The sequence below is a fragment of the Lithobates pipiens genome, unplaced genomic scaffold, assembly GCF_037356315.1.
Source record: "Lithobates pipiens isolate NorthernLeopardFrog02 unplaced genomic scaffold, aLitPip1_a1.2 Scaffold_22, whole genome shotgun sequence".
Taxonomy (NCBI): Eukaryota; Metazoa; Chordata; class Amphibia; order Anura; family Ranidae; genus Lithobates; species Lithobates pipiens.
The window spans coordinates 41,392,129-41,510,457 of NW_027507784.1; the positions used below are offsets into that span (position 1 = coordinate 41,392,129).

The window sequence follows — 118,329 nt, forward strand, 5'->3', positions numbered from 1 at the left end:
AAATGACAACAAAGGAATACCTGGTTAGGTAGAGTAGGTTTCTACAAATGTGGATTTGAAATGAGAGAATTGGTGAACTGCTAGAGCAGATGTCAGGTAAATTCTATCTTGTACAATGTATAAAAAAACAGTATGTTGGAACAAGAAGATTATGTGACCCAATATGCGATCACCTCTCTACTATTAGGACTCACAAGAAAACGAACCAAGCAAATCATTTCGTAGAGTGCTATGAATCTAAACTGGAAACTTTTGGAGTCTAGATCAGTGGTCTCCAAACTGTGGCCTGTGGGCCGAATGCAGCCCTTCGCTTGCCTTTATCTGGCCCTCTGAGCACCATTCCTCACACCGACATCAGCAATGGGGCACTATTCCTCCCAATGACACCAATAGTGTTTGGGGAACGGTTTGGCCAGAGAGTTCGGGCCGAACATTGGCTGTTCGGCCTCGTTTGGGGAACACCTGAATTCGCAAGGGTGTTAGACACCGAATGCCCTGCAATGCACTGCGCGCTACACAGTGCATTCTGAGCACTGACTGGGCAAAGCTTTGCCCAATCAGGGTGCAGTAAAATCTGGTTGTTAAGGAGCGGGCCATGGAGTCCTTAACAACTGATGAGTCATCAGCTGTCAGTGGGCTTCCCCTCTGACAGATGAATTAAAAAAAAATGTGCCCTCCCCTTGTGACTTTACCAACCCAGCATGCACCAGATGTAACAAGGGGGGGGGGTGCCATCAGGTGGCATCGCCAGGTGGCCCTGCCCTTACATATATAAGAACTGTCAAATGGAGGAGGAGGCATTCGGTGGTTGTCCGCCAATGAAAATGGAGAGTTTATTTTTTTTGGGGTCGGCGGGCGGCATGATTGACGTTTTATTTAAAATAAGAAATAAATAAAGGAATTGTCAAAAACTGTCTGTGTTTTGTTTTAACTTTTTGACACTTTTTTGGTGAACGGGAAGGGGTACTATGTACCCCATACTCATTTACATGGGGGGACGGGGTCAGGGGTTGTAGTTAAGAGACCCTTGTCCCCATCAACATGGGGACAAGGTGCTTTGGGGGCCCCCGCCCCAAAGCACCACCCCCCCAAGTGGAGGGCATGTGGCCTGGTATGGTATAGGATGTGGGGGCTGCTCACTCGTCCCCCCCCTTTCCTGACCTGCTAGGCTTCATGCCCAGATAAGGGTCTGGTATGGATTTTGGGGGGAACCCCATGCGCTTTTTCTTTTAACCACTTTCAGACCGGACCATTTTGCTGGTAAATGACCAGAGGTCTTTTTACAATTTGGCACTGCGCTGTTTTAACTGGTAATTGCGCGGTCATGCAATGTTGTACCCAAACAAAATTTGCGTCCTTTTCTTCCCACAAATAGAGCTTTCCTTTGATGGTATTTGATTGCCTCTGCGATTTTTTATTTTTTGCGATATAAACGTAAAAAGACCGCAAATTTTGAAAAAAAATGATATTTTCTACTTTTTGTTATTAGAAAAATCCAATAAACTCAATTTTAGTCATACATTTAGGCCAAAATGTATTCAGCCACATGTCTTTGGTAAAAAAAAAGTCAATAACTGTATATTTATTGGTTTGCGCAAAAGTTGTCACATCTACAAACTAAGGTACGTTTTCTGGAATTTACGCAGCTTTTAGTTTACGACTGCCTATCTCATTTCTTGAGGTGCTAAAATGGCAGGGCAGTACAAAACCCCCCCAAATGACCCCATTTTGGAAAGTAGATACCCTAAGGAAATTGATAAGTGGCATGTTGAGCCCATTGAATATTTTATTTTTTTGCCTTAAGCGATTGAATAATGACAAAAAAAAAAATTTTTTTTTTTTTTTTTTTTACACAAAGTTGTCACTAAATGATATATTGCTCACACATGCTATGGGCATATATGAAATGACACCCCAAAATAAATTCTGCTGCTTCTCCTGAGTACGGGGATACAACATATGTGGGACTTTTTGAGAGCCTAGCCGCGTACGGGGCCCCGAAAACCAAGCACCGCCTTCAGGCTTTCTAAGGGCGTAAATTTTTGATTTCACTTCTCACTACCTATTACAGTTTTGAAGGCCATAAAATGCCAAGATGGCACAAAACCCCCACAAATGACCCCATTTTAGAAAGTAGACACCCCAAGCTATTTGCTGAGAGGCATGTTGAGTCCATGGAATATTTCATATTTTGCCATAAGTTGCGGGAAAATTACAAACTTTAATTTTTTTTTCACAAAGTTGTCACTAAATGATATATTGCTCACACATGCCATGGGCATATGTGAAATGACACCCCAAAATAAATTCTGCTGCTTCTCCTGAGTACGGGGATACCACATGTGTGGGATTTTTTGGGAGCCTAGCCGCGTACGGGGCCCCGAAAGCCAAGAACCGCCTTCAGGTTTTCTAAGGGCGTAAATATTTGACTTCACTCCTCACTACCTATTACAGTTTTGAAGGCCATAAAATGCCAAGATGGCACAAAACCCCCGCAAATGACCCCATTTTAGAAAGTAGACACCCCAAGCTATTTGCTGAGAGGCATGTTGAGTCCATGGAATATTTTATATTTTGCCACAAGTTGCGGGAAAATTACAAACTTTTTTATTTTATTTTTTTTTTTCACAAAGTTGTCACTAAATGATATATTGCTCACGCATGCCATGGGCATATGTGAAATGACACCCCAAAATAAATTCTGCTGCTTCTCCTGAGTACGGGGATACCACATATGTGGGACTTTTTGGGAGCCTAGCCGCGTACGGGGCCCCGAAAACCAAACACCGCCTTCAGGCTTTCTAAGGGCGTTACAGTTTTGAAGGCCATAAAATGCCAAGATGGCACAAACCCCCCCAAATGACCCCATTTTGGAAAGTAGACACCCCTAAATTTAGGGGTACACTAGTGAGACTAGGTAATAAATGGCGGGTGCCCTGAAACTATAAAAAAATAACTAACCAACCAGCGTCACCTGTAACAGTTATATGGTGATCACTGGTGAAAGGGTTAACTAGGGGGCAATCAGGGGGCTTTATGCGGTAGTATATGGGGGTCCCTGGCGCTATAAAAAGCTGCGGCGAACCTAAATACCTACCTGCCTAACTAGCGTCACCTGTGACACTAATACAGCGATCAGAAAAACGATCGCTTATTAGGCTGGGTTCACACTGGAGCGATGCGGGAACGCCACGAATCCGCGGCGGGTTCCCGCATCGCATGCCTCCCGGCGGCAGTTCACACTGCCCTATGCGAACTGCTGGGAGTGTCAGTGACATGTTAATGACACCCCCAGATCAGTTCGCATATCGCAGTGCGATCTGCAAACTCGGATCGCATGGTGTGAACACCCATGCGATCCGATTCTGCTGCGGACCAAAAAAAGGGTCCCGTGCGAATTTGCGGCGGGTGCGGCGCGAATTCAGCCATACTATCTGTATGGCTGAACTCGAATCGCACAGAGATCGGGTGTGATTTGCACTGCAGTGCGGTGCGAATCACATCCGTTCTCATAAACCGCTGCAATGTGAACCCAGCCTTAGTGACACTGGCGACGGGGGGTGATCACGGGGTTAAACCTTTATTGGGGGGGTTAGGGGGGTACCCTAGAGCTAAAGGGGGCTAACCCTAACTGCCCTAACAGTTATTACAGTCACAAATGACACCAATGCAAAAAATAAATAAATAAATAAAATGCAATTGGTGTCACTGTGACTGGGGGGGGCAGGGGTGATCGGGGGGTGAAGGGGGGGTGTGAGTGTGCCTGGCATGTTCTACTGTGAAGTGTCGTGTTGGTGCAACTCACGCCTCACGCCTCACTTCCATTCGTCAGGAGCGATCGAGAGGGGGTGGCCATGAATGAATGGCCGCCCCCTCATCCCGGATCGCTTCTGAACGAAAACCGACCGCCGCTGGCACTGGGGGGGGGGCCCGATCGGGCCCCCCACCCGCGGGAAGGCAGGGACGTACAGGTACGCCCATATGCCTGCCCGTGCCATTCTGTCGACGTACATCGTCGTGCGGCGGTCGGCAAGTGGTTAACCAGGCCTCTTTTTCAGACTTGGTGTTTACATGTTTAAAACAATTTTTTTTTTGCTAGAAAATTACTTAGAACCCCCAAACATTTTATATTGTTTTTTTTCTAACACCCTAGAGAATAAAATGGCAGTCATTGAAATACTTTTTTTCACACCGTATTTGCGCAGCGGTCTTCCAATCGCACTTTTTTTGGAAAAAATTCACTTTTTTGAATAAAAAAATAAGACAACAGTAAAATTAGCCCAATTTTTTTTATATTGTGAAAGATAATGGTACGCCCGAGTAAATTGATACCCAACATGTCACGCTTCAAAATTGCGCCCGCTCGTGGAATGGCATCAAACTTTTAGCCTCAAAAATCTCCATAAGCGACATTTATTTTACGTTACAGAGGAGGTCTAGGGCTAGAATTATTGCTCTCGCTCTACCGATCGCGGCGATACCTCACATTTGTGGTTTGACCACCATTTTCATATGCGGGCGCTACTCACGTATGCGCTCGCTTCTGTGCGCAAGCTCGTCGTGACGGGGTGTTTTTAAAAAAAAATTTTTTTTTTATTTATTTTAATTGATTTTATTTATTTTTACACTGTTTTAAAAAAAAAAAATGGATCACTTTTATTCCTATTACAAGGAATGTAAACATCCCTTGTAATAGAAAAAAGCATGACAGGTCCTCTTAAATATGAGATCTGGGGTCAAAAAGTCCTCAGATCTCATATTTGGGCTAAAATGCAAAAAAATAAAAAAAATAAAAGAAAATCTGAATTTAAAAAAAATATACCTTTAAGAGGTATGGGCGGAAGTGACATTTTGACGTCGCTTCCGCCCTCCTATGGTATAGAGACGAGTGGGGGCCATCTTAGCCTCACTTGTCTCTATGCCCAGCAGATGAAAGGACCCGATCGCCTCCGCCGCTACCGACGGCTCCGGTAAGCGGCGGAAGGTGCGGGAGGGCGGCGGGAGGGGGGTGGCACCTCTCCCGCCGCCGATAGCGGTGATCTCGCTGCGAATCTGCCGCGGAGACCACCGTTATCGTACAGCCGACCGCCGCCTGAAGAGATGGATATCTCGGTTGTGGCAGCAGCTGCTGCCGTTACCGAGATATCCCTCTTCAAAAAATAGGACGTACATCGTCGTGTGGCAGTCGGCAAGTGGTTAATTTAGTGAATGTTGTCATGCGTAGGTGTCGCCACTGGGGGCTGTATAGAGCACATACCTTCTCACGCTTCCTCAGAGAGCTCACGTTGTGTCTGGTACAGCAGATTCCTTTCCTCCAGCCAGCAGCAGACCTCCAGTAAATCTGGGGGGAGGTTTTCCTCCCACTAGACTCCCCCCACCTGTGCTGTTTTCTCTCCCTCTTCGCGAGGAAGAAGCACCAAAAAAAAACAAAAAAACGAACGGCACGCCGCCCTACTAAGCGACTTCCAGGCTCCCTCTTTGCCATTTTCCCCCTCACTGTATGATCCCACAGGATCAGAGGCCCGTGCTCACGTGGGAAAGCTTTTTTTTTTTTTTTAAAAGAGAGGAGGGGTCCGTAGGCGACAGAGGAGGGCATGGCTTAGCGCAGCATTGGCGTCCTCCAACATCCAGTGCGGGAAAATGTGTTTTAAAAAGCACCATTGTTACTGCTGCAAGCTGCAGAGGGACACAAGAGCAAGAGTGGCATGAAAGAGGCATTTCTTTTGACACATTTACTTTTCCATCAAGCTGAGCATTGATAGCAGCGGCAGGGCTGGACTATTACTCAAGCAGTGGATGCATTCCTTCTGGTAGTACCTCTGCTTTGTGCATAGGGCTATGGTCAGATGGGGAGGGTAAAAGAATCTCAAAAAAGGGCTCTAGAAAGACTTCTACAGCCACAAGGAAGCCTAGAACCATCTCAAAAGGCATCCTCCACTGAGAGTGATTTGGCTGATCAGAGTGAGCCATCAGGGACATTGAGTGTTGCAGCTGCTCTGAACACTGCAGCCCCTGTATATATTACTAAAGAGGTTTTTTCCTCCCCAGAGTGGGACTAAGCATAACAGGCCCCGTCCATTACTCAGGACCCTCAAACTGAGGAACAGGGGGCAAGAGATGACAAATTTCTCTCAGGGGACCAGGAAGAGGCTAGTGACTCCTCTTCCGAAGAACCTAATACGGAAGGATTAGGTTAATAAGAAAGGTTGTTGGTACAATCTCTCACTAAAGCCTCCCCAAACTTTTTAATGCTTTTCCTAGCCATTCATTACTAAATAAGCTGATGTATTCTGAATGGGAGCAACCAGATAAAGTTTTTTCCTCCAAAAAAGTTTTCAACACTTTATCCTATGATGGAAGAGTTTTGTAAGAAATGGGGGATTGCAGCAATTGACGCTGCTATATCCTCTGTGAACAAAAACTTGACTTGTCCAGTAGACAATGCTCAAATGCTGAAGGATCCAACAGATAATAAGTTGGAATTCCTATTTAAAAACGATATTTAGCTGGCAGGTTCAGTGGTTCAGCCTGCGCTGGTATCGATCGGGGTATCTCAGTCCTTAAAGGACCAGTTTAAAGAGGTAATCAAGATTATTCCTGATCAGCAGGCCCAGGATTTGCCTGGGATATCAGAGGCATTATGTTTTACAGTAGACACTACGAGAGATTCTATTCTCCAAGCCTCACGGCTTATGCTAGGGATGGTACATGTGCATAGAATTTTATGGTTGAAAAATTGGTCAGCCGAAGCGCCATGCAAAAAGCTCTTGGCCAGTTTTCAATTTCACGGCGAATGGTTATTTGGGGATGATCTGGATAAAAACATCCAAAGAATTTTTTAGTGGCAAAAGTTCCCTTTTACAAGTTAAGAAGAAGTTTAAGCTTTTTCTTTTAAACAAGCTTCTTCTCCAGTGCCAGGAGCATCAGTCTGCAGGCAGTCACGACGGCCTCCACCCTCAGGTTCAAGAGGTAGACCTCAGGGTCAGCCCCAGGGTCAAAAGAGATACTGGGGGGAGGAAACCCACAAAACAAAATACTAAAACCTCCATATGAAGGGGCGCCCCCGCTCACTCAAATGGGGGCAAGACTTCTGCAGTTCTCGAGGGTCTGGCAGGAACAGTGAGGAGACGGATGGGTGGCTTTCTCAATATCTCTAGGTTGTAAACTAGAGTTCCGAGACTTCCCGTCTCCTCATTTTCTCAGATGAAACGTTCCCAGGGATCCAGAAAAAAAAAAACTCTCTCTTTCTAGCTTTGGATAGAGATAGAAAATCTTCATTTTCAGTGTGTAGCTCTGCCTTTCGGTCTAGCTACTGCACCTTGAGTGTTTACAAAGGTCCTGGCTCCTCCTTTAACCAAATTAAGGGCTCAAGGTTCAACGATTCTAGCTTACTTAGATGATTTACTCTTGATAGATCAATCGGTAGCCTGCTTAAACCAATGCTTGGTCACCGCAGTCAGCTATCTGGAATACCTAGGTTGGATTCTCAACCTAGAGAGATCCTCCTTAAAACCATCAAGGAGATTGCAGTATTTGGGTCCTATCATAGATACAGCTCAGAGGAAGGTGTTTTTGCCCCAGGCAAGGAACAGTTCTATAAGGGAACTGATTCAGTTGGTCAAAACAAAGAAGAATCCTTCTATTCGACTTTGCATGAAATTGTTGGGAAAGATGGTGGCTTCATTCGAGGCCATTCCTTAAGCGCAGTTGCATTCAAGACTCTTGCAAAACAGTATCCTGTCAACTTGGAACAAGAAGATCCAAGCTCTAGACTTCCCAATGCGTTTATCCCCAAAGTGCGTCAACACCTCAGTTGGTGGTTGATACCCAAGAATCTTCAAAAAAGGAAGATCCTTTCTACCAGTTACCTGGAAGGTGGTAACAACAGATACCAGCCTTCTGGGCTGGGGAGCAGTCCTGGAAGAAGCATCTGTCCAAGGAAAAAGGTCCAAATCAGAAATGACCTTGCAACGCGCCTGGCCCTGAAGGCCTGGACGCTCAGATTTACGGGATTGCCCTGTCAGAATCCAATCTGACAGTGCCACAACAGTGGCCTATATCAGTGATAAAAAAGGTGCTGCGCTACCATAAATACAATAAAAAATTGGAAAATATATCCCACAGAATAAAAAAAACTGATTCTAAATAATGTAAAGCAAGAATTCTTATCATAAACTTGCAAATAAAGTGTTCAAGTGTATAAAAATAGAGATGTCATAAAAACGTGATAAACTACAAATAATTTGTGTGTAAACAACAAAAATTACACTCGTGCTGTGTATCCAGCAAAATACCACTTGTGCTGTGATAAAACAAACGAAAGTGCTGCAGTGCATATAAAAATGCTAATAACACAATATTAATTTAAAATAGAAATGATCCAATGGTGAATAATAAAGTGAAAAAAATCATAAACAGTCCAAACATAAAGTGCAATTGTGCATTCACAGTGCAAAAAGAACAGCTTTCTCCACTTCAGTGATGTCCATGTGTTCTTCAAAAAATAATGCAGAAACAGGAAAAGGTTTGATTTCGAAAATAAACCCACATATAAACAAGGGGAGAATGGGAGGGATAGAGACCCCTATGTACAAGAGGAAGTGGGAAAAAGATGTGGGAGATATCTCCGAAATACAATGGAATCGAATTCTTGAACTGGCTCTGTTGGTATCACTCTCTCCCTCTCAGAGGATGTCACATCTGTTCTTATTATATAGAACCTATTATACTCCTCGTAACCTTTCAATTTGGCCGATGGTCGGATGCAAGCTGCCCCCAGTGCGGGGACATGGCGGGAGACATGATTCACATGTTTTGGAGATGCCCGAAGTCGATCCGCTACTGGGCGGAGGTGACAGGAACTGCTGATCGGGTGTTTGGAACCTCCACCAGGATGGAGGCGAAGTATTGTCTCCTGGGATTAGTTGGGGGAGTTGGAAACCCAGGAAGGAGCCAGACGGCGGTCCCGAGATGCCCATTTCAGGCAAGGAAACTGATTGCCCTAAGATGGTTGTCAGTGTCGCCTCCGTCCAGTAGAGAATGGATAAATAGCATGAATGTGGTAATTCTTAAAGAGAAAGTGTTATATATAAAACAAGGGACTTTAAGGAAACATGACAAGATGTGGAAACCTTGGTGGGAAGCCAGAGGGATTGATATGTGAATAATAATAGTGTGAAAAAATAAATATTTTAACGATGTAAAGTGACCCAATAAGAATTAAAGTAAGAGGACAAATGAAGAGGGTGGAAGTGTGCGAGAATGGGGATGAGAGGGAAGTGTGATAGAGTGGGAATCTAGATTACATGGAACATCAGCTAGGATGGCCCTCATGATACCAATCCCCTCTTAGGCCACCCAAGATATGAGATAGTGGGCATATTCACAACACATGGGGGATTGCCATCATTTCACTGTGTGAGTATCTATATAAGGCAGTAGGACAGTAGTGTGAGTCCACCCCAGATGATGACCGGTGGGTCGAAACGCGTCGGGAGGACTCCGCTACTGCCATTTTCATCTCTCTGACACGCTTGATTGTTCTTCCTGAAATGTGAGTTTTAGTAAAAAAAATTTTTATTAAAGTTTTTTAAAAAACGTTATTATGCTATGTTGGCTCCGTCTTCTCATCCTTTATGCCTACCTATGAGTCGTTGTTGGATTTGTACATGCACATGAGGAATATTGACCACATCTAGCCATCTGCTGGGATCTGGTGGGATCGTATATGATATGACTGATACATCCAATTCTTGAGACCTTTTTTGGGATTGCAAGCTGTGATTGACCCTTGAGGCGTATGTCTGCTAGGGTCATATAGATCCGGTAAGCCTGCACTCTATACGGTGGTGGGATCGTCACATGGTGAAATATTGTTCTCTTCGGTCACAACATTACAGAACCCTGGCTGATATTGGCACTTTGCACGATTGCTTTGGACTATATATCTATTTATAGACTTCATCACTGTGATTAGTGTTTACAGATATTCACAGTCACTGTTTTTTTTCTTTTTTGGGATATAATATCCTATTAATCACCATTTTTTGTCATATATACACATGTATAAGTCACTATATATATGTTTATATTTTGTACCTGTATAATATTGCATTCACTTTTGCTTTTTGGGTTATTTTATATATACATTTGAATTTATATCACTTTGTAGCACTATAAGGAGTGTATACAGGTTGAGCGCTTGCACTACATTTTTCACCGATTTCTCAGCTAAAAAATCCCTAGTTTTAGCGTGCTGGCTGCTAACCATATACACTTCTTGTTATTTTTTCATTTTCTTTTGCGCAATATTGTTGGTGTATACTTTCACCCAAGATATGAACCATCCTTTTTTATATTTTTATCTAATAAGGTTGTGGGGGGGACTGAGGGGATGTTCAATTTTGATGTATTTTGTAAACAAAATAAATCTTAATAAAGAAATAAAGTTTAAAAAAAAAAAAGGTTGACTTTTCGGTATTTATGATCCAGCTTAAGCTTTCCAAATACTGCACTGTGCATGTTATGCTCTGTTCTAGAGCCTGTAGTGAGTGATCTCTGAGCAGGAGATCATCCATATACTCAAGCACCAGGATCCCTTGAGCCCTTAAAAGACCCAGTACTGGTGCTAGGACCTTTGTGAACACCCGGTGAGCTGTAGCAAGCCTGAAGGGTAAAGCCACAAACTGAAAATGACCTCTACTGTAAATCGCAGAAGCCTCTGATGAGGCTGAAAGATAGGTACGTGTAAATACGCTTCCTTTATATCAATGGAGGCTAGAAAGTCTCCCATCTGGAGTGAGGCTACTACTGAGCAGACAGAGGACTGGATCAGTAGATATTGGTTTAGGGATCTTAGGTCCAAAATGGGCCTTGTGTCCCTGTTTGGTTTTTGAACCTTAAGTAGGTTTGAGTAAAACTCTGTGTCCCCTTTCGGGAACCCCTACCATTTCACAAAAAGTGTCAAAAATAGTAAAGACAGGAGACACTTTGGGACAAGTCCTTTATTAAAAAATAAAATTAAAATGTCCAGTGATGTCCATTCATCCTCTATCATGCCCGATGAGCCGGAAAAACAAAAAAAAAAAACGCAACAGCTCCGCCTCCATGGGAGACTCCCACAGAGTGACGCTTCTTCTCGGTGACAGAGGTCCTAAAATAGCTCTAAAGCCTTAAGTGGTTTTTGATCCTAATGCATTCCCTGCATGAAGATTTTATTTATTTTTTTAAAACACCCCATTAACTATTTCACCCCCCCAAACACTTACCTGTGTATGTTGGGGTGGCCAGGGCTGTCCCTGTTGCTGTCTTTTCTTCCCTCTCTTCCTCTTCTCACAGGCACTTGAGCAGCAGTGGGAACCTTTGGCTCCTACCAGTCAAATCCTGAGGGATCGGGGAGCAGGGCCTAGCCGCATTGTCTGGGACTATGGACGCAGGTAGCACGACTCAGGCGAGCCCTCAGGTGGGCTCCCATAGGAAGCATCTTCCTATTAGGGAGCTACGAGAAAAGGAAGAGCCAAGAACGCCAGCAGGGGACCCTAGAAGAGGAGGTTTTGGGCTGCTCTGTGCGAAACCAAATGCAAGTATAAGAAGTTTGTTTTTTTAATAAAAAGAATTGATTTAACCACTTCCCACCCAAGGCACATCATACTTCAAGTGGGGATATCTGAATGATGCCTGCAGCTACAGGCATCATCCAGATATCTTTTCGGCCGGCAGATTCCCTGCACCCCACAAATAATCATGGCGGCAGTTCAGCAGCTTGATCATTTTTACAGGCGGTGGGAGGGGACTCTCCTCCCCCCTCTCCCGCCGTCCTCCGGTCCATGCGACTGGCGAGCCGGATAATGAATCAGTCACCGCCAGAAGTCGAGCATAGAGATTTCTGGTGATCAGATGGTCCCCAGTCATCTCTATGACCCTCGGAGGCCCAGGAGCGACATTATGACAATACGTCTGGGCCGGTGGAAGTAAACAATGCTGGGGGCGCGACTGGAAAGGCCGAGACACATATGTAAACGGTAGTCAAATAAAACCTGTAAAAAAAAAAAAAAATGTTAAAGCGTCGTCTATGGAGATTTTTAAGTACCAAATTTTGGCGCCATTCCACAAGTGTGCGCAATTTTTATGACATGTTCGGTATCTCTTTACTTGAGGTAACAAATTCTTTCACATTATGCAAAAAATTTGAGCCAACTTTACAGATTTTTTTAATTCATGAAACTTTTTTTTTTATGTGTTTGAAAAAAAATTGCTGCACAAATATCATGTGACATAAAAAGTTGCAAGGACCGCCATATTATTCTCTACTCTGTCTCTACTACAAAAACACACACGAGACCACACCTTTTGCTGGAGTAAACTGGCCACAACAGCCTTTATTAAACACGTCTTAAAACTCACTCCAACAATATATCAATAAAATATATATATATATATAAACAACTTATAAACAACTTATAAACAACTTATAAACAACTTATAAACAACTTATAAACAACTTATAAACAACTTATAAACAACTTATAAACAACTTATAAACAACTTATAAACAACTTATAAACAACTTATAAACAACTTATAAACAACTTATAAACAACTTATAAACAACTTATAAGCCGATTGTAGTCCCTCCAAAAGGCACCTGTGACGGGAGAAGGTGTACTTGCAGGCACAGCAGTTGCGGCTGCCCCAAACCCAGAAAAAGCTGATGCTCCAGCACCTGAGGTGGTGGTGGTTGCAAAGGAAAATGTAGAAGCCGGAACGGCTTTTGTGTTGTTGAAGCCAGATGATGCTCCATCAGAAGCGGTCGTTCCTGCAAAAGTAAATGAAGCTGCGGATCCCGTCACTGCATTGCTAAAACTGATTGCTGGTTTGTTGGCAAATCCTGAAGCAGTGGGAAAACTGGAAATAGGCCCTGCACTAGGTGCCTGAGAATCCGACTTGAAGCTGAAACTACTGGCAGACTGAGGTGCACTGCTGGCGGAGGAGCCTGCAAAAAGTACCAGTTACTTACCGGTAACTGTCTTTCTGGGAAATCTTCCAGGACGGCACACCTGAGAGATGAGAGGCTCCTCCCTACAGGAAACAATCAATCGACAGCTGTTTTAAGTCCCCACCCTTCCCCTTGATCCTCAGTTTGTAGAGAAGTAACTCCTGAACCAGGTTCACAAGGGAAATCATTCCTCATAGGTACTCACCTTCTAGTGTTCTAGAATTTTCCCTCCTCCAACGGGCGGGAAGTAGGCCTGCCGTCCTGGAAGATTTCCCAGAAAGACAGTTACCGGTAAGTAACTGGTACTTTTCTCAAGTCATCTTCCAGGACGGCACACCTGAGAGGATAAACAAGTACCTCAGGCCTACCTTAGGGTGGGGCCACTGCAAAACCTTCTTGGCGAACCTTGGCTCTGCAGTGAGCTTTACCTCCACTCCATACGCTCATATGCTTGATGAAGGCATGTTAGCTGGATCATGCGGCTGATCTGCAGGTCTGCTCCACAGATGTTCCTGCCTTTTCCGCTTCAGATGCAGTATCTAGGTGAAATGGGCTCTTAAAAATGGAATCAGAAAACATGTTAAACTTGTAGGTTAGCAATGTTGCCTATCTCACACATCTAACAACCATGGCCTATTATGCCTGTAGGTGCTACTTAGAACCACTAAAAAGATAAATAAGAGACCTGTGTAAGACAAGGACACTACATTAATCAATAAGAGGGCCTGTCTTAACACTATCCTGTTGAGGGAAATAAAACTGCTTCCTTTTTATCTTTATGTTAGCAAAAGACTAAAGGGAAGCCTACTTAAGGGAAATAGATTAACAGAAGCTTGAACCCTGGGTTTAAGGCACGCCCAATCTATGTCCTTACTTACGCCTGAGAGCCTTCTTCAGGAGATTAAAGTCCCTAGCAGGAGTAGACTACCCATATTGCTATGTCTAGTTTTGCTAAAAGGGCAAAATGAAGGCCATGCACCGAGCCGAAACCTATTCGATCGGGTATACATCTTTATACTTCATCCTCAGGCCCTAATACTCCTCTGAACAGAACTCTCCAAGTTCTTACTAAACAGGGCGATTCATTATCCCCTTCCTCCAGTGTCCCATAACCCTACAGGGCTTCAACCCTAGGAAATGGTTCTGGCATCCCTGAATGCAAGTGGTCAAGGTTTTCTGACATGTGGCAGCTGCAGCCCGAACTCCTGGCCCCTCCATGGAAAAGAAGGCTGAAATACAAAAAGGTGATACATGCATTAATAATATCACAAATAAAATGATCATAGATTGTGGGCACGGCACAATAGATTTAGACAGAAAGGACACAAGCATAGACAACAATGTTGTGTGCCTGAGTGTGACTAGCTAAACCAATATATCAAATATGGGAAGAGACCCAAATCTGAACCTCAACGTAGACAAACAGTCCTCATAGTCTGGTTTTCTGATGTGCTGCCAAGACGTAAAAACATTAAGACTCAAGCAAACCCTAAATGCTGCGCATTTCTTTAGTGCAGCTAGCTAGGTCATAACTGATATATAAATACGGAAAGGACAGGAACCCCCTTTACTGTTGTGCTTTACCTATGTACAGCAAAATAAGGCTATAAAGACAGAAAGACCCAAACTTCTATGTTGTGTATTTCTGACAAACCACCACAGTTATAAGATTAATATGAACACCAACTCCCGTGTTGTGCATTTCTGCTATGCCACAGGGAAAAATATGGAACACAAGACAATCCTTTCTGTCATGCACTTCTGTAGTGTAGTTCAGATAGAACCAACACTGAGAAAGGACACAAGCAACCTGCAGCATTGTGTTTTTCTGAAACAGAAAGCACCAACAAGCTTCAATCTTGAGTATTTCTGCTGTGCAACAACATAAAAGCAGACACTGAGGAAAAAGACAGACAGCCTTTACAGCTGCAATCTTTCTGGTCTGCTGCAAAATAAAACAATAACGCCATGATGAGTATTCCTGCTGTGTAGCAAAACCTCAATCAGAAGGGACAGATAAGTTTAGGGTTCCCACACCCGTGCGACCCAACCTGCGACTTGGGACTGCAAGACGCATGAGAAGTCATATACTATGGCTTCCAATGGGTACCATTTGTGTCTGTGCAACACCAGCAGTCCCTGATTCCTGGATCCACAGACCTCAAGATTACACAGGTCGCAGGGAAAAAAACAAATAGCAATTTTCAGGTCGAACAAGTAAGGGGTCCCCAATGCTGTGACTCCCTGGAGGATTGCAGCCAACAAACCCCTGCTGTGTATCCCTAAGATGCAGAAAGGTAGATCCATGAGAAACACTGCTTAGCCTGATATACAAACGATAAGGCAGTAAATATAGGACATACAGGACACAAACATTCAATCTTTGTGTATGTCTGATGTGTAGCAATATACCAATACTGAGCAGAGAGACCAGCATCCTCAATGTGTCTCTCAGCTGAGCAGCAAAAACAAAATCAGAAAAAGACAAGCAACCTTCACTGCTGTGTCCTTTCTGATATGCAGCCAATAAGGCAGTATATGCAAGACAAAGGACAGACAACCTTCAATCTTGTATATGTCTGATGTGCAACAATATAACAATTCTGAATAGAGATAGCACATCCATATTGAAGCGATTTGGCCTTGCGACTCAACATGTCAAATCGCATGGCTAAAATCAGCACAACACCACTTTGTGGTGCTACATGGATTACCAAAGGCAGTATATGTACTACACCTGGCAGGGGTTCAATTTGTATTTCTACTATGTAGCCCAACAAATTCGAACCATCAATTTTCACTGCTGCCTTTCTGATAAGGCAGTAATACAGGACACAAAACCTCACAGACCTTAATGCTGTATAAATCTGATGTGCAACAATAAAACACTATGAATAGAGATAGCACACCAATATTGAAATGATTTGTCATGCAACTCAACATGTCAAATCGCATGTTTAAACTCGGCAGCCATTGCTGTTAATAGCACTGTCTGAATCAGCACAACGCCACGCAAATCAGGATCATCAGACTTCACTGCTGCCTTTCTGATAAGTAACCAACAAGGCAGTAAAACAGGACACAAAGCCCCACAGACAGACCTCAATCTTGTGTATGTCTGATGTGCAGCAATATAACCATTATGAGCAGAGATGTCACCAGACTCAACGATGTGCATTTCTGCTGTGCAACACAAAACCAGAAAGTACAGACCACCTTCACTGTTGTATTTTTCTGATCTGTAGCCAAACAAAGCAGTACCTTTAGTATATAAAGGACAGCAAACAAGCTTCAGTGCAGTGCATTTCTGATGTACAGCAATATAGCCCTTATAAGCAGAGATGTCACAAATCTCAATGTGTATTTCTGCTGTGCCACAAAAACATCCCAGCAAGGACAAACTTTCACTACTGAGGTCTACTGGTGTGCAGCCAATGAGTCGTCATGGTCTATCCCTTTATGAAATAACAGGCAATTTATTTCATAGGCATAGCCTGGGCTGTAGATACTAAACCTCACCACCAGAGAAGGAACAGATCCTAAAATGGTTGGACACCCTACTATTAGTAGTAGTTGTTGTCCTACCTTACCTCCATAGACTGAGCAAACGCTAGCCAGCACATATCCAGGTGGTGCTGATTAGCAACTAAAGTCTCAATGAGCCCAGCCCTAGAGACCAATTTAAGACCTCTCTAGAAGAGGTGGTTACCAGTTTAGCCTGGGAGGTAAATAGCTATTTGCAGGCTTCAAACAATTAATTATGTAGCTCTTGCATAGGTTTGCACAGAAAATCCTCAATTAAAAGGATGTAGGGAGCGATCTATGGTGAATCGCCTTTAGATCTGCCACTGAGTGGATTGTAGCCCAAACCAATAAAAAAAGTTTCTTCTTACCTCCTACACTATAATATAAACACAGTGTAAAGGTGGAGTGGGAGGTTGGAGCTTATGAAAGTTAACTATAGCAGGCAACCCCCAAAAGGAGGATCTGTGACAAGGGAACCCCTACTGTGCCACACAGTAGCTTGGTCTCTGCCCATCCTTGAATGTTAGGTCAGCTTTTAAACATTGTGAAGCAACTTCAGATTCCTAGCAGCTGGGCTAATAGGGCCGGTAACCTAGTGCACCTGCTGACCAGGGGAGCTTCTGAATCCACCAACCACTGCCCAATTAATAACCTGTTCAGTGGTATACCTGGCCTGTAAGTAACTTTGTATCTACCAGGTCCCCTCTGTACGCTATATTCATCCCTACTAATGTACCACAACTGGGCATGTAGGGAGAGGCTGGCAACCTACTGCTGCGATAACCACAGTGTCTCTGCTGTAAGAGGGAGCTGTGGCTGGTGGTTTTAGCAGTGGCGTCTGCGCTATTTGTATCCCGACCCCAGGTTCTGCACTGCACCAGTCAGTATATACACGGGGAAGGGGGAGCAATGGCCTACCTACCTCTTTCTCATCTGAGGTGGTTTAGGCACACTCGTTCCTCTGCACCACCTGTCCACCATACAGCTTCTCTGATGTAAGAGGGAGCTGCGGCTGGTGTTTTTAGCAGAAGCTTAAGGGCTATTTGAATCCAGACCCCAGGTGAGATCTCAAATGCCCAGGAACCCTCTGGCTGGAATTGGGGATTTTGCAGCTAAATTCCCAAGGCAAAAGGAAAGTAAAGTACTCACCGTTGTCGTCTTCCTCTTTTTGCCACAGCCAGCGGGCTTGCTTTTCCATCCTTATGGTCCACACGCAAGGAGGATAGCCGCCAAAGTGCTCCCCCCCCCCAACTGCTGTCCCCATAGGGAGGTGCCAGGTTAGGCTGTGTCCTGCACTGTACCAGTCAGTCTATATACATTGGGGGGGGGGGGGGGGGGCAATGCCTTCCATTCCTCATTCCTATCTTCATATCTGAGGTGGTTAAGGCAGACATCCACCGTAGTAAACTGGTGCCTCCTCGCTCTAGAGAAAGGAGGATGTGGGCGCCTGCTCCTACTGACTCTCAGCCTTCCCTCCTGGGTAAGAACGCCGCTGCCATTTTCCCGAAGTTTGAAAATGACGCGGGTGCTTGTTGCCACGCCCTCTCCGGCAGCCCACGCGAGCTACCGGGGACCCAGGAGTCGGGGACAAGCCCCCTGGAAAGAACCGATGGCCAGCACCCCCGTCTGAACAGCCACCTGTACAGGTAAGGAGGGGGAGACAGGATAATGGCCCCTGAAGTTCTGGGTACACCACTGTACCCAGGGTCCTTCAGCTCTCAGGGGGGCTCTTCCAATTTCTGCTGCCCGCCCTGAGGAAAAGATAGGGGAACCCCCCAGGAAGGACAAGAATATCCTACCAGACCCAGAGGCTTCCCAGGCTTGTGGTCCGGCTCCCAGGGGGAGACCACCAGCCCCAGGCTTCGGGTCATTTGGAAAAAAACAAACAGTTTCGCTGTGTAGGGAGAAACACAATCAAAAACTGAGGATCAAGGGGAAGGGTGGGGACTTAAAACAGCTGTCGATTGATTGTGTTTCCTGTAGGGAGGAGCCTCTCATCTCTCAGGTGTGCCGTCCTGGAAGATGACTTGAGAAATAAGAGATTACTGTTAAATCAGTGTGAGGCAGTAAAACCGTGGATCAGCTGCCTGCTCTTTCTGCCCCCTGAATGCACGTCTGAATGAGAAAACATTCATAAAGACAGGCTATAATGGATTACTATGCTATAAACCGCTTTTTTATTTTTTAGCAACTTTTTTTTTTAATTGAACACTGACTATTGCACATGTTCAGCATAGATGCCTGGAATCTGTAAGAAGTCCCATTTGGCAGGACAATGTAGCTCCAACACACGTGTAGAAGTTACATTATCAGTGCCTGCCCACTTGCTGAAGAAGAAGATGTTGGTCCAGTAAAATAATTCCAAGAGCATGGCAGCCACTGCAACAGAGTGGCAATGGGAAGCCCGGAATGGTCATTGCTGGAAGAGGATAAGCTTGGGAGGTAAATGGGCCATAATGTGCAAGATGCTGTGTATGCATACACATAGTCACAAGTGCTTCCAACTCCAGACAAAATCTTTTTTGATAGAGTATAGCAGGGTTAGAAAGCTTAAAGTGATACTAAAGTCAGTTATTTTTTTTTTAATATCAAACATGTTATACTTACCTGCTCTGTGCAGTGGTTTTGCACTTGGCAGCCCAGATCCTCCTCTTCTTGGATCCCTCTTCCTGGCCCCTCCCTCCTGTTGAGCGCCCCCCACAGCAAGCTGCTTGCTAAAGGGGCACTGGAGCCGAGTCACAGCTCCGTGTGTCCATTCAGACATGGAGCTGTGGTTCAGCCCCCCGTCTGATTGGCTAATTGACTTTGACTGACAGCAGCGGAAGATAATGGCACCACTCCTGTGTCTCTGCCAATCAGGAGAGTCCCAGAAAGCCAAGGCACTCATGCACATCACTTGATAGAGAAACAAAAATAGGCAAACAGCTTGTCTTCAGCAAGCAAAAACTATCAAGTCCTGGTGCAAAAACAGTCCACACCCCTCCAGTCCCACTCATTTTCAAGTTTCCAGCTGCCTAAGGGCTCTTTCACACAGGCGTTGAAATGAGGTGATTGTGTCGTGTTTTATTGCTTCCCAAGCGCCTATTAATTCCACACTGAATTGTTACAATAGGGAGTGGAGGAACGTGTTCACACTGCAGCGTTAGCATTGCTGCGAGGCCAAAATAATGCTGCCTGCAGAGTTTGGTAGCCATTGACACTTTGCAACGGTCTCCATTCACTTCTTCCCTTCACGACAACCGCACCTTAAACACACTGTAAACGCGTCGATGGCATTTTACAGTGTGGTTGAAAAGGGTCAAAAGTGGTAAGTTCCCATACTGACCTTAAAAAAAAAAAAAAAAATACGACACACAGGGCATCTGCGAAGTGTTTAGCAAGCGTGTCTGGGCCACAAGCTAGTCCACATTGCTCACTCAGCTGTGTTCTGCTCTCTCCCTCACAGACAGGTGCCATCTGTTTCTTCTTCCTTTTCTGGACTTGGTCTCCATAATCAGGGTTTGAAGATTTTTCCCTCCCAAAACCCTTGAAAGTCACTAATGTGGACTTACCAATCCAGAATATACTAAAAAAAAGGAAGTCCTCTCTTCTCCAGCCAGACTACCCCAGATCCCCTCACCCTGCATGATTGCGAGCCCCTGAGTACTCAACAATGTCTTCAAACTGTCCCCCTTAAAAGGGACCACAACCCAAATAGTGAGGAAATATACCTGCTGTCCAGGACCCATCCCTGTCATTCTGTGCAACATTTAAAAGGTTTGTTTGTTTAGTTAACCACTTGCCGACCAGCACACGACGATGTACGTCGACAGAATGGCACGGGCAGGCAAATGGGCGTACATGTATGTCCCTTTAAATTTGCCGCCCTGCCAGCGCTGGTCGGGACCCCCCGTGAGTCCGGTCGCGGGACCCGCGGACTCGATCGCCGCGGGCATCCCCACGATCGTCTCACGGAGCGGCCGAATGGAGAAGTGCCGTTGTAAACAACATTTCTCCATTCTGCCTAGCAACTAGTGACGCTGATCTCTGCTCCATGTGATTGGAGCAGAGATCAGTGTTCACTAAATGAAAGCCCAACCCCCCCACAGTTAGTAACACATCCCTAGGAACACTTAACCCCTACACTGCCACTTAACCCCTACACTACCACTTGTTAACCCCTTCACTGCCAGTATCATTTACACAGGAATCACTGCATTTATATAGCAGTGATTACTGTATAAATGACAATGGTCCCAAAAATGTCCGATGGGTCCCCCACAATGTCGCAGTCACAACAAAAAAAATAAAAAAAAAAAATCGCTGATCGCCGCCATTACTAGTAAAAAAAAACAGAAAATTATTATTAATAAAAATGCTATAAAACTATCCCTATTTTGTAAACCAGGGATCCTCAAACTACGGCCCTCCAGCTGTTGCAAAACTACACATCCCATGAGGCACTGTAAAACTGACATTCACAGACATGACTAGGCATGATGGGAATTGTAGTTCCTGAACAACTGGAGGGCCGTAGTTTGAAGACCCATGTTGTAAACGCTATAACTTTTGCGCAAACCAATCAATAAATCACTTATTGCGATTTTTTTCACCAAAAATATGTAGAAGAATACGTATCGACCTAAACTGAGGGAAAAATTTTTTTTTTATATATTTTTGGGGGATATTTATTATAACAAAAAGTAAAAAATGCGTTTTTTTCAGAATTGTCGCTCTATTTTTGTTTATAGCGCAAAAAATAAAAACCGCAGAGGCGATCAAATACCACCAAAAGAAAGCTCTATTTGTGGGAAAAAAAGAACGTCAATTTTGTTTGGGAGCCACGTCGCACGACCGTGCAATTGTCAGTTAAAGCGACGCAGTGGCGAATCGCAAAAAGTGGTCTGGTCTTTGACCAGCAAAATGGTCCGGTCTGTAAGTGGTTAAGGGGCAGAGATTAGCTTGCATTTAAGGACATATTAGTGAATTTGACTGAAATATTTTGCACTGAAGGGCCAATTGTACAGTGCAATAGTCAATTTTTCAGGGATTTAAAATGTCAAAAGTTAATTTGAACAGGATGTTTCTGCATCTACAACACAATGGCTGTTTACTGAAGCTAAATCTAAAATAGAATTAAAACTAAACAATGGTGCCATATGGGGTGTCCCCAAGTAAAGCTGATGATTTTTTATCCACCTGATACAGTAATCATGTCTGTGCTGGCCTACTGGTGTTCCCTTTATCCCATCAGTAATCAGTGTGAGCAGTATCCACATACCAAAATGTATGACTTGCATAACTTTAATGGAAACTCACTTGCAGTGGGAAAGGAAGAGTTTTGTTGTCCTCCAAACATGGAAGCTGAGCTAATGGCAGGCTTGGTTAGCTCTTTGACCTGAGGAACAATAAACCAAGAATTAAAAAAATAAATAAATAAAAAATAAAAAAATAAATAAATGCACGACTGCAAATGTATTCTTTAAGGCCCATACACACGATCAGACTTTTTGACAACATGCAAATTAGCTGTTTTGGAGCAACATCCGACCGTGTGTACGCTCCATCGGACAAACTTTTTTGGTTTTCATCGGACTTTTGTTGGCTGTGCGAACGGACAAACTTTCTGGCAACAAAAGTCCGATGGAGCAAAGTCTGATCGTGTGTACAGAAAACCATAGGACTTTTGTACAAAGTACAAACAGGCATGCTCAGAACCAATGCAAAAGATCAGACAATACAGAAGTTGACCAAAGGTGGCGGTAAAGAGCAGAAAAACCACGTGATTTTGTGAAAGTTGGTTGAAAAAGTCCTGCTGTGTGTATACAATACAAGTTCAGGGCCGACGCCCTTTGTACAAAAATCCAAGCGAAAGTTTGTACAAAGTCCTATCGTGTGTATGAGGCTTAACAAATATTGCTTTAACACTTAAGGCCCATACACACGATCAGACTTTTTGACAACAAACATGCAAATTAGCTGTTTTGGAGCAACATCCGACCGTGTGTACGCTCCATTGGACAAACTTTTTTGGTTTTCATCTGACTTTTGTTGGCTGTGCGAACGGACAAACTTTCTGGCAACAAAAGTCCGATGGAGCAAAGTCTGATCGTGTGTACAGAAAACCATAAGACTTTTGTACAAAGTACAAACAGGCATGCTCAGAACCAATGCAAAAGATCAGACAACAATACAGAAGTTGACCAAAGGTGGCGGTAAAGAGCAGAAAAAACCACATGATTTGGTGAAAGTCGGCTGAAAAAGTCCTGCTGTGTGTATACAATACAAGTTCAGGGCCGACGCCCTTTGTACAAAAATCCAAGGGAAAGTTTGTACAAAGTCCTATCGTGTGTATGAGGCTTTAGTTGTTCAAGGCCCAGTCTAAAGCCTCATACACACGGTCGGACTTTGTACAAACTTTTCCGTGGACTTTTGTACAAAGGGCTTAGTCCACAAGTTTGTATTGCATACACATGATCGAACTTTTTGACAACAAACACGAATGTAGTAACGTCACAACGTACTGATGACACTTCAAAAGAGGACGTTCAATTACTCCAGCGCCACCTTTGGTCAACTTCTGTATTGTAGTCTGATCTTTTGCATTGGTTCTGAGCATGCGCATTTGTACCTTGTACAAAAAGGTCTTATGGTTTTCTGTACACACGATCAGACTTTGCTCCATCGGACTTTTGTTGCCAGAAAGTTTGTCCGTTCGCACAGCCAACAAAAGTCCGATGAAAACAGAAAAAGTTTGTCCGATGGAGCGTACACACGGTCGGATGTTGCTCCAAAACAGCTCATTTGCATGTTTGTTGTCAAAAAGTCCGACCGTGTGTACGGGCCTTCAGGTTCATTTACACTGGCAAAAAATATCCCAAAAATATTCCAGTTCAAACACACCGTGGTTTTTTTTTTCGTTTAAAAAAAAAAAAAAAAAAGTGTTTTGAGTCTGCATAAAGAGTGACATAAAAACACTTGTAAAATCATATAGATACACACACACTTTTAAAAACACAAACATGTGTAAAGGCCCATACACACGATCAGACTTTTTGACAACAAACGTGCAAATTAGCTGTTTTGGAGCAACATCCCACCGTGTGTACGCTCCATTGGACAAACTTTTTTGGTTTTCATCGGACTTTTGTTGGCTGTGCGAACAGGCAAACTTTCTGGCAACAAAAGCCCGATGGAGCAAAGTCTGATCGTGTGTACAGAAAACCATAAGACTTTTATACAAAGTACAAACAGGCATGCTCAGAACCAATGCAAAAGATCAGACAATACAGAAGTTGACCAAAGGTGGCGGTAAAGAGCAGAAAAACCACATGATTTGGTGAAAGTTGGCTGAAAAAGTCCTGCCGTGTGTATACAATACAAGTTCAAGGCCGACGCCCTTTGTACAAAAATCCAAGGGAACGTTTGTACAAAGTCCTATCGTGTGTATGAGGCTTTAGCTGTTCAAGGCCCAGTCTAAGGTTCATTTACACTGGCAAAAAATATGCAAAAAAATATTCCAGTTCAAAACACATCGTGTTTTTTTTTTTTTTTTCGTTTTTTTTTTTAAAGTGTTTTGAGTCTGCATAAAGAGTGACATAAAAACACTTGTAAAATCATATAGATACACATACTTTTAAAACACAAACATGTGTAACACTACAAAAAAAAAAAATACTGGATGTTTTTGCAGCAGCCGTTTTTGGCTTCAGACAGTTTTTTCTACAGTCAAACTCTCCAGCATTTTATCCTATGTGTCCATGCACGCATAGGCTGTTATCTGTTTTTGGCTGTAAAAAAAACCCCACAACTAGTGGGTTCTGAGAGGCAGCTTTCAGCTGTAAAAACGTTCCAACGTTAAAAAAAAAAAAAAAAAAAACACAGAAAAACACGGCTCCCCAGCGTTTAACGTTTTTGATCCATTAAAATTTTTATTTTTATTTTTTTTAACGCTAATGCTGAAGAACGCTAAAAAATGCTATTGCAAAAACTTATAAAAATGCCAATAGCTTTGCAGTGAGTTTTTCAAAGGTTATTATAACGTCCAGTCTGCACGAGGCCTTAAGCCCCATACACACTATCAGATTATCTGCTGAGTTTTTCCTTCAGATTTACCAAATCCATGTAGTAGAAGGGCCGGCCTGATTGCATACACATTGAAACTCCTAAGGTTTGTCCTCATATTATATGGTTTTGGTAAATCTGAAGGAAAAACTCAGCAGATAATCTGATAGTGTGTATGGGGCTTAAGTCTGAAGCTTACCCTCACAGTACTCGGTTTTCCTTAGTCTTCTGAGGTAAAGGACACGCAGTGTATATCTGTCGTCTCAGAGACTGAGGAGATCCTGTTTGCATTTACTATTTAGTGATGCAGAGCCCAGCACTGAACTCATTACATAGGTGCCATGAGGATCACCCATCTCCAAATGAAGACTGAAGAGGACCAAGCGCATTGCCAGACTAGCCCAACGATTTTGGATAAAGACAAGTATAAACTAAAATAATAAAAGCATAAAATACTGATGGGTGAGTGTCCAGGCAGCTGAGCCCAGAGTTGTGCTTTACAGGGAAAAAAAACAAAAAACATTTAAAATCTGAACAACCAACTACAGCAACAGAGAATTGTCATACTTGTTTTATGCAAATGTAAAATGCAAGCCTAGGAGTCATTTCAGTGTTTTGAAACAACAGATGCTAGGGTAGACTTGACAATAAAAAATACAATTAAAATATTTTAGAGAAGTTCACCTTCATGTTCCCAATCCTGCAGCTCCCCCCCCCCCCCCAATGACAGCATGCCGGGGGTCAGGGGTGTACCTAGAGCATTCGGCACCCAGGGCCCATCCTATATCTGGCACCCCCCCCCCCCCCTCAACTGTAAAAACACCCTCCTCTGCCCATACTTTGCATTATCTACTGTCCTCAGGGACAGATCTGATCCAGAGACCCCACTGTATGGCGATCTCTAGATCGGATCTGTCCCTGGGGACAGCATTGGCATTGATGATTTGATTCAGATTTGGGAACTGACCTGCTGACAAGGCGTGTTGCTTGCTGGATGTGGATGGGATCTGATGGCTGCAGGGAAGATGGCAAGATGCTGCTGTGACCTGCTGCTTGCTGGACGGATCTGATGGCTGCAAGATGTGGGTGTAAGTCCCCCCTTTATCAGATCAGCTCATCTACTCTATACCTGGTTTGTGAACACAGCAAAACCACCCCCCCTCCCCTTACCAGGTAAGATCACAGCTCAGCTACTATAGGTGGGTGGTGGTCACACAGCAATATACAGCACACGCCTGCCTTCTGCAACCTGTGCACGGCACACGCCTGCCTTCTGCAACCTGTACACGGCACACGCCTGCCTTCTGCAACCTGTGCACGGCACACGCCTGCCTTCTGCAACCTGTGCACGGCACACGCCTGCCTTCTGCAACCTGTGCACGGCACACGCCTGCCTTCTGCAACCTGTGCACGGCACACGCCTGCCTTCTGCAACCTGTGCACGGCACACGCCTGCCTTCTGCAACCTGTACACGGCACACGCCTGCATTCTGCAACCTGTACACGGCACACGCCTGCCTTCTGCAACCTGTACACGGCACACGCCTGCCTTCTGCAACCTGTACACGGCACACGCCTGCCTTCGGCAACCTGTACACGGCACACGCCTGCCTTCGGCAACCTGTACACGGCACACGCCTGCCTTCGGCAACCTGTACACGGCACACGCCTGCCTTCGGCAACCTGTACACGGCACACGCCTGCCTTCGGCAACCTGTACACGGCACACGCCTGCCTTCGGCAACCTGTACACGGCACACGCCTGCCTTCGGCAACCTGTACACGGCACACGCCTGCCTTCTGCAACCTGTACACGGCACACGCCTGCCTTGGGCAACCTGTACACGGCACACGCCTGCCTTGGGCAACCTGTACACGGCACACGCCTGCCTTCGGCAACCTGTACACGGCACACGCCTGCCTTCGGCAACCTGTACACGGCACACGCCTGCCTTCGGCAACCTGTACACGGCACACGCCTGCCTTCGGCAACCTGTACACGGCACACGCCTGCCTTCGGCAACCTGTACACGGCACACGCCTGCCTTCGGCAACCTGTACACGGCACACGCCTGCCTTCTGCAACCTGTACACGCCTGCCTTCTGCACCCCCCCCCCCCCCCCCCCCATCAGGTCAGCTACACTATACCTGGGTGGTGGTGGACACAGCAACCCCCCTTCCCCTTCTATGACAGGCCAGCACAGTTAAGGATGACAGGACAGACACACTCCTCCAGCGTCTTCTCACAACCCACACACCCCCTATCACCAGCTCACCTCGGCTCTCAGCTTCAGCTGGGGAGGTTTAGACTCCGGAAGATGATGTGGACACAGAATGTAACAGCAGCCACCCCCGTGATGAATGATGATGACACACTCAGCTCGGCTGCTCAGCAGTGGTGGGTGGAGCTAGCAGGGGAAAACAGAAACTAGACCATACTATTTCGGCCGCAGTGCTGGGGGTGTTCCAGCTCACAAAAAACTCACGAAAAACAGAGCAGCCAGAGCCAGGGATTCCCTTCAGGATTCTGTCAGACAGTGTCTGAGTGAAGAGTGAACCCCATAGCAATGGCACCCAGCCACTTACACCCCCCTCAATGTGTGGCACCTGGGGCAGAACGCCCCCCGCCCCCCGCTTGGTACGCCCCTGCTGGGGATCTACTCCCTGCACCCACTTTCACAATTTAAAAACACTGCAGCAGTGTGGGACTCTGCCCACATGGCTGCATTATTCACAAGAGTCCTGAGAGTCAATAGACTACAAGTACTGACAGACATCCTTAGCAGCTGAAGGCTTGTAGCTCTCAATGAACTACCAGGGCGCTGGTGAACATCATTGTAGTTCATTGGATCTTCCTGGACTGAGGTAACTGCTTGCCCATAGTGGAGGTATGAGCAGACAGCGACACTGACAAGTTTGCAGGAGCCTGACACTGCACCCACTTTCTTCTGATCGCTGGTGCAATGCTTTCCAGGCTCCTAAGAAAAGAAAAAAACATTGTAAATGCTAATTTTTTACCTGCAAAAAATGCACAACTTATACTTTACTTGCCTGTAAATGTAATATCTTGGCATACAGTGCAGGACATAGCCTGAGCAATCATGGATCCTCCTAGCTGGTACCTTCAAAGTAAATCAATGCTGGAAATCTTTTGAGGACAAGGCCGTTGGATGTGTCCTCTATAAGCCTACCCCACTTTGCGAGTCCTCCGTTTTGTAGCAAGCAAAGCAGCATAAGCCCCGGTTCACACTGCCCTGACTTGTCATGCGACTGGAGCAGGGGTCCTCAAACTGTGGCCCGCGTAGGTCATTTACCCAACCCGCGGGAGGTGTGTTCAAGTGAGGCACGGCGGATGCCTTGATTTCAATCACTACTTCCAGGCCAGTCTTCTCATCTGGCCAACGCCATCTTGGCCACCTCCTGGGCTTTATGAGCTGCATCCACCCCCCCAGGTCACACTCATCAGCTTCATCCTGTCCCTAAGACTGTCTGGGGCTGGCCGGCTGGCCTGCCCTGCCCCACAGATCTAGCTGATATTTTCCCCATCCTCGCAGCCAGGCCTCATATTGGCTCCTGTTGCACAGGTGTGGCTACATTGATGGGCACCGGAGAGGCTGCCCTGATGGGCCCCGGAGAGGCTGCCCTGATGGGCCCCAGAGAGGCTGCCCTGATGGGCCCCAGAGAGGCTGCCCTGATGGGCCCCGGAGAGGCTGCCCTGATGGGCCCCAGAGAGGCTGCCCTGATGTTGTGTACCTCTGTGAAGAGGGAATGCCTCAGGTAACCATTGTTTGGTGCGTACCTGTGCCCTTGGTGCCCTGTAAAGCCTCTGTATCCAACGGATGTATTTAGTGCTAAATCCATAGTGTTTCAGGACCTCCAATAGATAGACTCACTCCACAGAGTCAAATGCCTTTTCCGCATCTAGTTAGGCGATTACCCTAGCACTCTAATCATCGCGGGGAATGGAGAGGTTGAGAAAAAGGGGTCTTAGATTAATAACTGTTCCCTTGCCCAGCATGAACCCCATCTCATCAACATGGATCAAATCTTCAATCACAGTAGAGAGGCGATTCGACAATACTTTTGCAAGGATTTTGGCGTCGACATTTAACAGCGATAGCGTTTAACAGTCTATACGAGGCATATTGCTGAGGGTCCTTACCAGTTTTGGGAATGAGCACTATAACCTCTTCCAGCATAGACTCAGGGAGTATGTCCAAGGAGGATAGATCAGAAAAGAGTGTTGTAAGTTTGGGGGCCACTACTTCCGTAAAATTAGCACACAATTCAATGGGAAGCCCATCTGAACCCGGGGTCTTACCCGCCTGTGATCTACCTATGGCCGTTTCGATTTTTTCCAAGGTGATGTTGGCTTCGAAGTGTTCTCCAGCCTCGTCATGCAACATTGGAAATACAATAGGCTCTAGAAAGGTATCTAGGTCATCCTGAGACTATGCAACCCTGGAGCTTGCGACTATGCAACCCTGGAGCTATACAAAAAAAAAACTGCCAAAATTCCTTATTAATCAATTCTGGGGCTACTATGAGGTGTCCTCCATATTCAAATACTTTTTGTTGGGAGTGGAACAGGGCCTTTTTAGTATTATCCACCCTCAAATAGGGAAAGCTGTCTCAGGGTTCGCTGCCAGGCCCGATACCTATCCGGGGTTGTAGCGGAAACGTACTCTTCCTCCAGTCCTGGCGCCTCAGTCTCCAGAGATTCTAATGAGTGGGACGTCTCCCTCTGAAGTGTCTCTGTGCGGGAGATGTATGACCCTCTGATCCATGCCTTAAAAAAGTGTCCCATGTCACTGGGGGGATTCAGATTCTCCATTAGTATTCCAGAAATGACACACCGATTCCACTATATGTTCCTGCAGTCTATCGCCCGTTGCCCAGAATCATGGAGAGACGAGATAGTCTAGAGCCCGGGGAGGCAGACAAGGAGAGGGTCAGGCTAAGTGGAGCATGGTCAGAGATGCCCCTAGAGAGTATATCGGCCTCGGTAACCCAACTAAGGGCAGCAGGGGATGCAAACGCCAAATCCAACCTCAATAGGTTGGATTTGGAGACACAAGCAGCTGGATGCATGTGTCTCCAGACATCGAACAGACCACTTTTTAGTGAACTCTTTGAAAGGACAAAGCTCTGCGATGGTTTTTGGAGGCCGAGTTATACATTCAGTGGCTATGGACACCAAATGCTGGACTTGGGAGCATGCCCGCAAGGTAACTCCACCCCCCACCCCGGGAGGAGGGTGCCCCCAAAAGCTTGCCAGTGTCCTGTCAGCTAAAAAAGGATCAGCCTATAACCCAGGGGCTAGCTAGGAATACTCAGGTTGTGTCCTGTACTGAAATATTACAAGTTGCTGTTGCTGTACCGAACTCACCTACCAAGAAAAGAACAGATAAACGGCTTTGCAAATACCAGTGTACACTAAAACAGCTATAACAAAGACACCCTAACATTCATATAATAGAAAGGTAGCTGAAAAGGTTGCTCCCCTGGTGAAACCTTTTGAAGTTTTAAGAAAAAGATTGCACAATATTTAGAACGTCTGTAGTGGAAAAACTCTGGATAACCAGGGGAAGAGATTATAACCTCCACTGTCAATTTTACTGCTCTTTGGGCCTTTTTAGATTTTCCTCCACTTTTCCTCCACTTAAACAGCTAGATAGATAGATCATACAGTTTGTTTTGCGTTCAACAAGAAATTTGAATGGAAATAAAGAAAAAAAAAAACAGCTGACTTTGAGTATGTGGATGGGGAAATCCTTCTCACTGAGTTATTGTATTCTGACAGTAGGCAGATTTTCCTTTTGGTCAGAATAGACTGATCAATGCTGGCTGCTGATTGAGTGGGCAAAATCCAATAGGGTGGTCCATACATGGATAAAAATTCTGCCAGTCTCTGCTGAAACATCCAAATTTTGATCCATGCATGGCCAGCTTTTGCTGCCCCTGTGACACCGGTTTCCCCAGACAGGATTTATATTGTAACATAAATAATTTTATGACCTGTAAGATACGGTGCCTTGCGAAAGTATTCGGCCCCCTTGAACTTTTCAACCCTTTGCCACATTTCAGGCTTCAAACATGAAGATTTAACATTTTAATTTTTTGTGAAGAATCACCAACAAGTGGGACACAATTGTGAAGTGGAATGAAATCTATTGGATATTTTAAACTTTTTTAGCAAATAAAAAACTGAAAAGCGGTGCGTGCAAAATTATTCGGCCCCTTTACTTTCAGTGCAGCAAACTCACTCCAGAAGTTCAGCGAGGATCTCTGAATGATCCAATGTTGTCCTAAATGACTGATGGTGATAAATAGAATCCACCTGTGTGTAATCAAGTCTCTGTATAAATGCACCTGCTCTGTGATAGTCTTAGGGTTCTGTTGAAAGCACAGAGAGCATCATGAAGACCAAGGAACACACCAGGCAGGTCCGTAATACTGTTGTGGAGAAGTTTAAAGCCGGATTTGGATACAAAAATATTTCCCAAGCTTTAAACATCCCAAGGAGCACTGTGAAAGCGATCATTTTGAAATGGAAGGAGTATCAGACCACTGCAAATCTACCAAGACCTGGCCGTCCCTCTAAACTTTCAGCTCAGACAAGGAGAAGACTGATCAGAGATGCACCCAAGAGGCCCATGATCACTCTGGATGAACTGCAGAGGACTACAGCTGAGGTGGAAGAGTCTGTCCATAGGACCACAATCAGTCGTACACTGCACAAATCTGGCCTTTATGGAAGAGTGGCAAGAAGAAAGCCATTTCTCAAAGATATCCATAAAAAGTCTCGTCTAAAGTTTGCCACAAGCCACCTGGGAGACACACCAAACATGTGGAAGAAGGTGCTCTGGTCAGATAAAACCAAAATCCAACTTTTTGCCCACAATGCAAAACGATATGTTTGGCGTAAAAGCAACACAGCTCATCACCCTCAACACACCATCCCCACTGTGAAACATGGTGGTGGCAGCATCATGGTTTGGGCCTGCTTTTCTTCAGCAGGGACAGGGAAGATGGTTAAAATTGAGGGGAAGATGGATGCAGCCAAATACAGGACCATTCTGGATGAAAACCTGTTGGAGTCTGCAAAAGACCTGAAACTGGGATGGAGATTTATCTTCCAACAAGACAATGATCCCAAACATACAGCAAAATCTACAAAGGAATGGTTCACAAATAAACGTATCCAGATGTTAGAATGGCCAAGTCAAAGTCCAGACCTGAATACAATCGAGAATCTGTGGAAAGAGCTGAAAACTGCTGTTCACAAACGCTCTCTATCCAACCTCACTGAGCTCGAGCTGTTTTGCAAGGAAGAATGGGCAAGAATTTCAGTCTCTCGATGTGCAAAACTGATAGAGACATACCCCAAGCGACTTGCAGCTGTAGTCGCAGCAAAAGGTGGCTCTACAAAGTATTAACGCAAGGGGGCCGAATCATTTTGCACGCCCCACTTTTCATTTTTTTATTAGTTAAAAAAGTTTCAAAAATCCAATAGATTTCGTTCCACTTCACAATTGTGTCCCACTTGTTGGTGTTTCTTCACAAAAACATAAAAATTTTATATCTTTATGTTTGAAGCCTGAAATGTGGCAAAAGGTTGAAAAGTTCAAGGGGGCCGAATACTTTCGCAAGGCACTGTACATGCTCTGGCAAAGTCAAAGTACATTTTGATTTTTTTTTTTTTTTTTTTTTTTTAATTACATGTACAAGTCACATTTAGGGCCTGTTCACACCAAAATGCCTTGTATTCTGCCTGACCAAATTACACCATTGCACGCATTACTTATTATAAACGCATTGCAATGCAGTCCACCACTTTGCACCACGGCCAACAGAACTTAATGAACGATCACTGTGGGGAAGATTTACTAAAAACTTGTGCACTCAGAATCTGGTACAGCTGTATATGGCAGCCAATTTGCTTCTAACTTCAGCTTTTTTAATTAAGTTTTAACAATAAAACCTGAAAGCTGATTGGTTTCTATGCAGAGCTGCACCAGAATTTGCCCTCTCCAGTTTTAGGCTGGGTTCACACTATTGCGAGTTGGATGTGGAAATCTGCATCCAATTGCAGATTTTCCTCATCCAACTCGCATATCAGAAGATTGTGATTGGCTCTCAATTGTGCCGTTTCACACATCTCAAGAGCAAATTACATGGGAGTCCTATGTGTCTTCTAGTCTGTTTCAGCCAAAAATTCTGACCAAAATCGGACATGAAGCAGCGAACAGGGACGCACCGGGAGCCTGCTGTATGCTGCTCCGTATGGCAGCGTGAACCCAGCCTTAATAAATATACCCCCCATGTGACATTCCATTAACGTTCATTAAAAAAGGGGACGGGGGGTATAATGGGGTGTTTAAAACCATGCGACGTACCACAATCCTACCACACACCAGCGGCTGCATTCACTGGTGTGAACAAGCCCTTAGGAGATATAAACAAAGATATTCCTCTGTAAAAAAAAAAAAAAAAAAAATCACACTAATCTGCCAAAATTAGGACAATTACATAGTTTTGCAATTCCAGGCGCAATTCTTCTGGTGAAATATCTGCAAACTCTGTAACCATAGGCGTCCGCAGCAGGGGGCAAGGGGGGTCAAGTGCCCCCCCCCCCCCCCCTGGAATCCCCAAGGTGTTTTTTTTACTCCACCGGCGGCTGCATCCTCCGCTCTCTCCTCTGGATCACAGAGCTGGCTGCCTCTGTATTCGGCGGCCGCTCTGTAACATGGCCCCCCCCCCCAGACCTGCTTGTGTGATAGTAGAGAGAATCAACGTTCCGCCAATCACACAAGCCGGTCTGGTGGGGCCGTGCTACAGAGCGGCCACCGTACACAGCCAGCCATCGCTTTTATCCATAGGAGGAGATGCTGCAGGTACAGCCCGCCCTGTGTGCCACAGTGCCTGGATAGGAGGATCGGGGGGGGGCTGCCAATTCTATCCAACTTATTTTACTGTCCCCAGTTCACCTTGTGCTCCCCCCAGTGCTCTCCTCCACCACACTCTCCTGCCCCCCCCCCAGTGCTCTCCTCCACCACACTCTCCTGCCCCCCCCAGTGCTCTCCTCCTCCACCACACTCTCCTGCCCCCCCAGTGCTCTCCTCCACCACCACACTCTCCTTCCCCCCCAGTGCTCTCCTCCACCACCACACTCTCCTGCCCCCCCAGTGCTCTCCTCCACCACCACACTCTCCTGCCCCCCCCCCAGTGCTCTCCTCCTCCACCACACTCTCCTGCCCCCCCCAGTGCTCTCCTCCACCACCACACTCTCCTGCCCCCCCCAGTGCTCTCCTCCACCACCACACTCTCCTGCCCCCCCAGTGCTATCCTCCACCACCACACTCTCCTGCCCCCCCAGTGCTCTCCTCCTCCACCACACTCTCCTGCCCCCCCAGTGCTATCCTCCACCACCACACTCTCCTGCCCCCCCAGTGCTCTCCTCCTCCACCACACTCTCCTGCCCCCCCCCCAGTGCTCTCCTCCACCACCACACTCTCCTGCCCCCCCAGTGCTCTCCTCCTCCACCACACTCTCCTGCCCCCCCAGTGCTATCCACCACCACCACACTCTCCTGCTCCCCCCCAGTGCTCTCCTCCACCACCACACTCTCCTGCTCCCCCCAGTGCTCTCCTCCACCACACTCTCCTGCCCCCCCCAGTGCTCTCCTCCACCACCCTCTCCTGCCCCCTCCCCCAGTGCTCTCCTCCACCACCCTCTCCTGCCCCCCCCCCAGTGCTCTCCTCCACCACCACACTCTCCTGCCCCCCCCAGTGCTCTCCTCCACCACCACACTCTCCTGCCCCCCCCCCAGTGCTCTCCTCCACCACCACACTCTCCTGCCCCCCCCCCCCAGTGCTCTCCTCCACCACCACATTCTCCTGCCCCCCCAGTGCCCTCCTCCACCACCACACTCTCCTGCCCCCCCCCCAGTGCTCTCCTCCACCACCACACTCTCCTGCCCCCCCCAGTGCTCTCCTCCACCACCACACTCTCCTGCCCCCCCAGTGCTCTCCTCCACCACCACACTCTTCCCCCCCCCCAGTGCTCTCCTCCACCACCACACTCTCCTGCCCCCCCGCAGTTCTCTCCCCCCTGCTCTCCCCATCCCACTCTAGCCACCATCTCAGTGCCCTCCAGAGTAACTTCCAATACAAAGTGAAGATGAATTATCTGTTATATAACACACATGTATTACCAGTGGAAAGATTTTCTTGAGATTGTTGAAAAGGGGCGGAGCATGAGCGGCCTTAAAATGATGCCCCCGCATGGAAAAAGTTCTGCGGACGCCCATGCCTGTATCATACAAAACATAAAGAGTGAACAAATGATAAAGAAAAAAAAAACACAATATAAAAAAAACCAATTACAATACTTTCTAAACATATTTTTTAAATACAAATGGAAAAAATAGAAAAGCCCTTTCAGTGAGCCCTTGTACTTGATTTGTAACATTGTTACAAACAGGTCAACTTCCCTAAAGTGGGATACACACTATAAGAAAATCGGGTGAACGATCATCCAATTTTCTCATTATTTCACAGCAAATGAACCGATGAATAAAAATTCATACGAAAAGGCTTTTTTTTTTGTCGTTTATTGTTTCTGATCATGCGCAGTCTCTCTTTTCTGATTTTACTTGTACGAAAACAGTTCACATTAAAACAAAAAATGTTTTGTCCCCGTACAAGTGTCTTGTCCCTTCGGGAATCTTCATACGAAAATTCAGAATCGGCTGCGGAAAGTTGTGTACACACTGTACAAAAATTCTCTGGAGGAAAAATGTTTCCCTGATTTTCTTGTAGTGTGTACGAGCCTTAACAGAGAACTATGTCTCATCTCCTTGAGCCTATTCCCACCCACCATTCTGCTGTCCAATGAAAGAAGCCTTATTGGCTACTGACAGGTTAGCTCCAAGTCAAGTCTTTAGAAACAAATTAAAACAGCAGCGGGGCATATGCAGAATTACCTTGGTCTTCAGTCATTCTGAATGAATGAAGGCCAGGCATGTACTGGCAATAGGAACTACCTGGAGTTTCCCGGTGGGCCAATGGCTCAGTGGGCCACTCTGATGTAAAAAGGGCTGGTGATGGGACACTCTGATGTAAGGGGGCTGCTGATGGGACACTCTGATGTAAGGGGCTGCTGATGGGACACTCTGATGTAAGGGGCTGCTGATGGGACACTCTGATGTAAGGGGGCTGCTGATGGGACACTCTGATGTAAGGGGCTGCTGATGGGACACTCTGATGTAAGGGGGCTGCTGATGGGACACTCTGATGTAAGGGGGTGCTGATGGGACACTCTGATATAAGGGGGCTGCTCATGGGACACTCTGATGTAAGGGGGCTGCTCATGGGACACTCTGATGTAAGGGGGCTGCTCATGGGACACTCTGATGTAAGGGGGCTGCTCATGGGACACTCTGATGTAAGGGGGCTGCTGATGGGACACTCTGATGTAAGGGGGCTGCTGATGGGACACTCTGATGTAAGGGGCTGCTGATGGGACACTGATGTAAGGGGGCTGGTAATGAGACACTCTCATGTTAGGTGGTGCTGATGGGACACTCTGTTGTAAGTGGCTGGTGGTGGGACACTCAAAATGTAAGTGGGCCAGTCTGGATGAAGTCCAGGGCCAAATTTCTGTCCCAGTCCAGCCCTGGACATGAGCTCCTTTGTATACACAGAGCTGAAGAAAGTATTTAATAAGTTAGCCTTCTCTTTGTCCCCAGTCACCCACTCTAGATTATTTTGTAAAGGTCCTACTTGCTCAGACCTGACCTTTTTACTATTAATATATTTGAAGAATTTTTTGGGGTTTGTCTTACTATCTTTTCCATTCTGTCGTTTGTTTTGAATTTTTGCATCCTTGATTTCCTTTTTCCATATCCTGTTATATTCTTTGTAATATTTAAACGATGATAGTGTTCCTTCATTTTTATATTTTTTAAAAGCACTTTTTTTATTATTTATAGCCATTTTAACTTTGGTGAGCCACATAGGTTTTAATTTTGCACTTAAAAGCATTCAACTCCAAGTTTGGCTGTTTTGAATGCTGTCACTTTTTTAAAATCTGGCGCCTTTAAGGCTTCAGTAATCCAGGAGTGATGTCATGGCATCGCTTCCAGCTTACTAGATTGTAAAACCTGATCAAAGCTGATTCCGATTTTGTTCAGGTCTCTGGCCAGCCGGTGGGATGGGAGAGCCTGGGCGAGCCACGGAAGGCGGAGGGGCAGGGGGGGGGAGACACCCCCTCCTGCTGCTTGTGATAACAGCCGAGCAGCATTATCCCGGTACAACCCCTTCCAGCCTACTTGTGTTTTGTCAGCGTGAAGGAGATATAATGAGCTTCAGCTCCTTCTACTGGCCGTAATGCAGTCTTTGCCTGATTTTCTCTATTCTTATAAAAGAAAAACATATTTGATCTTGAGAGAAAATAATCTTGTAACATTTGCTTTTGTCCACCTTTGCACAGAATAAATGTACATGCAGTTTTAAAGAATGGCCACTAGATGGTGCCACCTTATGGCCACTAGATAGCGCCACCTTATGGCCACTAGATAGCGCCACCTTATGACCACTAGATGGTGCCACCTTATGGCCACTAGATGGTGCCACCTTATGACCACTAGATGGCGCCACCTTATGGCCTCTAGATGGAGCCACCTAATGACCATTAGATGGAGCCACCTAATGACCATTAGATGGAGCCACCTAATGGCCACTAGATGGAGCCACCTTATGGCCACTAGATGGAGCCACCTTATGACCTCTAGATGGAGCCACATTATCATCTCTAGATGGCACTTTATAGGAATAAAATAGTTTATTACTATGAATGATCATCAGCTCAATCTAGTAGCCAGAATGCAGCATTTACTTAGTTCACTGCTGTTAATCTATTGTTAAAGGGACAATTAAACTTTAGAACTGAGTAGAAAAGCCTGTGGTCTGCCAGCATGCTGCAGAGAAGGACCATGGCTCTCTGTGTGAGCGCAGTGGTCTCCCTGCAGAGGTTTGCCTTGTCTCCTGTGAGAGCATGTTGCCATGCTCAGGAGTTGGAGCCGATGAATCGCTGCACTCACAGTTCTTTCTTAGCCTTTTGGAATTGAGTGACGCTTGACATCAACTCAGAAGACTTCTGGTGAAAAAGAGGTACTGCAGGGGCTAGCTACAGATTGAAGGTAAGTATTACAGCCAGAGCTTGTCTTCTTCTAAAAATAAACTCTAATGAAAAATTATCTGGTAGTTTGCCTTTAAACTCCGAAATAGAACAACAGCACCCGTTCACTTTTTTTTCTTTGTTTTTGCAGTCTTGGCCTTGCAGTCAATCTCAGAAGCTGCTTCCATCTCTCCTCGCCTGCCCAAACAATTGGTCATGACCGCCATCATTGTGGCGAACCAGGAATCGCTTAACCTGGATCAGTTGTCTTTGAGCTGGGAACATAATGGGCGCCCCCTGGTGGAGTACAAAGATAATATCATGACCTCTCATGAGCCCAGGGCATTGATGCCTCAGGAGAAGTTGCATATGGGTAACGTCTCTCTGATCCTTATTAATATCACCAAGAACGACACCGGAAACTACACCTGCATGATCGAATATGATGGGACGCAACAGATCATCCAATACTATCTTCAAGTAGAGAGTAAGGTTGAACCAATAAATCGTTGTAATGCAATGAACAGGAAACAAAATCTGGAAAATAGGCAAAAAAGAGTCTTGCTTATCATTTTAGAACAGCATTTCTCAACTTTTTCAGTTGTAGCACCCCTAAAGCTATGCAAAATCCTGAAGCACCCCCGCCTCCCATCACATCAGCTTCACCCCTAGATATCAGAGACCACTTATTTATGAGTCTTACCATACATCAGCATCCCCCATCATATCCAAGGTTCTTCATCACATCAGAGGCCCCCTTTCACATAAGAGACCCCATCACATCAGTGTCGCCCCTAGACATCAAAAACAACCTATTTATGAGTTTCACCATCACATCAGCATCCCCCTATCATATCTGAGATTCTCCATCACATCAGAGGCACCCCTTCACATCCGAGACCCCATCACCTCAGAGTGCCCCCATACTTCAGAGGCCCCTCTATACGTGAGCCCCTCCATCTCACGAGCATTGCCCCATATATCAAAGACCCTCTATACATGAGTCTCATCATCACATCAGCATCCCCCTATCATATCTGAGATTCTCCCTCACATCAGAGGCTCCCTTTGACATCTGAGACCCCATCACCTAAGAGTACCCCCATACTTCAGAGGCCCCTCTATAAGTGAGTCCCCCCATCTCATGAGCATTACTCCTATATATCAGAGACACCATATACATGAGTCCCACCATCACCTCAGCATCCTCCCCATCATATCAGAGGTTCTCCATCACATCAGAATCCCCCTTCACATCAGAGACCCCATCACCTCAGATTTCCCCCTATACCTCAGATGCCCCTTTATACATCCATAAATTAGAGACCCCCTATATATATGAGTCCCACCATCACATCAGATGGTGGGACATTATATCAGAGGTTCTCCATCACATCAGAGTCTCCCATCAAATCAGAGTACCTTCTAGTCCTCAGGGGCTACTCTATACATCAGAGTTGCCCATTGCAGCAGAGTCACCCCTATATATCAGATACCCCCTACCCAAATAGAACTTCAGTGCAGGGGCGTAACTAGAAATCATAGAGCCCCATAGCAAAATGTTGTATGCCCCCCCCCCCCCGCAAACAGCCCCCCTCCCCACAAAAAATGGTGGGCTCAAATTAAATAGTGGGCGTGGCTTAAAGGGCGTGGCTCAAAGGGGTGTGGTTCAAGTCTGAGATGAAGGAAGGAGGGAAGGAAGGAAGGAAAGAAAGAAAGAAAGAAAGAAAGAAAGATAGGAAGGGAAGGAGAGAGAAGGAAAGAGAGGGATGGAGGGACAACAGGCCCAGATCCTACACCACAATAGCAATATATGTATTCCAGAAAGTTTAACAATCAACAGATAAAGATACTCCAAACACCTGGTGTTAGTGCTTCAATTATCACAGCACCATGGTTGTTATGGTGTCAGGGTGATTAAAGCGCATTATTTCTATTATTACATTGTAGAGTCCCTCCTTACATCAGGAATTCCCAGTAGCCTCCCCCTTTACATCAGGTGCCCCCAGTAGAGTCCCTCCTTACATCAGGTACCCCCAGTAGAGTCCCTCCTTACATCAGGTGCCCCCAGTAGAGTCCCTCCTTAAAACAGGCATTCCCAGTAATGTCCCTCCTTACATCAGCTGTCCCCAGTTACCAGTGGCGTCACTAGGGTTGGTGTCACCCGATGTGGAAAAACACTGCGTTATCCCCCTCCCCCCATAGTCCTCCATCAGTATAGACCCTCCTCCATCAGTACAGACCCCCTGGACAAACCAGCCCCATCTGTACTGACCCCCCAGGACAACTCAACCCCCTCCATCTGTACAGACCCCCTCCAGGAGTACAGAACCCCCCAGGACAATTCACCCCCCCCAGGAGTACAGACCCCCAGGAGAATTCACCCCCCAGGAGTACAGACCCCCAGGAAAATTCACCCCCCAGGAGTACAGATCCCCAGAAGAATTCACCCCCCAGGGAGTACAGACCCCTCCCAGGAGAATTCATCACCCTCAGGGGTACAGACCCCCCCAGGACAATCCCCCCTCAGGAGTACAGACCCCCCCAGGACTCACTGTGCTCATCTCCGTGCCTTTTACAGAACCAGGGGGCGAAGCCTGGGTGGCAAGAAAGCGGACAATAGAAATGGAGCTCCACTTCTATTGCAGCCGCTTTCAGTGGTCTTAACTGGTCTTCTGTAAAATGGTGACGGAGACAGAAATGACCAGTGCCGCGGACCTCTAGCGACTTCAAGGGAAAAAAAAGTTGCCAAGTACAGTATGCATTCCTCATCCTCCCCAGGCCCCACTCGGCTGCAGGCCCCATATGCTTCAGTGTACTGAGGAACTCTGGTTGAGAAACACTATTTTAGAAACACTACAGTTTCTTCTGCAATATGAAATATTTCAGGGTTGCACTTGCTCAGGGATAGGGGTGGGGTTTACTTTGACTCTATTAGAACTGTAAACTAATGGGCATGAGTCTTTTTTTTCAGCCTAAATTACTACATACATTATTTAGCCAAAAGGATTTGGACGCTTGACCATCACACCTACATGAGCTTGCTGGACTTCTCATTCCAAAACCAGGACTTGGCGTCCACTCTTCTGGGAAGGCTTTCTCCAAGATTTTGGAAGGTGTCTGTGGGAAATTGTGCTCATTTGTGCAGTCAGGTGCTGATGTTGGATGAGAAGACCTGGCTCACAATCAAAGTTCCAACTTATCCCAAAAGAAGTTCAGTAGGGTGGAGGTCTGTTCCTCCACACAAAACTCATCAAACCGTGTCTTTATGAAGCTGGCTTTGTTCACAAGGGCACAGTCATACTGGAACAGAAAAGGGTCCTCATAAACCTTAAGGTTGGAAGAGCACAATAGTCTATAATGTATTTACATAATGTAACATAGCAGTACCCATCACCGATTGTCAATGTTCCACAAACCAGCCATATAGGGTACATAAAATATAGTCATGATCAGATTAATGTTGAAGAGGAAAGATTAACACTGAAACCCTAGGGTTATACTATTAGTATAGAAATGTATGATGGTATTTGGTCAGGGTGGATGGATTCTAAACTTCTCCACACCAAAGGATTTCCGCAGTTTCCTTCGTTGGGTGTCTGAATGGTTCCAATGATAAAGCGGAAGTTTAGTTATGGATATTTTACATATGTTACATTGATCCAGTTTGGACCGATGGAAGCATGTACAGTTTCTCGCAAAAGTGAGTACACCCCTCACATTTTTGCAAATATTTTATTCTATCTTTTCATGTGACAACACAGAAGAAATGACACTTTTCTATGATGTAAAGTAGTGAGTGTACAGCTTGTATAACAGTGTAAATTTGCTGTCCCCTCAAAATAACTCAACACACAATGTCACAACACACAGCCATTAATGTCTAAACCGCTTGTAACAAAAGTGAGTACACCCCTAAGTGAAAATGTCCAAATTGGGCCCAACGTGTCAATATTTTGTGTGGCCACCATTATTTTCCAGCACTGCCTTAACCCTCTTGGACATGGAGGTCACCAGAGCTTCACAGGTCACCACCGGAGTCCTCTTCCACTCCTCCATGATGACATCACGGAGCTGGTGGATGTTTGAGACCTTGCGCTCCTCCACCTTCCATTTGAGGATGCCCCACAGATGCTCAGTAGGGTTTAGGTCTGGAGACATGCTTGGCCAGTCCATCACCTTTACCCTCAGCTTCTTTAGCAAGGCAGTGGTGGTCTTGGAGGTGTGTTTTGGGTTGTTATCATGTTGGAATACTGCCCTGTGGCCCAGTCTCTGAAGGGAGGGGATCGTGCTCTGCTTCAGTATGTCACAGGACATGTTGTTTCCTCAATGATCTGTAGCTCCCCAGTGCCGGCAGCACTCATGTAACCCCAGAACATGACACTCCCACCACCATGCTTGACTGTAGGCAAGACACACTTGTCTTTGTCCTCCTCACCTGTTTGCCGCCACACACGCTTGACACCATCTGAACCAAATAAGTTTATCTTGGTGTCATCAGACCACAGGACATGGTTCCAGTACTCCATGTCCTTAGTCTGCTTGTCTTCAGCTGGCTTTCTTGTGCATTATCTTTAGAAGAGGCTTCCTTCTGGGATGACAGCCATGAAGACCAATTTAATGCAATATGGTCTGAGCACTGACAGGCTGACCCTCCACCCCTTCAACCTCTGCAGCAATGCTGGCAGCACTCATACATCTATTTCCCAAAGACAACCTCCGGATATGAGACTGAGCATGTGCACTCAACTTTTTGGTCGACCATGGCGAGGCCTGTTCTGAGTGGAAACAGTCCTGTTAAACCGTGTGGTCTTGGCCACCATGCTGCAGCTCAGTATCAGGGTCTTGGCAATCATCTTATAGCCTAGGCCAGGGATGTGCAATTAGCGGACCTCCACCTGTTGCAGAACTACAATTCCCATCATGCCTCTGCCTCTGGGTGTCATGCTTGTGGCTGTCAGAGTCTTGCTATGCCTCATGGGACTTGTAGTTCTGCAACAGCTGGAGGTCCGCTAATTGCATATCCCCGGCCTAGGCCATCTTTATGTAGAGCAACAATTTTTTTTCTTCAGATCCTCAGAGAGTTATTTGCCATGAAGTGCCACTTCCAGTGACCAGTATGAGAGAGTGAAGCGATAACACCAAATTTAACACACCTGCTCCCCATTCACACCTGAGACCTTGTAACACTAACGAGTCACATGACACTGGGGAGGGAAAATGGCTAACTGGGCCCAATTTGGAAATTTTCACTTAGGGGTGTACTCACTTTTGTTGCCAGCGGTTTAGACATTAATGGCTGTGTGTTGAGTTATTTTGAGGGGACAGCAAATTTACACTGTTATACAAGCTGTACACTCACTACTTTACATTGTCGCAAAGTGTCATTTCTTCAGTGTTGTCACATGAAAAGGTATAATAAAATATTTACAAAAATGTGAGGGGTGTACTCACTTTTGTGAGATATTGTATATGTCATACCTGTGAGATCCTCGTGGGAGCTGGAAATCACTGTAGTACGCATCGCAACTACAGTGGTCACTGTTAGTTTCTTGGGGCTTTGCATTGAGAAAATTCTAAGTGTTTTCTGAATAGGGCCCCAGCTCAGCGGATGACCCCCTGTATTCACTAAGCAGAAGGGCGACTCCTCAGCACGAGACCCAGAAGCTAGTGGAGATCACTGTAGTAGGGCTTCCAACTACAGGGATTTCCAGCTTCCACGGGAATCCCACAGGTATGGCATATACAGTACTTACGTCCAATAGAACTACAAATAAACTTCAGCTTTAAACTGCCGCACCAAGTATCAATTGTCTAGGTACAAATATCTTCCAATATGCATTTGGATACAGGATGGAGCCAACACAATTTGGGAGCCTCAAAATCACCTCCTTTATCAGGGCTTAAAAATGGGAAGATGCATGCTGGCCAGAATGGAATTTGTTCACTAGAGGAGTGTGAAGTCCTTTAACAGGATGGCACTCATCTTGTCTAAAAACGTTATATTCTCATCTTCTATTCTGCCCAGCATGCATCATTCCCCATTTTCAAGCCCTGATGAAGGAAGCCATTCTGAAGCTCCCGAAATGTGTTGGCTCCATCTTTTGTGGAATAAATTTGTACCTGGACAATTCATTCTTGGTGTGGTTCTTCAATCCCAAATCCATGATGGGATATATGACACAGCAAGCAGTAAATAATGTAACAGATTACTTTCAAAGCGATAATACGATGGCTATCCAATCAACTCCCTCGAAGAGAACATTTTCGGAATTAATAGATTATTCTACAGTCAACACATGAATACCAATTCATTTTATTTGATGTGATGGAGGAGAACCCTTACACTTATTCTTCTCTTTCCCAGAATACCAGATCAAGTTGACTGATCTGTCACGCAAGAAGTTTGTAGAGACCAGTGATAAGGATGGTAAGACCTATATTCTAATTATTACTCACTTGCTTTTCTTTACCTTCTGAAATCCTTTTCTGCAAGCAGTGTGTGGTGTGAACTATGTTCTATATCACGGGTGGGCAACCCCCCGGCACTGGTGCCACGAGCGGCACTCAAAGCCTCTTTTACCGGCACTGGACTCCCTCCCCATCAGCAGAGTGGTGCCGGAAAGTGTCGGTGAGACACTAATGCATTCCAGTCTCAGAGTTCCCCACTCCGCACTGGGGGGGAGGCACTGCGCCCCCACTCATTGTAAAAGATGGGGAACATTGTTTGGTTTTCTAACTTTGCAGTAGCTGTGATCATCAGCTTTTGTGATGGGGAAGAGATTGGGTGCAGTTCTGTTTCCAGGAGGAGGAGGACTGTCATTGGCCACTGCTAAAGCCAATCACAGTCCTGCTAGCCCCGCCCAACATCTGGAGGAAGACGACTGGCTTGGTTGTCACTACCAATCTCAGAAAGAAGGGATTTCACTGATGGAGAAAACCCCAATCAGGTGACAGTTTGTGGAATTATTGTTGAGTTTCTGGGAACTTTGTTGAAATTATTCCTGAACCTTTGTGTCACTTACTACTGAACCCCGACACTCTGTGTCCCTTTAAGCCACAGTAGGTATTCAGCGCAATGAAAATCACACTCAACCTTTCCTGTGGTGCAGAGCGCCGCACTTTTCCTCAGCTGCGGGGGCCCAACTTATGATCCTGCACACAGGCCCACTGCTTTCAGAAAATGCCCCTGACCTGAGCTCATCATTGCACATCCATTCCAGATGCTTGTATGTGACATCACATACATCACATACATCTCATACATCACATACATCACATACATCACATACATCACATACATCCCATACATCCCATACAAGCACGTGGGCTGGATGCGAGAGGCGGATCAGCAGGATGAGTGTGACAGGACAGGTAGATGTGTCTCATCTCTGTTTCCTTTCACTTCTCTGCATATCACACATATCATAGATGAGAAGAGTGAACAGCAATAGAGAAGATGAGAGGAGGGTACAGCAGTGGGGAAAATGAGCAGAAGGGGTTCAGAGGTGGGACAGAAGAGCAGGAGGGTACAGTGGTGGGGCAGATGTGCAGGAGGTAAAGTAGCGGGAGGGATGAGAAGGGGGTTCAGCGGTGGGACAGAAAATCGGGGGGTACAGTGATGGGGCGGAAGAGCAGGGGGTTACAGTGGTGGGGCAGATGAGCGGGGGGGGGGATTCAATGTTGGAGAAGATGAAAAGGGGGTTCAGTGGTGGGACAGATGAGCATGGGGGTTCAGTGTTGGGGAAGATGAGAAGGGGGTACAGAGGTGGGACAGAAGAGCAGGGGGGTACAGCAGTGGGGCAGATGTGAAAGGAGGTGCATTAGTGGGACAGATGAGCAGGGGGTGACAGTGGTTGGGCAGAAGAGCAGGGGGTACAGGGGTGGGGCAGATGTACAGGGGGGGTACAGTGGAAGGGCAGAGGAGAAAGGAGGTACATTGGTGGAACAGATGAGCAGGGGGAACAGAGGTGGGACAGATGTACAGGGAGGTACAGTGGTGGGGCAGATGAGAAGATAAGTTCAGTTTTAGGTCAGATGAGAAGATGGTTCAGTGGTAAGACAGAAGAGCATGGGGTACGGCAGTGGGGCAGATGTGCAGGGAGGTACAGTGGTGGGGCAGATGAGAAAGGGGGAACATTGGTGGGGCAGATGAGCATGGGGTTACTGTGATGGGACAGAAGAGCAGGGGGTTACAGTGGTGGAACAGATGAGCAGGGGGTACAGAGGTGGAGCAGATGTGTAGGGTGGTACAGTGGTGGGGCAGATGTGTGGTACAGTGGTGGGGCAGATGTGCAGGGTGGTACAATGGTGGGGCAGATGTGCAGGGTGGTACAATGGTGGGGCAGATGTGCAGGGGGTTATGGTGGTGGGGCAGATGTGTAGGGTGGTGCAGTGGTGGGGCAGATGTGCAGGGGGTTACAGTAGTGGGACAGATGAGCATGGGGTACAGTGGTGGGACAGAGGAGCAGGGGGGTACAGTGGTGAAGCAAATTTGCAGGGGGGGACAGTGATCTGAGGTGTGAAGGTGCATGAATTGGGGCTGATCTGAAGTGTGGAGTTGATGGAATTGGGGCTGATCTCAGGCGTGAGAATGTGGGATGTTAATTTCTCACTACTACTCAAGTAGTTTACAGCATTTACTTTATAGAAAATGATTTTCGTGATTGAGATTGTGAAGTTTTTCGTTATAAAATCGTCACTCTCAATTTCTTTGAAAAGTATTTTTCAGCACACTGTGCTCAAAAAGTTGCCTACCCTGTTCTAGAATCTAGATCATTGGTGATGAATTCTAACACTGATTGAATAATGAATGTTGCATTCTAACGATACCAGCTGGGCTCACCAATCCCTAGTGGGTTGGCAGCCATATGGGCCATCCAATATGATGATGATGGATCAGGCAAAAGATTCAAGAAGGCTGTCCTAAAAACACCTTTCAATTTTCCCTCCCAGTTTTGGATCTATTGGAAAAGAAAAAGAACCTTTGTCAGGTCCTTACTGCCGTCACTATTTGTTCTGGTGGTCTTTGTCACTGGGATAGAAAGTGATGGGAAATATAAACCAGCCCTGATAAAGAAGATTGCTAAGACCCCCAAAACCCACTGAATTGTGCCTTCTAAAGATACCAGCTTGGGTCGCCAATCCCTAGAGGTTGGAAGTCATATGGGACACCCACTATGACGATAATAGGTGGTGTCCTCTGTACTGCAGTAAGCTGAAGCTAAATTGTGTTGGATTCAACTCCTGTGTCTTATTGAAGAGTAAAAGTGATTGTAAAGGGTCGTTTTTTTTTTTTAAGTTTAAAATAACAAACATGTCATACTTACCTCCACTGTGCAGCTCGTTTTGCACAGAGTGGCCCCCGAACCTTGACTTCTGGGGTCCCTCGGTGGCTCTTGCAGCTCCTCCCTGCATCAGATAACCGAATGGTGGGAAATTAGTGTAGCGCTAATAATGTTTGGTAAAAATACCAAAAAGTGTATCCAAAACACAATGTTAATGTTTAAGTGAATAAACAATATATAAGAGTAAAAAAAATAAATGTGCATAACACAATAAACTCAATTTGTGCGTTGAGTCCAATTAGAAGTGTAAACTCCAATTAATGATATGGAGAACAGTCCACATGAACAGAAAAGTGAACAGATGGAACTTCTTCCTGTTGAGTGACACCAAACCAAGCAAAGGAAAACAGCAAATTGTCTGTAGTCACTCTAAAACAACCCTTCAATGATAAGAAGATGGATACTTTTACCGACTGGGATGGACACACATGTCGTACGACATTGAGTCAGTAAGGCTTGGAATCCTGGGTAGTCCAGATCAGATGCTGTGTATGGGCGATGGTCAGACGGATCAGGTGCAGGGTCCCGATTCTCAGTCTACGAACTCAACAAATACTGTACACTCAGAGTAAGTGTACCCAGGAATGGCTCTTCATAGGCTCCAATGGTAAAAATATGTGTAGTGCCGGCTCCTGAAGAGCACGTGCTATGCGTTTTTCAAAGTTAAGGTTATACCTGAACTACAGTTTGGTTTGGGTACAATTGTCTAAATTTGGACTTCAGCATCAGTCTGACTGGACTATGAGATGTTCCACCCTGACCACAGGGGGCACTGTCTCTTCTGGCAGGTATGGATCTATGGTCTGGTTGGGTGCTAAAGTTACTCTCTCTCGGAGCCTGCCCAGTGGGTGTGGCGCTCTTGCTGTGCTTTCTGGGAGAGGGTATTTAAAGTGGTTGTATACTCTTTTTTTTTTACTTTTACCTACAGGAAAGCCTATAATAAGGCTTACCTGTAGGTAAAAAAAATATCTCCTAAACCTGTACGGTTTAGGAGATATTCCCCTCGGTATGCGCCGCTGACTGCAGCGGCGCATGCGCACAAGGGGATTCTCGGCTGAAAATCCGGCAGTGGCGGACCGGCCGGGATGAAATCTCCCGCGCGCATGCGCGGGAGTGACGATATCGCGGCTCCGGCCACTCACAGCGCCGGAGCCGCGATACCCGGAAGAAACGCAGAGGGAGCATGTCAGCTCCCTCGGCGTGGATCGGGCCAGATGTCGGGGCCTCGTTCTAAGGTAAGTGTTCCATAATGAGCTAGTATGCGGTGCATACTAGCTCATTATGCCTTTTGCTTTGCAGGCAGGCATGTACTGGCCATTGGGACTACTGGGAGTTTCCCGGTGGGCCGATGGCTCAGTGGGCCACTCTGATGTAAGGGGGCTGGTGATGGGACACTCTGACGTAAGGGGGCTGCTCATAGGACACTCTGACGTAAGGGGGCTGCTCATGGGACACTCTGACGTAAGGGGGCTGCTCATGGGACACTCTGACGTAAGGGGGCTGCTCATGGGACACTCTGACGTAAGGGGGCTGCTCATGGGACACTCTGACGTAAGGGGGCTGCTCATGGGACACTCTGACGTAAGGGGGCTGCTCATGGGACACTCTGACGTAAGGGGGCTGCTCATGGGACACTCTGACGTAAGGGGGCTGCTCATGGGACACTCTGACGTAAGGGGGCTGCTCATGGGACACTCTGACGTAAGGGGGCTGCTCATGGGACACTCTGACGTAAGGGGGCTGCTCATGGGACACTCTGACGTAAGGGGGCTGCTCATGGGACACTCTGACGTAAGGGGGCTGCTCATGGGACACTCTGACGTAAGGGGGCTGCCCATGGGACACTCTGACGTAAGGGGGCTGCTCATGGGACACTCTGACGTAAGGGGGCTGCTCATGGGACACTCTGACGTAAGGGGGCTGCTCATGGGACACTCTGACGTAAGGGGGCTGCTCATGGGACACTCTGACGTAAGGGGGCTGCTCATGGGACACTCTGACGTAAGGGGGCTGCTCATGGGACACTCTGACGTAAGGGGGCTGCTCATGGGACACTCTGACGTAAGGGGGCTGCTCATGGGACACTCTGACGTAAGGGGGCTGCTCATGGGACACTCTGACATAAGGGGGCTGCTCATGGGACACTCTGATGTAAGGGGGTTGGTAATAGGACACTCTGATATAAGGGGTGCTGATGGGACACTCTGTTGTAAGGGAGCTGGTGATGGGACACTCTGATGTAAGGGAGTGCTGATGGGACACTCAAAATGTAAGTGGGCCGGTCTGGATGAAGTCCAGGGCCAAATTTCTGTCCCAGTCCAGCCCTGTTTGCAGGTGGTAAAAAAAAAAAAAAACATCTGTGGGTTTACTACCGCTTTAAGATGCGGACATCACGTGGTTCGATGTTCCGGTCCAGAAGGATGTACTGACTTCATGATCTTGGTCCTCCTGACCAGCCCCCAGGAAGGCTATGGCCTGGGGTGCGGATCCACCAGATCTTGATGTCTCGGGGCTGGCTAGCCCGAGGCAAGGAAACAAAAGGAGGATTGTGAGGTGTTTGGGTGCCATCTCCAGTTTGGGAGAGACCCAGTGACTTCACGCTATCCAGGGGAGGACTCTTCAGAAGAAGACCACGTATGGGTTGGTTTCTTAGTAAGAGCCTGGAAGGGCTGAAGTACCCAAGAGAATCCGGTCTCGTGGATATCGCCAAGCTGGCTGAAAGATCCAGGTATCACACGAGTGTTGTTCAAGTTTAGTTTCCCTACGTGTTCTACAACGTCTGTGACAGAGACATTATCTTGTATGTTCTACAACAACGTCTGTGGCAGAGACTTGTTCCTGAGTTTGGCACTTTGTTGGCTGCTAGGCCTTGTGAGAGAGGGACTGTCCAACCCGAGTGATCATCCAGTTACGAATGCTATTCTCTGGATGCAGTCAAAGTAAACAAGTTCTTCGACATTTGACTTTGACACTAAGAGTACCTGAACTTCCTTTCCAACCCTCTGATCCCAATTTAAGAGACTGTTCATTGTCTACGTTTTTTGCAAATAAAATCCATTCAAGTGGATCTGTTGTCAGTCTCTCGAGTTACTAGGCCATCTACCACAGGACACCCCTAGACGTTAAGTGAGGAGAAAAGAAGGTAACGGTAAGCCCAAATCTAGCCGGCAGCTCCTTGGGGGGGTTAGTGCTACATATGGAAAAGAAAGGAGAGCTCCGGATGGTGCAGGTCAAACCAATAGGTTTATTAGGATATGTCATACATTAAAATGACAAAAATCAAAGTGATCACAAAAAGATATAAAAATCAACGTGGGGTGCAGTAAATGCTAGCATTTACTGCACCCCACATTGCTTTATATTTCTTTTTAAATTTTGTGATCACTTTTATTTTTGTCATTTTAATGTATGACATATCCTAATAAACGTATTGGTTTGACCTGCACCATCCGAAGCGCTCCTTTCTTTTCCATATTTTTCCCATTGGAGCCTATGAGGAGCTGTTCCTGGGTACACTTACTGGGTGTACAGTATTTGTGTATTTGTGGAGTTTGTAGACTGAGAATCAGGGACCCTGCACCTGATCCGTCTGACCATCATCCATTTTTCAAGGGCAGGTGAGCAAAATGTGGCACAATGCCCTGCTCTGTTGTATTTTAAATATTAAAAATAAATAAGTTGACTAATTGCTGGAATTCCCTCTTGCAGAAGGCTTTAATACCGGTGGGATGTGGACATTTGTGAATGATTTTGGTCGTCTTTAATACCACGTCTTTTTCTTTATCTTGTTCAGAGCAGAAGATTAAGCTGATGAAACGGTCATCGAAGAAATCTGGTAAGCAATTACTTGCAGGAGCTTTTCTTGTTGCCGCACATGCTGAATGGAACACTAACCTCTCTGCAGGAAAGGCACTTAAAGTGACGGTCACTCAGAAAAAAACAAAGCTGGTACCAGGCATGAAGTGCTTGTTGCATGACATCTCCCCATGCTCTTGTGCCCCAGGCATACCTGTCCTATCTGTCCTATCTCTTGATAGTGATGGATCTTGCTCGACCACACTCTTCTCACACATTCCAATTGGTCAATAAAGCAGTCCATATTAGTGATGTGCCAATAGGAATGTGGGTGGGTGGGAGAGTAAGAGAGGGTTGGCACGCTCCGACATGATCCTGAGAGCTGCCACAGGTATGCAAAGACATCTCTAGGTACCTACATACCTCCCAACTTTTTGAAATGGGAATGAGGGACACCTATCAGCAAAAGTATGTAGGCATATGACACACCCCTTGCCACGCCCCCTTAAAAGGGGAATTATACAAAAAAACAAGATAGGTTAAACCCACAAGTGCTTTTTTTACCACTACTATTCCTTTATATTGGCTTTTGGAATTTACAAATGCAGCAATTTAGAAATCAGATGAAAAAAAATTTAGATCCTGCCCTCAAACTTTGTACGTCAGAAAATCTGGCGGAAAAAATCCAATGGAGCCCACACACGATCGGATTTTCCGACAACATGATCCGATCGCACATTTTCCATTGGAAAATCCGTGTGTACAGGGCGTTACAGTTTGTAGCTACAGCCTGAGTAGAAAGGCCTGTCCATTGCCAAGAAGGACCCTTGCTCTTTGTGTGGAAACAGTGGTCTCTCTGCAGAGTTGCAACACGCCCCATGCTGAGTCAGAGTTCTCCAACTAGCAGTGAGCATGAGCTGTGCAGAGCTATAGTTCTGACGCAGTAAAGGGGAAGTCAGACCTCTGCTTCTATGTTCAGAGCAAGGGTCACACTCTCAGCATGCTGGGGGCAGGCTATTCTACTCAGGGAGTGGCTGCTTTAGATAATAAGCACACAGTAAGACATTGAACGCCCTTTGTTTTGTGCATCTGAAATGCAGTTAGCTGATTTATACTGAGTAATGCTGCATACACACAATCGGAATTCCGGCCAAAAAAAGACAGATGAGAGCTTTTCATTGGAAAATGCGACCATGTGTATGCTCCATCAGAATTTAGCTGTCCAAATTTCCGCCAGCCAAAAATTTAGAGCATGTTCTCAATTTTCCCGATCGTTTTTCCAATCGTGTGTATGCAATTCCGACACGCCAAAAATCATGCATGTTCAGATTCAACTACGAAACGGAAGCTATTGGCTACTGGCTCTTGAACTTGCTTTTTCTAGTCTCATCATACGTGTTGTACGTCGGAATTCTATTGGGAAAACCATCAGAGCTTTTTCTGACAAGAATTCCAATCGTGTGTACGCGGCATTAGAGTGCAGCACAGTTGCTTAGTGTCTAGCACTTCTAGAGTCACTGGTCCCAACCACAACACTACTTGCATGTTCTCCCTGTGCTTGTGTGGGTTTCCTTTGTGTACTAGGGCTAATTTAGATGGAAGTCAACTAACCTACTTACACAAGAACTTGGTTGGGATTTGAACTACAGACCAGGGGTGTATGTGCAGGGGTCGCAATTGCGACCCATCCCCATGCTTCAGGAGGCCTGTGCAACCCCCTGTACACCTGGATAGGAAGGGCAGCACATATGATGAAGCGATCCCCTCTATTTTTCTCCTGCAGCCTTTCAGCAACTGCGGGAGGAAAACGGAGGCGATCGGTTCCTCTACATGCTCCCCCTCCTATCCATCTCCTGCTGTGATTGGGCTCCTGTGTAATCCACCAGCCCCTCCTCATACCCTGCAGCGCTGCAGGGTCCCCCCCTCCACTCTCCTACTGGCTGCTTATATTTTACCAAAGCCCTCCAACGGGGCTCCTAAATAAAAAAAAAGAATTGTAGATAAATAATATGGTAAAAAATAATAAAAACAAATAAAATAAAAAGAAAAAAATACTGACACCAGTGGCAGAACTACCAGAGTCACAAAGGTTGCACTTGCGACCAGGTCCTGGCATTCCACCACTGTGGAGGGGGCCCCCGGACCGGGGTCAAGGGTGTTCTTTTTGATTTCTAGCATTGGCCCTGAAGGTTCTAATTTTGCCTCTGCCACAGACCCTAGAGCTTCAAGGCAGAAGTGCTAACCACTAAATCACTATTACTACTTTACCATTTTATGAAAGACCAGGAAACCCAAAAGCATATAACAGTATTGAGGGATGGGGTGTCATGTGGAATGAGCCCTACTGTTCCTTGCCATTAATACAGTCTTAAATCTCTAGAATGCCTTCAGCTATAGGTGTCTTAACAAGAACTCCCTAAAAGAAACTTCTAGTACCCAGGACCACACTTGAAAGCAGTTTTCAATGCTTTACCTTAACTTAATAGTAGCAGAGCTGGGCGATAGAGGTGGAAAAAACAAGCTTCTACAGCTCCTTGGCTGGAAGCCTCTGGGGCATTGGTCATCAACCTTGTCCTCGGGGCCCATTAACAGGCCAGGTTTTATGTATTACTTTGGGGAGATGCAGACTAGAATACTGCAATCACTGAGCAGCAAATGATCTCACCTGTGATGTATTTCAGTTATCTTGAAAACCTGGCCTGTTAGTGGGCCCTGAGGACAGGAGTTGACCACTGCTCTGGGGGGTATCAGCATCCAGAATTCATCACAAAGAACTTCTTCTGCTGCACATAAGCCCCAAAACAAAAGGTTTGAGCGTAACTCCATTCCAGTGATGACTCTAGCGGAAGATCTTCTTAGACCCATATGACCTGGCGATATCCTCTAAGTCTGTGCTCCATCCGAGGCCTCAAACCAGGCATTTAATGCATGCTCAACAAGGTAGGTTCTTGTAGGACATCTCCCTATAGAGAAGGGGCACAAGGGGACCATTCTAGAACATTGGCTCCCTGTTTTGTCAAAGCAAAGTCCAACTCACTCATGACGAGTTCACCATGGGTGGGCCAGCTAATTTCTGCAGAAAGAAAATTCTGGCTTTTGGCTATACTTTAACTATGTAACTAAACCCATCTAAAGATAGAACATTTTTTTTAGACTTGTACAATTTTTTGATGTACTAAAAACATGACAGATAAGAGATGGAGCAGAGGACCCCTCTATGACAACTATGTTTTTACCATATATGTATATATAGATATATACACATACATATACATAAAGCCTTGACAAAATATTCATACCCCTTGAAATTTTCCACATTTTGTCATGTTACAACCAAAACGTAAATGTATTCTATTGGGATTTTATGTGATAGACCAACACAAAGTGGCACATAATTGTGAAGTGGAGCCCTGGCTCACATTGGTGCGATTTGGCATGCGGTTTGACATGTAAAATTGCATGCCAAACTGGCGGCAGGTGACGGTGATTGCACCGACCTAATCGGTGCGACGCCACATTTGCGGCACCAAAAGTTGTTTTTGTACTACTTTTGGCGATTTCGGGGTGCGATTTCCATTGACATATGTGCAGAAACCCACACAGATGTAGGTTTCTGCACATATGAAATCGGGACTAACATACGGGAATGAAAGCGTGCGAGTTCAGCTGCAGTCAGTGTGAAACAGGGCAGAAGGAAAATGATAAATAGTTTTCAAAATTTTTTACAAATAAATATGTGAAAAGTGTGGGGGGCATTTGTATTGCGCCCCCCTGAGTTAATACTTTGTAGAACCACCTTTCTCTGCAATTACAGCTGCAAGTCTTTTTGGGGATGTCTCTACAAACCAGTTTTGCACATCTAGAGAGGGACATTTTTGCCTATTCTTCTCTGCAAAATATCTCAAGCTCTGTCAGATTGGATGGAGACCATCTAAAGTCTTGCCACAAATTCTCAATTGGATTTAGGCCTGGACTTTGACTGGGCCATTCTAACACATGAATAGGCTTTCATCTAAACCATTCTATTGTAGCTCTGGCTGTATGTTTAGGGTCATTGTCTTGCTTGAAGGTGAACCTTCAGGCTTTCCTCTAAAATGTACCTGTATTTGGCTCCATCCAACTTCCTATCAACTCTGACCAGCTTCCCTGTCCCTGCTAAAGAAAAGCACCCCCACCACATGATGCTGCCACCACCATGTTTGACGGTAGGATGGTGTGTTCAGGGTGATGTGCAGTGTCAATTTTCCGCCACACATACCGCTTTGCTTTTAGGCCAAAAATTTCAATTTTGGCCTCATCTTACCAGAGCACCTTCTTCCAAATGTTTCTTGTGTCCCCAACATGGCTTCTCGCAAACTGCAAACGGGACTTCATATGGCTTTCTTTCCACTATGGCTTTCTTCTTGCCACTCTTCCATAAAGGTCAGATTTATGAAATAGTTGTCCTGTGGACAGATTCTCCCACCTGAGCTGTGGATCTCTGCAGCTCCTCCAGAGTTACCATGGGCCTCTTGGCTGCTTCTCTGATGAATGCTCTCCTTGCCCGGCCTGTCAGTTTAGGTGGACGGCCATGTCTTGGTAGGTTTGCAGACGTGCCATACTCTTTCCATTCTCAGATCATGGATTGTACAGAGCTCCATGAGATGTTCAAAGCATGGTATATATTTTTATAACCTAACCCTGCTTTAAACTTCTCCACAACTTTATCACTGACCTGTCTGGTGTGTTCGTTGGCCTTCATGGCGCTGTTTGTTTACCATAGTTCTCTAACAAACCTCTGAAGGCTTCACAGAACAGCTGTGTTTATACTGAGATTAAATTACACACAGGTAGACTCTATGTACTAATTAGGTGACTTCTGAAGGCAATTGGTTCCAATAGATTTAGTTAGGGGTATCAAAAGCCAAGTTTTCCATACCCAATAGAGAGGATTAGAGTACAATGAAGAGAGAGAGAGAAGGTTAATGCACAGCTGAAGATCATGGGAACGGAACAGTGAAAATAAATGAGATAAGGTTTGAGCTTTCCTGCCCTTGTTCCCCCACCCACTTCCTTTCCTTCCTATCACCTTGTCCAGTGCACTCCATCTATTCATCCCACCGAGAGTACAGAGAAAGCACACTAACTGGAAGTCCAAGGAGGCCACACTTTATCATATTTCCAAGGACAACCCCTGTTTATATAGGTAATCTTATACATAGTTAGGGCCGCATCCACCATGGCCTCCCAGGAACAGGGCCAGATTAAGTACATCATGGGCCTGGTGCTGAGGATTTTGGTGGGGCCTTTTCTAAACAATAAATAAATAAAAATGCAAACAATTTTTTGTGATAACAAATAAAATTAAAGAGAGAGAGGGAGGATGAGAGAGAGAGAGAATAAAAGAGACAGAGAAAGGGGATGAAATAGGGTGTGAGGGGTAAGGGAGGGAGGATGAGCGAGAAAGGGGGGGATGGGAGAGAGAGGATGCACATGAGCATGTATGGGAAAGACATCAACGCAGCCTGGCCAAGGCAAGTGACCGAAGGCACAGAACTCAGAAGGAAGACCAGGGACGCTTTTTTTTACAAGTGCTATATTTAGAGTAGCTGACATCCCCCGTGTTCCTCTATACATCACAATAGTAATTACAAAATTAAATAAGTACTAATAATGGGGCAGAACAAATATGAGGACTGTGAGATTTCCTTTAGTTGAACTGACAAAAGTGCCCATTCTAGAGCTGGTAACATTGAGGATATTCAGTATAATTTTAAAGAACAGTTCTTGTGGGTGAGAGGCATAGGGGAGGAGTATGGATGGTATAAAAGTGGGAAGTATGTGCAGGTGAGGGAGAGGAATGTAGAGGGTCTAACAGTGGGCACTATGTACAGGAGAGGCGTGTGAAGGGTATGACAGTGGGCAGTATGCACAGCAGAGGAGTGTAGATGGTATGACATTGGGCACTATGTATAAGAGAAGGGTGTGGAGGGTATGACAGTGAACAATATGTACAGGAGTGTGGAGGGCATGACAGTGGGCACTATGTATAGGAGAGAAGTGTGGAGAGTAGGACAGTAAGCAATAATTACAGGATAAGAGTGTGGAGGGAGGGTATGACGTGGGCACTATGTATAGGAGAGGAGTATGGAGGGTATGACAGTGAGTAGTATGTACAGTAGAGGAGTGTGGAGAGTATGACAGTCAGCGCTATGTATAGGAGAGGAGTGTTGGAGGTATGACAGTGGGCACTATGTATAGGAGAGGAGTGTGGAGGGTATGACAGTGAGTAGTATGTACAGGAGAGGAGTGTGAAGAGTATGACAGTGGTCACTATGTATAGGAGAGGAGTATGGACGGTATGACAGTGAGTAGTATGTACAGGAGAGGAGTGTGGAGATTATGACAGTCAGCGCTATGTATAGGAGAGAAATGTTGGAGGTATGACAGTGGGCACTATGTATAGGAGAGGAGTGTGGAGGGTATGACAGTGAGTAGTATGTACAGGAGAGGAGTGTGGAGAGTATGACAGTGGGCACTATGTATAGGAGAGGAGTATGGACGGTATGACAGTGAGTAGTATGTACAGGAAAGGAGTGTGGAGAGTATGACGGTGGGCACTATGCATAGGAGAGAAATGTATGACAGCGGGCACTATGTACAAGAGAGGAGGAGTGTGTAGGATATGACAGCGGGCGTTATGTATAGGAGAGAAGTGTGGCGGGTATGACAGTGAGCAGTATGTACAGGAGAGAAGTGTGGAGACTATGACAGTGGGCACTATGTATAGGAGAGCAGTGTGGAGAGTATGACAGTGGGCACTATGTATAGGAGAGAAGTGTGGAGAGTATGACAGTGGGCACTATGTATAGGAGAGGAGGATGAAGTAATCTGGGAAGGAAAAATGTAAAGGTTTGTGGAAGGATGTTTAGGGACTGCGTAGTGGTTAAGTGGGCCAGACATATTAAGCAGAGACCAGCCATAGTTGATCTATGTATGGGCTAGCTGGTTTTACACAAGTCAACCTATTAACCGACTTGAGTACAACCAGCCTGTCAGGTTTTCCCCAAAACAATCAGTGCTGCCAGCTATAGTTAGCAACACTAATCATTGTATTCACTGGCAGAACACAATAACACTGCGGGAGTGATTGCCCCATTCACAGGTCAGCGGGTGAGAGGGTGTGTGGGGACAGGCTGGGGAGAGATACTAGTCAGTCCCTGGGTAGGCACTGGTTAGTATCAGAGCCAGATACACACAGGTTACATACGCCACGATCATTAGAGCGAGAGCAATAATTCTAGCACTAGACCTCCTCTGTAACTCTAAACATGTAACCTGTAAAAAAATGTAAAGCAAAATCGCGCTAACTTTAGTGGGTTTTTTTTTATGAATGAAACAGTTTCTTTCCAAAAAAAAGTTTGAAAAATTGCTGTGCAAATATCCTGTAACATAAAAAGTTGCAAAGACCACCATTTTATTCCATAGGGTGTCTGCTAAAACAATATATAATGTTTGAGGGTTCTGAGTAATTTTCTAGCATAAAAAAAAAATGATGATTTTACATGTAGGAGAGAAGTCCCAGAATGGGCCTGGGTGGCAAGGGGTTAATTATCATAAGTAATATACAAATAATTATTATAAGCTCTGTGAGGTCATCCTCTCAGTCTGCTGCAGAGTGTTCCAGCTTGTATTTAACCACTTCAATACAGGGCACTTTCGCCCCCTTCCTTCCCAGCCCAATTTTCAGCTTTCAGCGCTCTAGCGCTTTCAGTGACAATTGCGCGGTCATGCTACACTGTACCCAAATGAAATTTTTATCATTTTGTTCGCACAAATAGAGCTTTATTTTGGTGGTATTTATTCACGACTCCGTTTTTTATTTTTTGCGATATAAGCGCAAAAAAGCGGAAATTTGGAAAAAAAAAACAATATTTTCTTTTTTCTACTTCAATAAAAATCCAATAAAATCAAATTTTGTCATAAATTTAAGCCAAAATGTATTCTGCTACATGTTTTTGGTAAAAAAAAATCCGTTAAGTGTATAATAATTTGTTTGTGTGATCACGGACATATGTACGCAAATGATCATGTACATATGTGTGCAGGTGATCACGTACATATGTGTGCAGATAATCATTGGGACATGTGATTTTAGTGCGACATATGTGGGGGACATGTTTTTATTATTAGGGACATGTGTTTTTATTATTTGGGGACATGTATGTTTTGGGGACATGTGTGGGGACATTGTGTTTATACTGTGTGATGTGTTTACTGTGTGATGTGTTTACTGTGTGGTGTGTTTACTGTGTACACTAGACTGGTGATCAGTGAGTAAAAAGCTGTAAAAAGCAGCTCATACTCACTGATCAGCAGCTGGCTGCAGCGATCTGCTCTCCTCTCCACAGCGATGACTTCTGTGTGAGGAGAGGAGGAGCCGATTGCCTAGCAACCGGCTGTTTGTTTACATCACATGACGGCCGTGATTGGACACGGCCGTCATGTGATCAGGAGGGCCAATCACAGAGCCCTCCTGCCGATCTGAGATGCGCCGTGTCCGGGTGACACGGGCGCATCGGGATCGCGCCGCTGCGCGGGCGCGCGCGCGCGCGATCCCGCTACTCCTGAATGACGTTCCTGAACGTCCTATCAGGAGTAGGCGGCTCCCACCCGGCCGTATATGTGCATTGGCCGGGTGGGAAGTGGTTAAACTGCCGCTCTGTATGTAGCTTCTGACAGGCTGTGCAAGGAGCCCCGTATCTCCGGAACCATAGATGATGGCAGCCCCATATTTTAACCAGTCTTTAGCTACCTACCCCCCAAATGTGGGGTCTCTGTGACTCCTGATCGCCGAGCTACAATCCTCGAAGTCGATATTTTTTTTTTTTGATTTTTTTTTGGGCAAATGGGCCTATCTTGAGAAAGGGGCCTGGAGCTGCAGCTCCAATAGCCCCTATGTTAATCCGGCCCTGCCCAGGAAGACACCACAGGGGGAGTTGACGAGGTCCATTTTAACAAGATTTCTTGTTCTTGTTGTCGGAAAATCCGATCGTTCAGAACGTGATGACGTTATTTCGTTATGACGGGACTATGTTCAGGCTAGTAGCCAATAGCTTTGATGTAGGAATTTGATCTGAGCATGAGTGGCACTTTGTCCGATCGGAATTCTCTACACATGATCGGAGTATGTCCGATCGGAGCATTTTGTCTGAAAATATTTCCGGCAAGTTGGAAAATTTGGTCCAACGGATATTCCGACGGAAACAGTCCAATGCTGACCACACACAGTCGGAATATCTGACAAAACGCTCCGATCGGACACATTCCGTCGGAATCTCCGATCGTGTGTACAAGGACTAAGACCCCATACACACTATTAGATTTTCTGCAGATTTTTGTCTTCAGATTTACCAAAACCATGTATTGCAAGGGCTTGGCTGATTGCATACAAATTGGAACTCTTAAGATTTGACCTTAAGCCCCTGTACACACGGTCGGACATTCCGACAACAAAATCCGTCGGATTTTGTCCGACGGATTTTGTCCGAAACTGGTGTTGCATACACACGGTCGGACAAAGTTGTCGGAAAATCCGATCGTTCATAACGTGATGACGTTATTTAGTTACAACGGGAATACATTCAGGCTAGCAGCCAATAGCTTTGGTCTCGTAATTTGATCTGAGCATGCGTGGCACCTTGTCCGATCGGAATTCTCTACAAACGATCGGACAAAGTCCGATCGGATCATGTTGTTGGAAAATATTTATATCCAGCTCTCAAACTTTGTTGGTCAAATATTCCGACGGAAAAAGTCAGATGAAGCCCACACGCGGTCGGATTATCCGACAACACGGTCCGATCAGACATTTTCCATCGGAATGTCCGACCGTGTGTACAAGGGCTAAGAGTTTTGATATTATATGGTTTCGGTAAATATGGTTTTGGTAAATCTGAAGACAATTATCTGCAGAAAATCTAATAGTGTGTATGGGGCTTTATTCCGGGGAGGTAGAGACAACTGAAACCTGAGATTATTCTCTGTGAATATATAGGACCAATATGACACAATGAGAGGGCATTCTCAAAACATGAAAGTATGATTCAATGGACTCAAGGGGCAACAAGGGTCTCGATCCAGGTACATTCTGTGGAGTCTCAAAGGAGTGTAATATACCCCGTGTAATAATATGAAATTAATTATGAATTTGAATAATGCTGATAATCTGATCTCTTTGATCCCTCAACAGTCAAGCAAAGCAATCTACTAAGCTCCGCACCATTTCTACAAATTGGAGGATATAAATCGGTCAGCGCTACACCTGGAGAAAACATTAGCCTGATGTGTAGATTCCACACGGATCCCTCCATGGAGCTGACCATGTTAGACATACGCTGGTCCAAGGACGGTGTCCCCATGTGGGTCTTCAACAAAGACTCCCAGGAGGATGAACCCAAGTTGGAAGAACTTTCTAGAGGAAACGCGAGCTTGAAGTTGACTTCCGTCCAGACGACAGACAGCGGGAGGTACACCTGCACCATCAGATACCGCTCAATGGAGCGTCGCTTACTCACTATTGTTAATGTGAAAGGTAGGTGATAGCTCCATTAAGGTCGGTTTATCCAAAACCGAGTAGAGTCATCCACAAGTTTCTCTCACATAGAGCCCAGCGGGAGAGATGTCTCTGCCATAGTTCAGTTTTTAGCCACCTTCAGCTGTTGTTTGCTTCAGTTCCTCCTGTTACATTCCCAACAATATAAATAAAATAAAAAAAATCCAGCAGGGATGATGGGACCCCTCATAATGGGCACATCAGGTGTACAGGCTTGGGAACTCAGTGCAGGGAGGGTGAGAAACCCCTCATAATGGGTACTGCGGGTGTGCAGGTCAAGAATCTCAGCACAGGGATGGTGGGAACACCGTATAATGGACACAGCAAGAGTGCAAACCTGGGAACTCAGCACAGGGATGGTGGGGACCCCTCATAATGGGCACAGCAGGTGTACAGCCCTGAGAACTCAGCACAGGGTTGGTGGGAACACCTCATAAGGGGTACAGTGAGTGTGCAGATCCAGAAACACAACACAGGGATGTGGGAACCCCTCATAATGGGCATAGTAAGAGTGCACACCTGGGAACTCAGCACAGGGATGGTGGGAACCCCTCGTAATGGGCACAGCAGGTGTACAGACCCCCTCATAAAGGAGTACATCGGGTGTGCACATCCAGAAACTCAGAACAGGGATGGTGGGAACCCCTCATAATGGGAATAGGAGTTGTACAGACTTAGAAATTCAGGAGAGGGATGGTGGAAACCCTCATAATGGATGCGGCAGGCATTCAAACCTGGGAACACAGCACAGGAATGGTGTAAACCTCAAATAAAGGGTACAGCAGGTAAGCAGACCCAAGAACTCACTAACCTTTCTTAACTACATTCACAATGAATATAAAAAATGGCAGAGGTTCCACTTTAACCACATCAACACCACCATATAGTAAAAATGCCGGAGAGGTGGCTTTCTTTTCTTTCATAAACGGCACTGCAGAAAACACATACGGGGCAGTGTGCCCTTTCAAAGTATGTTTGTGCCTTATCATCTCTGTGACGGCCAATCACATTACATTTGTGATCAAACACCTATATTTAGAAGCCCCCCTCCTTCCTCTTCTGGCAATTCTTAATGTAAGTAATGCTGCTCCCGCTCACCACCAACTAAATGGGGGGATGCCGAGTAGCAAGGGGGTACACTGAGTACAAGGCATATTGACCTGGCATTTTAGGGCTTCGAAAATGCAATCAAAACATCAGTTTTTTTTTCAAAAATGTTTTCCCCCTTATACAGTTGTGATCATAAGTTTACATACCCTGGCAGAATTCATGATTTCTTGGTAATTTTTCAGAGAATAAGAATGGATAACACAAAAAAGTTTTCTTTCTCTCATGGTTAGTGTTTGGCTGAAGCCATTTATTATCAGTCTACTCTTTTTAAATCACAATGGCAACAGAAACCAACCAAATGACCCTGATCAAAAGTTTACACACCCCAGTTCTTAATACCATGTATTGCCCCCTTTAACATCAAGGACAGCTTGAAGTCTTTTGTGGTATTTGTGGATGAGGCTCTTTATCTTCTCAGATGGTAAAGCTGCCCATTCCTCTTGGCAAAAAGCCTCTAGTTCCTGTAAATTCTTGGGCTGTCTTGCATGAACGGCACATATGAGTAGTGATGGACGAACGTTTCGCCCGGCGGTCGTTTCGCGGCGAATTTCCGACATTCGCGGTCCGCACGTTCGAACGCCTTTTTCCGTCGTTCGCCGCGGCGGACTTACGTGTTTAATGTATACAAGAACTTTAACCTTTGGTGACACGTTTATCATGTGATACAGGACAGCCAATTGAGACATGACAGCACATGGACACTTGGACATTCCCCCTAACCTATAAATACACCCGATCCGGTGGCCATTTTACATTCTTTCTTCTGTTACGATAGGGACAGGTTCCTGTGTGGAGTAGGGAGAGATAAACCACTAGCTATTTGGTACACAAAAGTTCTTTTCAGGACTGGTATAGGTGTTAGGTGTTGATAGGTTTGCTGTGCTGCTGATTCTTGCAGCAGCCTGAGTGTCTTTTGTTAGTTTAGAGAAAGGGAAAGGACGGTGTATGCTACAGGGACAGCCAGATTAGTCTTTCATCATCATCATCATCATCATCATCATTAGCTGTTACTATCAAGGTCCACAAAAGAGCTGTTCCAGTAACCACTAATCGTTCTCTTTTTTTGCCAATTTGTATAGGGACAGGAAGGAAGCAGTGTTGTCAGGCAGTGAGGGTAATTTTAAAGACTTGCTGTTATTATTAGTTCCACAAAGGTTCTTTTCAGGACTGGTATCAGTGGTACAGTAATAGGCTTGTACATGTATAATATTCTTTCTTCCAAATATAGAAAGGATATTATACTTGACTGCTGCCCTTCTGCTGCAGTCTGCTAAACATTCACAACTCACTTGTTCCACAAAAGTTCTTATAAGGACTGGTAACTTGGTATAGGGTGCTACGGTACATAGGCTTGAGTGCGGTACAGTCTGCTGTTCTGTAAGGACCGCTATCGGTCCACAATAGATAGGGTTGACGTGCACCACTGCTGACCGCTGCCCTATACTGCAGCAGTCCTTCAGCGGTATAGGGACTGACGTACAGTCTGCTAATCACTAACACACAACCTGCTTGTTCCACAAAAGTTCTTATAAGGACTGGTAACTTGGTATAGGGTGCTACGGTACATAGGCTTGAGTGCGGTACAGTCTGCTGTTCTGTAAGGACCGCTATCGGTCCACAATAGATAGGGTTGACGTGCACCACTGCTGACCGCTGCCCTATACTGCAGCAGTCCTTCAGCGGTATAGGGACTGACGTACAGTCTGCTAAACACTAATACACAACCTGCTTGGTCCACAAAAGTTCTTATAAGGACTGGTAACTTGGTATAGGGTGCTACGGTACATAGGCTTGAGTGCGGTACAGTCTGCTGTTCTGTAAGGACCGCTATAGGTCCACAATAGATAGGGTTGACGTGCACCACTGCTGACCGCTCACCTATACTGCAGCAGTCCTTCAGCGGTATAGGGACTGACGTACAGTCTGCTAATCACTAACACACAACCTGCTTGTTCCACAAAAGTTCTTATAAGGACTGGTAACTTGGTATAGGGTGCTACGGTACATAGGCTTGAGTGCGGTACAGTCTGCTGTTCTGTAAGGACCGCTATCGGTCCACAATAGATAGGGTTGACGTGCACCACTGCTGACCGCTGCCCTATACTGCAGCAGTCCTTCAGCGGTATAGGGACTGACGTACAGTCTGCTAAACACTAATACACAACCTGCTTGGTCCACAAAAGTTCTTATAAGGACTGGTAACTTGGTATAGGGTGCTACGGTACATAGGCTTGAGTGCGGTACAGTCTGCTGTTCTGTAAGGACCGCTATCGGTCCACAATAGATAGGGTTGACGTGCACCACTGCTGACCGCTGCCCTATACTGCAGCAGTCCTTCAGCGGTATAGGGACTGACGTACAGTCTGCTAAACACTAATACACAACCTGCTTGGTCCACAAAAGTTCTTATAAGGACTGGTAACTTGGTATAGGGTGCTACGGTACATAGGCTTGAGTGCGGTACAGTCTGCTGTTCTGTAAGGACCGCTATCGGTCCACAATAGATAGGGTTGACGTGCACCACTGCTGACCGCTGCCCTATACTGCAGCAGTCCTTCAGTGGTATAGGGACTGACGTACAGTCTGCTAAACACTAATACACAACCTGCTTGGTCCACAAAAGTTCTTATAAGGACTGGTAACTTGGTATAGGGTGCTACGGTACATAGGCTTGAGTGCGGTACAGTCTGCTGTTCTGTAAGGACCGCTATCGGTCCACAATAGATAGGGTTGACGTGCACCACTGCTGACTGCTGCCCTATACTGCAGCAGTCCTTCATCGGTATAGGGACTAAGAGTTTTGTCACAGGGTCATTTAAAAAATGACAGGCAGAGGAAGAGGCAGGCCCTTCCGCAGGGGTGGTAGGGGTAGGGCAGGAGCAACAGGCTTGAGCCAAAGTGGGAAGTTGCAGAAGGTGCGTTCAATTACTTTAAAGGATGCACCAGACTTGGTTGAGTGGCTCGCTCAGCCTTACTCTTCTGCACCCTCCTCATCCTCTCGATCTGCACCCTCTTCTTCACTCTCTGCTATGTGCACCCCCAAAGACACTACCACCAACAACACGACCACCACCACCACCACCACATACCTTCCGCTTGAGTCACTGGAATTATTTTCCGATCCATATCAAGAGGACATTTCTGATGCGCAGCCACTCTTGGTATTGGATCAGGAAGAGGAGGTAGCAACAAGCGCTACTCAGCAGTCTGACGACAGTACCCAGATCAGCCCAAGGAGGAGGTTGGTCCCCGGTGTTGCTGCCTACTCCGAGATCTCTACTTATAGCGGTGGGGAAGGTGACGTTGATGATGACGTGTCTAGTGATGTCACGTGGGTGCCCACAAGAGAGGAAGAGGAGGGGAGTTCAGAGGGAGATATGGACCAGCAGATAGGGAGGAGAAGCAGCAATGACTTACATTGCACAGCAGGGACAAAGCAGACTGCAAATGTATCAGGAGCGAGTCATCGACCATGTACGGTCACATCTGGCGCTCCCAGGACACCGGCACATGGCTCCGCAGTGTGGGCTTTTTTTAACGTGTCCGCTGCTGACAATAGCGTTGCCATCTGCAATCTTTGCAGTCAACGCGTTAGTCGCGGTAAGCCCAATACTCACCTAGGGACGACCGCCTTAAGAAGGCACATGAGCAGCCATCACCGAGCCCAGTGGGAGCAACGGAACACACAAAGCCACACTGCAGGCTCTCACCGTCCAGCCTCGTCTTCTACTTCTCCTTCTCCTCTCTCCTCACAATTGTCCTCCACTCCACCTTCCATCACGCCAAGCTCACATTTTTCTGCAAAAAGGCAGGCTTCCGTGGGCCTAATGTTTGAGCGTAAAAAAATGATGACGCCGGATAACCCTCTTGCCCAACGGTTGGCGGCTGGCTTGTCAGAACTCATAGCCCGCCAACTACTGCCATATAAACTGGTGGACTCGGAGGCCTTTCGCAAATTTGTGGCCATTGGAACACCACAATGGAAGGTCCCAGGAAGGAAGTATTTCTCAGAGAAGGGCATCCCAGAGCTATATGGCCATGTTCAGCGGCAAGTGAATGTATCTCTGGCACACAGTGTCGGTGCCAAGATACATCTGACCACAGACACGTGGTCTAGCAAACACGGGCAGGGAAGGTATATCAGTTTTACTGCCCACTGGGTGAACCTTCTGACGGCCGTCAAGCATGTAACCCGTGGCACCCGTGTAGATTTGGTTTTACCGCCACGGATTGCATGCAGGCCTGACTCTTCTTCTCCTCCTCCTACTCCATCCTCCTCCCTCTCCTCCTCAGCTGCCTCCTCCTTTTCCGCTGCTAGCGTCTCTTCCGCTGCACCGCCCAAGCTCCCCAGAACCTATTCCACATGCCAGGTGAGACGTTGCCATGCCGTGCTGCGTCTGTTGTGCCTGGAAGCAAAGAGCCACACTGGCCCGGCACTCCTTTCAGCTTTGCGTTCACAGGCAGATGAGTGGCTAACACCGCTCAATTTGACAGTTGGTAAAGTGGTGTGTGACAACGGTGCCAATCTGCTTAGCGCATTGAAACAGGGCAAAATCACGCACGTGCCGTGCATGGCACACGTCTTAAACTTGGTCGTGCAGCGATTCCTTGTCAAATACCCTGGGGTCCAGGACATCTTGCGGCAGGCAAGGAAAATCTCGGCCCATTTCAGAAGATCTTACACGGCCATGGCTCGCCTTGCTGACATTCAGCGGCGACACCATCTGCCGGTCAGACGTCTTATTTGCGATTGCCCGACGCGATGGAACTCAACCTTCTATATGCTTGATAGGCTGCTCCAGCAGAAACGTGCAGTTAACGTCTACCTGTATGAACTCTGCGAAAGAAACGGTTCTGGGGAGCTGGGTTTTTTTTCACCGCGCCAGTGGCTGCTCATGCGCGACACATGCAGACTTCTGCGGCCATTTGAGGAGATCACCAAACTGGTCAGTCGCAGCCATGGCGCCATCAGTGACATGGTACCTTATGCCTTCTTTCTGGAGCGTGCATTGCGTCGTGTCATTGATCAGGCTGTGGAGGAGCAGGAGCGGGAAGATGAGGAAGTCGCAATGCTGGATGAATTCCCAGGGGGGGCTACTCTATCTGAGACAAGTCAACAACAGGAGTCTGATGAGGAGTCAGAGGAGGATGGTGCCGGGGCGGATGAGCAGGAGCAAGAAGAGCATGCTTTAAACCTTTCTGGGATCCCTGTTGTGCGAGGATGGGGAGAGGAGAATGAAGAGGACGACATTATCCTGGATGATGAGCAGGAGCCAGGCCACCACACCGCTTCCACTTTAGTGCAAATGGGGGCCTTCATGCTCCAGTGTTTTAATAGGGACCCCCGTATAAAAAGCATGAGGGTCAAGGACCAGTACTGGGTGGCAACGTACTTAGACCCCCGGTACAAACACAAAATGGCGGAAATGTTACCGCCGTCGCAGAGGGCTGTCAGAATGCAGCACTTCCAGGCCTTGCTTCGAGAAATGCTGCATTCTGCTTTTGCGTGCGCTGGCAGAGGAGCAATTCCCACTCCCAGAGAAGGATTTGCGGGTACCAATCCAACAGCGCCTGCAAGAAGAGGCCGGTTTGAAGATGTGTTGGTGACTTCGGATATGAGGTCATTCTTTCAGCCGACCCATCGACAGGTGTCATCCGGATCCAGCATCAGGGAACGCCTAGACCGTCAGGTGTCCGACTACATTGGGTTAACGGCCGATGTGGACGCTCTGAGGAGTGATGAACCCCTAGACTACTGGGTGGGCAGGCTTGACCTCTGGCCAGAGCTTGCCCAATTTGCAATCGAACTGTTGGCTTGCCCCTCATCCAGTGTCCTGTCCGAAAGGACGTTCAGCGCAGCAGGGGGGATTGTGACCGATAAGCGTACTCGCCTAGCTCACGACAGTGTTAACTACCTCACATTTCTAAAAATGAATGAGGCATGGATCTCGGAGGAATTCAACACATGTGACCAGTAGACCATGTATATGTCTATAAACTATTTTTTTAATCAAGCACACAGACCTTCTTAATTCATTTGGCTCACTTCCTTGACCCAAAAAAGCACACCGTACTATATGCCCCTACCCTCCTCTTTGAAGAGGTTGAGCGGTGTCATATTTCTACTGGGGCTGCTTATGATATCCCTGTGCTGTGCTGACTTCCTCCTGGGGGTTCTTATTATGAAGGGATCACACTATCCCTGTGCTGTGCTGACTTCCTCCTGGGGGTTCTTATTATGAGGGGATCACACCATCCCTGTGCTGTGCTGACTTCCTCCTGGGGCTGCTTACGGTGCTGCTGTCAGCGCTGTATGTCACGGTGCTGCTGTCAGCGCTGTATGTCACGGTGCTGCTGTCAGCGCTGTATGTCACGGTGCTGCTGTCAGCGCTGTATGTCACGGTGCTGCTGTCAGCGCTGTATGTCACGGTGCTGCTGTCAGCGCTGTATGTCACGGTGCTGCTGTCAGCGCTGTATGTCACGGTGCTGCTGTCAGCGCTGTATGTCACGGTGCTGCTGTCAGTGCTCTGTATTACGGTGCTGCTGTCAGATGCCTCTATCACGGTGCATGTGTCATTCCGGTATGTCACGCTGCTGGTGATCATCTCCTGCACCCTCTTCTTTGCCTACCCTGGTCCCTGACCTTCCCTCTCCTCCATTGCCTTCATTAGCTCCATAGTCCTGAATTGTTAGAACAATTTCCCAAATAAAATAAAAATGCTTGTAGTTATCGATCCCAAATTCACCTCATACATGTATTATGTCATTGTCCAGATGGTGGGACTACGTTTTACCCCCTAATAATTACCACGTGGCCGCAAATTCGACATGAAGGTTTGCAAAGTTCGCCTCCCATTGAAGTCAATGGGGCCCGCGGCGAACGTTCGGTTTCGCGAACGTTTGGGTCCGTTCGCATTTCGCTTTCGCGAAACGTCCCGTCGGAAGTTCGTCCATCACTACATATGAGATCTCCCCAGAGGGGCTCAATGATATTGTGGTCAGGAGACTGAGATGGCCACTCCAGAACCTTCACTTTATTCTGCTGTAGCCAATGACAGGTCGGCTTGGCCTTGTGTTTTGGATCATTGACATGTTGGAATGTCTAAGTACGTCCCATGAGTAGCTTCCTGGCTGATGAATGCAAATGTTCCTCCAGTATTTTTTGATAACATACTGCATTCATCTTGCCATCAATTTTGACCAAATGTCCTGTGTCTTTGTAGCTCACACATCTCCAAAACATCAGCGATCCACCTCCGTGTTTCACAGTAGGAATGGTGGACCTTTCATCATAGACCTTGTTGACTCCTCTCCAAATGTAGTGTTTATGACTGTGGCCAAAAAGCTATATTTTGGTCTCATCACTCCAAATGACTTTGTGCTGTTTGGCGTATTGTAAGCGGGATACTTTGTGGGATTTGCGTAGTAATGGCCTTCTTCTGGCGACTCGACCATGCAGCCCATCTTTCCTCAAGTGCCTCCTTATTGTGCATCTTAAAATAGCCACACCACATGTTTTCAGAGAGTCCTGTATTTCACCTGAAGTTATTTGTGGGTTTTTCTTTGCATCCCAAACAATTTTCCTGGCAGTTGTGGCTTAAATTTTAGTTGGTCTACCTGACCATGGTTTGGTTTCAACAGAACCCCTCATTTTCCACTTCTTGATTAGAGTTTGAACACTGCTGATTGGCATTCTCAATTCGTTGGATATCTTTTTAGATCCCTTTCCTGTTTTGTACAGTTCAACTACCTTTTCCAGCAGATGCTTTGACAATTCTATTCCTTTCCCCATGACTCAGAATCCAGAAATGTCAGTGCAGCACTGGATGAAAGATGCAAGGGTCTGTCAGGAGTCCAGAAACTCATTGACCTTTTATACATACACACTACACACACACACAGGAGGGTGTTTTTTTATGTGTGGGGAGTGGCTTTCTTGCTGCCCCTCTCCAAAGTGCCACCCTAGGCCTGGGCCTTGTTGGCCTAGGCCAGGGATCCTCAAACTATGGCCCTCCAGCTGTTGCGGAACTACAGATCCCATAAGGCATTGTAAAACTCTGACATTCACAGACATGACTAGGCATGATGGGATTTGTAGTTCCTGAACAACTGGAGGGCCACAGTTTGAAGACCCCTGGCATAGACCAAGAAACAGCATTGTCACAGTCCATGCCTACATAAAAGTCTCCATCACAGTCCACCCCTACATGAAAGTCTCCATTACAGTCCACACCTACATGAAAGTCGCCATCACAGTCCACCCCTACATGACAGTCTCCATTACAGTCCACCCCTACATGAAAGTCTCCATCACAGTCCACCCCTACATGAAAGTCTCCATTACAGTCCACACTTACATGAAAGTCTCCATCACAGTCCACCCCTACATGAAAGTCTCCATTACAGTCCACTCCTACATGAAAGTCTCCATCACAGTCCACTCCTATATGAAAGTCTCCATTACAGTCCACTCCTACATGAAAGTCTCCATCACAGTCCACTCCTATATGAAAGTCTCCATCACAGTGCACCCCTACATGAAAGTCTCCATTACAGTCCACCCCTACATGAAAGTCTCCATTACAGTCCACTCCTACATGAAAGTCTCCATCACAGTCCACTCCTATATGAAAGTCTCCATCACAGTGCACCCCTACATGAAAGTCTCCATTACAGTCCACCCCTTTATGAAAGTCTCCATCTCAGTCCACCCCTACATGAAAGTCTCCATCACAGTCCACTCCTACATGAAAGCCTCCATTGCAGTCCACCCGTATATGAAAGTCTCCATTACAGTCCACCCCTACATGAAAGTCTCCATTACAGTCCACTCCTACATGAAAGTTTCCATCACAGTCCACCCCTACATGAAAGTCTCCATCACAATCCACCCCTACATGAAAGTCTCCATTACAGTCCACTCCTACATGAAAGTTTCCATCACAGTCCACTCCTACATGAAAGTCTCCATCACAGTCCACTCCTACATGAAAGCCTCCATTGCAGTCCACCCCTATATGAAAGTCTCCATTACAGTCCACCCCTACATGAAAGTCTCCATCACAGCCCACTCCTATATGAAAGCCTCCATTATAGTCCACTCCTACACGAAAGTCTCCATTACAGTCCATCCCTACATGAAGGTCTCCATTACAGTCCACTCCTATATGAAAGCCTACATCACAGTTCACCCCTACATGAAAGTCTCCATTACAGTCCACTTCTACATGAAAGTTTCCATCACAGTCCACCCCTACATGAAAGTCTCCATCACAATCCACCCCTACATGAAAGTCTCCATTACAGTCCACTCCTACATGAACGTTTCCATCACAGTCCACTCCTACATGAAAGTCTCCATCACAGTCCACTCCTACATGAAAGCCTCCATTGCAGTCCACCCCTATATGAAAGTCTCCATTACAGTCCACCCCTACATGAAAGTCACCATCACAGCCCACTCCTATATGAAAGCCTCCATTATAGTCCACTCCTACATGAAAGTCTCCATTACAGTCCATCCCTACATGAAGGTCTCCATTACAGTCCACTCCTATATGAAAGCCTACATCACAGTTCACCCCTACATGAAAGCCTCCATTACAGTCCACTCCTACATGAAAGTCTCCATCACAGTCCACTCCTACATGAAAGTCTCCATCACAGTCCACTCCTACATGAAAGTCTCCATCACAGTCCACTCCTACATGAAAGACCTCTAGCCTATACACCCCCCCCCCTTCTATCCTGAATTCCAGAGACCAGTCCATACACAACTAATTGCTTATTATTTCTTTGTACAGAAGAATTGGACCCTTTGACAGACTCTCCAAAATCAGCACCAACAATCGGCAGCACTGATAAATACAGGAAAGAAAAAGTTGGAATGGTTGTCGGAGTGGTAGTCGTTGCAAACTGCCTGGTCTTTTTCATCTACTTTTTTATTGCACTTTAATTTTATTTTACCCACAATGCTATACAGCTGCTGTTGTTTTGGAATTAGAGCAGAATTGCAATATAGGAGTTTACTTTTAGGTAAACGTCGTCGCGGCTTTGTTTATAAATAAAGTCACGTCAGACCTCACAGTTGGTTGATTTTTGACAAAAAGTATCTAAGTGGTTAGCATTGCTGCCTAGCAGCTTAAGGGTCGTTAGTTCAAATCCCTACCATGGAACTACCTGCTTGGAGTTTTTATCTCTTCCAGTAACAATTGCCCCCCCTGCAACAAAATGCCCCCACAACAACAATAGATTCACCTCAGAAACAATAGCTTCTCACCAGCAACAATAGCTCTCCTAGAAGCCAGGAGCAATAGATACCTCCTTCAACAGTAGATCCCTCTGGGCATCAATTAGCCCCCCAGCAACATAAGACCTCCTTAACAACAATAGACAGCTTCCTCAACAATAGATGTTCACAGCAACAATAAATCCCCCAGTAGGCCACCATCAATAGACTCTCCAGCACACCCCAGCACCCCTTGTCATTGCATACATTTAATGCTGGAGGTGCCGCAACTGCGTTCCCCTTGAAAAAATTGTAAATTGCCCTAGTATGTGTATGTATGAATGTGAGTTAGGGACCTTAGATTGTAAGCTTGAGGACAGGGACTGATGTGAATGTACAAAATATATATACTGTATAAAGCACTGCGTAATATATAACCGCTATATATAATTATATATATTGTATATTGTAATATATAATTACAGGTATCTAACAAAATGCTAAAAATTCTAAAATAACAAGCTAAAGATACATAGTAGGTAAAATCTTGCATATTGAATGTATGTTGTGACAGACTGGCGTCTGTCACAATTATATATAAAAAAAAAAACAAAAAAAAAAACACCAAAACAAAATAAAAACAAAACACTTACCAATCTCGCAAATCCTTGCTGGTCTCAAAAGTATTCTAAAAAATGCCACAAATTCAAAAAAAACATTGCTACAGCTATAAGGCTATAGAAGAGCCTCAGAATTCTGACTTTGAAACTCAAAATTCAAACTTTTAATTTCAGAATTCTGACTTTGAAACTCAGAATTCTGACTTTGAAACTCAGAATCATTACTTTTAATCTCAGAATTCTGACTTTGAAACTCATAATTCTGACTTTTAATCTCAGAATTCTGACTTTGAAACTCATAATTCTGACTTTTAATCTCAGAATTCTGATTTTCAAACTCAGAATTTAGTAAAAAAATGTTTTTTTTTTTTTTTACTTTAAGCTTTGCATTCATTGGGGGTCTTTCACAATTAGCAATAAAAAGAAGAAAAAAAAAATCACCTACCAGTCATGTAAATCCTTGCTGGTCTTAAAAGTACACCATGATATGCCACAAACACTAAAGAAATAAGTCTTGCCACAGCTACATGGCAGCTCAATTTTTGCATACCAGATGAGTGAAAGTTTTTGATTTCAGAATTGAATTATTCTTCGTTACAGTGACTGGGGTCTGTCACAATTATAAAAAAAAAATCAACAAAACAAAACAAAAAAAATAATCACCAAATCCACTTGCCAGTCATGCAAATCCTTGCTAGTAAAATTAAAATTATTCTAGAAAATGCCACAAATTCTAAAACAAAAACCATTGCTACAGCTACATGGCAGGTCTGTTCTTGCATACTGACTGTTTTTGATTTTAGAATTACATTTTTCTTTATTGTATTTTGCACACAGTGGGGATCTGTCACAATTAGCAATAAAAAGAAAAAAAAATCACAAAAAATCACCTACCAATCATGCAAATCCTTGCTAGTCTTAAAAGTAAAAGTATCTTAAAAGTATGCCAAAATATGCCACAAACTGTAAAAAAAAATGCCACAAAATTTTAAAAAACTAAATTCTTACATTGTTTGCTAATTTTTGAATACAATAAAGAACATAAAATAAAAAAAAAATTTTTTTTAATTTATGGCAATTTGTTTTTTTATTGTATTCAAAAATTAGCAAAAAAAAAGAACATCACATACCAATCATTGGTGTATCCACATTCTCTTGACAAGGGGGATCATTTTTGCCGCATCATGGCCGCGACATGTCTACACCCTCATACGGCTGCCTTTGCAGCTTGGGTGAAGAGGGTGATAAAAATGCAGCTCAACCACCTGTCTTTACCAGTCCTCCACACAGGTCTTCACCTTTTTAAATATTACATTATGATTCTTGATTCATTTTCCCCAGATGTCAATCTTTAGTGCTATCATTCTTTCCATTTGACGCTGCTTAATAGGCCTCATGCATGCTGGTCGTTATGAAAACACCAGTAGCGTTAGCGCTAGAAAGTTGTAGCTGCATAATGAGTTTTGCAGCGTTTTTGTAGTAGCCTTTGCGTTTTTAGCACTTTTTAGCAAAACTATATTCCCACAAAAACTTATGGCTCACAAAACACTCATAAATGCAGAATAGCCAGCGTTTTTCTGCATTTTTCAATGTTAGAGCGTTTTTACAGCTGAAAACTCCTCTTCAATCTTACTAGTACTTGGGGTTGGGGGGGGGGGGGGTTCCAGCCAGAAAACACCCCTGTCAAAAAATGCTGATAACAGTCTGTGTGAGCATGGACACATAGGAAACATGGAGGGGTGTTTACTGACTGCAGAAAAGGCAAAAAACAGCAGCTGTAAAAAGGTCAGTATGCATGAGGCCAAAAACTATAATCAACTCTAGGTGGCTGTGTTTATCTTTCCCTTTTTTTTTTTATAAGTCAAGTTTTTATGTTTTATAGTAACAAAAATTTTGTTGAATGGTAAAAATATAGAAAAATATAGAAAAAAAATTAAGTAAAGCGTGCAAATATAAAAACAAAAGGGTTTGTGTGCATTTATTTAAATATTATAAATTGTCGTATGCATTGGATATTCAGTAGTTAATGGTGAAGAGTGAAAAGTAAATAAGTAATTAACAAAAAAATTGTAAAAATAATGACTACAATAAAATTGTGCCTTTGTGATAAAAGTGTTTATTTTTATTGAGTATTGATTCTATTTGAATAATTGATTAATTAGATTATTTTTTTTTTTTTAATAATTGATAAGGGGAATTTTCAGCAGTTGGATGGGTTATGAAGAAATGACAGTCCAAAGGTTGTTGGTCATCATTCCTGGGATAAAGCAGCTTTAGGGGCGCTCAATGTTAGTACTGAGTACTGAGAAATCGAGTTGCCTCTAGGCACACCTAAATTTTCAAGCTCTGGGAGAATCAGAAGGAAAAAAAATGGACTCACAATTACTTATGTTATGATGATGTTTTATCTTCAGAGATGTGGTACTTCCATGGGTGCAAAGTTGATGCCCACATAGGCCAACCTGTTTATGGGTTGGTGGGAGAAGCACCACATCTCTGCAGATGGGATTGGGTGCTTCCAATACACTGACAATATAATCTTTATTGTAGACCGAGGTCTTTCAATCAATGAGTTTTTGGGATATTTAAATGACAACTCTTGTAATTTGAGGTTCACTGGAACTGAACAAATTACGAGTATTGACTACAGGTACCTGGATATTTCTCTGATGGGTTCAGTGAGTGATCGTAGGATCCAAACACAATAATACCGATACCCAACTTCTAGAAATGCTCTCCTATGCTAGAGAGGAACAAGTGTTGCAGGTTTGAGGGAGGTCCCATCCCAGGAAGTGCAATTTGTAGCTAATGAGCACCTTCAGTAGGTGATATTCTATCCCCAAGTCATTTTCATTTGAATAAATGACAACAAAGGAATACTTGGTTAGGTAGAGTAGGTTTTTTCAAATGTGGATTTGAAATGAGAGAATTGGTGAACTGCTAGAGCAGATGCCAGGTAAATTCTATCTTGTACAATGTATAAAAAAACAGTATGTTGGAACAAGAAGATTATGTGACCCAATATGCGATCACCTCTCTACTATTAGGACTCACAAGAAAACGAACCAAGCAAATCATTTCGTAGAGTGCTATGAATCTAAAGTGGACACTTTTGGAGTCTAGATCAGTGGTCTCCAAACTGTGGCCTGTGGGCCGAATGCAGCCCTTCGCTTGCCTTTATCTGGCCGTCTGAGCACCATTCCTCACACCGACATCAGCAATGGGGCACTATTCCTCCCAATGACACCAATAGTGTTTGGGGAACGGTTTGGCCAGAGAGTTCGGGCCGAACATTGGCTGTTCGGCCTCGTTTGGGGAACACCTGAATTCGCAAGGGTGTTAGACACCGAATGCCCTGCAATGCACTGCGCGCTACAAAGTGCATTCTGAGCACTGACTGGGCAAAGCTTTGCCCAATCAGGGTGCAGTAAAATCTGGTTGTTAAGGAGCGGGCCATGGAGTCCTTAACAACTGATGAGTCATCAGCTGTCAGTGGGCTTCCCCTCTGACAGATGAATTTAAAAAAAAAATGTGCCCTCCCCTTGTGACTTTACCAACCCAGCATGCACCAGATGTAACAAGGGGGGGTGCCATCAGGTGGCATCGCCAGGTGGCCCTGCCCTTACATATATAAGAACTGTCAAATAGTGATGGACGAACGTTTCGCCCGGCGGTCGTTTCGCGGCGAATTTCCGACTTTCGCCGTCCGCGGGTTCGAACGCCTTTTTCCGTCGTTCGCCCCGGCGGACTTACGTGTTTAATGTATACAAGAACTTTAACCTTTCGTGACACGTTTATCATGTGTTACAGGACAACCAATTGAGACATGACAGCTCATGGACACTTGGACATTCCCCCTAACCTATAAATACACCCGATCCGGTGGCCATTTTACATTCTTTCTTCTGTCACTGTAGGGAAAGGATCCTGTGTGGAGTAGGGACAGAGAAAACGCTAGCTATTTGGTACACAAAAGTTCTTTTCAGGACTGGTATAGGTGTTAGGTCAGCAGCCTGAGTTTCTTTTGTCAGTTTAGATAAAGGGACAGAGCGCTGTATGCTGCTATTTTAGGGACAGCTCAGCCAGATTAGTCTTTCTTCATCATCATCATCATCATCATCATTAGCTGTTACTATCAGGTCCACAAAAGAGCTATTCCAGCTAATCGTTCCAGCCTACTCTTTTTTGCCAATTTGTATAGGGACAGGCAGGAAGCAGTGTGTCAGGCAGTGAGGATAATTTTAAAGACTTGCTGTTACTATTAGTTCCACAAAGGTTCTTTTCAGGACTGGTATCAGTGGTACGGTAATAGGCTTGTACACGTATAATATTCTTTCTTCCAAATATAGAAAGAATATTATACTTGACTGCTGCCCTTCTGCTGCAGTCTGCTAATCATTCACAACTCACTTGTTCCACAAAGCTCTTTATCAGGACTGGTAACTTGGTCTGTCTAGGGTGCTACGGTACATAGGCTTGGGTGCGGTACAGTCTGCTGTTCTGTAAGGACCGCTATCGGTCCACAATACATAGGGTTGCCGTGCACTACTGCTGACCGCTGCCCTATACTGCAGCAGTCCTTCAGCGGTATAGGGACTGACGCACAGTCTGCTAAACACTAATACACAACCTGCTTGGTCCACAAAAGTTCTTATAAGGACTGGTAACTTGGTATAGGGTGCTACGGTACATAGGCCTGAGTGCGTTACAGTCTGCTGTTCTGTAAGGACCGCTATCGGTCCACAATACATAGGGTTGACGTGCACTACTGCTGACCGCTGCCCTATACTGCAGCAGTCCTTCAGCGGTATAGGGACTGACGCACAGTCTGCTAAACACTAACACACAACCTGCTTGGTCCACAAAAGTTTTTATAAGGACTGGTAACTTGGTATAGGGTGCTACGGTACATAGGCCTGAGTGCAGTACAGTCTGCTGTTCTGTAAGGACTGCTATCGGTCCACAATACATAGGGTTGCCGTGCACTACTGCTGACCGCTGCCCTATACTGCAGCAGTCCTTCAGCGGTATAGGGACTGACGCACAGTCTGCTAAACACTAATACACAACCTGCTTGGTCCACAAAAGTTCTTATAAGGACTGGTAACTTGGTATAGGGTGCTACGGTACATAGGCCTGAGTGCGTTACAGTCTGCTGTTCTGTAAGGACCGCTATCGGTCCACAATACATAGGGTTGACGTGCACTACTGCTGACCGCTGCCCTATACTGCAGCAGTCCTTCAGCGGTATAGGGACTGACGCACAGTCTGCTAAACACTAATACACAACCTGCTTGGTCCACAAAAGTTCTTATAAGGACTGGTAACTTGGTATAGGGTGCTACGGTACATAGGCCTGAGTGCGTTACAGTCTGCTGTTCTGTAAGGACCGCTATCGGTCCACAATACATAGGGTTGACGTGCACTACTGCTGACCGCTGCCCTATACTGCAGCAGTCCTTCAGCGGTATAGGGACTGACGCACAGTCTGCTAAACACTAACACACAACCTGCTTGGTCCACAAAAGTTTTTATAAGGACTGGTAACTTGGTATAGGGTGCTACGGTACATAGGCCTGAGTGCAGTACAGTCTTCTGTTCTGTAAGGACTGCTATCGGTCCACAATACATAGGGTTGCCGTGCACTACTGCTGACCGCTGCCCTATACTGCAGCAGTCCTTCAGCGGTATAGGGACTGACGCACAGTCTGCTAAACACTAATACACAACCTGCTTGGTCCACAAAAGTTTTTATAAGGACTGGTAACTTGGTATAGGGTGCTACGGTACATAGGCCTGAGTGCAGTACAGTCTGCTGTTCTGTAAGGACTGCTATCGGTCCACAATACATAGGGTTGACGTGCACTACTGCTGACCGCTGCCCTATACTGCAGCAGTCCTTCAGCGGTATAGGGACTGACGCACAGTCTGCTAAACACTAACACACAACCTGCTTGGTCCACAAAAGTTTTTATAAGGACTGGTAACTTGGTATAGGGTGCTACGGTACATAGGCCTGAGTGCAGTACAGTCTGCTGTTCTGTAAGGACTGCTATCGGTCCACAATACATAGGGTTGCCGTGCACTACTGCTGACCGCTGCCCTATACTGCAGCAGTCCTTCAGCGGTATAGGGACTGACGCACAGTCTGCTAAACACTAATACACAACCTGCTTGGTCCACAAAAGTTTTTATAAGGACTGGTAACTTGGTATAGGGTGCTACGGTACATAGGCCTGAGTGCAGTACAGTCTGCTGTTCTGTAAGGACTGCTATCGGTCCACAATACATAGGGTTGACGTGCACTACTGCTGACCGCTGCCCTATACTGCAGCAGTCCTTCAGCGGTATAGGGACTGACGCACAGTCTGCTAAACACTAACACACAACCTGCTTGGTCCACAAAAGTTTTTATAAGGACTGGTAACTTGGTATAGGGTGCTACGGTACATAGGCCTGAGTGCAGTACAGTCTGCTGTTCTGTAAGGACCGCTATCGGTCCACAATACATAGGGTTGCCGTGCACTACTGCTGACCGCTGCCCTATACTGCAGCAGTCCTTCAGCGGTATAGGGACTGACGCACAGTCTGCTAAACACTAACACACAACCTGCTTGGTCCACAAAAGTTTTTATAAGGACTGGTAACTTGGTATAGGGTGCTACGGTACATAGGCCTGAGTGCAGTACAGTCTGCTGTTCTGTAAGGACCGCTATCGGTCCACAATACATAGGGTTGACGTGCACTACTGCTGACCGCTGCCCTATACTGCAGCAGTCCTTCAGCGGTATAGGGACTAAGAGTTTTGTCACAGGGTGATTTAAAAAATGACAGGCAGAGGAAGAGGCAGGCCCTTCCGCAGGGGTGGTAGGGGTAGGGCAGGAGCAACAGCCTTGAGCCAAAGTGGGAAGTTGCAGAAGGTGCGTTCAATTACTTTAAAGGACGCACCAGACTTGGTTGAGTGGCTCACTCAGCCTTATTCTTCTGCACCCTCCTCATCCTCTCGATCTGCACCCTCTTCTTCACTCTCTGCTATGTGCACCCCCAAAGACACTACCACCAACAACACCACCACCACCACATACCTTCCGCTTGAGTGCAAATGGGGGCCTTCATGCTCCAGTGTTTTAATAGGGACCCCCGTATAAAAAGCATGAGGGTCAAGGACCAGTACTGGGTGGCAACGTACTTAGATCCCCGGTACAAACACAAAATGGCGGAAATGTTACCGCCGTCGCAGAGGGCTGTCAGAATGCAGCACTTCCAGGCCTTGCTTCGAGAAATGCTGCATTCTGCTTTTGCGTGCGCTGGCAGAGGAGCAATTCCCACTCCCAGAGAAGGATTTGCGGGTACCAATCCAACAGCGCCTGCAAGAAGAGGCCGGTTTGAAGATGTGTTGGTGACTTCGGATATGAGGTCATTCTTTCAGCCGACCCATCGACAGGTGTCATCCGGATCCAGCATCAGGGAACGCCTAGACCGTCAGGTGTCCGACTACATTGGGTTAACGGCCGATGTGGACGCTCTGAGGAGTGATGAACCCCTAGACTACTGGGTGGGCAGGCTTGACCTCTGGCCAGAGCTTGCCCAATTTGCAATCGAACTGTTGGCTTGCCCCTCATCCAGTGTCCTGTCCGAAAGGACGTTCAGCGCAGCAGGGGGGATTGTGACCGATAAGCGTACTCGCCTAGCTCACGACAGTGTTAACTACCTCACATTTCTAAAAATGAATGAGGCATGGATCTCGGAGGAATTCAACACATGTGATCAGTAGACCATGTATATGTCTATAAACAATTTTTGGAATCAAGCACACAGACCTTCTTAATTCATTTGGCTCACTTCCCTGACCCAAAAAAGCACACCGTACTATATGCCCCTACCCTCCTCTTTGAAGAGGTTGAGCGGTGTCATATTTCTACTGGGGCTGCTTATTATGAGGGGTTCCCACCATCCCTGTGCTGTGCTGACTTCCTCCTGGGGGTTCTTATTATGAGGGGCTCCCACCATCCCTGTGCTGTGCTGACTTCCTCCTGGGGGTTCTTATTATGAGGGGATCACACCATCCCTGTGCTGTGCTGACTTCCTCCTGGGGCTGCTTACGGTGCTGCTGTCAGCGCTGTATGTCACGGAGCTGCTGTCAGCGCTGTATGTCACGGAGCTGCTGTCAGCGCTGTATGTCACGGAGCTGCTGTCAGCGCTGTATGTCACGGAGCTGCTGTCAGCGCTGTATGTCACGGAGCTGCTGTCAGCGCTGTATGTCACGGAGCTGCTGTCAGCGCTGTATGTCACGGAGCTGCTGTCAGCGCTGTATGTCACGGAGCTGCTGTCAGCGCTGTATGTCACGGTGCTGCTGTCAGCGCTGTATGTCACGGAGCTGCTGTCAGCGCTGTATGTCACGGAGCTGCTGTCAGCGCTGTATGTCACGGAGCTGCTGTCAGCGCTGTATGTCACGGAGCTGCTGTCAGCGCTGTATGTCACGGAGCTGCTGTCAGCGCTGTATGTCACGGAGCTGCTGTCAGTGCTGTATGTCACGGAGCTGCTGTCAGCGCTGTATGTCACGGAGCTGCTGTCAGCGCTGTATGTCACGGAGCTGCTGTCAGCGCTGTATGTCACGGTGCTGCTGTCAGCGCTGTATGTCACGGAGCTGCTGTCAGCGCTGTATGTCACGGAGCTGCTGTCAGCGCTGTATGTCACGGAGCTGCTGTCAGCGCTGTATGTCACGGAGCTGCTGTCAGCGCTGTATGTCACGGAGCTGCTGTCAGCGCTGTATGTCACGGTGCTGATGTCAGTGCTCTGTATTACGGTGCTGCTGTCAGTGCTCTGTATCTCCTGCACCCTCTTGTTTGCCTACCCTGGTCCCTGACCTTCCCTCTCCTCCATTGCCTTCATTAGCTCCATAGTCCTGAATTGTCAGAACAATTTCCCAAATAAAAAAAAAATGCTTGTAGTTATCGATCCCAAATTCACCTCATACATGTATTATGCTATTGTCCAGGTGGTGGGACTACGTGCTACCCCCTAATAATTACCCCGTGGCCGCAAATTCGACCTAAAGGTTTGCGAAATTCGCCTCCCATTGAAGTCAATGGAGCCCGCGGCGAACGGTCGTTTTCGCGAACGTTTGTGTCCGTTCGCGTTTCGCGTTCGCGAAACGTCCCGTCGGAAGTTCGTCCATCACTACTGTCAAATGGAGGAGGAGGCATTTGGTGGTTGTCTGCCAATGAAAATGGAGAGTTTATTTTTTTTTGGGGTCGGCGGGCGGCATGATTGACGTTTTATTTAAAATAAGAAATAAATAAAGGAGTTGTCATAAACTGTCTGTGTTTTGTTTTAACTTTTTGACACTTTTTTGGTGAACGGGAAGGGGTACTATGTACCCCATACTCATTTACATGGGGGGACGGGGTCAGGGGTTGAAGTTAAGAGACCCTTGTCCCCATCAACATGGGGACAAGGTGCTTTGGGGGCCCCCGCCCCAAAGCACCACCCCCCCAAGTGGAGGGCATGTGGCCTGGTATGGTATAGGATGTGGGGGCTGCTCACTCGTCCCCCCCCTTTCCTGACCTGCTAGGCTTCATGCCCAGATAAGGGGCTGGTATGGATTTTGGGGGGAACCCCATGCGTTTTTTCTTTTAACCACTTTCAGACCGGACCATTTTGCTGGTAAATGACCAGAGGTCTTTTTACAATTTGGCACTGCGCTGCTTTAACTGGTAATTGCGCGGTCATGCAATGTTGTACCCAAACAAAATTTGCGTCCTTTTCTTCCCACAAATAGAACTTTCTTTTGATGGTATTTGATTGCCTCTGCGATTTTTATTTTTTGCGATATAAACGTAAAAAGACCGCAAATTTTGAAAAAAAATGATATTTTCTACTTTTTGTTATTAGAAAAATCCAATAAACTCAATTTTAGTCATACATTTAGGCCAAAATGTATTCAGCCACATGTCTTTGGTAAAAAAAAAGTCAATAACTGTATATTTATTGGTTTGCGCAAAAGTTGTCACATCTACAAACTAAGGTACGTTTTCTGGAATTTACGCAGCTTTTAGTTTACAACTGCCTATCTCATTTCTTGAGGTGCTAAAATGGCAGTACAAAACCCCCCCAAATGACCCCATTTTGGAAAGTAGACCCCCTAAGGAAATTGATAAGTGGCATGTTGAGCCCATTGAATATTTTATTTTTTTGCCTCAAGCGATTGAATAATGACAAAAAAAAAATATATTTTTTTTTTTTTACACAAAGTTGTCACTAAATGATATATTGCTCACACATGCTATGGGCATATGTGAAATGACACCCCAAAATAAATTCTGCTGCTTCTCCTGAGTACAGGGATACCACATATGTGGGACTTTTTGAGAGCCTAGCCGCGTACGGGGCCCCGAAAACCAAGCACCGCCTTCAGGCTTTCTAAGGGCGTAAATTTTTGATTTCACTCCTCACTACCTATTACAGTTTTGAAGGCCATAAAATGCCAAGATGGCACAAAACCCCCACAAATGACCCCATTTTAGAAAGTAGACACCCCAAGCTATTTGCTGAGAGGCATGTTGAGTCCATGGAATATTTCATATTTTGCCACAAGTTGCGGGAAAATTACAAACTTTAATTTTTTTTTTTTTTTTTTTCACAAAGTTGTCACTAAATGATATATTGCTCACACATGCCATGGGCATATGTGAAATGACACCCCAAAATAAATTCTGCTGCTTCTCCTGAGTACGGGGATACCACATGTGTGGGATTTTTTGGGAGCCTAGCCGCGTACGGGGCCCCGAAAGCCAAGAACCGCCTTCAGGTTTTCTAAGGGCGTAAATATTTGACTTCACTCCTCACTACCTATTACAGTTTTGAAGGCCATAAAATGCCAAGATGGCACAAAACCCCCACAAATGACCCCATTTTAGAAAGTAGACACCCCAAGCTATTTGCTGAGAGGCATGTTGAGTCCATGGAATATTTCATATTTTGCCACAAGTTGCGGGAATATTACAAACTTTTTTATTTTATTTATTTTTTTCACAAAGTTGTCACTAAATGATATATTGCTCACGCATGCCATGGGCATATGTGAAATGACACCCCAAAATAAATTCTGCTGCTTCTCCTGAGTACGGGGATACCACATATGTGGGACTTTTTGGGAGCCTAGCCGCGTACGGGGCCCCGAAAACCAAACACCGCCTTCAGGCTTTCTAAGGGCGTTACAGTTTTGAAGGCCATAAAATGCCAAGATGGCACAAACCCCCCCAAATGACCCCATTTTGGAAAGTAGACACCCCTAAATTTAGGGGTACACTAGTGAGACTAGGTAATAAATGGCGGGTGCCCTGAAACTATAAAAAAATAACTAACCAACCAGCGTCACCTGTAACAGTTATATGGTGATCACTGGTGAAAGGGTTAACTAGGGGGCAATCAGGGGGCTTTATGCGGTAGTATATGGGGGTCCCTGGCGCTATAAAAAGCTGCGGCGAACCTAAATACCTACCTGCCTAATCTAGCGTCACCTGTGACACTAATACAGCGATCAGAAAAACGATCGCTTATTAGGCTGGGTTCACACTGGAGCGATGCGGGAACGCCACGAATGCTCGGCGGGTTCCCGCATCGCATGCCTCCCGGCGGCAGTTCACACTGCCCTATGCGAACTGCTGGGAGTGTCAGTGAAATGTTAATGACACCCCCAGATCAGTTCGCATATCGCAGTGCGATCTGCAAACTCGGATCGCATGGTGTGAACACCCATGCGATCCGATTCTGCTGCGGACCAAAAAAAGGGTTCCGTGCGAGTTTGCGGCGGGTGCGGCGGGTGCGACACGAATTCAGCCATACTATCTGTATGGCTGAACTCGAATCGCACAGAGATCGGATGTGATTTGCACTGCAGTGCGGTGCGAATCACATCCGTTCTCATAAACCGCTGCAATGTGAACCCAGCCTTAGTGACACTGGCGACGGGGGGTGATCACGGGGTTAAACCTTTATTGGGGGGGTTAGGGGGGTACCTTAGAACTAAAGGGGGCTAACCCTAACTGCCCTAACAGTTATTACAGTCACAAATGACACCCGCCGGGTGATCAGGGGGTTAAACCTTTATTAGGTAATAAATGGCGGGTGCCCTGAAACTATAAAAAAATAACTAACCAACCAGCGTCACCTGTAACAGTTATATGGTGATCACTGGTGAAAGGGTTAACTAGGGGGCAATCAGGGGGCTTTATGCGGTAGTATATGGGGGTCCCTGGCGCTATAAAAAGCTGCGGCGAACCTAAATACCTACCTGCCTAACTAGCGTCACCTGTGACACTAATACAGCGATCAGAAAAACGATCGCTTATTAGGCTGGGTTCACACTGGAGCGATGCGGGAACGCCACGAATCCGCGGCGGGTTCCCGCATCGCATGCCTCCCGGCGGCAGTTCACACTGCCCTATGCGAACTGCTGGGAGTGTCAGTGAAATGTTAATGACACCCCCAGATCAGTTCGCATATCGCAGTGCGATCTGCAAACTCGGATCGCATGGTGTGAACACCCATGCGATCCGATTCTGCTGCGGACCAAAAAAAGGGTCCCGTGCGAATTTGCGGCGGGTGCGGCGCGAATTCAGCCATACTATCTGTATGGCTGAACTCGAATCGCACAGAGATCGGATGTGATTTGCACTGCAGTGCGGTGCGAATCACATTCGTTCTCATAAACCGCTGCAATGTGAACCCAGCCTTAGTGACACTGGCGACGGGGGGTGATCACGGGGTTAAACCTTTATTGGGGGGGTTAGGGGGGTACCCTAGAGCTAAAGGGGGCTAACCCTAACTGCCCTAACAGTTATTACAGTCACAAATGACACCAATGCAAAAAAAAAATATGCAATTGGTGTCACTGTGACTGGGGGGGCAGGGGTAATTGGGGGGGTGATCGGGGGGTGAAGGGGGGGGGGTGAGAGTGTGCCTGGCATGTTCTACTGTGAAGTGTCGTGTTGGTGCAACTCACCGATGCTCTCTCCTCGGTGCCGGAACGAAAAATACCGACACGGAGGAGAGATTACATCACTTCCTCTGCCTGTGTTTACATTACAGGAGAGGAAGTGATGTCACGCCTCACTTCCATTCGTCAGGAGCGATCGAGAGGGGGTGGCCATGAATGAATGGCCGCTCCCTCATCCCGGATCGCTTCTGAACGAAAACCAACCGCCGCTGGCACCGGGGGGAGGGCCCGATCGGGCCCCCCACCCGCAGGAAGGCAGGGACGTACAGGTACGCCCATATGCCTGCCCGTGCCATTCTGTCGACGTACATCGTCGTGCGGCGGTCGGCAAGTGGTTAACCAGGCCTCTTTTTCAGACTTGGTGTTTACATGTTTAAAACAGTTTTTTTTTGCTAGAAAATTACTTGTTTTTTTTTCTAACACCCTAGAGAATAAAATGGCGGTCATTGAAATACTTTTTTTAACACCGTATTTGCGCAGCGGTCTTACAATCACACTTTTTTTGGAAAAATTCACTTTTTTGAATAAAAAAATAAGACAACAGTAAAATTAGCCCAATTTTTTTTATATTGTGAAAGATAATGGTACGCCCGAGTAAATTGATACCCAACATGTCACGCTTCAAAATTGCGCCTGCTCGTGGAATGGCGTCAAACTTTTAGCCTCAAAAATCTCCATAAGCGACATTTAAAAAATTCTACAGGTTGCATTTTTTGCTTTACAGAGGAGGTCTAGGGCTAGAATTATTGCTCTCACTCTATCGATCGTGGCGATATCTCACATGTGTGGTTTGACCACCGTTTTCATATGCGGGCGCTACTCACGTATGCGCTCGCTTCTGTGCGCAAGCTCGTCGTGTTTTTACATTTTTTTTTTCTTATTTATTTTAATTGATTTTATTTATTTTTACACTGTTTTAAAAAAATAAAATAAAAAATTGATCACTTTTATTCCTATTACAAGGAATGTAAACATCCCTTGTAATAGAAAAAAGCATGACAGGTCCTCTTAAATATGAGATCTGGGGTCAAAAAGTCCTCAGATCTCATATTTGGCTAAAATGCAAAAAAAAAAAAAAAAAAAAAAAAAAAAAGAAAATCTGACATTTAAAAAAAATATCCTTTAAGAGGTATGGGCGGAAGTGACGTTTTGACGTCGCTTCCGCCCTCCTATGGTATAGAGACAAGTGGGGGCCATCTTAGCCTCACTTGTCTCTATGCCCAGCAGATGAAAGGACCCGATCGCCTCCGCCGCTACCGACGGCTCCGGTAAGCGGCGGAAGGTGCGGGAGGGGGGTGGCACCTATCCCGCCGCCGATAGCGGTGATCTTGCGGCGAATCTGCCGCGGAGACCACCGTTATCGTACAGCCGACCGCCGCCTGAAGAGATGTATATCTCGGTTGTGGCAGCAGCTGCTGCCGTTATCGAGATATCCCTCTTCAAAAATAGGACGTACATCGTCGTGCGGCGGTCGGCAAGTGGTTAATTTAGTGAATGTTGTCATGCGTAGGTGTCGCCACTGGGGGCTGTATAGAGCACATACCTTCTCATGCTTCCTCAGAGAGCTCACGTTGTGTCTGGTACAGCAGCTTCCTTTCCTCCAGCCAGCAGCAGACCTCCAGTAAATCTGGGGGGAGGTTTTCCTCCCACTAGAATCCCCCCACCTGTGCCGTTTTCTCTCCCTCTTCGCGAGGAAGAAGCACCAAAAAAAACAAAAAAAAAACGAACGGCACGGCGCCCTACTAAGCGACTTCCAGGCTCCCTCTTTGCCATTTTCCCCCTCACTGTATGATCCCACAGGATCAGAGGCCCGTGCTCGCGTGGGAAAGCTTTTTTTTTTTAAAAGAGAGGAGGGGACCGTAGGCGACGGAGGAGGGCATGGCTTAGCGCGGCATTGGCGTCCTCCAACATCCAGGGCGGGAAAATGTGTTTTAAAAAGCACCATTGTTACTGCTGCAAGTTGCAAAGGGACACAAGAGCAAGAGTGGCATGAAAGAGGCATTTCTTTTGACACAATTACTTTTCAAGCTGAGCATTGATAGCAGCGGCAGGGCTGGACTATTGCTCAAGCAGTGGATGCATTCCTTCTGGTAGTACCTCTGCTTTGTGCATCAGGCTATGGTCAGATGGGGAGGGTAAAAGAATCTCAAAAAAGGGCTCTAGAAAGACTTCTACAGCCACAAGGAAGCCTAGAACCATCTCAAAAGGCATCCTCCACTGAGAGTGATTTGGCTGATCAGAGTGAGCCATCAGGGATGTTGGGTGTTGCAGCTGATCTGAACACTGCAGCCCCTGTATATATTACTAAAGAGGTTTTTTCCCTCCCCAGAGTGGGAATAAGCATAACAGGCCCCGTCCATTACTCAGGACCCTCAAACTGAGGAACAGGGGGCAAGAGATGACAAATTTCTCTCAGGGGACCAGGAAGAGGCTAGTGACTCCTCTTCCGAAGAACCTAATACGGAAGGATTAGGTTAATAAGAAAGGTTGTTGGTACAATCTCTCACTAAAGCCTCCCCAAACTATTCAATGCTTTTCCTAGCCATTCATTACTAAATAAGCTGATGTATTCTGAATGGGAGCAACCAGATGAAAAAGTTTTTTCCTCCAAAAAAGTTAACACTTTATCCTACGGAGGAAGAGTTTTGTAAGAAATGGGGGATTCCAGCAATTGACGCTGCTATATCCTCTGTGAACAAAAACTTGACTTGTCCAGTAGACAATGCTCAAATGCTGAAGGATCCAACAGATAATAAGTTGGAATTCCTATTTTAAAACTATATTTAGCTGGCAGGTTCAGTGGTTCAGCCTGCGCTGGCAGCGATCGGGGTATCTCAGTCCTTAAAGGACCAGTTTAAAGAGGTAATCAAGATTATTCCTGATCAGCAGGCCCAGGATTTGCCTGGGATATCAGAGGCATTATGTTTTACAGTAGACACTATGAGAGATTCTATTCTCCAAGCCTCACGGCTTATGCTAGGGGTGGTACATGTGCATAGAATTTTATGGTTGAAAAATTGGTCAGCCGAAGCGCCATGCAAAAAGCTCTTGGCCAGTTTTCAATTTCACGGCGAATGGTTATTTGGGGATGATCTGGATAAAAACATCCAAAGAATTTTTAATGGCAAAAGTTCCCTTTTACAAGTTAAGAAGAAGTTTAAGCTTTTTCTTTTAAACAAGCTTCTTCTCCAGTGCCAGGAGCATCAGCCTGCAGGCAGTCACGACGGCCTCCACCCTCAGGTTCAAGAGGTAGACCTCAGGGTCAGCCCCAGGGTCAAAAGAGATACTGGGGGGAGGAAACCCACAAAACAAAATACTAAAACCTCCTTATGAAGGGGCGCCCCCGCTCACTCAAATGGGGGCAAGACTTCTGCAGTTCTCAAGGGTCTGGCAGGAACAGTGATGAGACAGATGGGTGGCTTTCTCAATATCTCTAGGTTATAAACTAGAGTTCCGAGAGTTCCCGTCTCCTCATTTTCTCAGATGAAACGTTCCCAGGGATCCAGAAAAAAAAAAAACTCTCTCTTTCTAGCTTTGGATAGAGATAGAAAATCTTCATTTTCAGTGTGTAGCTCTGCCTTTCGGTCTAGCTACTGCACCTTGAGTGTTTACAAAGGTCCTGGCTCCTCCTTTAACCAAATTAAGGGCTCAAGGTTTAACGATTCTAGCTTAGATGATTTACTCTTGATAGATCAATCGGTAGCCTGCTTAAACCAATGCTTGGTCACCGCAGTCAGCTACCTGGAATACCTAGGTTGGATTCTCAACCTAGAGAAATCCTCCTTAAAACCATCAAGGAGATTGCTGTACTTGGGTCCTATCATAGATACAGCTCAGAGGAAGGTGTTTTTGCCCCAGGCAAGGAACAGTTCTATAAGGGAACTGATTCAGTTGGTCAAAACAAAGAAGAATCCTTCTATTCGACTTTGCATGAAATTGTTGGGAAAGATGGTGGCTTCATTCGAGGCCATTCCTTAAGCGCAGTTGCATTCAAGACTCTTGCAAAACAGTATCCTGTCAACTTGGAACAAGAAGATCCAAGCTCTAGACTTCCCAATGCGTTTATCCCCAAAGTGCGTCAACACCTCAGTTGGTGGTTGATACCCAAGAATCTTCAAAAAAGGAAGATCCTTTCTACCAGTTACCTGGAAGGTGGTAACAACAGATACCAGCCTTCTGGGCTGGGGAGTAGTCCTGGAAGAAGCATCTGTCCAAGGAAAAAGGTCCAAATCAGAAATGACCTTGCAACGCGCCTGGCCCTGAAGGCCTGGACGCTCATATTTACGGGATTGCCCTGTCAGAATCCAATCCGACAGTGCCACAACAGTGGCCTATATCAGTGATAAAAAAGGTGCTGCGCTACCATAAATACAATACAAAAATTGGAAAATATATCCCACAGAATAAAAAAAAGATTCTAAATAATAATTCTAAGATTCTAAATAATGTAAAGCAAGAATTTTTGAGATGTCATAAAAACGTGATAAACTACAAATAATTAATGTGTAAACAACAAAAATTACACTCGTGCTGTGTATCCAGCAAAATACCACTTGTGCTGTGATAAAACAAACTAAAGTGCTGCAGTGCATATAAAAATGCTAATAACACAATATTAATTTAAAATAGAAATGATCCAATGGTGAATAATAAAGTGAAAAAAAATCATAAACAGTCCAAATATAAAGTGCAATTGTGCATTCACAGTGCAAAAAGAACAGCTTTCTCCACTTCAGTGATGTCCATGTGTTCTTCAAAAAATAATGCAGAAACAGGAAAAGGTTTAACCACTTACAGCCCGGACCATTTTGCTGGTCAAAGACCAGACCACTTTTTACGATTCGGCACTGCGTCGCTTTAACTGACAATTGCGCGGTCGTGCGACGTGGCTCCCAAACAAAATTGACGTCCTTTTTTTCCCCACAAATAGAGCTTTCTTTTGGTGGTATTTGATCACCCCTGCGGTTTTTATTTTTTGCGAAATAAACAAAAATAGAGTGACAATTTTGAAAAAAAAGCATTATTTTTTACTTTTTGTTATAATAAATATCCCCCAAAAATATTTTTTTCCCTCAGTTTAGGCCGATACGTATTCTTCTACATATTTTTGGTAAAAAAAAAAAAATCGCAATAAGCGATTATTGATTGGTTTGCGCAAAAGTTATAGCGTTTACAAAATAGGGATAGTTTTATGGCATTTTTATTAATAATTTTTTATTATTTTTTTTTTTACTAGTAATGGCGGCGATCAGCGATTTTTATTGTGACTGCGACATTGTGGGGGACCCATCGGACATTTTTGGGACCATTGTCATTTATACAGTAATCACTGCTATATAAATGCAGTGATTCCTGTGTAAATGACACCTGCAGTGAAAGGGTTAACCAGTGGGTGGCAGTGTAGGGGTTAAGTGTTCCTAGGGGTGTGTTACTAACTGTGGGGGGGTTGGGCTTTCATTTAGTGAACACTGATCTCTGCTCCAATCACATGGAGCAGAGATCAGCGTCACTAGTTGCTAGGCAGAATGGAGAAATGTTGTTTACACAGCATTTCCTCCATTCGGCCACTCTGTGAGACGATGGCGGGGATGCCCGCGGCGATCGAGTCCGTGGGTCCCGCGACCGGACTCACGGGGGTCCCGACCAGCGCAGGGCGGCATTGAATATTGGACGTACCTGTACGCCAATATGCCTGCCCGTGCCATTCTGTCGACGTACATCGTCGTGCGCTGGTCGGGAAGTGGTTAATTTCGAAAATATACCCACATATAAACAAGGGGAGAATGGGAGGGATAGAGACCCCTATGTACAAGAGGAAGTGGGAAAAAGATGGGGGAGATATCTCCGAAATACAACAGAATCGAATTCTTGAACTGGCTCTGTTGGTATCACTCTCTCCCTCTCAGAGGATGTCACATCTGTTCTTATTATATAGAACCTATTATACTCCTCATAACCTCTTTCAATTTGGCCGATGGCCAGATGCAAGCTGCCCCCAGTGCGGGGACATGGTGGGAGACATGATTCACATGTTTTGGAGATGCCCGAAGTTGATCCGCTACTGGACGGAGGTGACAGGAACCGCTGATCGGGTGTTTGGAACCTCCACCAGGATGGAGGCGAAGTATTGTCTCCTGGGATTAGTTGAGGGAGTTGGAAACCCAGGAAAGAGCCAGACAGCGGTCCCGAGATGCCCATTTCAGGCAAAGAAACTGATTGGCCTAAGATGGTTGTCAGTGTCGCCTCCGTCCAGTAGAGAATGGATAAATAGCATGAATGTGGTAATTCTTAAAGAGAAAGCGTTCTATATAAAACAAGGGACTTTAAAGAAACATGACAAGATGTGGAAACCTTGGTGGGAAGCCAGAAGGATTGATATGTGAATAATAATAGTGTGAAAAATAAATATTTTAACGATGAAAAGTGACCCAATAAGAATTAAAGTAAGAGGACAAATGAAGAGGGTGGAAGTAGTGATGCACCGAAATTTCGGCCGCCGAAACATATCGGCCGAAAATGCCCTTTTCGGCAATTTGCCGAAACAGAAAAACGGCCGATAATGGAGCCGAAAATGGGGCGTGGCCTGGGTGAGGGGCGTGGCCTGGGTGGGGGGGCAGGGCTCCGCCCCTGGTGACGCCCATCATAGCGCAGGAGAGCCACCTCCGCCGCCTTTTTGATAACAGCGCCGGAAACATCACAGCTTTCATTTCAATTGCTGTGTGTTCCCGGCCATGCGCCGTCACACGCAGCCCCTCCCCCTTGTCCGGGCACTTAGATAGACAGATCATCCGCAGGATTGGACGGATGATCTGTCTATCAAAGTGCCCGGACAAGGGGGAGGGGCTGCGTGTGACGGCGCATGGCCGGGAACACACAGCTATTGAAATGAAAGCTGTGATGTTCCCGGCGCTGTTATCAAACAGGCGGCGGAGGCGGCTCTCTTCCCTGCACACATTGCACAGGCTGGCTGCAATGGGGACACGCTGGCTGCAATGGGGACACACTGCTGGCTGCAATGGGGACACACTGCTGGCTGCAATGGGGACACACTGGCTGCAATGGGGGATGCCTCCTGTACCACGTCCCCAGTCTCTGACCACCTCCTGTACCACGTCCCCAGTCTCTGACCACCTCCTGTACCGTGTCCCCAGTCTCTGACCACCTCCTGTATAAAAATATTTTTTTAAAACAGTCATTTTCGGTATCGGTGCTGTTTCGGTATCGGTTTCAGTTTTCGCCTAGTGTATTTTTCATTTTCGGTATCGGTTTCGGCACCAAAAAACCCATTTCGGTGCATCCCTAGGTGGAAGTGTGCGGGGAATGGGGATGAGAGGGAAGTGTGATAGAGTGGGAATCTAGATTACATGGAACATCAGCTAGGATGGCCCTCATGATACCAATCCCCTCTTAGGCCACCCAAGATATGAACCATCCTTTTTTATATTTTTATCTGATAAGGTGGTGGGGGGGGGACTGAGTTGATGTTCAATTTTGATGTATTTTGTAAACAAAATAAATCTTAATAAAGAAATAAAGTTTAAAAAAAAGGTTGACTTTTCAGAATTTATGATCCAGCTTAAAGGGGTTGTAAAGGTAAATTTTTTATTTTCTACATAGGTTCCTTTAAGGTAGTGCATTGTTGGTTCACTTACCTTTTCCTTTGATTTCCCTTCTAAATGTTTTTTTTCTTTGTTTTGTTTGTCTGAATTTCTCACTTCCTGTTCCTCCTCAGTAAGCTGTTCTGGCTGACTAACCACCGCTCGGATGATGGTGAGAAGTTTACTGAGGAGAAACAGGAAGTGAGATATTCAGACAAAGCAAAAAACATTTAGAAGGGAAATCAAAGGAAAAGGTAAGTGAACCAACAGTGCACTAGCTTAAATGAACCTATGTAGAAAATAAAAAAATTACCTTTACAACCCCTTTAAGCTTTCCAAATACTGCACTGTGCATGTTATGCTCTGTTCTAGAGCCTGTAGTGAGTGATCTCTGAGCAGGAGATCATCCATATACTCAAGCACCAGGATCCCTTGAGCCCTTAAAAGACCCAGTACTGGTGCTAGGACCTTTGTGAACACCCGGTGAGCTGTAGCAAGCCTGAAGGGTAAAGCCACAAACTGAAAATGACCTCTACTGTAAATCGCAGAAACCTCTGATGAGGCTGAAAGATAGGTACGTGTAAATACGCGTCCTTTATATCAATGGAGGCTAGAAAGTCTCCCATCTGGAGTGAGGCTACTACTGAGCAGACAGAGGACTGGATCAGTAGATATTGGTTTAGGGATCTTAGGTCCAAAATGGGCCTTGTGTCCCTGTTTGGTTTTTGAACCTTAAATAGGTTTGAGTAAAACTCTGTGTCCCCTTTCGGGAACCCCTACCATTTCACAAAAAGTGTCAAAAATAGTAAAGACAGGAGACACTTTGGGACAAGTCCTTTATTAAAAAATAAAAATTAAAATGTCCAGTGATGTCCATTCATCTTCTATCATGCCCGACGAGCCGGAAAAAACAAAACAAAAAAAAAAACCGCAACAGCTCCGCCTCCATGGGAGACTCCCACCGAGTGACGCTTCTGCTCGGTGACAGAGGTCCTAAAATAGCTCTAAAGCCTTAAGTGGTTTTTGATCCTAATGCATTCCCTGCATGAAGATTTTTTTTTTTTTTTTAAACGCCCCATTAACTATCTCACCCCCCCCCCAAACACTTACCTGTGTATGTTGGGGTGGCCAGGGCTGTCCCTGTTGCTGTCTTTTCTTCCCTCTCTTCCTCTTCTCACAGGCAGTTGAGCAGCAGTGGGAACCTTTGGCTCCTACCAGTCAAATCCTGAGGGATCGGGGAGCAGGGCCTAGCTGCATTGTCTGGGACTATGGACACAGGCAGCACGACTCAGGCGAGCCCTCAGGTGGGCTCCCATAGGAAGCTTCTTCCTATTAGGGAGCTACGAGAAAAGGAAGAGCCAAGAACACCAGCAGGGGACCCTAGAAGAGGAGGATTTAGGCTGCTCTGTGCAAAACCAAATGCAAGTATAAGAAGTTTGTTTTTTTAATAAAAAGAATTGATTTAACCACTTCCCACCCAAGGCACATCATACTTTAAGCGGGGATATCTGAATGATGCCTGCAGCTACAGGCATCATCAAGATATCTTTTCGGCCGGCAGATTCCCTGCACCCCACAAATAATCATGGCGGCAGTTCAGCAGCTTGATCATTTTTACAGGCGGTGGGAGGGGACTCTCCTCCCCCTCTCCCGCCGTCCTCCGGTCCATGCGACTGGCGAGCCGGATAATGAATCGGTCACCGCCAGAAGTCGAGCATACAGATTTCTGGTGATCAGATGGTCCCCAGTCATCTCTATGACCCTCGGAGGCCCAGGAGCGACATTATGACAATAGGTCTGGGCCGGTGGAAGTAAACAATGCTGGGGGCGCGACTGGAAAGGCCGAGACACATATGTAAACGGTAGTCAAATAAAACCTGTAAAAAAATAAATAAATAAATGTTAAAGCGTCGTCTATGGAGATTTTTAAGTACCAAATTTTGGCGCCATTCCACAAGTGTGCGCAATTTTTATGACATGTTAGGTATCTCTTTACTTGAGGTAACAAATTCTTTCACATTATGCAAAAAATTTGAGCCAACTTTACAGATTTTTTTAATTCATGAAACTTTTTTTTTTTTATGTGTTTGAAAAAAAATTGCTGCACAAATATCATGTGACATAAAAAGTTGCAAGGACCGCCATTTTATTCTCTAGTGTCTCTGCTACAAAAACACACACGAGACCACACCTTTTGCTGGAGTAAACTGGCCACAACAGCCTTTATTAAAGACGTCTTAAAACTCACTCCAACAATATATCAATAAATATATATTTATAAACATCCTATAAACATCCTATAAACATCCTATAAACATCCTATAAACATCCTATAAACATCCTATAAACATCCTATAAACATCCTATAAACATCCTATAAACATCCTATAAACATCCTATAACAACCCGAGCCCCCCACACCTTCAGACCATTTTCTGATTAACCGTCTACCATCAGAAACCACCAGAAACACAAGCTGCCTCCTTCTTCTCCCGAGTGACTCACTAGCTCCGCCCTTGTGCTTTATATTGCTCTTCCCCTTCCTCCAAACCATGCACGATGTACTCTACCCAAAACCAGAAGCCGATGTAGTCCCCCCAAAGCCTGATGTGGTACTTTGCCCAAAACCAGAAGCCGATTGTAGTCCCTCCAAAGGCACCTGTGACGGGAGAAGGTGTACTTGCAGGCACAGCAGTTGCGGCTGCCCCAAACCCAGAAAAAGCAGATGCTCCAGCACCTGAGGTGGTGGTGGTTGCAAAGGAAAATGTAGAAGCCGAAACTGCTTTTGTGTTGTTGAAGCCAGATGATGCTCCATCAGAAGCGGTCGTTCCTGCAAAAGTAAATGAAGCTGCGGATCCCGTCACTGCATTGCTAAAACTGATTGCTGGTTTGTTGGCAAATCCTGAAGCAGTGGGAAAATTGGAAATAGGCCCTGCACTAGGTGCCTGAGAATCCGGCTTGAAGCTGAAACTACTGGCAGACTGAGGTGCACTGCTGGCGGAGGAGCCTGCAAAATAAGAGATTACCGTTAAATCAGTGTGAGGCAGTAAAACCGTGGATCAGCTGCCTGCTCTTTCTGCCCCCTGAATGCACGTCTGAATGAGCTTTTAGAAAACATTCATAAAGACAGGCTATCATGGATTACTATGCTATAAAACCACTTTTTTATTTTTTTTAGCAACTTTTTTTTTAATTGAACACTGACTATTGCACATGTTCAGCATAGATGCCTGGAATCTGTAAGAAGTCCCATTTGGCAGGACAATGTAGCTCCAACACACGTGTAGAAGTTACATTATCAGTGCCTGCCCACTTGCTGAAGAAGAAGATGTTGGTCCAGTAGAATAATTCCAAGAGCATGGCAGCCACTGCAACAGAGTGGCAATGGGAAGCCCGGAATGGTCATTGCTGGAAGAGGATAAACTTGGGAGGTAAATGGGCCATAATGTGCAAGATGCTGTGTATGCATACACATAGTCACAAGTGCTTCCAACTCCAGACAAAATCTTTTTTGATAGCGTGTAGCAGGGTTAGAAAGCTTAAAGTGATACTAAAGTCAGTTTTTTTTTTAATATCAAACATGTTATACTTACCTGCTCTGTGCAGTGGTTTTGCACTTGGCAGCCCAGATCCTCCTCTTTTTGGATCCCTCTTCCTGGCCCCTCCCTCCTGTTGAGCGCCCCCCACAGCAAGCTGCTTGCTAAAGGGGCACTGGAGCCGAGTCACAGCTCCGTGTGTCCATTCAGACATGGAGCTGTGGTTCAGCCCCCCGCCTGATTGGCTAATTGACTTTGACTGACAGCAGCGGAAGATAATGGCACCACTCCTGTGTCTCTGCCAATCAGGAGAGTCCCAGAAAGCCAAGGCACTCATGCACATCACTTGATAGAGAAACAAAAACAGGCAAACAGCTTGTCTTCAGCAAGCAAAAACTATCAAGTCCTGGTGCAAAAACAGTCCACACACCTCCAGTCCCACTCATTTTCAAGTTTCCAGCTGCCTAAGGGCTCTTTCACACAGGCGTTGAAATTAGGTGGTTGTGTCGTGTTTTATTGCTTCCCAAGCGCCTATTAATTCCACACTGAATTGTTACAATAGGGAGCGGAGGAACGTGTTCACACTGCAGCGTTAGCATTGCTGCGAGGCCAAAATAATGCTGCCTGCAGAGTTTGGTAGCCATTGACACTTTGCAACGGTCTCCATTCACTTCTTCCCTTCACGACAACCGCACCTTAAACACACTGTAAACGCGTCGATGGCATTTTACAGTGTGGTTGAAAAGGGTCAAAAGTGGTAAGTTCCCATACTGACCTTAAAAAAAAAAAAAAAAAAATACGACACACAGGGCATCTGCGAAGTGTTTAGCAAGCGTGTCTGGGCCACGAGCTAGTCCACATTGCTCACTCAGCTGTGTTCTGCTCTCTCCCTCACAGACAGGTGCCATCTGTTTCTTCTTCCTTTTCTGGACTTGGTCTCCATAATCAGGGTTTGAAGATTTTTCCCTCCCAAAACCCTTGAAAGTCACTAATGTGGACTTACCAATCCAGAATATACTAAAAAAAAAAGGAAGTCCTCTCTTCTCCAGCCAGACTACCCCAGATCCCCTCACCCTGCATGATTGCGAACCCCTGAGTACTCAACAATGTCTTCAAACTGTCCCCCTTAAGAGGGACCACAACCCAAATAGTGAGGAAATATACCTGCTGTCCAGGACCCATCCCTGTCATTCTGTGCAACATTTAAAAGGTTTGTTTGTTTAGTTAATCACTTGCCGACCAGCGCACGACGATGTACGTCGACAGAATGGCACGGGCAGGCAAATGGGCGTACATGTACGTCCCTTTAAATTTGCCGCCCTGCCAGCGCTGGTCGGGACCCCCCCGTGAGTCCGGTCGCGGGACCCGCGGACTCGATCGCCGCGGGCATCCCCACGATCGTCTCACGGAGCGGCCGAATGGAGAAGTGCCGTTGTAAACAACATTTCTCCATTCTGCCTAGCAACTAGTGACGCTGATCTCTGCTCCATGTGATTGGAGCAGAGATCAGTGTTCACTAAATGAAAGCCCAACCCCCCCACAGTTAGTAACACATCCCTAGGAACACATAACCCCTACACTACCACTGGTTAACCCCTTCACTGCCAGTGTCATTTACACAGGAATCACTGCATTTATATAGCAGTGATTGCTGTATAAATGACAATGGTCCCAAAAATGTGTCAAAAATGTCCGATGGGTCCCCCACAATGTCGCAGTCACAATAAAAAAAAAAAAAAAAAAAAATAAAAAAAATAAAAAAAAAAATAAAAAAAAAAAAATAAAAAAAAAAAAAAAATCGCTGATCGCCGCCATTACTAGTAAAAAAAATAAAAAAAAATTATTATTAATAAAAATGCTATAAAACTATCCCTATTTTGTAAACCAGGGATCCTCAAACTACGGCATTGTAAAACTCTGACATTCACAGACATGACTAGGCATGATGGGAATTGTAGTTCCTGAACAACTGGAGGGCCGTAGTTTGAAGACCCATGTTGTAAACGCTATAACTTTTGCGCAAACCAATCAATAATCACTTATTGCGATTTTTTTCACCAAAAATATGTAGAAGAATACGTATCGACCTAAACTGAGGGAAAAAAAATGTTTTTTTTATATATTTTTGGGGGATATTTATTATAACAAAAAGTAAAAAATAATGCGTTTTTTTCAGAATTGTCGCTCTATTTTTGTTTCTAGCGCAAAAAATAAAAACCGCAGAGGCGATCAAATACCACCAAAAGAAAGCTCTATTTGTGGGAAAAAAAGGACGTCAATTTTGTTTAGGAGCCACGTCGCACGACCACGCAATTGTCAGTTAAAGCGACGCAATGCCGAATCGCAAAAAGTGGTCTGGTCTTTGACCAGCAAAATGGTCCGGTCTGTAAGTGGTTAAGGGCCAGAGATTAGCTTGCATTTAAGGACATATTAGTGAATTTGACTGAAATATTTTGCACTGAAGGGCCAATTGTACAGTGCAATAGTCAATTTTTCAGGGGTTTAAAATGTCAAAAGTTAATTTGAACAGGATGTTTCTGCATCTACAACACAATGGCTGTTTACTGAAGCTAAATCTAAAATAGAATTAAAACTAAACAATGGTGCCATATGGGGTGTCCCCAAGTAAAGCTGATCATTTTTTATCCACCTGATACAGTAATCATGTCTGTGCTGGCCTACTGGTGTTCCCTTTATCACATCGGTAATCAGTGTGAACAGTATCCACATACGAACATGTATGACTTGCATAACGTTAATGGAAACTCACTTGCAGTGGGAAAGGAAGAGTTTTGTTGTCCTCCAAACATGGGAGCTGAGCTAATGGCAGGCTTGGTTAGCTCTTTGACCTGAGGAACAATAGACCAAGAATTAAAAAAATAAATAAAAAAAAATGCACGACTGCAAATGCATTCTTTACAAATATTGCTTTAAAACTTAAGGCCCATACACACGATCAGACTTTTTGACAACAAACATGAAAATTAGCTGTTTTGGAGCAACATCCGACCGTGTGTACGCTCCATTGGACAAACTTTTTTGGTTTTCATCGGACTTTTGTTGGCTGTGCGAACGGACAAACTTTCTGGCAACAAAAGTCCGATGGAGCAAAGTCTGATCGTATGTACAGAAAACCATAAGACTTTTGTACAAAGTAGAAACAGGCATGCTCAGAACCAATGCAAAAGATCAGACAACAATACAGAAGTTGACCAAAGGTGGCGGTAAAGAGCAGAAAAAACACATGATTTGGTGAAAGTTGGCTGAAAAAGTCCTGCTGTGTGTATGCAATACAAGTTCAGGGCCGACGCCCTTTGTACAAAAATCCAAGGGAAAGTTTGTACAAAGTCCTATCGTGTGTATGAGGCTTTAGTTGTTCAAGGCCCAGTCTAAAGCCTCATACACACGGTCGGACTTTGTACAAACTTTTCTGTGGACTTTTGTACAAAGGGCTTAAGGCCCGTACACACGGTCGGACTTTTTGACAACAAACATGCAAATTAGCTGTTTTGGAGCAACATCCGACTGTGTGTACGCTCCATCGGACAAACTTTTTCTGTTTTCATCGGACTTTTGTTGGCTCTGCGAACGGACAAACTTTTTGACAACAGAAGTCCGATGGAGCAAAGTCCGACCGTGTGTATGCAAAAGCATCGGACTTTTGTACAAGGTACAAACACGCATGCTCAGAACCATTGCAAACGATCAGACTACAATACAGAAGTTGACCAAAGGTGGCGCTGGAGTCATTGAACGTCCTCTTTTGAAGTGGCGTCAGTACGTTGTGACGTCACCACGTTCGTGTTTGTTGTCAAAAAGTCCGACCGTGTGTATGCAATACAAACTTGTGGACAACACACTTTGTACAAAAGTCCACGGAAAAGTTTGTACAAGTCCGACCGTGTGTATGGGGCTTTAGTCCACAAGTTTGTATTGCATACACATGATCGAACTTTGACAACAAACACGAATGTAGTAACGTCACAACGTACTGATGACACTTCTGTATTGTAGTCTGATCTTTTGCATTGGTTCTGAGCATGCGTATTTGTACCTTGTACAAAGGTCCTATGGTTTTCTGTACACACGATCAGACTTTGCTCCATCGGACTTTTGTTGCCAGAAAGTTTGTCCGTTCGCACAGCCAACAAAAGTCCGATGAAAACAGAAAAAGTTTGTCCGATGGAGCGTACACACGGTCGGATGTTGGTCCAAAACAGCTAATTTGCATGTTTGTTGTCAAAAAGTCCGACCGTGTGTACGGGCCTTCAGGTTCATTTACACTGGCAAAAAATATGCAAAAAATATTCCAGTTCAAACACACCGTGGTTTTTTTTTTCGTTTTTTTTTTTTTTTTTTAAAGTGTTTTGAGTCTGCATAAAGAGTGACATAAAAACACTTGTAAAATCATATAGATACACATATAGATACACACACTTTTAAAACACAAACATGTGTAAAGGCCCATACACACGATCAGACTTTTTGACAACAAACGTGCAAATTAGCTGTTTTGGAGCAACATCCGACTGTGTGTACGCTCCATTGGACAAACTTTTTTGGTTTTCATCGGACTTTTGTTGGCTGTGCGAACGGACAAACTTTCTGGCATTAAAAGTCCGATGGAGCAAAGTCTGATCGTGTGTACAGAAAACCATAAGACTTTTGTACAAAGTACAAACAGGCATGCTCAGAACCAATGCAAAAGATCAGACAACAATACAGAAGTTGACCAAAGGTGGCGGTAAAGAGCAGAAAAGGTGAAAGTTGGCTGAAAAAGTCCTGCTGTGTGTATGCAATACAAGTTCAGGGCCGACGCCCTTTGTACAAAAATCCAAGGGAAAGTTTGTACAAAGTCCTATCGTGTGTATGAGGCTTTAGTTGTTCAAGGCCCAGTCTAAGGTTCATTTACACTGGCAAAAAATATGCAAAAAATATTCCAGTTCAAAACACACCGTGGGGTTTTTTTTGGGAAAAAAGTGTTTTGAGTCTGCATAAAGAGTGACATAAAAACACTTGTAAAATCATATAGGTACACATATAGATACACACACTTTTAACACACAAACATGTGTAACACTACAAAAAATAAAATAAAAATACTGGATGTTTTTGCAGCAGCCGTGTTTGGCTTCAGACGTTTTTTTCTACAGTCAAACTCTCCAGCATTTTATCCTATGTGTCCATGCACGCATAGGCTGTTATCAACTGTTTTTGGCTGTAAAAAAACCCACAACTAGTGGGTTCTGAGAGGCAGCTTTCAGCTGTAAAAACGGTCCAAACGTTAAAAAAAAAAACACAGAAAAACACGGCTCCCCAGCGTTTAACGTTTTTGATCCATTAAATTTTTTTTTTTTTTTTTTAACGCTAATGCTGAAGAACGCTAAAAAATGCTATTGCAAAAACTTATAAAAATGCCAGTAACTTTGCAGTGAGTTTTTCAAAAGTTATTATAACGTCCAGTCTGCACGAGGCCTTAAGCCCCATACACACTATCAGATTATCTGCTGAGTTTTTCCTTCAGATTTACCAAAACCATGTAGTAGAAGGGCCGGCCTGATTGCATACACATTGAAACTCCTAAGGTTTGTCCTCATATTATATGGTTTTGGTAAATCTGAAGGAAAAACTCAGCAGATAATCTGATAGTGTGTATGGGGCTTAAGTCTGAAGCTTACCCTCACAGTACTCGGTTTTCCTTAGTCTTCTGAGGTAAAGGACACGCAGTGTATATCTGTCGTCTCAGAGACTGAGGAGATCCTGTTTGCATTTACTATTTAATGATGCAGAGCCCAGCACTGAACTCATTACATAGGTGCCATGAGGATCACCCATCTCCAAATGAAGACTGAAGAGGACCAAGCGCATTGCCAGACTAGCCCAACGATTTTGGATAAAGACAAGTATAAATTAAAATAATAAAAGCATAAAATACTGATGGGTGAGTGTCCAGGCAGCTGAGCCCAGAGTTGTGCTTTACAGGGAAAAAAAACAAAAAACATTTAAAATCTGAACAACCAACTACAGCAACAGAGAATTGTCATACTTGTTTTATGCAAATGTAAAATGCAAGCCTAGGAGTCATTTCAGTGTTTTGAAACAACAGATGCTAGGGTAGACTTGACAATAAAAAATACAATTAAAATATTTTAGAGAAGTTCACCTTCATGTTCCCAATCCTGCAGCTCCCCCCCATCCAATGACAGCATGCCGGGGGTCAGGGGCGTACCTAGAGCATTCGGCACCCAGGGCCCATCCTATATCTGGCACCCCCCCCCCCCCTCAACTGTAAAAACACCCTCCTCTGCCCATACTTTGCATTATCTACTGTCCTCAGGGACAGATCTGATCCAGAGACCCCACTGTATGGCGATCTCTGGATCGGATCTGTCCCTGGGGACAGCATTGGCATTGATGATTTGATTCAGATTTGGGAACTGATCTGCTGACAAGGCGTGTTGCTTGCTGGATGTGGATGGGATCTGAGGGCTGCAGGGAAGATGGCAAGATGCTGCTGTGACCTGCTGCTTGCTGGACGGATCTGATGGCTGCAAGATGTGGGTGTAAGTCCCCCCTTTATCAGATCAGCTCATCTACTCTATACCTGGTTTGTGAACACAGCAACACCCCCCCCCCCCTTACCAGGTAAGATCACAGCTCAGCTACTATAGGTGGGTGGTGGTCACACAGCAATATACAGCACACGCCTGTATTCTGCAACCTGTACACGGCACACGCCTGCCTTCTGCATCCCCCTCCATCAGGTCAGCTACACTATACCTGGGTGGTGGTGGACACAGCAACCCCTTCCCCTTCTATCACAGGCCAGCACAGTTAAGGATGACAGGACAGACACACTCCTCCAGCGTCTTCTCACACCCCACACACCCCCTATCACCAGCTCACCTCGGCTCTCAGCTTCAGCTGGGGAGGTTTAGACTCCGGAAGATGATGTGGACACAGAATGTAACAGCAGCCACCCCCGTGATGAATGATGATGACACACTCAGCTCGGCTGCTCAGCAGTGGTGGGTGGAGCTAGCAGGGGAAAACAGAAACTAGACCATACTATTTCGGCCGCAGTGCTGGGGGTGTTCCAGCTCACAAAAAACATAGTAGCCAGAGCCAGGGATTCCCTTCAGGATTCTGTCAGACAGTGTCTGAGTGAAGAGTGAACCCCATAGCAATGCCACCCAGCCACTTACACCCCCCTCAATGTGTGGCACCTGGGGCGGATGCCTCCCCCCGCCCCCCACTTGGCACGCCCCTGCCGGGGGTCTACTCCCTGCACCCATTTTCACAATTTAACCACTTGAGACCCGTGCTATAGTCAATCGACGGCTACAGCGCGGATCTCCTTTTCCGGGACGACGTCTATTGACGTCGTCCCGTGTACGAGCGGCCTGCGCACGCCCTAAGGGGCGCGCGCGGCGCGCTCTGTGATCGGCGAGTCCATGAGACTCGCCTGATCACCGATCCGTGCAAGGGGTCGATCCCGACCCCTTATCACGTGATCAGCTGTCAGCCAATGACAGCTGATCGGGTGACATAACGGAGCCGGTAATCGGCTAGTATTCCTCCTCGCGCTGACAGCGCGAGGAGAAAAAAAAAAAAAAAGCCGATCACCGGCGGCCGTGATCGGGACATTAGTCCCGATCACGGCCAGCAATGCAAGCGCCCACCTGCCCCCTGCCAGTGCCTACCTGCCCCCTGCAGTGCCACCCTAATAAGTGCCACCCAGCAGTACCCACAGTGCCACCCAGCAGTGCCACCCACAGTGCCCACAATCTGCCTCAAAGGTGCTGCACCCCAGTGCCGCCCATCAGTGCCCAGCAGTGCCGCCCATCAGTGCCCAGCAGTGCCGCCCATCAGAGCCACCTATCCGTGCCACCCATCCGTGCCATCTTATCTGTGCCCATCTTTGCCGCCTTGACTGTGCCTATTAGTGCCGCCTTGACTATGCCTATTAGTGCCGCCTTGACTATGCCTATTAGTGCCGCCTTGACTATGCCTATCAGTGCCCACCAGTGCAGCCCATCAGTGCCCACCAGTGCAGCCCATCAGTGCAGCCCATCAGTGCCCACCAGTGCAGCCCATCAGTGCCCACCAGTGCAGCCCATCAGTGCCCACCAGTGCAGCCCATCAGTGCCCACCAGTGCAGCCCACCAGTGCCCACCAATGCAGCCCACCAGTGCCCACCAATGCAGCCCACCAGTGCCCACCAATGCAGCCCACCAGTGCCCACCAATGCAGCCCACCAATGCAGCCCATCAGTGCCCACCAATGCAGCCCATCAGTGCCCACCAATGCAGCCCATCAGTGCCCACCAATGCAGCCCATCAGTGCCCACCAATGCAGCCCATCAGTGCCCACCAATGCAGCCCATCAGTGCCCCCTAATCAGCGCACTTCAATGAAGGAGAAAAATGACCCGTTTGCAAAATTTTATAACAAACTATTAAAAAACATGATTTTTTTTTTTTTGCATCTTTTTTGTTTGTTTAGCAAAAAATAAAACTCCGCGCTGTGATTAAATACCACCAAAATAAAGCTCTATTTGTGGGAAAAAAAATGATAAAAATTTCATTTGGGTACAGTGTTGTATGACCGCGTAATTGTCATTCAAAGTGCATCAGCGCTGAAAGCTGAAAATTGGTCTGGGACTGAGGGGGGTTTAAGTGCCCAGTAAGCAAGTAGTTAAAATGTCAAAAGTTAATTTGAACAGGATGTTTCTGCATCTAGAACACAATGGCTGTTTACTGAAGCTAAATCTAAAATAGAATTAAAACTATGTAAACAATGGTGCCATATGGGGTGTCCCCAAGTAAAGCTGATGATTTTTTATCCACCTGATACAGTAATCATGTCTGTGCTGGCCTACTGGTGTTCCCTTTATCGCATCGGTAATCAGTGTGAGCAGTATCCACATACGAAAATGTATGACTTGCATAACTTTAATGGAAACTCACTTGCAGTGGGAAAGGAAGAGTTTTGTTGTCCTCCAAACATGGGAGCTGAGCTAATGGCAGGCTTGGTTAGTTCTTTGACCTGAGGAACAATAAACCAAGAATAAAAAAAAAAAAAAAAAAATGCACGACTGCAAATATATTCTTTACAAATATTGCTTTAAAACTTAAGGCCCGTACACACGATCAGACTTTTTGACAACAAACATGCAAATTAGCTGTTTTGGAGCAACATCCGACCGTGTGTACGCTCCATCGGACAAACTTTTTTGGTTTTCATCGGACTTTTGCTGGCTGTGCGAACGGACAAACTTTCTGGCATTAAAAGTCCGATGGAGCAAAGTCTGATCGTGTGTACAGAAAACCATAAGGCCGCGTACACACGGGCGGACTGTTCGCCCAACCTTGTCCGCTGAACAGTGTTTGGGCGGACAGTCCGCTCGTGTGTGGGCTTTCAGCGGACAGTTTCAGCGGACAGTTGGACGGACAAAGTCTTTCGGAAATTCCGAAAAACTGTCCGCTGAAACCGTGTTTGAGCGAACAGTCCGCCCGTGTGTGGGCCTGTCCGCTGTACTTTCGAAATGAGCGGACTGTTCCCGCTCGGAAAGTACGCCCATTTCGAGCGCGTGTACAGGTAGGCGGGGCCCGCGAAGGAGACGTCGCGGGCTCCGCCGCCTGGAATGGGCTTAAAGGGGAACCCCAACGCCGAAAAAAATCGGCGTGGGGGTTCCCCCAAAGTCCACACCAGACCCTTGTCCGAGCACGCTACCCGGCCGGCCAGGAAAGGGGGGCGAGCGAGCGCGCCCCCCCTCCTGAGCCGTACCAGGCCGCGTGCCCTCAACATGGGGGGGGTGCCTTGGGGAAGGGGGGGCCGCGCAGCCCCCCCACCCCAAAGCACCTTGTCCCCATGTTGATGAGGACAAGGGCCTCTTCCCGACAACCCTGGCCGTTGGTTGTCGGGGTCTGCGGGCGGGGGGCTTATCGGAATCCGGGAGCCCCCTTTAAGAAGGGGGCCCCCGGATACCGGCCCCCCACCCTATGTGAATGAGTATGGGGTACAATGTACCCCTACCCATTCACCTGTGAAATAAAGTACAAAAAAAAACACAACACAGGGAAAAAATATTTTATTGCACAGCTCCGGGGGTCTTCCGTCTTCGGGGGTCTTCTCACCGGACTCCTCCGCTATCTGTGTGTAGCTCTTTTACTAGCGGAGGAGTCCGGCTTTCTTCCTCCCCGCCGCCGGCCTCTTCTCCCGACTTCGGGGGTCTTGTCCCCCTCTTCGGTTCTTCTGCCGGGCCACCGCGCCTTCTTGTAGCTCTTTTGCAGGCGGTGGCCCGGTCTTCTGTCGCCGCTGTCGTCGCCGCCGCCTTCCGTTCTTGTTCTTCTTCTTGTTCTTCTTCTTCTTCCCCAGGAGATGTTGACTCGACGAGCTCTCCGGCCGGAATGCCAGAGCCGCGCTGTGCGGTCACTTATATAGTGACAATGGGGCGGTGTCACATGGTATATGTCACATGGGTTGGTCACATGGTGACCCCGCCCCCTTACGATGTCATAGTCCCCATGTGACATCAACCCATGTGACCAACCCATGTGACATATACCATGTGACACCGCCCCATTGTCACTATATAAGTGACCGCACAGCGCGGCTCTGGCATTCCGGCCGGAGAGCTCGTCGAGTCAACATCTCCTGGGGAAGAAGAAGAAGAACAAGAAGAAGAACAAGAACGGAAGGCGGCGGCGGCGACAGCGGCGACAGAAGACCGGGCCACCACCTGTAAAAGAGCTACAAGAAGGCGCGGTGGCCCGGCAGAAGAACCGAAGGCAGCGGCGACAGAAGACCGGGCCACCGCCTGCAAAAGAGCTACAAGAAGGCGCGGTGGCCCGGCAGAAGAACCGAAGAGGGGGACAAGACCCCCGAAGTCGGGAGAAGAGGCCGGCGGCGGGGAGGAAGAAAGCCGGACTCCTCCGCTAGTAAAAGAGCTACACACACATAGCGGAGGAGTCCGGCGAGAAGACCCCCGAAGACGGAAGACCCCCGGAGCTGTGCAATAAAATATTTTTTCTCTGTGTTGTGTTTTTTTTTTGTACTTTATTTCACAGGTGAATGGGTAGGGGTACATTGTACCCCATACTCATTCACATAGGATGGGGGGCCGGTATCCGGGGGCCCCCTTCTTAAAGGGGGCTCCCGGATTCCGATAAGCCCCCCGCCCGCAGACCCCGACAACCAACGGCCAGGGTTGTCGGGAAGAGGCCCTTGTCCTCATCAACATGGGGACAAGGTGCTTTGGGGTGGGGGGGCCGCGCGGCCCCCCCTTCCCCAAGGCACCCCCCCATGTTGAGGGCACGCGGCCTGGTACGGCTCACTCGCCCCCCTTTCCTGGCCGGCCGGGTAGCGTGCTCGGACAAGGGTCTGGTGTGGACTTTGGGGGAACCCCCACGCCGATTTTTTTCGGCGTTGGGGTTCCCCTTTAAGCCCATTCCAGGCGGCGGAGCCCGCGACGTCTCCTTCGCGGGCCCCGCCTACCTGTACACGCGCTCGAAATGGGCGGATTTGCCTCCGCCTTACGTGGGCGAGTCCGTTCATTTCAAAAGTTGAGCGGACTGTTTGGCAAACAGTTCGTTGAAACAGTCCGCTCGTGTGTGGGCAAGTCCGCTCATGCAAATTTTGAGCGGACTGTTTGCCGAAACTGTTTGACGAACAAGGTTGGGCAAACAGTCCGCGCGTGTGTACGCGGCCTAAGACTTTTGTACAAAGTACAAACAGGCATGCTCAGAACCAATGCAAAAGATCAGACAACAATACAGAAGTTGACCAAAGGTGGCGGTAAAGAGCAGAAAAACCACATGATTTGGTGAAAGTTGGCTGAAAAAGTCCTGCTGTGTGTATGCAATACAAGTTCAGGGCCGACGCCCTTTGTACAAAAATCCAAGGGAAAGTTTGTACAAAGTCCTATCGTGTGTATGAGGCTTAAGGTTCATTTACATTGGCAAAAAATATTCCAGTTCCATCGTATTTTTTTATTTTTATTTTTTTGAAAAAAAGTGTTTTGAGTCTGCATAAAGAGTGACATAATAACACTTGTAAAATCATATAGGTACACATATAGATACACACACTTTTAACACACAAACATGTGTAACACTACAAAAAAAAAAAAAAAAAAAAATACTGGATGTTTTTGCAGCAGCCGTTTTTGGCTTCAGACGTTTTTTTCTACAGTCAAACTCTCCAGCATTTTATCCTATGTGTCCATGCACGCATAGGCTGTTATCAACTGTTTTTGGCTGTAAAAAAAACCCCACAACTAGTGGGTTCTGAGAGGCAGCTTTCAGATGTAAAAACGGTCCAACGTTAAAAAAAAAAAAAAAAAAAAAAAAACACAGAAAAACACGGCTCACCAGCGTTTAACGTTTTTGATCCATTAAATTTTTTTTTTTATTTTTTTTTTAATGCTAACGCTGAAGAACGCTAAAAAATGCTATCGCAAAAACTTATAAAAATGGCAGTAACTTTGCAGTGAGTTTTTCAAAGGTTATTATAACGTCCAGTCTGCACGAGGCCTTAAGCCCCATACACACTATCAGATTATCTGCTGAGTTTTTCCTTCAGATTTACCAAATCCATGTAGTAGAAGGGCCGGCCTGATTGCATACACATTGAAACTCCTAAGGTTTGTCCTCATATTATATGGTTTTGGTAAATCTGAAGGAAAAACTCAGCAGATAATCTGATAGTGTGTATGGGGCTTATGTCTGAAGCTTACCCTCACAGTACTCGGTTTTCCTTAGTCTTCTGAGGTAAAGGACACGCAGTGTATATCTGTCGTCTCAGAGACTGAGGAGATCCTGTTTGCATTTACTATTTAGTGATGCAGAGCCCAGCACTGAACTCATTACATAGGTGCCATGAGGATCACCCATCTCCAAATGAAGACTGAAGAGGACCAAGCGCATTGCCAGACTAGCCCAACGATTTTGGATAAAGGCAAGTATAAATTAAAATAATAAAAGCATAAAATACTGATGGGTGAGTGTCCAGGCAGCTGAGCCCAGAGTTGTGCTTTACAGGGAAAAAACAAACAAACATTTAAAATCTGAACAACCAACTACAGCAACAGAGAATTGTCATACTTGTTTTATGCAAATGTAAAATGCAAGCCTAGGAGTCACTTCAGTGTTTTGAAACTACAGATGCTAGGGTAGACTTGACAATAAAAAATACAATTAAAATATTTTAGAGAAGTTCACCTTCATGTTCCCACTCCTGCAGCTCCCCCCCCCCCCCCCCCACCCAATGACAGCATGCCGGGGGTCAGGGGCGTACCTAGAGCATTCGGCACCCAGGACCCATCCTATATCTGGCACCCCCCCCCCCCCCTCAACTGTAAAAACACCCTCCTCTGCCCATACTTTGCATTATCTACTGTCCTCAGGGACAGATCTGATCCAGAGATCCCACTGTATGGCGATCTCTAGATCGGATCTGTCCCTGGGGACAGCATTGGCATTGATGATTTGATTCAGATTTGGGAACTGACCTGCTGACAAGGCGTGTTGCTTGCTGGATGTGGATGGGATCTGAGGGCTGCAGGGAAGATGGCAAGATGCTGCTGTGACCTGCTGCTTGCTGGACGGATCTGATGGCTGCAAGATGTGGGTGTAAATCCCCCCTTTATCAGATCAGCTCATCTACTCTATACCTGGTTTGTGAACACAGCAAAACCACCCCCCCTCCCCTTACCAGGTAAGATCACAGCTCAGCTACTATAGGTGGGTGGTGTTCACACAGCAATATACAGCACACGCCTGTATTCTGCAACCTGTACACGGCACACGCCTGCCTTCTGCAACCTGTACACGGCGCACGCCTGCCTTCGGCAACCTGTACACGGCGCACGCCTGCCTTCGGCAACCTGTACACGGCGCACGCCTGCCTTCGGCAACCTGTACACGGCGCACGCCTGCCTTCGGCAACCTGTACACGGCGCACGCCTGCCTTCGGCAACCTGTACACGGCACACGCCTGCCTTCGGCAACCTGTACACGGCACACGCCTGCCTTCGGCAACCTGTACACGGCACACGCCTGCCTTCGGCAACCTGTACACGGCACACGCCTGCCTTCGGCAACCTGTACACGGCACACGCCTGCCTTCTGCAACCTGTACACGGCACACGCCTGCATTCTGCAACCTGTACACGGCACACGCCTGCCTTCGGCAACCTGTACACGGCACACGCCTGCCTTCGGCAACCTGTACACGGCACACGCCTGCCTTCGGCAACCTGTACACGGCACACGCCTGCCTTCGGCAACCTGTACACGGCACACGACTGTCTTCGGCAACCTGTACACGGCACACGCCTGCCTTCGGCAACCTGTACACGGCACACGCCTGCCTTCGGCAACCTGTACACGGCACACGCCTGCCTTCGGCAACCTGTACACGGCACACGCCTGCCTTCGGCAACCTGTACACGGCACACGCCTGCCTTCGGCAACCTGTACACGGCACACGCCTGCCTTCGGCAACCTGTACACGGCACACGCCTGCCTTCGGCAACCTGTACACGGCACACGCCTGCATTCTGCAACCTGTACACGGCACACGCCTGCCTTCGGCAACCTGTACACGGCACACGCCTGCCTTCGGCAACCTGTGCACGGCACACGCCTGCCTTCGGCAACCTGTACACGGCACACGCCTGCCTTCTGCATCCCCCCCTCCATCAGGTCAGCTACACTATACCTGGGTGGTGGTGGACACAGCAACCCCCTTCCCCTTCTATGACAGGCCAGCACAGTTAAGGATGACAGGACAGACACACTCCTCCAGCGTCTTCTCACACCCCACACACCCCCCATCACCAGCTCACCTCGGCTCTCAGCTTCAGCTGGGGAGGTTTAGACTCCGGAAGATGATGTGGACACAGAATGTAACAGCAGCCACCCCCGTGCTGAATGATGATGACACACTCAGCTCGGCTGCTCAGCAGTGGTGGGTGGAGCTAGCAGGGGAAACCAGAAACTAGACCATACTATTTCGGTTGCAGTGCTGGGGGTGTTCCAGCTCACAAAAAACTCACAAAAAACAGAGCAGCCAGAGCCAGGGATTCCCTTCAGGATTCTGTCAGACAGTGTCTGAGTGAAGAGTGAACCCCATAGCAATGCCACCCAGCCACTTACACCCCCCTCAATGTGTGGCACCTGGGGCGGATGCCTCCCCCGCCCCCCGCTTGGTACGCCCCTGCTGGGGATCTACTCCCTGCAGCCACTTTCACAATTTAAAAAACACTGCAGCAGTGTGGGACTCTGCCTACATGGCTGCATTATTCACAAGAGTCCTGAGAGTCAATAGACTACAAGTACTGACAGACATCCTTAGCAGCTGAAGGCTTGTAGCTCTCAATGAACATCATTGTAGTACATTGGATCTTCCTGGACTGAGGTAACTGCTTGCCCATAGTGGAGATATGAGCAGACAGCGACACTGACAAGTTTGCAGGAGCCTGACACTGCACCCACTTTCTTCTGATCGCTGGTGCAATGCTTTCCAGGCTCCTAAGAAAAGAAAAAAAAATTGTAAATGCACATTTTTTACCTGCAAAAAATGCACAACTTATACTTTACTTACCTGTAAATTTAATATCTTGGAATACAGTGCAGGACATAGCCTGAGCAATCATGGATCCTCCTAGCTGGTACCTTCAAAGTAAATCAATGCTGGAAATCTTTTGAGGACAAGGCCGTTGGATGTGTCCTCTATAAGCCTACCCCACTTTGCGAGTCCTCCGTTTTGTAGCAAGCAAAGCAGCATAAGCCCCGGTTCACACTGCCCTGACTTGTCATGCGACTGGAGCAGGGGTCCTCAAACTGTGGCCCGCGTAGGTCATTTACCCAACCCGCGGGAGGTGTGTTCAAGTGAGGCACGGCGGATGCCTTGATTTCAATCACTACTTCCAGGCCAGTCTTCTCATCTGGCCAACGCCATCTTGGCCACCTCCTGGGCTTTTTGAGCTGCATCCACCCCCCCAGGTCACACTCATCAGCTTCATCCTGTCCCTAAGACTGTCTGGCCGGCTGGCCTGGCCTGCCCCACAGATCTAGCTGATATTTTCCCCATCCTTGCAGCCAGGCCTCATATTGGCTCCTGTTGCACAGGTGTGGCTACATTGATGGGCACCGGAGAGGCTGCCCTGATGGGCCCCAGAGAGGCTGCCCTGATGGGCCCCAGAGAGGCTGCCCTGATGGGCCCCAGAGAGGCTGCCCTGATGGGCCCCAGAGAGGCTGCCCTGATGGGCCCCAGAGAGGCTGCCCTGATGTCATGTACCTCTGTGAAGAGGGAATGCCTCAGGTAACCATTGTTTGGTGCGTACCTGTGCCCTTGGTTCCCTGTAAAGCCTCTGTATCCAACTGATGTATTTAGTGCTAAATCCATAGCGTTTCAGGACCTCCAATAGATAGACCCACTCCACAGAGTTTTCCCCTTAGTTAGTATACAGTCTCGTTCTCCGTCCCATGACTCGTATGTTCTTCTATACTTCTTGCCCCCCCCCCCCTCCCCCCCTTCTCCTTCGAGTTAGTTATAACTAGGGATGAGCTTCGTGTTCGAGTCGAACGTACGTTCGACTCGAACATTGGCTGTTTGGCCGTTCGGCGAATTCCGAACGTTTTGGCCGTTCGCATCAAAATTCGTGTGGCCCACAATGCACTGCGTTGGCGCAGTGCATTGCTGGCTCATGATTGGCCAAGCATGCACTGTGACCCCGCATGCTTGGCCAATCGCAGCACCACCAGCGAGGAGAGCCATGATTGGCCACAGGCATCATAGCTCAGGCTGTGTAGTGCACGCCCCACACTATATAAGGCCGCCTTTGGGGCGGCCTCGTGTAGTGTGTTGGCATCTGAAGCAGTGGGTGTTCTGTGTACCTTCAACACAGTACACACCAATCGTTTTTGGCTGATTTCCTATCTTGCTGCTGTGTAGTGGTTGTTGTCTGTGCCCTGACCGCAGTATACACCGCTATATTCACCTCACCTATATAGCTAGTGATCTAGCTTTAACCACTTAACAACTGCCCATTGCCGATTAACGGCTTCAGGGCGGTTGTTTAACTCTGAGAGGCCGTTAATTAACGGCCTCCCAGAATTCTGGTCTCGCGCGCCCCCTGGGGCGCGCACTCGAGAGCATCCGTGACCGCCGGGTCCTGCATCACGGATCACGGTAAACGGCCGCTCGTCGCGGCCGTTTACCACGTGATCGCTCCGTCAAATGACGGAGTGATCACTTGTAAACAAACCGGCGTCAGTTCCTCCCTCCCCTCTCTGTACCGATCGGTACAGCGGAGGGGAAAGAGATCGGTGTCAGCAGCGATGTGGGCTGCATCTGCAGTGCCCACATCGCTGCTCACCGAATTTAACCCCTCAATTCCCTGCCAATACTCTGCAATACCAGTGCATACTCTGCAGTACCCTGCCATTACTCTGCAGTACCCTGCCATTACTCTGCAGTACCCCGCCATTACTCTGCAGTGCAGTACCCTGCCATTACTCTGCAGTACCCCGCCATTACTCTGCAGTGCAGTACCCTGCCATTACTCTGCAGTACCCTGCCATTACTCTGCAGTACCCTGCCATTACTCTGCAGTACCCTGCCTTTACTCTGCAGTACCCTGCCTTTACTCTGCAGTACCCTGCCTTTACTCTGCAGTACCCCCCATTACTCTGCAGTAACCCCCATTACTCTGCAGTACCTTGCCATTACTCTGCAGTACCCGCCATTACTCTGCAGTACCCCGCCATTACTCTGCAGTACCCCGCCATTACTCTGCAGTGCAGTACCCTGCCATTACTCTGCAGTACCCTGCCATTACTCTGGAGTACCCCCCAATACTGTATAGTACTCCCCAATACTCTGCAGTACCCTGCTATTACTCTGTAGTACCCCGCCAATACTCTGTAATACCCTGCCATAAATTGCCATACCCAGCCATACTCGGAGATACCCAGCCATACTCGGTGATACCCTGAAATACCCAGCCATAGACGCCCCCCACCCCTCACCGCCCTCCGGTGCTTCTACCAAATCGCCAGTACGATCAATGCCAGAATCTTTTTTTTTATTTTTTATTTCAGGCTTCCCAGCCTAGAGGTGAGATGTGGGGTCATATTGACCCCCAGATTTCACTGTAAAGAGGACCTGTCACCCCATATTCCTATTACAAGGGATTTTTACATTCCTTGTAATAGGAATAAAAGTGATCAAAAATATATTTTTGGGGAAAAAAATGTCAAACTAAAATAAATAAAGTAAAATGAACAATAAAAAAAAATAAAAATGTTTTAAAGCGCCCATGTCCCCATGTGCTCGCATGCAGAAGCGAATGCATGCGTAAGCCCCGCCCACATATGAAAACGGTGTTCAGCAATAATTCTAGTCCTAGACCTCCTCTGCAACTCAAAACATGTAACCAGTAAAAAAAAATTTAAAGCGTCGCCTATGGGGATTTTTTAAGTAGCGACGTTTGGCGCCATTCCACGGGCATCTGCAATTTTGAAGAGTGACATGTTTGATATCTATTTACTCAACATAACTTCATCTTTCACTTTATGCAAACATTGGGCTAACTTTACTGTTTTTTTTGTTTGTTTTTTAAGCACAAAACTGTTTTTTCCCCCCAAAAAACGCGTTTGAAAAATTGCTGCGCAAATACCGTGTGAGATAAAAATTTGCAACGACCACCATTGTATTCTCCAGGGTCTTTGCTAAAAAATAAAAATATATAATGTCTTGGGGTTCTCTGTAATTTTCTAGCAAATAAATGATGATTTTTACATGTAGGAGAGAAATGTCAGAATTGTCCTGGGTGCTCCAGAACGCCTGATGGTGCTCCCTGCATGTTGGGCCTCTGTATGTGGCCACGCTGTGTAAAAGTCTCACACATGTGGTATCGCCGTACTCGGGAGTAATAGCAGAATGTGTTTTGGGGTGTAATTTGTGGTATGCATATGCTGTGTGTGTGAAATAACCTGATAATATGACAATTTTGTGAAAAAAAAAAAAAAAAAAAAGGAAATAGGCCATCAGTACTTCAGGTGTGATCAATTTTCAGATATTGGCACCATAGCTTCTGGACTCTATAACTTTCACAAAGACCAAATAATATCCACCAATTTGTACTTATTTTTACCAAAGATATGTAGTAGTATGAATTTTGGCCAAAATTTATGAAGAAAAAATTACTAATCTGCTAAATTTTATAACAGAAACGAAGAAAAATTCATTTTTTCGCAGAATTTTCGGTCTTTTTTCTTTTATAGCACAAAAAATAAAAAACTGAGAGGTGATTAAATACCACCAAAAGAAAGCTCTATTTGTGTGAAAAAAAGGACAAGCATTTCCTATAGGTCCAGTGTTGCATGACTGAGTAATTGTCATTCAAAATGTGAGGGCACCGAAAGCTGAAAATTGGTCTGGTTATTAAGGGTGTTTAAGTGCCCAGTGGTCAAGTGGTTAATAATAGAGCTTGCAGTCAGTAGTGTTAGGAGATAGTGCGTGCTGTCTGCGTGCTCTGTACCCAGTACATACCGCTATAATATAGGGCAGGCCCCTACTTTCAAACATCCAACTTACAAACATCTCCTACTTGCAAACGGAAGTAGACAACAGCAAGTGAGATGAAAAAAGATGGACGACAAAACAAATTATACAGGGGTGATAACCCTTCCCTATGTTTTCCAAAAAGCTTAAAAAAAGTTTTTTTGACTGGAGCTACACTTTAAAAATGTATCAGTTGAAAATTACAAACAGATTCAACTTAACACAACAAACCTACACAGTCCCTGTCTTGTTTGCACCGCCTGTATACTGCTGTTCTGAGTATATAGGGCCTGGGGGCCACACGCATTTCCTTTTTTTAATATGGGTACGGGGTTCCCCTTAATATGCGTACAAGACCCAAATAGGCTGTTAATGGGCAGGGAGGGCTACCCATGCCATTTTTCTGAATGATTTTCAACCATATTGCAGGAACCAGATATAACATTAAAACCGCAAGCAGTTTTAAATGGTGTTATTTCCGTTTAATGTCATTTTGTGCAGGGACTGTTCTAAACACGGGAAACACGTGGCACTTCACAGGCATACTACAGACACCCCCCAGGCACCATATTTAAAGGAATATTTCACCTTTTTTTTTTCACTTTAATCGTCATTAAAATCAGTGCTCCCGCCAAAACGGCCGTTTTTAAAACTTTTTTTTGCAGTGACCCATGTCCCCTGAGGCAGGAGGCAGGTCCCCAAACCCTTTTTAGGACAATATCTTGCATATTAGCCGTTAAAATTAGCACTTTCCATTTCGAACGTTCGAGTCCAATAGACTTCAATGGGGTTCTAACGTTCGTAACGAATGTGGGGGTCGTTCGCAAGTTCTGGTGCGAACCGAACCGGGGGGTATTCGGCTCATCCCTACATACCATTGTGCAAGCTGAGTAAGCCTAGCTGACAGGTAGTACAGCCATAGATTGGGTATACCGAGACCTCCCTTCAGTTGGGGCCTGAACATTAAGGAATAGCTGAATCTTGGTTTTTTGTTTAGCCAAATGAATTTGTTGATTTCTCTTTGGAGAGAGTCTAGAGTGTTTTTGAGACCCGTGAGAGGAAGGGCTCTAAAAAGGAAAAGTAGTTTGGGTAATATAACCATTTTTGTATAGCTGGTATGCATCTCATCTAGTATGCGCCCCCTTTAGGGATGGGGGGGAGAGTTTAGCTCATTTTAGCGGA

General features: G+C 46.2%; 2 protein-coding genes and 1 long non-coding RNA gene across 3 annotated transcripts; 1 reads left to right on the plus strand and 2 right to left on the minus strand.

Moving 5' to 3' along the window:
• Positions 1-12,346: 12,346 nt before the first annotated feature.
• LOC143923663 (uncharacterized) lies at positions 12,347-26,966 on the minus strand. The gene is made up of 3 exons (XR_013261752.1): positions 26,840-26,966; positions 21,818-21,896; positions 12,347-12,991 (listed from the first exon to the last, which is right to left on the minus strand). It is a non-coding gene; the product is annotated as an uncharacterized LOC143923663 (long non-coding RNA).
• Positions 26,967-37,902: 10,936 nt separating this feature from the next.
• Positions 37,903-75,551, plus strand: LOC143923660 (uncharacterized). Its single transcript, XM_077447469.1, has 5 exons — positions 37,903-38,232; positions 44,113-44,175; positions 50,886-50,927; positions 61,119-61,460; positions 72,395-75,551. The coding sequence occupies exons 1-5, from the start codon at positions 37,962-37,964 to the stop codon at positions 72,544-72,546; spliced, it is 870 nt and encodes a 289-aa protein (XP_077303595.1). The 5' UTR covers positions 37,903-37,961; the 3' UTR covers positions 72,547-75,551.
• A 20,678-nt stretch (positions 75,552-96,229) lies between these two features.
• LOC143925658 (uncharacterized) lies at positions 96,230-113,011 on the minus strand. Its single transcript, XM_077450122.1, has 4 exons — positions 112,925-113,011; positions 112,424-112,555; positions 106,542-106,620; positions 96,230-97,044 (listed from the first exon to the last, which is right to left on the minus strand). Exons 1-4 carry the CDS (start codon positions 113,009-113,011, stop codon positions 96,542-96,544), a joined length of 801 nt encoding a protein of 266 aa, XP_077306248.1. The 3' UTR covers positions 96,230-96,541.
• Positions 113,012-118,329: the final 5,318 nt, after the last annotated feature.

What these genes read in the sequence shown, in the direction of transcription:
- LOC143925658 (XM_077450122.1), bottom strand. Translation starts at nt 113,011, where the DNA reads ATGGGCAAGCAGTTACCTCAGTCCAGGAAGATCCAATGTACTACAATG. An exon ending in AGCTGAAGCTGAGAGCCGAG is followed by an intron (nt 106,621 to 112,423) that starts GTGAGCTGGTGA and finishes ATTGTTCCTCAG; the next exon opens with GTCAAAGAACTAACCAAGCC. An exon ending in CTCTTCCTTTCCCACTGCAA is followed by an intron (nt 97,045 to 106,541) that starts GTGAGTTTCCAT and finishes CTTATTTTGCAG; the next exon opens with GCTCCTCCGCCAGCAGTGCA.
- LOC143923660 (XM_077447469.1), top strand. Translation starts at nt 37,962, where the DNA reads ATGACCGCCATCATTGTGGCGAACCAGGAATCGCTTAACCTGGATCAG. An exon ending in AGAGACCAGTGATAAGGATG is followed by an intron (nt 44,176 to 50,885) that starts GTAAGACCTATA and finishes TATCTTGTTCAG; the next exon opens with AGCAGAAGATTAAGCTGATG. An exon ending in CACTATTGTTAATGTGAAAG is followed by an intron (nt 61,461 to 72,394) that starts GTAGGTGATAGC and finishes TTCTTTGTACAG; the next exon opens with AAGAATTGGACCCTTTGACA.